At 35.9% G+C, this 144179-nt stretch overlaps 2 protein-coding genes across 4 annotated transcripts; one reads left to right on the forward strand and one right to left on the reverse strand.

The window, feature by feature from the left end:
* The first annotated feature begins 39709 nt into the window (after positions 1-39709).
* LOC140865268 (uncharacterized) lies at positions 39710-43073 on the forward strand. The gene is made up of 4 exons (XM_073269852.1): positions 39710-40030; positions 41427-41903; positions 42455-42601; positions 42687-43073. Exons 1-4 carry the CDS (start codon positions 39926-39928, stop codon positions 42777-42779), a joined length of 822 nt encoding a protein of 273 aa, XP_073125953.1. The 5' UTR covers positions 39710-39925; the 3' UTR covers positions 42780-43073.
* A 9698-nt stretch (positions 43074-52771) lies between these two features.
* LOC140863843 (splicing factor SF3a60 homolog) lies at positions 52772-99961 on the reverse strand. 3 transcript variants are annotated; one of them, XM_073267575.1, is made up of 13 exons: positions 99692-99961; positions 99482-99601; positions 99284-99388; positions 99007-99149; positions 98780-98876; positions 98349-98513; positions 97938-98009; positions 97464-97622; positions 97165-97242; positions 96851-96979; positions 96098-96244; positions 95661-95856; positions 52772-52821 (listed from the first exon to the last, which is right to left on the reverse strand). In XM_073267575.1, exons 1-12 carry the CDS (start codon positions 99863-99865, stop codon positions 95710-95712), a joined length of 1536 nt encoding a protein of 511 aa, XP_073123676.1. In that variant the 5' UTR covers positions 99866-99961; the 3' UTR covers positions 52772-52821; positions 95661-95709. The 3 variants fall into 3 exon arrangements, with proteins under 3 accessions (XP_073123676.1, XP_073123675.1, XP_073123674.1); XM_073267574.1 differs by lacking the exon at positions 52772-52821 and adding an exon at positions 95330-95569; XM_073267573.1 differs by lacking the exon at positions 52772-52821 and having other exon boundaries at positions 95330-95856.
* Between the last annotated feature and the right edge of the window lie 44218 nt (positions 99962-144179).

Raw genomic sequence — 144179 nt, forward strand, 5'->3', positions numbered from 1 at the left:
GATCTACCAGATCGACCAGCGTGGTTTGCAATTTTGCATATTGGAGCATTATGCATAGTTTACTGTGTACCTAAGAGAAGTGATCATGAAAAAAATAATATAATAATGATATTCAAATAATTTAATATAACAGTAGTACTAGGTAATTATGATCATTGTTTTAAATAAACGACTTCGATATTGTCCGCTAAATATCACGTAAGATGCCTCTGAACCTCAAATTTTGTGTCGTGAGTCGTGTGACATGCTTTTATACTAGCGTATTTACAATACCTGTTGTGTGTTACGAAAAAATTGATTTTTAAACAATCTAATAAATTTATGAGGAAAAAATGAATGTTTTTTTAGTTAAAAATATTAATCCTAAAAAGTAGTTAAAATATGATAAATTATATTAGTTATTTTTCACTTTTTCTTTTTTACAAATAATTTGAATTTTCAAAACGAGGATTGTCATGTCAAGAGATCATGCAGTTTCTTTAATGCCTTATTGCTTAATAAATAGGTATAAATAATGATAAAAACTTATTTTTCATTGATAATTTGTAGCTCATCTAATAAATATACATTTATAATAGCGGAAGCATACATGTATGCTTGTATAGTTGTATGTAGTTGTTCAACTAGTTTTTTTCAAAAGAAAAAAAATTGTTCAACCAATTTAGATAGTATTATTACAAGAGCTTTCACCTTAAAAAAAATAAAAAAAAAATAGATAGTATTGTACTCCACCTATATCAAGTCAACAATTGATGACAAATCATAATAATTTTTTTAATAAAATTTAGTAATGGAAACACAATAGGTATGCCCAAATACTAGTAATATTATTCATTCAATTTGTCGGCTTACAATTATTAAGAAATTTGGCATTTGGAAATGGTGGGGAGACTCTGACATATCTTATCTTGGGGCATGGTCCTTCCATAAAAGACGAGATTTATTGCTCACAACAAATGGGAAAGGTGAGATCCCACCAAAACATGTTACTTTTTTATTTTCTTTTTTATGAAGTGGGAGTCTATAAATCTTATCATTTCGTGTATATTAATTAAGTTACTTAACGTTCCGTTCATTAAGTAGCTTGCAAATTATGTTATATAATAAATAATATTGGGTTAACTTAATGTAACAAGTTTTTGAGAAAAGACTATGGCAGACTGGCAGTGGAAATTGAATTTATGAATATTGATCATACACTCACTTCAACTCGATTAATTTGAATATCTCTTGTAGAAAAAAAAATCAATTAATATAAAAAGGATTATGAATAAAATTAATAAAAAAACATGTATTTTTTTTTTTCAAATGCATGTGTGCCATCACATCAATTATATTATTAATATAAAAATATGTATCCATTATTTTTTCTAAAAAAAATATATAATACTCTAAAAATTCCATTGAAGCGCACCTTTCCGAAATAATTTTTTGGGTATTTCATAGCATAAAATTCATGTGCAATCTAAAAAAATAAAATAAAATATATGCATTGAAATTTTCATAAAGGCTGCCATTGGATGAAATAGTTGGCAACGCAAAATAAATTTGCGCAAAACTTGTATGGCATTATTTTACGAATCATAAAAAAAAGACAATATTTTAACTCGATTTAATTTATAAAAATATTATTTTTTCGTCAAAAGTATTATATTTTACATGAGACTTAAGTACTAAAATAAAACAAAAAAATACAGGAATAAAAGGGTAAAATTGAAATTCAGTATATTTTGTGGAGATTTGATTATTTGAATTTTTTAGTTGGGATAGATGATTGTTTGTTACAACTTACCATTGATCTTGAACAGAGATCTCGTTTGAAACTTTTGGGTTTTGGTTTCAGTGATAGCATTTCATATAATTGATTAATTGATTAATTTTTTCGAAGAATCCAACTTTAAGTTCTCCTATTATTTATTCTATTGGTTCTAAATTAATAATAAAAAAAGAAACAATAATTGCATTGTCTTCTCACAGTGGATATATTCTCAACCTCGATTTCAAAATCTTGCAATTTTTACAGCGTTGACTTTGTCGACAATTCAAACTCTTCATTCCCAATTTTACTGCAAACCCCTAATTTCATTATATTACTTGTCATTTTCACATAACTATATATATAGCTCCTATTAATTTGATTTATTCGACTTTAAAACGATTCATTTCCTCAAACTCTCATTTTCCCTTGGAATGAGGGCAAATCATTATCATCAATTGCTAATCCTTAAAACAAGAAAATAGGAATTCCAGCAAATATAACGTTGAGTTCAAAAACTTTCGTAATTTTTTTTTGCAATAGTGAGACTTATTTAATTAAATCTCGAATTCAAAACCTCATCTCATATTTAAAATCTTAATATCCGATAACTATAAATCATCAACAATATTATCTTTTATTTAAATTTCCAGCAAAAGTTGCAAGTTTTCATGCCCCAACTCCCCCATTTAACTAGAAAAATCCCATCATATTTACTTCTTTTTGAAGAATGGACAATGGGTGCACTATGTGACAAATATTGTATCTCTTTCTTTCATTTTCACTATGAATTGATTTACATATCCAGAACCTTCAGGTAGTTGATTTTACAACTTTTCTTCTCTTATTTTTATTAAATTATATTCTATAATGCAAATTAAAACGAAGAATTTAAAATACATATATGGCCGATCAATATAGCATGCATTTTTATACAATAGCATTAAATCAATAGATATAACTATTTACATAAGGTAGATTAATAGTTTAAACTCTCTAAGAAGTTACACATAAATTTTGAAGAAAAAAGAAAATAAGAGAACTTCAGAACTCTATAGACTATAATATGATAAATTACATGGAATGATTGCTCATATGACAATACTATTCACACTAATTAATTAACCTCAATAAAATTGATTTTTTTCTCCTTTATGTTTTTTTTTCTATTCTAGTATTCTATATCATCAAATTTAAGCTTAGATTAATATCTTTCGATTTTTGAACATTTTATTCATTTTTCATTAGCAGTCTTGATGTGACAATATATATGTCAACACAATGTACGTAGAAAAGTAAAAAGAAAAAAGAAAAAAGAAAAGAAGAGCTATAATGGGTCTAAAACTGAACTTAACATAAATAACCAAAATCACAAAAAAGTAAATTAATATACATGATCAAAAATATAATTTCCCCAAAAAAATCAATATTAGATGAAGAAGCCAAAATTGTAACGAAAGTTCTAATATTAATCTACAATGGAGTAAATCCCAGAGAAAAAAAATGTAAATAAAACTCACAACTTTAACTTATGTCGTGTCTTTTCCGTCATGCATATATATGCTCAAACAGATATGTGAAGCTGATTTTTAACGAGTCCTCAACATTTTGTAATATATAATGCATTAATTAAAATAACTCTGTTGTGAAAAAGTAAAAATTTACGGTAAAAAGTAAAAACTCAAAAACTCAAAATTTATCAAATTCTACACTTTATAAAATTTTTCTCTCTTCACAATTGTGTTTTTCTACACAAATGGAGAGACCTATTTATAGATCTCAATTGGAGATTAGTCAAAAATTAATACATCATTAATTACATCATCACACACTAATTTTCAATATTTTACAACTCAATTTTCAACTTTCAACCTTCAACATTCAACAATAAATAATAATATATATTTATATATATTTTCAACACTCCCCCTTGTGATGATGATCATGATAGAATGACTATCTCCATTACGTGTTGTATACTGCCTCGTTAAAAACCTTACTAGGAAAAACCCATTGGGACAAAAATCATAGTAAGGAAAAAAGAGTGCAGCTACGTAAACTCCCCCTGATGTCAACATGAATGATTCTTCACATATTTCGTAGATTGCGCATCCCAATATTATAAATGTGTTTTCTGAATATCGCCATGGGAAGTGCCTTTGTGAAGAGATCAGATGAGTTCTCACTTGATTGAATGTAACAGATATCAATATCTTTATTCTTCTCCAGCTCTTGAGTGTATGCAAAGAATTTAGGAGGAATATGTTTAGTTCTGTCACTTTTGATGTATCCTTCTTTCATTTGGGCAACACATGCGACATTATCTTCATACAGTGTGATTGGATTCTTGTCCACTGATAATCCGCAAGAAGTTTGGATATGCCGAGTCATTGATTTAAGCCAGACACATTCACGGCTTGCTTCATGTAGTGCAATAATCTCGGCATGATTTGATGAAGTTGTAACAAGTGTTTGTTTCTGTGATCGCCAAGAGATTGCAGTGCCTCCACGAGTAAATACATATCCGGTTTGGGAACGTGCCTTATGTGGATCATATAAGTATCCAGCATCAGCATAACCAATTATTCTCTGATTTGTATCTTTTGGATACAAAAGTCCCAAATCCGTCGTTCCTCGTAAATAACGGAATATATGTTTAATTCCGTTCCAGTGCCTCTTCGTTGGACATGAACTGAATCTTGCCAATAAATTTACTGCAAAAGATATGTCTGGTCTAGTGCAATTTGCAAGATACATAAGGGCACCAATGGCACTTAGATATGGTACTTCAGGACCAAGAACAACTTCATCATCTTCACATGGACGAAATGGATCCTTTTCTATATTCAATGATCTGACAACCATTGGAGTACTTAAAGGATTTGATTGATCCATATTGAAACGTTTAAGGACCTTCTCTGTATAATTAGACTGGTGAACAAAAATTCCACATTCTTTTTGTTCAATTTGTAAACCAAGACAATACTTGGTTTTTCCAAGGTCTTTCATTTCAAATTCTTCCTTCAAGTATAACATCACTTCTTGAATTTCTTTATTCGTTCCAATGATGTTTAAATCATCAACATATACAGCAATAATCACGCATCCCGATGTTGTTTTCTTGATGAAAACACAAGGGCATATTGGATCATTTACATATCCCTTTTTCATCAAGTGTTCACTTAGCCGATTATACCACATTCGGCCGGATTGCTTTAATCCATACAATGATCTTTGTAATTTCACAGAATAAAATTCTCTGGGTTTTGAACTTTGTGCTTCAGGCATCTTAAATCCTTCAGGGATTTTCATGTATATATCACTATCAAGTGATCCGTATAAGTAAGCTGTAACAACATCCATAAGACACATTTCCAAATTTTCAGACACTGCCAAACTAATCAAATATCGAAACGTAATTGCATCCATAACAGGAGAATATGTTTCTTCATAATCAATTCCAGGTCTTTGAGAAAAACCTTGTGCAACAAGTCGAGCTTTATATCTCACTATTTCATTTTTCTCATTTCTCTTTCGAATAAAAACCCATTTGTACCCAACAAGTTTAACACCTTTAGGTGTAAGGACTATAGGTCCAAAAACACTACGTTTATTTAGCGAATTTAATTCAACCTGGATGGCATCTTTCCATTTTGACCAATCCTTTCGAGTTTTGCATTCACCAAAAGATTTTGGTTCATTATCTTCATTTACGATGTCACATGCCACATTGTACGAAAATATCTCATCAATATCTTGTACATTCTTTCGGTTCCATATTTTTCCAGTATTAATATAATTGATAGAGATTTCTTGATTCTCGTCAGTTTGTGGTTCTGACAAAATATTTTCATCATCGTGTGTTTCTTCTGGAACACCATTTTCTATTTTCTGATCATCATTTTTCTCTATGTATTTTCTTTTCCGAGGATTTTTATCCTTTGAACCGATTGGCCTTCCACGCTTCAGGCGTTTTATGACATCATGAATGTCTTCATTTTGTTTCTTTGGAATTTCAACTCGAGCAGGGGCATTTACAGCAGGTATATATGATTTTGTTACCCCTTTTGTGTCTGCAAATGCATCTGGCATTTGATTTGCTATTCTTTGCAAATGCATAATTTGCTGTACATCTTTATCACATTGTTTAGTTCTAGGATCCAAATGTAATAATGATGGTACATACCATGTGATTTCTTTTTCGATGTGTTTCTTTTCTCCTCCTAACATTGGGAAGTTATTTTCATCAAAATGACAATCAGCAAATCGTGATGTAAACACATCGCCTGTCTGAGCCTCAAGATATCTAATGATTGATGGACTATCATAGCCGATATAAATACCATTCTTTCTTTGAGGTCCCATTTTTGTTCTTTGAGGTGGTGCAATAGGCACATACACTATACATCCAAAAATTCTCAAATGAGAAATATCTGGTTCTTTGCCAAATACAAGCTGCAATGGGGAGTGTTTATGATATGCACTTGGCCTGATGCGAATCAATGCAGCAGCATGTAAAATTGCATGTCCCCATATAGAAATAGGGAGTTTCGTTCTCATAATCATTGGTCTAGCAATCAACTGCAGACGTTTAATCAATGATTCAGCTAATCCATTTTGTGTATGAACATGAGCTACAGGATGTTCAACAGTAATTCCCATCGACATACAATAGTCGTTAAAAGTCTGGGAAGTAAATTCTCCAGCATTATCAAGTCTTATTTTCTTGATCGTATATTCGGGAAATTGATTCCGCAATTTTATTATTTGAGCCATCAATTTTGCAAATGCCACATTCCGAGTGGATAATAAACATACATGTGACCATCTGCTAGAGGCATCGATCAATACCATAAAGTATCGAAATGGTCCACATGGTGGATGAATTGGCCCACAAATATCACCTTGAATACGTTCAAGAAATATGGGTGATTCCTTTTGGATTTTAGCTGGTGATGGTCTTATAATAAGTTTCCCCAGAGAACATGCTTTACACTGAAACTTATTATTCTGAAAGATCTTCTGGTCTTTCAGTGGATGACCACTTGTATTTTCTATAATCCTTCGCATCATTATTGAACCAGGATGTCCCAATCGATCATGCCAATTTGTTAGTATTGAAGAATTTCCAATAACCATATTTGATTCGATTGGACTTATATGTGTATAATGCAATCCAGTAGGGAGCATTGATAATTTCTCAACTACATATTTCTTTCCTGATTTATATGTAGTAAGACACATATATTTCTCATTTCCTTCGGTTATTGTTTCCGTATCATAACCTTGAGAATATATATCATTAAAACTCAACAAATTTCTTTGTGATCGTGGTGAATATAAAGCACTATTTATCAAAAATTTTGTACCATTAGGTAACAAAAATTGTGCTTTGCCACATCCTTCAATCAAGTCTACAGGACCTGATATTGTATTCACCATTGTTTTTGTTGGTTTTAATTCCAAGAAATATTTTTCATTTCTGAGGATAGTGTGCGTTGTACCACTATCTGGTATGCAAACTTCCAGTGCATTATTTCCATCTTTGATCATAGCATTTTCCATAATGATCTTCAAAAACAATATGCAATAAAATGAATTAAGAAAGATACATGCAAATTATAATATGTTACAATTTAATTTCAGAATAAAACAATACATGCAAAATATAATATGTTTTACAATATAAAAATTACATTGTTACATTCTTTTCCCACCAGTACATTTAATCAATATCTTCGAAATCATTCAAAAAGTAGGCAGCATCTAAATTCATTGAACCACTTGCATGGTCAATGTTTTCAGTAAAATTGGTCTCTTTTTCTTTCCCCTTTATTGAATCTTTATAGAGCTTACACAGATGCTCAGGGGCTCGACAAGTTCTTGACCAATGTCCTGGAGTGCCACATCTATAACAAACACTCTCAGTTCTTTTTGGATGATTTTCATTTTCACCCGTATTATCATGCTGCCTATTTTGTGGGTGGTTCGTGACGTTCCTTTGAGATGAGTTATTGAAATAACTATCTCTTTTATTTTCAAATCCACGGCCTCGACCACGACCGCGATCATTTCTACGCCCACGTCCACGCCCACGTCCTCGTCCACGACCTCGACCAAAATCTTGTCTATATCTTTGATTTTGGTTTTCATTTTTACTTACGACATTTGCTTCAGGAAATGCCGTTGAACCAGTAGGTCTGAACTGATGATTTCTCATGAGCAATTCATTATTCTTTTCCGTCACGAGTAAACATGCGATGAGTTCTGAGTATCTTGAAAATCCACGCACTCTATATTGCTGTTGTAGAGTTATATTTGATGCGTGGAATGTGGAAAATGTCTTTTCAAGCATTTCCATCTCAGTAATATTATGCCCACAAAATTTCAGCTGTGAGACAATTCGATACATCGCAGAATTATAATCACTCACCTTTTTAAAATCTTGGAATCTTAAAGTATTCCATTCATCTCGTGCGGTCGGAAGTATAACTTCCCGTATATGCTCAAAACGTTCTTTTAACCCTTTCCACAAAATCATTGGGTCTTTTTCGGTCAAATATTCACATTTCAACCCCTCATCAAGATGTCTGCGTAAAAATATCATCGCTTTTGCTTTATCTTGTGAGGATGATATGTTATTTTCTTTGATAGTTTCGTTAAGACCCAATGACTCGAGATGCATTTCTACATCGAGGGTCCATGGCATATAATTCTTTCCGGTTATATCAAGTGCAATGAATTCGAGTTTCGCCAAGTTCGACATGGTGGTACTAGAAAATAACAATGCATTTTATTAGTTAATTTCCATAAATATGACAATACAAAATAATGGAAGAACGTAAATTACAAGTGCGTATACAAATAGAGAAAAAATATGTGTTGGAAAATCGCTGGTGAGTAAAAGACTCGTGAGCATGATGATCATAGTCGTTATGAAAAATATCCTTATAAATGTCATCATCTCCATCTTCAAAAAAACCGAGGATAAAATATTTTGAGAGAAAGAATGAATTTGGTGTGATTGAAAATGAGTTTGAGTGAACATATTTATAGGGCAAAAACTAGCCGTTTTGTTACCGTTTGTGACCGTTGGGGGTAAAGAAAAAATTGAGTATGTGTTGAATAAAAATTCGTGATAATCATGTAATGCATATAATGATAATCATAGTTAAATAATTATGTATATCATATCACATTATTATAAGATCGGTGTCGTAGACAGCCTTTTATATAATGTTGTGAAATTATACCAATATAGTTAGTATAAAGTCAGGTATAGTATATCATATCACAATATTATAAGATCGGTGTCGTAGACAACCTTTTATATAATAACATGAGATTATACAAATATGGTTAGTATATAAATACACAATAATATATATCATATCACGTTATTATAAGGTCAGTGTCATAGACAACCTTTTATATAATAACATGAAATTATATATTAATATAGTTAATATATATACATAATAAATATATATCACGTTATTGTTTAAAAACCTTAGAGGCTTTTATACTTGTCGTATCCCTTACCGGGAGTGTGGGATGTCGTCTTAACATCCTCCCAGGATTTATAACAAGTTTTGAAAAAAAACTTATTTTTTTCATAACATGATATTATATATTAATATATACACAATAAAAATATATAAACAGTAAAATAAAAATTCTTACTTGTTGAATATTTTTGACTTCTTCTTGTATTTTGGAGCGTCGGAAAATATAGAGAACCTTCGAGCGATCGTGCTGATAACGTGTTGTGAAAAAGTAAAAATTTACGGTAAAAAGTAAAAACTCAAAAACTCAAAATTTATCAAATTCTACACTTTATAAAATTTTTCTCTCTTCACAATTGTGTTTTTCTACACAAATGGAGAGACCTATTTATAGATCTCAATTGGAGATTAGTCAAAAATTAATACATCATTAATTACATCATCACACACTAATTTTCAATATTTTACAACTCAATTTTCAACTTTCAACCTTCAACATTCAACAATAAATAATAATATATATTTATATATATTTTCAACAAACTCAACTTTGTTAATTTGCATTCATGTTATTTTGTTTTTTTTAAGGAAGACCCAGCTTTCATAAAATTATAAATTTGTAGCCAATCACATCACTGGCAAAGTATCATCGTCTTCATATTCAAATACATTTTTTGTGTTCTTACTAAAAAAACAAAATATTAATAATGTTGTGAAAAAGTAAAAATTTATAGTAAAAAGTAAAAACTCCAAAACTCAAAATATATCAAAAACTATACTTTATAATTCTTCTCTCTAAAATTGTGTGTTTTCTTCACAAATATTGAGGTCTATTTATAGACCATCAATTGAGAAATGTCCAAATAATAAATATGTCATTCATTACATAATCAAAAATTAAAATATCATCACATCATCATCACAATAATTTTCAATCTAATTTTAATATATATTTTACAATACTCCTCCTTGTGATGATGATCGTGATATTACGTGTTTGTATACTGCCTCGTTAAAACCTTACTAGGAAAAACCCAGTGGGATAAAAACCATAGCAAGGAAAAAAGAGTGCAGCCACGTAAATTCCCCCTCATGTTAACATGAGTGATTCTTCACATATTTCGTAGATTGCGCATCCCAATGTTATATATATGCTTTCTGAATATCGTCGTGGGAAGTGCCTTTGTGAAGAGATCTGATGAGTTCTCACTAGATTGAATATAACATATATCAATATCTTTATTCTTCTCAAGTTCTTGAGTGTAGGCAAAGAACTTTGGGGGTATATGTTTGGTTCTGTCACTTTTGATGTATCCTTCTTTCATTTGAGCAATACATGCAGCATTATCTTCATATAGTGTCTCAGGCTTCTTGTCTACTGTCAATCCACACGATATTTGAATATGTTTGGTCATTGACTTTAACCATACACATTCACGACTTGCTTCATATAATGCAATAATCTCGGCGTGATTTGATGAAGTCGTTACAAGTGTTTGTTTCTGTGAACGCCAAGAAATTGCGGTGCCTCCACGAGTAAATACATATCCGGTTTGGGAACGTGCCTTATGTGGATCAGATAAATATCCAGCATCAGCATAACCAATGATACTTTGATTTGTGTCTTTTGAGTAAAAAAATCCCAAATCTGTCGTTTCTCGTAGATAACGGAATATATGTTTAATTCCATTCCAGTGCCTCTTTGCTGGATATGAACTGAATCTTGCCAATAAATTTACAGCAAAAGATATATCAGGTCTAGTGCAATTTGCAAGATACATAAGGGCACCAATGGCACTTAGATATGGTACTTCAGGACCAAGAATAACTTCATCACTTTCACATGGACGAAATGGATCTTTTTCTATGTTTAATGATCTTACAACCATTGGAGTACTTAATGGATTTGATTTATCCATATTAAATCGTTTAAGGATCTTTTCTGTATAATTTTTCTGGTGAACAAAAATTCCACATTCTTTTTGTTCAATTTGCAAACCCAGGCAATACTTGGTTTTTCCAAGATCCTTCATTTCGAATTCTTCCTTCAAGTACATCATAACTTCTTGAATTTCTTTATTCGTTCCAATGATGTTTAAATCATCAACATATACAGCAATAATTACACATCCGGATGTTGTTTTCTTGATGAAAACACAAGGGCATATTGGATCATTTACATATCCCTTTTTCATCAAGTGCTCACTTAGCCGATTATACCACATTCGGCCGGATTGCTTTAACCCATATAATGATCTTTGCAATTTTACAGAATAAAATTCTTTGGGTTTTGAACTTTGTGCTTCAGACATCTTAAATCCTTCAGAGATTTTCATGTATATATCACTATCAAGTGATCCATATAAGTAAGCTGTAACAACATCCATAAGACACCTTTCCAAATTTTCAGACACTGCCAAACTAATCAAATATCGAAACGTAATTGCATCCATAACAGGAGAATACATTTCTTCATAATCAATTCCAGGCCTTTGAGAAAAACCTTGTGCAACAAGTCTAGCTTTATATCTGACTATTTCATTTGTCTCATTTCGCTTTCGAATAAAAACCCATTTGTATCCAACAAGTTTTACACCTTTACGTGTGAGGACTATAGGTTCAAAAACAATACGTTTATTCAGCGAATCCAATTCAACCTGGATGGCATCTTTCCATTTGGTCCAATCATGACGAGTTTTACATTCACCAAAAGATTTTGGTTCATGATCCTCGTTTTTATTTATGATTTCACATGCCACATTATAAAAAAATATTTCATCAATATCTTCTATATCTTTTCGATTCCATATTTTTCTAGTATTAATATAATTGATAGAGATTTCACGATTCTCGTCAGTTTGTGGTTCTGACAGAATATTTTCATCATAAGGTGTTTCTTCTGGAACACCATTTTCTATTTTATGATCATCGTGTTTCTCTATGCCTTTTTTTTCCGATGATTTTTATCCTTGAAACCGACTGGCCTTCCACGCTTCAAGCGTTTTATGACATCATGAGTGTCTTCAATTTGTTTTTTTGGAATTTCAATTCGAGCAGGGGCATTTACAGCGTGTATATATGATTTTGTTACCCCTTTTGTGTCTGCAAATGCATCTGGCATTTGATTTGCAATTCTTTGCATGTGCACAATTTGTTGTACATCTTTCTCACATTGTTTGGTCCTTGGATCCAAATGTAACAATGATGGTACATACCATGTGATTTTTTTTTCGATGTGTTTCTTTTCTCCCCCTAACATTGGGAAGATTTCTTCATTAAAATGACAATCAGCAAAACGTGCTGTAAACACATCGCCTGTCTGAGGCTCAAGATATCGAATGATTGATGGACTATCATAACCGATATAAATACCGATTTTTCTTTGAGGACCCATTTTTGATCGTTGAGGTGGTGCAATAGGCACATACACCATACATCCAAAAATTCTCAGATGAGAAATATTTGGTTCTTTACCAAATGCAAGCTGCAATGGGGAGAATTTATGATATGCACTTGGTCTGATGCGAATTAATGCCGCAACATGTAAAATTGCATGTCCCCATATAGAAATAAGGAGTTTTGTTCTCATAATCATTGGTCTAGCAATCAGTTGTAGACGTTTAATAAATGATTCAGCCAATCCATTTTGTGTATGAACATGAGCAACAGGATATTCAACAGTAATTCCCATTGACATACAATAGTCATTGAAAGTTTGGGAAGTAAATTCTCCAGCATTATCAAGTCTTATTTTCTTGATTGTATAATCGGGAAATTGATTCCGCAATTTTATTATTTGAGCCATTAATCTTGCAAATGCCACATTCCGAGTTGACAATAAGCATACATGTGATCATCTGCTAGAGGCATCGATCAATACCATAAAATATCGAAATGGTCCACATGGTGGATGAATTGGTCCACAAATATCACCCTGAATACGTTCAAGAAATATGGGTGATTTTGTTTGGATTTTAGCTGGCGATGGTCTTATAATAAGTTTTCCAAGAGAACATGCTTTACATTGAAACTTATTATTCTGAAAGATCTTCTGGTCTTTCAATGGATGACCATGTGTATTTTCAATAATTTTTCGCATCATTATTGAACCAGGATGTCCCAATCGATCATGCCAATTGGTTAATATTGAAGAATTATTAACCACCATATTTGATTCGATTGGCCTTATATGTGTATAATGCAATCCAGTAGGGAGCATTGATAATTTTTCAACCACATATTTCTTCCCTGATTTATATGTGGTAAGACACATATATTTCTGATTTCCATCAGTTATCGTCTCAGTATCATATCCATGAGAATATATGTCATTAAAACTCAACAAATTTCTTTTCGATTGTGTTGAATATAAAGCATCATTTATCAGAAATTTTGTACCATTAGGTAACAAAAAATGTGCTTTTCCACAACCTTCAATCAAGTATACAGGACCTGATATGGTATTCACCATTGTTTTTGTTGGTTTTATTTTCAAGAAATATCTTTTATCTCGCAGAATAGTGTGCGTTGTACCACTATCTGGTATGCAAATTTCCATGGTATTATTTTCATGTTTGCTCATAGCATTTTCCATATCAAACTTCACAAAAATGCAATAAAGAAAAATTAAGTACAATGCAAAATATAACATGCTTTATAAGAATGCATGAAAAATATAACATGTTACATTCTAGTCCCACCAATATATTAATCATTGTTCTTAAAATCATTTGAAAAATCGGCAACATTGAAATAAGTTGAACCACTTAAATGGTTACTGTTTTCAACAAAATTGGTCTCTTTTTCTTTTCCCTTTATTGATACTTTAAAGAGCTTACATAAGTGCTCAGGGGTACATGACCAATGTCTTGGAGTGCCACATTTATAACAAGCACTCTCATATCTTTTTGAGTGATTTTATTTTCACTCATATTTTCATGCTGCCTTTTTGGGTGGTACGTGACGTTCTTTTGAGATTAGTTATTGAAGTAACTATCTCGATTATTTTCATATCCACGGCCGTAACCACGACCGCGATCATTTTTACGTCCACGTTCATGACCACATCCATTTCCTCGACCACGACCAAAATCTTATTTATGCCTTTGATTTTGGTTTTCATTTTTCATTAAGACATTTGCTTCAGGAAATGTCGTTGATCCAGTGGGTCGGGATTGATGATTTCTTATTAACAATTCGTTGTTCTTTTCTAGTGATATTGAGCGCAACGAATTCAAGCTTTGTCAAGTTTGACATGGTGGTACTAGAAAAATAACAATGCATTTTATAAGTTAATTTCCATAAATATGACAACACAAAATAATGGAAGAACGTAAATTACAAGTGCGCATACAAATAAAGAAAAAATATGTGTTGGAAAATCGCTGGTGAGTAAAAGACTCGTGAGCATGATGATCATAGTCGTTATGAAAAATATCCTTATAAATGTCATCATCTCCATCTTCGAAAAAACCGAGGATAAAATATTTTGAGAGAAAGAATGAATTTGGTGTGATTGAAAATGAGTTTGAGTGAACATATTTATAGGGCAAAAACTAGCCGTTTTGTTACCGTTTGTGACCGTTGGGGGTAAAGAAAAAATTGAGTATGTGTTGAATAAAAATTCGTGATAATCATGTAATGCATATAATGATAATCATAATTAAATTATTATGTATATCATATCACATTATTATAATGAGGTGTAATAGACTCCTATTATATAATAATATGAGATTATATGAATATGGTTAGTATATATTTAATAAATATATATCATATCACGTTATTATAAGGTCAGTGTCCTAGACAACCTCTTATATAATAACATGAAATTATATATTGATATAGTTAGTATATATACATAATATATATCATATCACGTTATTGTTTAAAAACCTTGAGGTTTTTATACTTGTTGTATCCCTTACCGGGAGTGTGGGATGCCGTCTTAACATCCTCCCAGGATTTATAACAAGTTTAAAAAAAATTATTGTTTTCATAACATGATATTATATATTAAATATATATACATAACAAATAAATAAACAATAAAATAAATATACTTACTTGTTAAATATTTTTAACTTCTTCTTGTATTTTGGAGCTTCGGAAATCTTCGAGTGTTTGTGCTGATAACGTGTTGTGAAAAAGTAAAAATTTATAGTAAAAAGTAAAAACTCCAAAACTCAAAATATATCAAAAACTACACTTTATAATTCTTCTCTCTAAAATTGTGTGTTTTCTTCACAAATATTGAGGTCTATTTATAGACCATCAATTGAGAAATGTCCAAATAATAATTATGTCATTCATTACATAATCAAAAATTAAAATATCATCACATCATCATCACAATAATTTTCAATCTAATTTTAATATATATTTTACAATAAATAATACATATTTGACTCTTCAATCTATTTTTGTTTTGTATTTTTAAAACCCCCTCAAAGTTGACTAAACCCACACTATGCACATACATAAACAAAGGAAAATTCATGGTTGGCAAACTAGCAGTGTAAACGAACAAGCGATTTCGGATCGAATTAAACATAGTTTCAAAACGTTTATAAATATTTTTTTGATTTAGTTCGACTCGTAATGAAGTTCGAGTTAACGTTAGAAGATATTAACGAGCTACTGAACCACTGCTTGAACATTATAATGTTGATAAGCTCGACATTTCCGAAAACCTCGTAAATATTAAATATATAGTTATATTATGTTAATAAAATATTAAAGTTTGTGAACTATATTGAACAAAATAAATTTGACTCGAGTTCGGCTAAAAAAGTTTAAATATTCGAGTTCGAAAACTTAGAGTAATAGAAATCAAATATTTATCAAGTTTTAACTCGAAAAACTAGCGAACTGATTCGAGTGAATTATAGCTCAAGGCAAAAGGCCACCCTAGCTCCCAAATCCAAAGGGCAATGTACGTATTCGGGACCATTGCATCTCTCGCATGCAGGCTCGCATGCAGGAGAGTAAATGAACATCAAATTAACCTACAAGCATATAATATGCGACACACATTCTTTATTGTTACAAATCTAATTACATGTCGACAGAGTACTTTTAATACGTCTTGATTTCGTAATTTCCTAATGTGGGAATTTAAGGTTGTAAAGTCCCAATTACAAAATGCACATCACTTAGACCTCTAAAATCGCTCAAAAAGAAAGCATATACTATCCACCACCTACTTCCATTAATTGACTAGCTCATTCAAAATTCCCACCAGCATATTTTCCCTCAATAAAGGTTTGAAAAACAAATAAAGAAGTTTTTTAAAAAATAATGTATAATTTGAGTTGCACTGATTGATCCACACCGTGCAGAAGGTAGATGAAACGATAAAATTTGAAAATAATTGATTAAAAAAACAAGTTTAAATAGGGTGAGCCATGAGGTGAAACTTAAATTTTAGATACATGACACAATGGGATTGAATATATTGAACTTTTTTTTAGGGTTAAACTTTTTTTTTTCTTTTTTCTTTTTTGGTTGAGCTGAAAAGTCCCAAATTTTGATTCCCACTTAATTAACTTTTTATTGAAAACTATTTGACTTTGAGATCGATTGCTGCATTTGGATCCCTCAAATGGAATCTCTTGATAAGTGGACTTTTACTGTTTACTGTGAAAAATTCATTCTTTTAAAAATATACTAGTAAAAGTCACGTGCGTTGCACGTGGGAACAAATTTTTATTATCGATAAATGTTGTTAAATAAATGAGTTGAGATGAGAAGAGAAGAGATAATCATGCAATTAGTTAATAATCTTCATGATATTTTAGTAAATATCAATGTAATATGAACTTTACAACATTTTTTATAAAATGAGTACGAATAATCTTTGTTTAAATATTTTATATGTTACAAGTCTAATTGAATTTATAGACGTTATTGCAAATAATGGTTATAACAAATACTATAATTTTGTATAAATTAGACATTGATGAAAATATATAATTTGATGTTGTAACGACCCACGTCCTTCCACCGCATCCCTCCCCAGCCTATAACATGGGCTCGGACCGCATGGTTCGACGGGCATCGCACTCATGACCTCCTCACTCCTGGTAGTGGGTTTTATGCCCTCCCCAACACTTGAACCCTGTACCTCCAGGATAAGTACATAGATTATTAAAGTGTTGGTACCAATTGAGCTTTTATGTAGCGACCCACGTCCTTTCACCGCATCCCTCCCCAGCCTATAGCATGGGCTCGAACCGCATGGTTTGACAGGCATCGCACTCATGACCTTCTCACTCCTGGCAGTGGGTTTTATGCTCTCCCCAACACTTGAACCTTGACGTGGGTCGCTACATATGTCATGACATATTTAATAAATAAAATTTAAGAAAAAAATATAATAAATAATACATAGTGTTGAAAAATGATTTTACTACTACTGATTTTGAGAAAATAATAATAATAAAGATAATGCATTATAAACTCTAAATTAAATTACAGCATCTTTTCTTTCTTTACATAACCATTTTTCTTCTTTCACGATTTTTTCGTTTGCCATCCATTATTTATTTTTAAAAAAATTAATTTTCTCATCATATTCGATAATAATTCTTGTGATTTTTTTTACTGCCTCAAAAAAAAAATTCTTGTGATTTTTTCTCTATCAATTATTTTATTTTTATATTTTTATTCTTTGATTTTTTTGTTGGATCATGCTGAAATAATTCTTTGCAAGAGTATAAATAATTTCATTGTCTTCAATCTCCATTCTTGTGTTATTATCTTCTATTACTTGTAAGTCAATATTGTTAATAATCAATGTGTTATTGGACGTTTATTCTATTTTTAATTTCATGCTAAGTTGTTCGAAATCTACTATTGCAATAATTTTTGTTGCTAAATTTTTGCTCGAATTTTGAATGATTTCGATTAAAAATGTTAACATTTTATCTTGTAATTCAACCGTCTTATCCATTTTGAGAATAAATGTATATATTTTTTATTTTGTGTCTCTAAAATTTTGTAGTATATTGAAGTAATGTTGTCCTATAAATAAAGAATATTTTATTAATAATTTGTAACAATATATATGACTGATCGCTTGCTGCTTTATCAAAAGCTATAACTGGCGGTAATAGTGCAACTCAAATCTTTTAAACCGCACAGCAGACAAGTGTCATGGTTTGATTGTTTTACCCAACAAGAACAATTATTGCATTCAACAATCTTCTTTGCACTCATGGTAATCAATGAAAATCGAACTCATGACCTTAGCTTTGATACCAATTGTAGGACCGATCGCTTGTCACTTTACCAAAAGCTTACAGTTTCAATGTTCATCACTTATAGTTATCGCTATTCTATAGCTATATATATTAAAAGTTTAAAATAATACATTATCAATAACTCATGTTAGCCTATAGATATAATATTTAATATAGTTTTATTTTGGCACAATATTGATATTGATTCTTATGCAATTATTAACTCGAGTTTTCATCATTTTATTGATTAATATTGAGCAGTATGACATGTTTGGTACCATGCATTTGCTTTATTTTCTTTCTTATGTATGTATGCTCTGAATCGATATGATTTATTATGTATTTGATAATAAATGAGATATGTTAATCAAATTAAATAAAATATTTATTTTGTAATGTTCTAATTTAATGTGTTAATTACTTGTTTTACAAGTATTGATAATAATAATAATAATAATAATAATAATAATAATAATAATAATAATAATAATAATAATAATAATAATAATAATAATAATAATAATAATAATAATAATAATAATAATAATAATAATGCATTCTATACCTTAATTTAAATTATTAATAAATATTTTTTTACACTATATGTTGAATTTTTATCTCTTTCACGATTTTTTTTTCTATTTATCATGCATTATTTTTTCTCTATGAAAAAAATAATATTCTTATCATCTTTATTAATAGCAATGTATATAGTGGGTCTGACCAAATGCGAAGACCAATCCGGACATGTTTGTGAACACGTTTGAGCGAGTCTAAACTCGTCTCTCCGGGGCAGGTTTAATACAAGGCTAAGTTTAGACCCGGTCCATTATCATCATTTTATTGAAATGTTGTCGTTATTTAAATAAAATATATTTTATAATAATTGGTAATATAATATTTTAATACAAGACTAAGTTTAGACCCGGTCCATTATCAATATTTTTATCATTTATGGTCATCATTATTTTATATCTACATTAACAGTTTAGAATAAGACATTATCAATAACTTATGTAAGTTTATAAATATAGTATTAAATGTAGTTTTGTCTTGTCAAAATGTTGATATTGAAACATATACAATTATTACAGTTTATGTTTTATATTATTTTCTTGATTAATCTTAAGCAATTATGGTTTGTGTTGAATCCGACATTTTGGTGATAACAAACAACAACTCATTGTATAGGAATGTGCTGCCAATCTTTTATATTTCAGGAATCTACTACAACTCCTACCGCAACCGTCTAAACCCTTCACGTTATCTACCGGAAGCTTGTCAACCGCCTTTGTCTCTCGACCGGTTGCAGTGACAAGCCTATCGACTGGTTATTCAAACCAGCAGAGGATAAATCTATCTACCGGTAGAATGCCAACTGCTTATCAAGATATCTCAAGACAAATACTTGTGACAAGACGTTCATTGCAAGATCTTTTATCAAAAGCAGAACCGGCGTATCAGAAGATCTGTTGACTCTTGCATCGAGACAACAGGTTGCACTAAAATGGCAAAAACGCAGAATGGCTACAGATAAAGCATTCGACCGTTTATACCAGTTTTGGACCCTGGAAGTTGTCTGCATTTAAAGAAGTGTACGATCTTCATGCAGAATCATCAATGCATTTATGAAGCATTAAATGTGCATTCAATGCAGCATCAGAACGTTCAAAATAAAGACGTTGATGATTGACCTATATAAAGAGAAGATTGCTCAAGAAGTGAAAAGAGAAGACAAGCAAAAAAATCTCAATCAACTCAATCACTTGAATACTATCAGAAGTCCTCATCTGATATACTGAAGCAATACTTGAGCACACTTACAAGATCATTCACTTGCTGCTCAAATAAACCCTCGCTTACAGTTTACATATCTGATCTTCAAGGATCATCCTAGGGTTTCCAAGCCTCTCGACCGCTCTGCATTTTGAGAAGCTCAACCGGACTGTATTCATTATTGAAGAGACTTGAAGCTACTCTGAAAGCTTCCACCAGTCTGATAAGAACTGAGAATCTTATCTGTGTAAATCTAGGAGTTTCGGATTAGGCATTGGATAAGTCCTAAGTCTGAAGTGGGTGTATTGCAAGACGTTGTAATAACCAAAGTCTTCTAGTGAATTCCTTCCTAAGTGGAAGAAGGGGAGACGTAGAAGGATTAAGCCTTCGTACTTCCATAAATCGTGCCTTAGTCTTTACTGCATATTTATCTTATATATTGCTCATACATCGTGTTATAACTTGCCTTTGCATCACTAAAACCTCTGAACTATTTCCGCACTATTTAAGTTGTTCAAACCGTTTTAGAAGTTGAGAAAACAGATTAAGTGAACTAAACTTCACTTGATCATTTTGAAAAGAAAGTAAATAAGTTTCAGAGTGTATTCACCCCCCTCTACCCTCTGAACCGATCCCAACAAGTGGTATCAGAGCGGGTTCCTTTCTCAACTGCTGATCTAAAGTTTTAAAATCATGACTTCTTTCAACAAAATTCCTATGTTTTCTAAAGAAGATTATGATGACTGGAAAATTCGCATGCAGGCACATGTTGCAGCACAGGACGATGACATGCTATATGTCATAACAGACGGTCCTATCAAAATCATGAAGGTCAACCCAGCTCTAACCGTTGGTGCAGGACAAATGATTGAGAAACCAAGAGCTGAGTGGACTACTGAGGACAAAAAGAAGGCCAATCTTGACAATGTGGCCCGGGACATCCTATACAAAACACTGGACAAGAACATGTTCAGCAAAATCAAGTCATGCTCCACAGCAAAGGAGATTTGGGAGAAGCTCACTCAGCTGTGTGAAGGAAATGACCAGACCAAGGAAAACAAGCTCACCATGGCCATTCAAAAATATGACAATGCCAAAATGAAGCCAGGGGAAACCATGGCTGAATTTGATGAACGGTTCAGTAGTATCATTTGTGATCTTATTGCTTTAGGAAAAACTTATACTAACCGTGAAATTGCTGTGAAGGTTATGAGAGCTTTGCCCAAAGAATGGGAGATCAAGACAGTGGACATGAGGGAGTCAAAAGACTTAAGCAAGGTTGAACTGCATGATCTCTTTGCAGATCTCAAAGCCTACGAGTTCGAGCTCAACATGAGGACAGAAGATGAACCATCTACCTCTCAACCAACCAAGGCCTTAACCTCAACGGTGATGCGTCCACCGGTCGAGGAAGCTCCACAGAGATCAGCTGAGCAAATCAGCAACGAAGCCATGACACTCTTTGTCAAGAAATTTGGTAGATTTATGCGTAAAAACAATTCTAAATTTAAAAATTATCATAAATCGGACCATACAGACGATGGTCCTACTTGTTTTAACTGTGGCAAGCCAGGCCACTTCATTGCAGATTGCACCAAGTCTAAGAGCAATGATCAGAAGCAATTCTTCGAAAGAAGAAGGGGCAAGGAGGACAAGAGGACGTTTAGAAAAGGAAGAGACCAAAGGGTTCTAGTAGCAGACGAAAGCAAAAGCAAGTGGGCTGAGTCTGACTCTGACAACCCCAATACCGGAAGCTCTTCAGATGACAGCGATGATGAAAAGGTGGAATGTCTTATGGCTGACATCGAAGAAGAAGCTGAGGAGGTATTTGACTTTGGTTCACCTGAATTTACTCACAGTGATCTAGTTACTGCTTTACACGAAATGGCTAATGAATACAAAGCATTATCCAAGGAATTCGAGGAGGTAAAGGCAGAAAGAGCTGACCTAAAAGATAAGTCAAGCGAATCAAGCTGCATGCAGCGAAAAGAGCTTGATGGTCTTAAGGTCAAGCTAAGTCTGCTGGCTACTGAGAATGACACGTTGAAAAGAGTGTTCCAAGCAACCTTGACTGAGAACAAAAAACTACTTGAAACAATTAAGGCTTGGAATAAATCTTCTGTAACAATTGACAAGATTCAAGAAATCCAAAGACCGGCACATGACAAAACCGGTCTAGGGTTTGGAACAAATGAACAGTCTATGGAATCTTGTATTCAGTCAAGCCTGGACAAAGGCAATCTTAACAAAATAAGATTTGTCAGGTCCAGCACAATATATGAACATGATGAGTGCAGCTTTGACAAAAATCAGAAAGTATCTAACGAACGAAGCTCTAAGCATAGAGGGCTGGGATATGTGGATCCCCAGATCTCTAATCAAAGAGGAACTTGGATTAAACCAAAACCTAATGAAAGAAGAAAGGGAAACCAATCTAATTTCAAAATGCCATGGAATGAGTCTAACTACTCTAAGAGAAGATGGTCAAAGGAGAAGCCTTACCAGTACTTTAATTGCAGGCCAGTTCAAAAGAGGTACAGGCTAACTGATAAAGATCAAAAAGGCAAGCAGCACACAGCAACCTCACAAGCACACACATTTACTGCTTATCGACCGCACAGATTTCTGGACACACACACGGGCAAACCTGTAAGGGTGTTCCAGGTATGGGTCCCGAAAGGGCTAATCCGACCTGGACCCTACTAGATATGGGTACCAAAAGTTCTTCACTTTCTGCAGGTACTAAAAATCCAAATGGGCGAGAAGACCACTTTTATCAAGGACACTACCTGGTACTTAGATAGTGGTTGCTCACGGCACATGACAGGAAATCCAGAACTTCTAACAGAAGTTGTGCTGTGCAAAGGACCAAAGATCAGCCTTGGAGACAACTCCAAAGGTAAAACCGTGGGTAAGGGTAAGATTATCCATGGTAACATCATTATTAAAGATGTGTTGCTTGTTGACAAACTGTGCTATAATTTGATAAGTGTTAGTCAACTATGTGATAATGATCATTCGGTCGAGTTTCACAAATACACTTGCATCATCAAAAATGACAAAGGTGAGACTCTTATGACCGGTGTAAGAGACCTAAACACCTACAAGGTAAACTGGTCTTGCTCACACATTTCTTCACCTACTTGTCTTACTGCTCATTATGATAAACATTGGTTGTGGCATAAGCGGTTAAATCATCTAAATTTTAAGTCCATCTCTAACTTGAGGAAGCATGATTTGGTTTCTGGTCTGCCTGAAGGAGATTTTATAAAAGACAAAGTTTGTCCTGCTTGTCAACTAGGAAAGCAGGTGAGAGCAACCTTTAAAAATAAAGGGTGTATGTCTTCTTCCAAATGCTTAGATTTACTTCACATGGACCTATTTGGTCCTATACCAGTAAGAAGCATAGGGGGAATGAGATATGCTTTTGTTGTTATAGATGACTTTTCTCGATTTACTTGGGTCATCTTTCTCTCTTCAAAAGATCAAACTGCACCTCACCTGATTAAGCTTTTTAAATGCTTGCAAAATGAACAATCTACTGTGATAGATAGAATCAGGAGTGATAGAGGGACTGAATTTTTAAACACCACTCTTATGACTTATCTAGATGATCAGGGAATCAAGCATGAGTTGTCAGCTGCTAGATCCCCACAGCAAAATGGGGTGGCTGAAAGAAGGAATCGTACTTTAAAAGAAGCAGCCAGAACTATGATTGCTGATTCAAATGTTTCTCAAAGGCTTTGGGCAGAAGCAGTTAACACAGCTTGCTATACTCAAAACAGATCTATGATTAATAAACGATTTAACAAAACTCCATATGAGATCTGGAATGGCACAAAACCTGATATTTCATACTTCAAAATTTTTGGGTGCAAATGCTTTATCCACAACAATGGCAAAAATCATTTGACAGCCTTCGATGCCAAAGCAGACGAAGGAACTTTTATTGGTTACTCAGCCGTTAGCAGAGCTTATCGAGTGTTCAATCAAAGATCACTAACGGTCGAGGAAACCATTCATGTTGTTTTTGATGAATCTACTCTTTGTACAGAACAAACTCAAGGGAGCATAAATGATCTGAGTCATAGACTGGAAAACACAAATCTACAGGAAGAGAGTGACAGTGATCCATATCCTCCAAAGAAGGATGATCCAGTTCCCTCTACCGTGTGTGATCAAACAAGGCCAGAAGAGGATCCACCGGTTGATAACGATCCTCCTGCCAATGATGATCCAGTAAACGAGGACGTTCGTCAACCAATTGATGACAAGCCTTTAGGGATTTATTTTAGGTGGAACAAAGATCATCCACCTGGGTTGGTCATAGGTGACCCTTCTGCTCCTCGAAAAACACGTGGTCAAATGATTAATGAATTCTTGCATGCAGCTTTCATATCTCAGGTAGAGCCCAAGAAGATAGATGAAGCTCTATCAGATGCCAGCTGGATTGAAGCTATGCAAGAAGAGTTGAATCAATTCACCCGCAACAATGTTTGGCATCTAGTTCCTCGACCGGAAAATCAAAATGTGATTGGAACTAGATGGGTGTTTCGTAACAAGCTCGATGAACATGGCACTGTTGTGCGTAACAAAGCTCGGCTTGTTGCACAAGGATTCAGACAAGAAGAAGACATAGACTTTGAGGAATCCTTCGCGCCAGTTGCAAGACTAGAAGCAATCCGCATCTTTCTTGCCTATGCAGCTTTCAAGGACTTTAAAGTTTATCAAATGGATGTCAAGTCTGCATTCCTCAATGGTCTACTTCAAGAAGAGGTGTACGTTGAACAACCACCAGGTTTTGTCAATCCTACTCATCCTCAATATATCTATAAACTTGACAAAGCCCTCTATGGATTAAAACAAGCACCGCGTGCATGGTATGATACATTATTAAAATTTTTACTGGAACATGATTTCCAAATTGGAACGGTCGATAAGACCTTGTTTAAATTTGTAAAAGGTGATCATGTGTTACTAGTACAAATTTATGTTGATGACATTATATTTGGGTCAACTAACCCCAAGTTGTGCTCAAAGTTCTCTAAGATGATGCAGGAGAAATTTGAAATGAGCATGATGGGCGAGCTAAATTTGTTTTTTGGATTGCAAGTGAAGCAACTTGAAACTGGAATATTTATCAATCAATCCAAGTATGCCAAGGAATTGGTAAAGAAGTTTGGAATGGAACAGTGCTCAACTGTATCTACCCCCATGAGTACATCAATCAAGCTTGATAAAGATGAAGGGGGAATCCCGGTCGAGGTAACAATGTATCGAGGCCTTATTGGCTCATTGCTTTATTTGACTGCCAGTCGACCGGATATCATGTATTCAGTTTGTTTATGTGCTAAATTTCAAGCAGCACCTAAGCAATCTCATTTCATTGCCGCCAAACGAATAATTAAATATATTAAAGGAACTACTAATGTGGGTCTTTGGTATCCCAAAGATTCAAATCTTAATCTTATTGGCTATTCAGATGCAGATTATGCAGGTTGTAGAATTGATCGCAAAAGTACAAGTGGCACATGTCGATTCCTTGGAGATAGACTAATTTTGTGGTCAAGTAAGAAGCAGACATCAATTGCTACCTCGACCGCCGAAGCAGAATACCTTGCTGCTGGCAGCTGTTGTGCTCAAATACTCTGGATTCAACAGCAGCTTAATGATTATGGAATCCGGTCGAGTGAAGCTCCAATCTACTGTGACAATACAAGTGTCATAGCCATCACTCACAATCCAGTGATGCACTCTAGGACAAAGAACATTGATGTCAGGCATCACTTTATCCGAGATCATGTCTTAAAGAAGGAAATCAGGCTGGAATACATCTCTACCGATCAGCAAGCAGCAGACATATTCACCAAGCCTTTACCGGACGCTAAGTTTTCATATTTTCGAAATATTCTTGGCTTAGTAGAACTAAGTTAGTATGCATGCTTTTAGGGGAATGATTGCTAGTATGACGTTAATAGCTTAGCTGTTACATTGCCATAAATGTTGGCATATCATCCGCCTTTAGCTAGTCTCTGACAGGCTCCGTACTAGCAGCTTTGTGCTTTGAACCAAATGACATTGATTGAGCGTGGTGATTATACTCTTCAAAATTTTTTGAATTTCAAAAATACTTTTCATGACATCACCATATGGCCCATAGGTTCCTATATATACTTCTTTACACTCGTATATCAACCTTTTACCATTGCTAAAGCTTTCATATTGCATTAAAAGTTCTATCGTATTACTATCAAGCTTTTGCTTACTCTCTGCTCGAGTTCTTATCTACAGCTATCATGTCGATCCAGAAGACTTGCCTTGCAATCAACTTTGATTCCGTTATTGAGGCAAACAATGCAGGAATCACTGAGGTCTTCACCATGCTTGAAGCCTCTGGACTGAAGAAGTTTTTGGGAAGCAGCGCCATCTGCGATCTGCCTGTCTTGAAGGAGTTCTTTGCAACCGCTCAAATCGAGCATGGGACTGTCAAATGCTTGATCCGGACAGAGTCCTACTCCTTCAATCAAAAGTTCTTCGCCAGCACATTTGATCTGCCCTCCAGGGGTTTGAAAAAATGCGCGGATCTTCCCGATGGTAACTGCTCATACTGGTTGAAGGAATTCTCAACCACTGATGCTCCGATCAAACTGCCGGCTCAGAAGACATCTCTTAAAGCTCCATTCAGGCTATTGACCAACATCGTGGCCAAGAATCTTCTTGCCAAGGCTGGATCGTACGACAAGGTGACGATGGAGAAATTCCAATACATGGCTTGTATCGCCTCCAAAATCAATATCAACTGGTCAGACATATTGTTCACTACTTTATGTGAAATGATCAGGGGAAAAGGGCAATCCGAGGGATTTGCTCTGCAAATTTGCCACACCTTGAGCGTCCTTGGAGTAGACTTCTCCAAGACTGAGCCTCTGCATCCCACCAAATGGCTCAACAAGTCTACAATCTTCAAGTTTCTGAACAAGAAAGAGGTTGCGGTCGACACTCTGCCTTCAACCGCAAGTGTTGTTGCTGTCACTCAACCGCTTTCAACAGTCCCGGTAGCGGCCAAACCAGCCCATACCAAGAAATCTGCCAAGAGTCAACTTATCATAGAGTCTGACTCTGAAGAAGAATCACGTGAGAACGTTCCACTGATTCAAGCCTTCAGCAAGTCATCTCCTTCTGTCTCCAAAGCAGCTGTGCCATCCACGCCTGCAGGCGAGAAGAAGAGGCAGCACAAGAAGTTAAAGTCCCTTTCTGGACTTGCTCCTACCGTTCCAACACCAATTCTGCCAACGGTCAAGACTACTACCACTACTGCTACTACTGCTCCACGTCCTACCAAGGGTGTGATAATCAGGGAAGGTGCCTCATCAACTCCAAAGGTCACTCTCGCTGATACCAAGGACAAAGGGAAAGGTGTGATGATCTACTCACCTAAGGCTCAACCAGCAGTTACTGTAGAGCTCAACTTGATCATCTCTCACGTTCTCCGCACTGTCAAGCGTCACCTACAGCGCTTTGACAGATGGCATCATTCCCGTACTCACCTGACGCTTGCTCAAATATTTCCTAAGTGGAAAGCTCTGAACGTTATTGAGCAGAAGATGCTTCTTTTTGCTGACACTGAAGACATCGTGGAGGCTCTGGGAAGAAGACAGCTCATCGACTTGAAGCTTCGAGGAAGCCTGATATCTCTGTTGATTTCTGAGCGTGTCAAGAACTTCAAATCCAAGAGTCCTACCGCCACCGATGACTTTGTGATTTTGACTGGACTACAGAATAGTCTACGTCAAATCACTCAACTACTTCAGTACTTCCAAGCTCTTAACAACGTAAAGACGACAGCTTCAGCAGCTTGTATACAGGCTTATGGACTGGAAGCACAGGTGATGATGAAGACTTTTCTTACCCAAGATCAGGGTGAAGAAGACGTCTCTGCTATTACTCTTTCAGATGGGATTCTGATCGGTCTCATCACTGCTGACCTGTTTCAATCATCCGCTCTAGGATCGATTGGGGCATCTTCATCGGTCGACCCCGCCTCAACCATAGTCCCAGCAGTAATTCAACCGGAAGCAGCTGTGACTGCTCACTCATCTCCAGCGGCGACCGCTCACACCTCTCCCAGTCGTCTACAAGATTTTTTAGAAGTGATTGAACAAGAAATTCCTGTCACCTCTGTGACAGGGGCTCCTTGCAGCAGTGAAGCAGTAGTGCCCCCAACAGAGATACCAAGCACTATTGTATCACTTGCACCTCCAGAACAGCCAGTGACTGATGCTGACCCAGCACTTCAACCGTCTCCATCTACTGAAAATTTTGTGGAAGATCTCCTAATGGATGAACCGAGTGCTGATCCTGCTACTCCACCAACCATCTTGGCTGTAGTCGAGACCCCTACATCTCCAACTGTACCACTATTGGAAGGTCCATCAGCTAGCTCACCAGCCAGATCACCAGCACCACATCATCTTGAGTCTGGCCCGGCTTCACCAAGGAATGACACACAGAGTCAAATGCTTCAAACTGATGACTCATATATTGAAGCCATGGCAGCAGCTCTGGATCACACATTGATAAATAGGCTTCATGAGCTCATGCAAACAGTTCGATCCTTTTCACAAGCCATCACAAACACATCTTCATGGGTTGACAATTCACGCACGACGATGATTCGGCATTTTGAGACCGTGTCTAGAGACCTTGCTCATCTGTCCAAAGAGATCACTACCCATCATCGCACTCAAATCAAAACGCTCTCTACCGTCTCCGAACAAGTTGTCAGATCCGAAAACCGCCTTCATAGGCAGTTGAATGATCGGATGGACACTATGCAAGCTACTTTAATTGCTCAACTAGATGCAAAAATTGATACTATGCAAGCCTGCCTTGGCACTCAACTCACTGAGATCATCCTTCGACTCAACCAAGGTGATGCCAAAAAAGGGGAAGAAGAGCAACGAAGAGCAGCAGAGGCAAGAAGACGTGAAGAAGAATCCAGAAGAAAGGAAGAAGCCGACAGAAGAAGAAGAGAAGGCGATAGGTCAGGAGGAGCCAGTTGGTTCAAAAGATGAACAACTTGTCTCTTCTTTACTTATCGCAGCTGTATCTCATTTTGTTTTTCTTCAGTAGGTGTAATAAGAATGCTTATTGTAATTAATGAAATTCATTCTCTCAATGAAGTTCATTTTAATGCTTTCATATTGTTTTTGGAGCACTTAAGTTTTGTCATCACCAAAAAGGGGGAAATTGTTGAATCCGACATTTTGGTGATAACAAACAACAACTCATTGTATAGGAATGTGCTGCCAATCTTTTGTATTTCAGGAATATACTACAACTCCTACCGCAACCGTCTAAACCCTTCACGTTATCTACCGGAAGCTTGTCAACCGCCTTTGTCTCTCGACCAGTTGCAGTGACAAGCCTATCGAATGTTTATTCAAACCAGCAGAGGATAAATCTATCTACCGGTAGAATGCCAACTGCTTATCAAGATATCTCAAGACAAATACTTGTGACAAGACGTTCATTGCAAGATCTTTTATCAAAAGCAGAACCGGCGTATCAGAAGATCTGTTGACTCTTGCATCGAGACAACAAGTTGCACTAAAATGGCAAAAATGCAGAATGGCTACAGATAAAGCATTCGACCGTTTATATCAGTTTTGGACCCTGGAAGTTGTCTGCATTTAAAGAAGTGTACGATCTTCATGCAGAATCATCAATGCATTTATGAAGCATTAAATGTGCATTCAATGCAGCATCAGAACGTTCAAAATAAAGACGTTGATGATTGACCTATATAAAGAGAAGATTGCTCAAGAAGTGAAAAGAGAAGACAAGCAACACGAAAAATCTCAATCAACTCAATCACTTGAATACTATCAGAAGTCCTCATCTGATATACTGAAGCAATACTTGAGCACACTTACAAGATCATTCACTTGCTGCTCAAATAAACCCTCACCTACAGTTTACATATCTGATCTTCAAGGATCATCATAGGGTTTCCAAGCCTCTCGACCGCTCTGCAGTTTGAGAAGCTCAACCGGACTGTATTCATTATTGAAGAGACTTGAAGCTACTCTGAAAGCTTCCACCAGTCTGATAAGAACTGAGAATCTTATCTGTGTAAATCTAGGAGTTTCGGATTAGGCATTGGATAAGTCCTAAGTCTGAAGTGGGTGTATTGCAAGACGTTGTAATAACCAAAGTCTTCTAGTGAATTCCTTCCTAAGTGGAAGAAGGGGAGACGTAGAAGGATTAAGCCTTCGAACTTCCATAAATCGTGCCTTAGTCTTTACTGCATATTTATCTTATATATTGCTCATACATCGTGTTATAACTTGCCTTTGCATCACTAAAACCTCTGAACTATTTTTGCACTATTTAAGTTGTTCAAACCATTTTAGAAGTTGAGAAAACAGATTAAGTGAACTAAACTTCACTTGATCATTTTGAAAAGAAAGTAAATAAGTTTCAGAGTGTATTCACCTCCCCTCTACCCTCTGAACCGATCCCAACAGTTTGTTTTATATCTTGAATTCGTCTTATTTTCTAACTCATGTATGTATGCTTTCAAACAATATTATTTATTTTGTATTTGTTAATAAGTGAGATAAGTTATTTTGATTAAATATTTATTTTGTAATTTCTTATCTTTAGTGTTGATTATTTATTTTGTGACTATTGATTTATGAAAAACAAATGTAATATAGATAATGCATTATAAACCTTAATTTAAATTATTGCGCAATTATTTTTTCTTTTATATTTTGAATTTTTCTCTCTCAGTTTTTTTTTTCCATTTACCATCCGTTTTTTATTTCTCTTTGAAAAAATCAATTATTAACTCGAGTTCCCATCATTTGGTTGATTAATATTGAGCAAGTATGATATGTTTGATACCATGCATTTGTTTTATTTTATTTTTTTATGTATGTATGCTCTGAATCGATATGATTTATTATGTATTTGCTAATAAGTGAGATATGTTAATCAAATCAAATAAAATATTTATTTTGTAATGTTCTTATTTATGTGTTAATTACTATTTTTATGAGTATTGATTTATGTAATAATAATAATAATAATAATAATAATAATAACAACAACAACAACAACAACAACAACAACAACAACAAAAACAACAATAACATATATAATTCATTCTAAATCTTAATTTAAATTAGGAAAAATTACTTTTTTGGTCCTTTATATTTGTCACTTTACGATTTCAGTCATTTATATTTTTAGATTTTAGTTTAGTCCGCTATCTTTATTTTTGGCAATTTTAGTCCTTTTTCCGACGTGGCGCTGACGTGACACCAATTCAGTGCTGATGTGGAGCTGACATGTACAATGTCACGTAAGCATTTTTTAATAAAAAGAACCGAAATTGCCAAAAATCAAAACATGCAGGATTAAAACTGAAATATGAAAACATAGAGGACCAAAAACACAAAGTGACAAACATATAGGACTAAATTTGTAATTTTCCCTTTAAATTATTAATAAATATTTTTTCTCTACATGTTGAATTTTTATCTATTTCACGATTTTTTTTTCATGTATCAAGCATTATTTTTTCTCTATGAAAAAATCAATATTGTTATCATATTTATTAATAGAAATTTCTATGGTGGGTCTGACCAAACGCGAAGACCCATGCGAACCTGTTTGTGAACACGTTTGAGCGAGTCTAAACGTGTCTCTCTTTCGCAGGTTTAATACAAGGCTAAGTTTAGAACCGGTCCATTATCATCCCTTTATTGAAGTGTTGTCGTTCTTTAAATAAAGTATATTTTATAATAATTGGTAATATATATACTATTTGAAAGAAAAACTATTACATGTTTAGTTATGAAATCAATATAATCTTTAACACTGCAACTAATAAAAAATTTTACAATATTTTCGAACAACGTAACCCCAGAGTTTCAATAATTTTTTCATTTATGGTCATCATTATTTTATATCTACATAAACAGTTTAGAATAAGACATTAATAACTCATGTAAGATTATAAATATAGTATTTAATGTAGTTTTACCTTGTCACAATATTGATATTGAAACATATGCAATCATTACAGCTAGTGTTTTCTATTTTTTTTATTCTTGTGCAATTATGGTATGTTTCTTATCATGAATTTGTCTTATTTTCTAACTCATATATGTATGTTTTCATGCAATATTATTTATTTTGTATTTGTTAATAAGTGGGATAAATTAATTAAATTAAATATTTATTTTGTAATTTCTTATCTTATGTGTTGATTATTTATTTTGTGACTATTGATTTATGGAAAACAAATGTAATATAGATAATGCATTCTAAACATTAATTTAAATTATTGCGCAATTATTTTTTTCTTTTATATTTTGAAATTTTCTCTCATTTACATTTTACTATCGTTATTATTTTATTTTTTCGTTGTACATACATTTTTTATTACTAAAAATTTTTAGTTACAAGAATAACAATAATTTCATCGTTCCCTACTACATTCTGGTATGTATCGTCTTCTATTACTTGTATGTCAATATCGTTAATGATTGATGTAATTGTTGGACATCCTTTTTTCTTTTTAATTTTTTTTTCAAAATCTAATTATCTCCTTTTGTTTATAATGTTTTCGTTGCCGAAATTTTTGATTGAATTTTCAATGTCATTAGTTAAAAACGTTTACATTTCATCTTTTATTTCAACCTTTTTTTCTATTTTGAGAGTAAATGCATATTCTTATTTATTTTGGTGTATTTAATATTCCTTCATTAATTGTAAGACTATCTCATAATTTTTTTAATGGTTTTAGCTTTTATGAGGAGGAAAATGAGTTAACTTTTTTTTAATTTCAACTTTTTTATATATTATATGTGTGTGCTGGCGTATTTTTTATTTATTATTTTAGATTAAATTTGATTCTACTTGAATTGATTTATTTCAACATGAGTGTGTAATTTAATTAACATATGTATATATATATATATATTAATAAATTTAAAAATCTAATATTTTTTATATTTAAATATGAACTCATGATATAATTATTTACAAAAATTAAAATATATAAGATATTTTTAAAAAAATACGTTTATCCAGTCTACAAACAAATAAAAATCAAATATATGATGTTTCAATCTCTTAGTATTTAATTAAGATTGTTTTTGATTTTTTTAAAAAATATTTGTGTAAACATATATTCACTTTATCTACAAAAAAATAGAAAATAAAGTATTTTGGTATTTCAATTTTTTTGGAAACTGAATCCTTATTATCTAATATGTACACAATTTGTCAATTTTGATCTTATCATTTATCTACAAGAAAATATAAAATAAATCCAAATCCTTATCTAATATGCACACACTTTGTCATTTTTAACCTTATCATAATAATCAATTTTACATATAATATAAATATTGATTTACGTTTATGTCCTAACTAAAATGTTGTTTTTACTTTCATAACCTTATATATTTTTATATGGTTTTGCTTATAGTGTAAATAAAAGGACAAAGTTGTTATTTCACAATTGTAAAACTTTGACCTTTTATTCACACTTTTAAATAGGTATAGATTTTTATTTTTATATATATGTTTGAGAGGGGGGGGGGATGTTTCAAATTGGTTGGTTTATACTATTGAGAGATGCTCATTTGATGCATGAAACGAATAAATTAATCTGTCAAATCACATAATTAACTTATTTTATACTCCATATTTTTATTTTTTCTTCGATAAAGCTGCGCCCATGCGGTATGTGATCTATTTGTGGTCCGGTGTTTCAGTGCTACGATATGTAATCACATAGGAAAGTTAAATTTTACTGTGAAGTATTTTGTTTTCTTTTATTTTTGAAGAACCTATTAAATAGTTTACTTACAAGTTACATGAATAGAATCACCAACATTACTTGGAGCATAGTTTCAATTAATAAACGAGTCACACTTAAAAATTATTTTTATTTTATTTGATTGTTCGTAAGTAAATCGTGTATATTTAAATTTTTTAAATTATCTAAAGCTCATGAGCCCCATAGTTTGATGCATCACTTAGGCCATCTCCAACCCATTACGCTATCTTGGTGTAACACTAACTCCAAGATAGTGTACTTCCTACACCAAATACAAAAACCATTTCCAACCCATTCACACTAAACTCTAAACTAAAAAAAATATTCTCGAAATATTCTCTATTATTTTATTTACAAAAACTAATTTATTCCATCAAATATTTTTAATATAATAATTAAATATCACTTTGTATCATTATCTTTGATTTTCAATAAATTTAGTGTTTGTAATCTTATTTTTTTTCCTCAAAATTGTATTTTTATATTCGATGTTAATTAATTAAATTAAAGTTATGTAATTTAGAGAATTAAAATTATTATTAAAAAAAATAATATTAAAAACAATTACACATAACATTCGTAATTATGAAATTAAAATTTTATTATTTTATTCAACTAATAATATAATTCACGTCTTAAATTTACTTATTTATTACCAATTTTTTTATCTAATTTATTTCATAAAATATTTATAAATACAATAATTTATATATATATATTAATTAATATTGTATTATAAAAAGATTAATTAAGTAAGGTGGTTATATATTTAACATTTTATTTAAAAAAATTAATTATGCATTTATTAAAAATATGATAAGATTATTCAATTTTAAATCAAAATATCTTATAATTAATAATTACAACAAATAAATTGTAATGATAAAACATAAAAATAAAAAAAGGTATAAAATAAAAGAAAAACAAATCAAATTATTATTATTTTTTTTAAAAAAAAAAAGAAAAAGAAAAATACCTACGCTATTGCAACAGTGTTGCACCAAATTTGGTGCAACACTGTTGCACTACGCCAACCCAGTGCCAAAAATAGCACTGGGTTGGAGAACAAACCCAACACTATTTTGGCGTAATACGCCAAAATAGTGTTGGGTTGGAGAAGCTCTTAACATATATATAAATATATAACGAACAAAATAGTGTTGGGTTGGAGAAGCTCTTAATATATATATAAATATATAACGAATTCTTATTCAAGTCAAATTCATGCACGGATTTTTTTTCGACCATACTTCGGATGACATTAATAAAATGAAGCTCGAATTTGAATATCTATACGTATATGTATATATGTTTGTGTGTATATATATATATATATATATATATATATATATATATATATATATCAGAATATACAAGTAATTTTTTGTTTCGATTAAATTATTTCACACCGCATTTGTTAGCGGGTTTTTTACTTTTTAGTATGGACGAAAATAAAAGCTTCTGGACATTTGATAACGCCTTTTTTAAATAAAAAAAAAATTAGGTCAATTAAAAGTGTGGATTCCCAAGATGTAATTTGTGCGAAGTCTAATCACGATAATTTCCACTTTAATTAGAAAATAAAAAACTTTAGCACTTAGAATATCTCCGGCATCATACTAAAATAGTGTGCTGCTGGAAATTAGTGTAACAAATTGCTCCAGCAATGAACGGCAAAATGGCGATATTTTGGAGTTGTGAACACAATTGCAAAAAAAAAAATTTTAAAATTTTATTTTATTACCTTTTTTTTTTTATGGATTTTTTGGTTCATTTGTTGTTATTATCATTATTTTCGTTTGTTATAATCTTTATATAATTTACTTTTTAATAACACTAATAATATTTTACATATCAATTTTAAAATAATTCGTGGCATATATGAGAAAAAAAAATTAACGTAAGATAATTAAAATTTTACGACAAAATTACAAAATAAAACGAAATTTAAAATTTAAAATACCGAAAATACTTTAATGCAAATTACATAAAATCACTGAAAATCATAACTAGAATCAAAAGTACATTATTTTATCTAGTAATCCCCAAGACCACTGCCGAAACCTCCAAAATCGCCAAAATATTGTCCAAATATGTCGACGTTATTATTAGATACTGATTGTTGTTCTTCTTCTCTTTTCTGCATAATTTTTTCATGTTCCTTGAGAATAAACTCCCGTCGACGGGGATCAGAGATAGAATCAACATCTATCATTAATATTTTATTTTTTCCACGCCATTGAGACACTTCAACTTTTCTCTTTTGCACATTAATGGTTTTTTTTTTTTTGTGGCTGTATTGGCTAATAAATCTCGTAGTATTTTATTTTCTTCTTGGATTGTACTGACCAATTTAGACATATCCTCACATTTCTTTCTCTTCAGTATGAATTGCACTATAATAGTGTAAAATGTGGCATTATTTTAGTGCCAACTGCTGGAGATGGTCTTAAAGCGGAGTTTAAACCTCAAGTTTTTGGTGAAATACTAATTAATTAATTATAAAAATTTTTATGCTATTAAAAAATCCCTTACATAAGTATAAATTGAATTTTTTTTGTTGTAAAATTTATTTTTTTTCAGATATTTTCTTAATACGTATGAAAACGCATATTTTATCATTACTAACTGATTCCCAAAAAGTATTTATCATATTAAAACATTTATTAAATAATGATAAAATCAGAAATTTTATGATAAAATATGATTTTCCAATAATGTTCTTAATTTGCATGAAAACGCCCATAAACCTAAATATATGAAATCGGGGTAGGGGTATTGCAATAGAACCAAATCCTCCAACTTGGCCCTAGTCGGCCGGAAATAACACGGTGTTAGGGTTAGGGGTTTTCGAGTTCGGATTAGATCAAGTTGCACCTGAAATCTGACATCGAAAAAAATTAATCGGATTCAGGTCAGCCTAGGTTGAATCAAGTTGACATGAAATTTTTTTATTGTTATTTTATATATAGAATTAAGAAATATTGACTATAGTTTTATATAGTGTACATTTGAAACAAATTTATTATATTTTGAGATAATAGATTTTTATAATTTAATATTTATTTTGTAAATTTTTTATTTTTTAACGGTTATTTATTTTTTGTAGGAAGTATGCTTTGAATATTCATTTTGGAGTATTTGATCCGGGTTCGGATTTTTTTAATAGTTTTTTGCGTCAACCTGCAAACTCAAACCCACATGCCTAAACCGATAGTATAAGCTTATATAAATGAGACCAATGAAGAATGAAGTATACTATTTTTGTGCCATGATTTATAAGTTGGTGAATCTAATTAATTTATTCAGATAATCAGTATTATATACTGTTTTGGCCTGGATGATAAATTAATCGTGGATGCATAACTCATATTCTGATATTCAATCTATAAACCAAACATTATATCATTAATAATTACGCAATATAAATTACCTTATATCTATTATATATTTTTTATTACTCGTAGTAACTATATGTTCATATTCTTTGGTTCATCTTACGTACCAATCACTACGAAACAATACCACGAGGTTGATATATTCGTGCCAAAGCACACACATACATATATTTTCGTATAGGTTACTTAGAAAATATCGAGGGCCCAAGTCAACTTAAAATATTAATGTTATAAATTTAGTTCAATCTATTTTAAGGGTATTATCCTAATAGAAGATCTAACAATTCATGATTTAGCATGTCAATCTTACAATATTAGTTATGCATATATATTGAGACGTGAACTCTTAGATGAATTATGTAAGTATTATTCATATGATTGTCCACATACCTCGATATTAATTTCATAATCATGCAATATTTATCACTCAATTATGAACATGTAATATCATCATTTTTTAAATTAATCATACTCTGTCAACCTCAAACAAACTAGAAAAAAAAAGAAAAGAAAATTTTTTGGATATGATTTAATAAAATAAAATATAGTTTTCGTTCTATTCAACAAATAAATATTTACCATCAACATTTTTTTAAATAAAAAAACTTATGATTCAATGTCCCGATTTGCAATTTGTCTTTGTTTACCTTTCCGTGTCTATTTAAACGTCTCTTTCACTTCTACGCATGCAAATGTGCAGTGCAACTACACATTATTGTATAATTATGAGAATTCCTCATTAACAATCCTTATTAAAAACACAAATTATTTGAAATGTCCAAGCTTATATGGCTAATTAATTATAAGGCATACAAAACTAGCTAATTATGAAAGTTAAAAGTTACAAATTTCTTTTTAAAAATACATCCGAGTACCGCGCGCCATTAAATTAATGGAAATTTGATAGTACCATGAGTGCAACACTCTAACTCTAGTAGATTTTATATTCCTAGATAATTATAGAACAGTGAACGCACAATGATCCTCCTCCTGATAGCATGAAAATTTCCTGAACAAATTGATTCACAAAAACTACTTTTGAAGACAAATATTTATAAAATATAACACTATGTATTACTGTGATTATGAGTAATTGTTATGTCTCAACTCACCACTCTACAAACAAGAGAATAAAAGGCCACATTAAATTGAGGAATTCCCAGAACTTGAGTCTTTTTTTTTTGGATATTGACCTTGAGTTATGTCGTCACATTAAGATCATATTTACAAACTATTTGTTTTTATTATATCACTATTATTTTGGTACCATAATATAAATTTGAAGGGGGCAAAAAAAAAGGCTTCATTAGTGACTATGACCGCAACAAAATTCCGATATATAATATCCCTATCAAAATTCATTTTAGACCCCAAAAACACTTTATGTTATGATTTTTTTAAAAAAAACTTTTATTAAAAACTTTCTGTTTTTTTTTAAATCGTTGTCACCACACTATCAAAACTTTAACTTGCATGCTGAACTCAAAATCGAATTATTCAAGGATTACTTGAAAAAATTATTAATCTCTGCATTATCGAATAGGATATTTTTGTTTTTTAAAAACAACCAAAAGCAGTGACACTGTTATTGTTGTTACGAAAACAGTTAATTTTACAAAAATTTGTGTGAGACAATGTCACAGGTCAATTTTATGAGATGAATTTCTTATTTGATAATCCATGGAAAAATATCATTTTCATGCCAAAATTTTAATTATTTTTTATGGTAAATATTCGTGTGAGATTGCCTCACAAGATAACTATTAGATAGATCAAAGTCTCAAGTTGACAACACGAGTAACCAATTGTGACTACGAGTGGTTTTTCGGTATATCGTAACAAAAATATTGACATGAAAAAAATTCATACCGATGTCGATACGGAAATTTTGAAATTTTAGTACGAAAAAATTCCATATTGATACTATATAGATACCGAAAAAAAATCTGTATATCGAAAAAAATTTGGTACGATATGCCAAAAATTCGATATTTTGGTACGGTATACCAACCCTAATTGTGACTTAACCTTTTCCGACTTAAACAAAATAAAAATTACCATAATATTCAATATGGTTAAATTTTATGTTTGATTAGTGATTACTGTAGCCTAGTTAACAAATTTTCAACTCCGTTTTTTGCCTTATTTATTTCACTGTTTAAAATGTATACACCAAAGAATCAACAAAATCAGATTCCTTTTTTCATCTCTCTCGGGCAAACAATTCAATCACAGCTTCTGTTGCTACCTTGTCTTCCCTTTTCCTTCTAGCCCTGTTTCATACCCTATAAATACGCCTTTCCTCCATTAAAGCTTCTCTCTTTCTATCTATATTTCAGTAAATCTTCAAAAGGAGACAGATTTTAAAGAAAAAGGTGAAGTAAATGTATGCAGATACTGAGTTTATGTTCCCTTACTTTCAGAACTTCGCTCAAGAAGTTCAGCAGTTTGATGAGTTTTGCTGCTCACACAAATCCAATGCTTCATTGGTATGTAATCTTCTTGTTTCTTATTTTCTTGGCCTACATTAATCTTCTTTTTTCCAAATTAGAGTGATTTAAGTTTTGAGGGGGGGTTTTCATTTGCGTGACTGAGTAAACTTTTTTTCGGCATTTCTGATTTACATTGGATTTTCTTGAGGTGGGTTCTGTGTCTTTTGGTCAATGTTAATGGAGTTTATAAGATTTTCCAGTTCAAGATCCAATTTTTTTGATGGATTTGGTGTTTTCCTTTACAGGGTTTTTTTTTAAAAAAGTAAAAATTAGAAGGCTTTCTTCCAGAATGTTTTTTTTTTGAATAACGGAATGTTTCTTTTATTAATTTGTGGTCCTGTGAAATTATTGAAGTGAAATCGTCGGCAAATCCCTTTGGATTTCTGGTTCATAAATTTAATTGAGTAATAAGCCCTCTGTTTCACAGCTTGGTGTTTTATTTTAAAAAATAAATATTTATATCTAATGGGATTAAAGGCAGCATAAACGGAAAGTAATTTGAGTTTTTCTTTAGTGATCGGATCTGTTTATGGCAGAGAGGGGGGAAAAAGAAGAAAGAAGATGTGGAAAGAATATCATAATCATTAGTTCCGTGTTATTCACTCACTGCCCCCAATTCTTCTTTCATTCAAAAAAGACAAAATAGGGGATGACTAATCTTTTTATTTTACACAATTCCTTTTTGTTGATTTTGATCTTGTAATGTGTTGTGGATTCACTTTTCATCCCACTCGAGCTTATTAAAGATGGAAAAAGTTGGGAAAAAGGTAGAGATAAGCTAAGCTCAGCTACCCTTTAATGGTCGTTATTCTATCAACTGTTTTCCATTTTCGTGATGGATTTCCAGTCATTGGAGTAGCTTTGTTGTTGACCCCTCACAAAGGGTTATTTTACCCTTGCTTTCTTCTTCTGCTTGCGAGTTGAGATGGGATTTATTCGACCCTCTGCTTGGGGTATTACCCAAACACATGTATTTGCATGTGGACCAATGCGTTGCATCATATGAAAAACAACATGGCCTCCTTCAAGGGTCGGGTCGGGTCGAACTCACTGATTATATCGACCATATAGCTTAGAAACTTGGCTTTTAGAACATTGTAAGAGTTGACAAATGGAAAACCTGGGGAATGACAAATGCTGCATGCTTTTTTGAATATTTTTAGCATAGGTATTGGTTTTAAAAGTTTTTTGTTCTGAAATTGGAGAAGGTGACAATGTCTAGTGACCTATATAAATTTTGTTGATGCTTCTTGGCTATCTCTAAATTCATGTCTAGGTGATGATATATAGTGGACGTTAACTTTTATACTGCTTCTTGCCAGTCGATTTTTGTATCACTAACAATTCATTGTCTCTAAATTTAACATAAGGCATAACAAGTAGTCTCATGCAGACTTCCACTATATCCGATTACATCCTGGGAGGAGAAGGTGATCTTTTCAAGGCTCCTGAACCAGTGATCGAAGAACCAATCATGGGAATCGATCCAATGACAGCTGCCATTTCAATGTTTTCTTGTGGTGAGAACATCATATCCCCACAACCATTGACTGCGTCGGATATCGAATCATCCATCAAGAGTGGTCAGCTCCTCAGTGATGTTTTTTATGAATGCAAGAAGGATCTATTAGCCAAAGAAGGGAATGAAACACCTCTATCTGATGTCTTAAGTGTCGAAATTCCTACTGTGAAGACAGATGGAATCTCCAATTTCGATGGCTCGTTCCAGAAGAGTGTTAGTTCTAGCTGTCTGAGTTCAATGGAGTATGTACATGAGGCTTCATTGAGGCCAAATTTTCTCGATCTTCCTGTTATGGACTTTGGAGCTGTTTATGGGATGCGAAGAGCGTACAGTGATGGAGACATAAAGGTTCAAAATCACTTACTTTCTTGTTTATCCTCTTTACAAGCAAGCTACTAATGCACAGCAACGATTCCATTCTTCTTTCGCTGCATGATAAGATTGATTTGTGTCCAAATAGAATATTTTCTAACCATATGAAAGGATAAACAGCCCAAGAAATGTGGCTCCATGTTCGGTCAAAATATAAGCTGGAAACTCTGTAATATCTTGTCTCATTTCAGATTATGGAAGAAGTCTAAATGGCCTTATACCATTATGCATCAATTTTGTTAGCAACTTGAGTTCTTTTTTTAAACAAAACGACTGGAGATGTGAAATAGTATACAGTGGTACCCATTCTGTGGGTTGACCAAGTCCCAGAAGTGGTCGTTGTAAAGTCAATCAAATCTCACAGATGCACAAAAATGATAGTATTTATCCCCTAATTGTTCTCATGATTCAAGTCCATATGCATGCAACGGTTCTATGACAAAGTCTGCGAACTAAGAAAGGTTTAGATGTTTGTGTCCTCTTCAACAGGATGGGGCACGGTTCATTGATTTGAGTTTTTATGACAGACTCTTGGCAACGGTAACATAAACCTCATACAATCCCCGTTGGGGATGCCAACTATTATGAGTAGTTACACTTCCGAAGAACGCAAGGAGAAACTTTCCAGGTACCGGAGCAAGAAGTCCAAGCGAAACTTTGGCAGGAAAATCAAGGTCGGTTCAAAACAAGCAGCTTACCCTCTAAATGGGCTTTCGAAAACTGCACTCTTACAATACTTATCGTATGTTTTTGTTTCAGTATGCTTGCAGGAAGGCGTTGGCCGACAGTCAGCCAAGAATTCGTGGAAGATTTGCTAAGACCGAAGAAATAGAAACTCCCAAGAATCTGTGACAACGAGCAAGAACGAGCATAAAGGTGTGGAAGATTTTAGACGTAGTGAAGGGGGGAAAGAAGCAAGCAACCCAAGTGGTAAATTTAGGCCTGTGGAATGATAAATTGAAGCTTACTTAGGTAGGATGTACTTAATAAACTGGATGCATAAACCTATTACTTGGTAGACTAGTTTGTTTGTTTGTTACTTGAATAATGAATAATGTAGATCAAATTCTGTATTAGATTTGTATATATATAATATTTGTTCGATAATAAAGTAAATTAAATCTGTGTAAATTCATGAATGTTATGTTTATCCAATCCCTGTAGAGGAAACCAACGTTATTGGAGTAGCCAAAATCTTGTATTTTATATGGTGAGAAACAAGACATAATTTCAAATATTTTTTTTCTATAATTTCATGGAGCCTAAGGTAGCGTTTGTACGATCGTTGATCTGGACATTTTTAAATCTAATTACAAACTTTTTTGGAAATCTATTTTCTCAATATTTCAACCATATAACTACCTCAAACGTCTATTCAACATTTTTAAATCTAATTTTCTCAATCATTTATTATTTTAACATTTTTCATTGAATAATTATACAACACTAGTTTTTATTATTATTATTATTATTATTATTATTTTATCAATTATATCTTTAGGGAAAAAAAAACACTACAAAATTGTCGTCACTGTCAAATCAAAAGAAGCTGAAAAATTCAAGTCCAACACAATTCTACCCATGACTCAGAAGGTCCTACTGACTTTGCATCATTATAAGATATCATTACAAATAGGTTATATGGAATTTGTAAGGATCCGATTTTAATATGTTAATTAAGTTGTGTGTTAAAAAATGTATTTATAAATATCGGGTTATAGACGATTTAAAATGCATATTTTATTTATCGAGCACACATGAGTTAAAATAACTCGAACTGGGTCAAGTTTTAATCCCGAATGAATAAAATAAGACACACATTAAACTAATACATATCTATTAAATTTCTCAACACTTTAAATGCCCGTATCTCCTTCGTTTTTGGCTGGATTTCAAAAGTAAATATAGTTCCGGAATCCTCGCGACGAGAGCTTTCTTTTGATACCAATATTGTACGGTTTTCTCGCGTCGCTCGAAGCTTGAATTCCGACAGCCGCCGCCGTTCGCCGCCTGCTTCACCGTCGTTCGCCGCTTGCTGCAGGAGGAAGGTTAATCAGGCTAGTTGGAGCTTTATTTCTTAGCTTTGAGGTATATTTCGAATTTAGGGTTTTGAATTTTGGGTATTTCGATTTAATTGGCATCCGATAATTGATATTTGATTTATTATTGGTTGTAGGTACTATATCGTAGTCGATTGAAGGTATTGGCTATTTTTCAAAAATTATTGGGGATTAATTTTGAATTTCCAGATTTTTTTTAATATTGGAAATTTTCGAATTTTAGTGTTGATTATTCATTAATAGTGTTTAGATTCTCTAGAAAATATAAATGCGAATTTTCAAAATTTTTAGGAATTTTTGGAAAAATTCAGATTGTTCTAATTTCGGTATTTCGACGTTTAAGAGTCGTATATTCGATATTTGGACATTGATAGAATGCTTTGAATGAAATATGACATTTTTGAAATGTTAGTTTGATTTTTAGATTTAGTTTCAATAATTTTCAGATTTGTACTAGGGATTAGGAATTAATATGAACAAATGGTTTTTCACAGGATTGAAGTATTCGAATATTACTTGAGATATTTCTGTGGTAATTAAGTGTTGGTTGAGGTACATATGAGCTGTTTATATTACGACGCCTATAATGACATGTAATGATATTAAGTATTTTGTAATGAGTGATAACGTGTTTTATGTGCTTACGTGTATTATGTGATTGCATTCACTCATTTACAATTTTTCATAGCACGTTGAGCCTTGACTCCTTTGATTGCTATTGATATTGATCTCTTGAGATGTATTGAGTCATCATGGAGCGAGTGACATTGTTTTAGTGCACTCCTGAGATAGCATGAGGCACGGACAGGTAGCTCCTGTCGCCCTCCGATGCTACGTACGACACTCCTGATGACAACATGAGGCTGGACGGGTCGCTCCTGTCACCCTCCGATGCTACGTGTATGGATTAGCAGTGATGATTCGAGGTCTGCTGCGTTCTTGGCACGGGTGGCCACTGAGTTTATTGTGATACGATTAATTGGACTCCTTTTGGTATCCCTTATTTTATTGATACCTGTCACGCATTACATTGCATTTCATTGCATTGTATTTGATTTTATTCATGTCAGTTATATTTATCGTAATTTTTATAGTTCTTCGTACTGGGGTCCGACCCCTGTTTTTTTTATGTTGTGGTTGTTTGTGATTCCATAGCAGGTTATCCAGGGGGATTTGACGCATCTGGTGGAGCGTCATCTAGTGGCATCCAGTGAGTCGAGCGTGGAGTCGAGTTCCCAGATATATGTATATAGTAGTTTAGCGAGTGTTATAGTTGCCGGGGTGATGCCCTGTGTATTTGTATCGATAGTTTTGGACTTTGTTTTGAATTGTTATTTGTGTGATCCAGCCTTGCCGACTCTGCATGTGTTTAGTCCTGGCCAGTGCGGCTATAGGTTTTTAAATTGAAGTTGTGACTCTATTTTCGAGTATATATTGCTGGTTGTGTTGTACAGATTTTTGGGATGCCCTATTTACGAATAGGTCATGCCGAAATTTTTGTAGGCCCAAACGCAAATTTTTAACTCGTTTTCGCTGTTTACATTAATTAAGCCTGGTTGTTTGCTCATTAAATATAAATCAGGAAACGGGCCCTTTCATTTGGTATCAGAGCATAAACTGGGATATGCTCGAATTAGAGTCTAGGACACTCGAGTTTAGACACTAACAAAATGGTTGCGTATGTGTGTGACTACTTGTTCTTACGTGACTTACTTGTTGTGTTTATTTTTGAACGTATCTGTTAGAACCAGCAGTTCTTGGCTTTAGAATTAGTTTATGAATTTTTATTAGAACTCTGAGTTTCTATCATAGTTTTCTGTTCGTTACGTTATTTCTGCCTGTATTTAAATCCTTGTGTCTTGTAGAATGGCACCAGGAGGAAGAGGTAGAAAAGGGAAGGAAGTTGTAGAAGAGGTTGCAGCGGAAAATGTTAGAAATCTTGATGATATTGTCAGGGGAAGACGTGGTCGACCATCTGTTCATCGTCCGAAAGATGTGGACTTAGAGGTGGAACAACAACCAAGGGTAAATCCTAACAAAGTAAAAGCGATGCAGGCTGAGGCTGATCCAGTAGCCCAATTGATTGAGAAAATGGGAGGAATACGATTAATAATTTCTCAATTTCAGGAGTTGCGTCCGCAAAAGTTCTTTGGAAATGAAGGAAGTGAGAAAGCTGCTAGTTGGTTGAAAAGTCTCAACAATATGTTTAATGGACTAGAATATCCTGATGACATTCGACTGAAGTTAGTTCCTTTTCAACTTAAAGACCGAGCGCAACTTTGGTGGGAAACGACAGCAGAAACACTTTCTGATTCTGGTAAAAAGATCACATGAGAAGTATTTTGTAAGTAGTTTGCACAAGAATATGAACCACCATCTTATTATTCTGCTAAAGAAGATGAATTTAATCTGTTGGTGCAAGGAAATAAATCTGTTGCTGAATATGCTTCTCAGTTTTCTGCTCTTTTGCCTTATGTCCCACATGTTGCAAAGAATGATCGGTCAAAGCTTTCACATTTTCTGAAGGGGCTTACACGAACGATCCACACGTTGGTAACTACTGGAACTCCATCAACTTATATGAAAGCAGTAGAAAAGGCAAAGAAAATTGAAGCAAGTCTACTCAGGGAAGAACCACAATCAATCCCAGCATCTGTTCCTCAAGGAGCTGGAAGCAGTTCACAGACACCAATGGGTTTACCTTCATATCAGCCTATTCAATCTTCTCAGCAAGCGAAAAGGCCTTGGTTTAAAGCTAGGGGAAAGCCATTTAAAAGAAGCCACAGTCTAGTTCCTCTAGTTCCAGTGGTAGTCGTGGTGGAAGTTCAGTTGGATCGTCTGGTAGAGTGTACTGTGACAGATGTGGTGGTAATAATTTGAGTGCACATTGTACAGGATTTCCAGGAACTTGTTATACTTGTGGGCAGGCTGGACATTCGTCTCGAGTATGTCCAAATGCTGGAAGACAGCAATTTCAGCCACAACAGTTTGGACAGTTTCCTGGAAGACCATCATTCAGGCCATCTGCTCCTGTACCACAGTTTGCTCCTACACAGCCTTATGTTCCGGTACAGTCCACTCAGCAGCCTAGGTATCCATCTCAGAGTCAGCAGCGTTTTCCAGGTCCACAGCAGGCTCAAGTGCATGCTATGACTCAGGATTAGGCACAAGATGCACCTGGGGGAGTTATTGCAAGTATTTGTTATATTTTTGAGTATACTGCACGTATATTGATAGACACAGGAGCATCTCATTCATTTTTATCTGTTACATTTGCTGATGAGCATGAGATTGCTTTTACTCCGTTCTTGGATACTGTGTCTGTTGCTACTCCTGCTGGTGTTTTCTTGATATCTAATGAGATAGTTTTGAATTGTGTGATTAGATTTGAGGATAAGATCATGACAACCAATCTAATAAAACTAGCTATGTCTGATTTTGATTGTATCTTGGGTATGGATACACTGATGAATTATAGAGCTACGGTTGATTGTTTTCATGGAATTGTGAGATTTAGACCGCATTATGGCAATAAGTGGAATTTTTATGGTAATGATTCACAATCTCGCATTCCATTAGTATCGGCAATGGAAATGTTTAGATTATTGTCGATAGGAAATGAAGGATTTATGATCTATGCTCTTGATGCGACGAAGGAAGAGAAATTGAAAGTTTCAGATATTCCTGTCGTCAAGGATTTTCCTGATGTATTTTCTGATGAGATTCCTGGTTTTCCACCTCAGAGGGAAATAGATCTTAGCATTGAGTTGATGCCAGGGACAAATCCGATTTTTCGAGCTCCATATCGATTAGCTCCAGCAGAATTGAAAGAACTCAAGACGCAATTGCAAGATTTGCTGGAACAATGTTATATTAGACCAAGTGTATCGCCTTGGGGTGCTCCAGTCTTGTTTGTGAAAAAGAAAGACGGAACGATGAGAATGTGCATCGATTATCGGCAATTGAATCAGGCTACTGTGAAGAATAAGCATCCTTTGCCACGAATTGATGACTTGTTTGACCAGTTGCAGGGTACGTCTGTGTATTCTAAAATTGATCTTCGTTCCGGATATCATCAACTTCGAGTTCGAGAGGAAAATGTTTCCAAGACAGCATTTCGAACGCGTTACGGACATTATGAATTCTTAGTTGTGCCTTTCGGGTTGACTAATGCTCCGGCGGTTTTTATGGATTTGATGAATCGTGTGTTTCGGGAGTTTATAAATCAATTTGTTATCGTTTTCATTGATGACATTTTGATTTATTCTAAGTTCAAGAAGGAGCATAAAGAACATTTGACATTAGTACTTCAGAAACTCAGAACATCACAATTATATGCTAAGTTTTCGAAGTGTGAATTTTGGTTGGACAGAGTATTATTTCTAAGACATGTGATATCAGCACAAGGGGTATCTGTCGATCCTAGTAAAATTGAAGTTGTTCTTAATTGGTCTAGTCCAACCAATGTCTCTGAGATTCGTAGCTTTTTGGGTTTGGCTGGTTATTACAGGTGTTTCATCAAGGGATTTTCTGAAATAGCTAGGCCTATGACTATATTGACGCAAAAAGATCGACGTTTTGTGTGGGCTGCGGAATGTGAAGCTAGTTTTCATTCTTTGAAAGAAAAATTGACTACGGCTCCAGTACTAGCATTACCTTCATGCTCAGGTGGATTTGTTGTTTGTACAGATGCTTCTTTGAATGGACTGGGTTGTGTTTTGATGCAAAATGGACGCGTGATTGCGTATGCATCTCGTCAATTGAAAGCACATGAGACTCATTATCCAGTTCATGATTTAGAATTGGCTGCCATTGTGCATGCATTGAAAATATAGCGTCATTATCTGTACGGTGAACAGTTTGTGATTTATTCCGATCATAAGAGTCTGAAATATTTATTCACATAGTCTGATTTGAATATAAGACAACGTCGATGGTTGGAACTGCTTAAGGATTTTGACTGTGATATTCAATACCAGCCAGGAAACGTGAATCAAGTTGCAGATGCTTTGAGCAGAAAAGTTCATACTAAGATGTTGGCATCTTTAACTATTTCTAAAGTTCATGAGCATTTGAGAACTTCAGGATGGACTTATCGAGCTAAAGGTAATTATTTCATAGTTTCATCTATACAAGTTGAACCACGAATAATTTCAAAAATCAAAGCAGCACAAAAGACTGATCCATACATTCATCATTTGAAAGAATTAGCTCCAGCTGGTCAGTCAGGGAAATTTCTTGTTGCTTCAGATAGATGTTTGCGTTATAATGGTAGACTTGTGGTTCCGAATTTGATAGATTTGAAAGAAGATATACTACGAGAAGCTCATTTTAGTCGACATAGTGTACATCCTGGAATTAGAAAGATGTAGCATATCTTGAAAGCCCATTACTGGTGGGAAGGTATGAATAATGATATTTCCGACTTTGTGGCTAAGTGTTTGACGTGTCAACAAGTTAAGGCTGAAAGAATGAGACCAGGTGGCATGTTACTTAGTCTTGAAGTACCACAATGGAATTGGGAACACATTACTATGGATTTCGTGACACACCTACCTCGATCTAATCGTGGTTGTGATGCCATTTGGGTTATTGTGGATAGATTGTCTAAATCTGCCCATTTTATTCCATATGATCGTACTTGGACATATACGAAAATGGAAAAAATGTACATTGATCAGATAGTGCGATTGCATGGTGTGCCAGTTACTATAGTATCAGACCGTGATCCCAGATTTACTTCTAAGTTTTGGTCTAATTTGCAATCAGCTTTGGGTTCTAAATTGGCCATGAGTACTGCCTATCATCCACAGACATATGGTCAATCTGAAAGGACTATTCAGACGCTCGAAGATTTATTACGAGTTGTTGTGATGGATTTTAGTGGTGGTTGGCAAGAATCTTTAGCTTTGGTGGAATTCTCTTACAATAACAGTTACCAAGTATCTATTGGGATGGCACCATTTGAAGCCTTGTATGGCAGAAAATGTAGATCTCCGATATGTTGGGAAGAAGTAGGAGAACGACAGTTGTCAGGACCATAGTTTATTCAAGAGATGAAAGAAAAAGTTGAATTGATCAGGAAAAGAATGAAAGCAGCCCAGGATCGCCAAGCCAGCTATGCTAATAACAGACGTAGACCTTTAGAATTTCAGGTTGGCGATTTTGTTTTCTTGAAGGTATCACCATTTCGTGGTACTATGAGATTTGGGCGTAAAGGGAAATTAGCTCCTTGTTATATCAGTCCGTACGAGATTGTCGAGAAGATTGGTATTTTGGCGTATCGTTTGAACTTACCGCAGAGTTTGTCTGCGATACATAATGTATTTCACGTATCTATGCTGCGGAAGTATGAACCAGATCCTTCTCATATCTTGAGGGCTGATGATGTGGAGTTGGATAGTTCCCTTAGTTATGTTGAGTATCCAGTACAGATTCTTGATCGTAAAGAAAAGCAACTTAGAACCAAGACATTTCCTTTGGTTATGGTGGAATGGAGTAGACATGGGAGAGAAGAAGTTACGTGGGAATTGGAGTCTAGAATGCGTAAAGAATGGCCTCATTTGTTTGATAATGTAATGAATTATGCCATGTACTCTGATTTTCCTATGTACTATCAGTGGTAGATGTTTGGCCACTATGTATATAAGTTTGATGTGTGTTAATTTCGAGGACGAAATATTCTTTTTAGAGGGGGAGAAATGTAAGGACCCGATTTTAATATGTTAATTAAGTTATGTGTTAAAAATATGTATTTATAAATATCGGGTTATAGACGATATTAAAATGCATATTTTATTTATCGAGCACACATGAGTTAAAATAACTCGAACTGGGTCAAGTTTTAACCCCGAATGAATAAAATAAGACACACATTAAACTAATACATATCTATTAAACTAAATATGGATATACATATATACGACTCTCTCTCCTCCTCTTTTCCACCGGCATCTGCGTCTTCTTCTTTCTTTTCTTTTCAAAAAATTTCTCAACACTTTAAATGCCCGTATCTCCTTCATTTTTGGCTGGATTTCAAAAGTAAATATAGTTCCGGAATCCTCGCGACGAGAGCTTTCTTTTGATACCAATATTGTACGGTTTTCTCGCGTCACTCGAAGCTTGAATTCCGACAGCCGCCGCCGTTCGCCGCCTGCTGCAGGAGGAAGGTTAATCAGGCTAGTTGGAGCTTTATTTCTTAGCTTTGAGGTATATTTCGAATTTAGGGTTTCGAATTTTGGGTATTTTGATTCAATTGACATCCGATAATTGATATTTGATTTATTATTGGTTGTAGGTACTATATCGTAGTCGATTGAAGGTATTGGCTATTTTTCAGAAATTATTGGGGATTAATTTCGAATTTCCAGATTTTTTTAATATTGGGAATTTTCGAATTTTAGTGTTGATTATTCATTAATAGAGTGTTTAGATGCTCTAGAAAATATAAATGCGAATTTTCAAAATTTTTAGGAATTTTCGAAAAAATTCAGATTGTTCTAATTTCGGTATTTCGATGTTTAAGAGTCGTATATTCGATATTTGGACATTGATAGAATGCTTTGAATGAAATATGACATTTTGGAAATGTTAGTTTGATTTTTAGATTTAGTTTCAATAATTTTCAGATTTGTACTAGGGATTAGGAATTAATATGAATAAATGGTTTTTCACAGGATTGGAGTATTCGAATATTACTTGAGATATTTCTGTGGTAATTAAGTGTTGGTTGAGGTACATATGAGCTGTTTATATTACGACGCCTATAATGACATGTAATGATATTAAGTATTTTGTAATGAGTGATAACGTGTTTTATGTGCTTACGTGGATTATGTGATTGCATTCACTCATTTACAATTTTTCATAGCACGTTGAGCCTTGACTCCTTTGATTGCTATTGATATTGATATCTTGAGATGTATTGAGTCATCATGAAGCGAGTGACATTGTTTTAGTGCACTCCTGAGATAGCATGAGGCACGGACAGGTAGCTCCTGTCGCCCTTCGATGCTACGTACGACACTCCTGATGACAGCATGAGGCTGGACGGGTCGCTCCTGTCACCCTCCGATGCTACGTGTATGGATTAGCAGTGATGATTCGAGGTCTGCTGCATTCCTGGCACGGGTGGCCACTGAGTTTATTTTGATACGATTAATTGGACTCCTTTTGGTATCCCTTATTTCATTGATACCTGTCACGCATTACATTGCATTTCATTGCATTGTATTTGATTTTATTCATGTCAGTTATATTTGTCGTAATTTTTATAGTTCTTCGTACTGGGGTCCGACCCCTGTTTTCTTTTTATGTTGTGGTTGTTTGTGATTCCATAGCAGGTTATCCAGGGGGATTTGACGCATCTGGTGGAGCGTCATCTAGTGGCATCCAGTGAGTCGAGCGTGGAGTCGAGTTCCCAGATATATGTATATAGTAGTTTAGCGAGTGTTATAGTTGCCGGGGTGATGCCCTGTGTATCTGTATCGATAGTTTTGGACTTTGTTTTGAATTGTTATTTGTGTGATCGAGCCTTGCCGGCTCTGCATGTGTTTAGTCCTGGCCAGTGCGGCTATAGGTTTGTAAATTGGAGTTGTGACTCTATTTTCGAGTATATATTGCTGGTTGTGTTGTACAGGTTTTTGGGATGCCCAATTTACGAATAGGTTATGCCGAAATTTTTGTAGGCCCAAACGCAAATTTTTAACTCGTTTTTGCTGTTTACATTAATTAAGCCTGGTTGTTTGCTCATTAAATATAAATCAGGACACGGGCCCTTTCAGAATTTCTTGGAGAAGAGACTCCCACTGCTTCTGAAAACTTTAACATTTATCCTGTGTTCATAACAGAGGGTAGATCGACTCAATAAGTAAATTCAGCTTTACCAAAGAGCAAGCATGGATGATTCTATCCTATAACTGACATACCGTGAAATCCAAGAAAAATAGGCAGTAGCTCCATCAGACTATCTCCCTTCTTAATTCTTATAGCAAACCCTGACGTTGTAGATCGGCATATGTCTCTTGTTATAAATGTTATCCACCTTGTCTTCATATATATTCTTCTTCGATCTCAAGGCGCCATTTATTTACACCTTGCTTTTCTTGGATTATTTTCCAAAGTTGTTTCGCTTCCTATGTGCATGAATCAATATTGTTACCCATGTGTACCAGAAAGTATTATACAAATATTTTTGACAGAGTTATCAATCATAAGATATGTTTTTCTCGACAGAATAAGATTGCCTAGTCATCAGATTACAAGGATCATTGTTCCTGAGAATAAGGATAGCATTCGATGGTTGCAACATGCATCAATAGTACGGATAGGTATGCTAGAACAGTACCTCTTGAAAATAATATTTTATTTTTTTAAAATTTTCTCAATTTAAAAAGATTTTTATTTAATATTTTTTGTCTTTCTTAGACATGAAGCAATTTTATATAAGTTATTTATTTCCTTGAATAACTAGATTTGAGATATGATTAAGTTTATCATATTATTTATTATATTATCTCTAATGATTTAATTTCTTTAATATGTAGATTTTGCTTGATCAATAAGGAATAAGATCTAGAATCCTATGTCTACAAGGTAATATCAACATGGAAGGATTATAGTCTATATATTGGAGGCACGACCGGGAAAAAGAAGAGAGACGATCAATCTAGATTCACTTGATATACACTGAGAGAGAATTATTGAAGAAGGTTGGTCGTGTAACCTTCAAGACTTGAAGAACTTGTGAAGATCAAAGATTAAACATTGAAGGATTCTAGTCGAATTTCGGCCTCAAGGATTCATCTCCGTGTTTTGTTTATTTATTCTATTTCATATAGAATTCTAGGAGATACTTTTTCTATGGTTTATTTTCTCATGTGTTGGAGAAAATTGATTTTACAATAATCACTAGTTTTAGGGTTTGTAAAACTCTTTAAATATTTTCTAGTGAAGTTTTGCCCTGAGGCACTGTAAGAGTATTTTATACTCTTGCTTATTTATTCTGAGTCTATTTATTTGGTTGCTTGATTATTTTATTCATGTTTTAATTATTCCGCTGCAAATTACTCAAGATGTTATTGTAGGTGTTGTCAACACCTTGTGACAACACCTCAAACTGTTTATGTGCAACCATTATTTCCTTACAAGTGGCATCAGAGTCATCCTCTTGATACACTAAGAATTGATCTTGAGTTTTTTTATTTTATTACAGGAAATAAGATGCACTCATCGTCTGTTGCGAACTCATTTCTAAAACCTCCAATCCTAGATGGCACGAATTACGCACTATGGAAGAATAGGATGCGATATACTATTAAAGATATGGATGTTCGTGCTTGGCAAAGTATTCTGACTGGTTGAACTCATCCAACGACACAAGATGAAGATTTAGACTATATCATCAAGAAAGAAGAAACTTGGACTGCTGAGGAAGCACAAAGCTCAAGTTACAATGCTAAAGCAGTCAATGCAATCTTTGCAACTGTAGATATGAGGACGTATGAGATCATATATGACTGCACTATTGCTAAGGATGCATGAGATGCTCTTCAAGAACATTGTGAAGGAACCGATAACGTGATAAGAACAAGATTGAGATTGTTTTATGCAAAATTTGAGAATATCAGGATGTATGAGAATGAGACTATTGCTGATTATGACAAGAGACTTAGGGAGATAGCTACAGATGTACATGCTCTTGGAGGACCGATTGCTAGTGAAGCTATGGTGAATAAGGTTCTTCGATCCTTGCCTAAAAGATTCAATGGGAAAATTTGGGTGCTTGAAAAAATAAAAGATACTTCAAAAATGAAGTTGACTGAACTAGTTAGCATTCTTCAAGTTTTCGAGATGAACAATACAGAACAGGAGAAGGCTAAAGAAAAATCTATAGCTCTTCAAGCTTCAAAGCCTTCATATGAAGAGTATGTTCAATTTCATCAAGAAGTTCACCAGTTTGATCTAGAGGATGATTTGATATCTCTCATGACAAAAAAATTCAATTATTATTTGAAGAAGATGAAAGAGTCTAGAAAGACGGATAAAAAACTCAAGGCTCCAATGTTTTCTAACAAGCCTTTGAGAATCACTTGACCAGATCAGTCACCAAAGAAGCTTGCTGATACTCCTAAGCCTTGGATGATGTTGGAAGGGAAGAAGAAGTCAGTCCCAAAGAAGCTAGACATGGTACAATGTCATGCGTGCCAAGGCTTTGGGAACTATGCAAATAATTGTGCCAACACGCTTAGGAAATGGATGAACACGTCTTTAAGTGATGAAGATTCTGAAGAAGAAGAACTGGAATATGAAGAGTCATACTGCCTTATCTTCCCTACTGGAGAGCAAGAAAAAATTTCAAGTCAATCCTTTAGGTGTTGCCATACCTGGCCGCAACATCTCCCAAATATCAGTCTGTTTGAATTTCTCCATCACTGATAATATGTGTGATAATGATACATGTAAAGAGACAATGTCTATGGAAGAAGCTCGGATGATGTTTGAAGAATTACATAGTGATTGGATTGAAAGGAATAAGATGCATACCATTCTTTCAAAAGAAAATTTTGATCTAAAGGTTGATGTGTCAAAGCTAGAAGTCATGCTGAGTAAGAAAGACATGGAGTTAAGTCGGATGAAGGAAGAACTCGGAAAGGCAAGAGCAACATTGGCTAAGTTTAATTCAAGCACTTCCAAGCTTGATTCTCTACTTATGATGGGAAGAGATGGTACAACTGGTTTAGGTTTTAAAAATAGCATTTTTGAGGTTGGTGAAAGCTCGAAAGGTTCTGTGTTTGTCAAGGAAAGTAGAATTTCTAAAAACTCAAGAAAAAATGCCTCACCAATTGTCCCTCCAAAACCGAAGTCACAACCTGTTGCTCCTTCAATATCTAGAAGAAAACTTAAGTACATTTGTCACTACTATCATAGACCTGGTCATATCAAACCGTATTGTTTTAAGCTGCAGGAAGACTACAAGTATAGATCTGCACAGAAGGTTTTGCCTAAGGTGTGACCAACACTTCCCCACAACACCTCCAGAGACAGATCCTATGTAAGAAAGGTTTGGGTACCAAAAACTGATATTAAATGTCATATGATTTATACTGCTTTGAGGAATAATGTTTCAGGTGCTTGGTACTTTTATAGTGGTAGGTCACGTCATATGACAGGTTCCAAGAATTTCCTCACTGATTATGTTGAACAAAAAAGTGGAAAATTAACCTATGGAAGAGGATCAAAGGGAAACATTGTTGTAAAGGGAACTCTAAATGTTGCGGGTTGCCTAAGCTTAGAAATGTGCTTCATGTTGAAGGACTAACCTCAAATCTAATAAGCATAAGTCAACTTTGTGATGACGATTTACATGTGCAATTTGATAAGAAATTGTGCAAAGTTTTTGATAAATCAAATTTGTGTGTCATGACAGGTACAAGGTCATCGGATAACTGTTATCAACTCGGAGAAGAGATGACTTGTATGCACACAAAAGTGAATGAGTTAGATCTATGACATCAAAAATTGGGACATGCAAATTTCAAGATACTAAAGAACTTGAGTAAGTTAGATGCTGTAAGAGGTATGCCTAACTTAAAAAATGGTGTTCCATTTGTTTGTGAAGCTTGTCAAAAAGGGAAGCAGACTAGGGTGTCACATGAGGTGTTGCCAACATCTATGACAACACGCAACCTTGAACTGATTCATATGGACTTGATGGGTTCAATGAATGTTGAAAGCTTTGGTGATAAGAAATATTCTTTTGTTTGTGTAGATGATTTTTCGAGATATACTTGGGTGAATTTTTTAAGAGAAAAATCAGACACACTTGATGTATTCAAAAAACTGATCACTAAGATTTCGAACCTATACAATCTGAAGGTAATCAAAATTCGGTCTGACCATGGTAAGGAGTTCGAAAACTCTTTTTTTGCTAATTTGTGTGATAAGAAAGACATCTCTCATGAATTTTCTGCTCCTAAAACTCCACAACAAAATGGAATTGCTTAAAGGAAAAATAGGACTTTGCAAGAAATGGCAAGAGTGATGTTAAGTTCTAAAAATATTTCAAAAAGTTTTTGGGCAGAAGCTTTGAATACTGCATGTCATATTTCAAATAGAGTTTTTTTGAGAAATGGTACTACTATGACATCCTATGAAATTCTCATGGGAAGAGGCCTAACCTCAAATACTTTCATGTTTTTGGATGTGTATGTCATGTTTTGAATGATAAGGATCATCTTGATAAATTTGATGCCAAAAGTGATAAGTGTATGTTCTTGGGATATTCATTAAATAGCCGAGCCTATAGGATGTATAACTTGAGAACAAGAACTATTTTTGAGTCAATTAATGTTGTTTTTGATGACTTTGCAGATCTAAAGAAAAAAACAGTTGAGGATGAAGTTGATGATCTGCTGGATAATTCTGGAAATTCAGATGTTGAAGGAGTGTTGCCAACACCTCCGACAACACCTCCTACAGAAAATCCAGAATCAAAAGATGAAAATCTTACTGATGAAAATACTAATGAGAACACTGAGGTGAATGAAATTGGAAAGATGTTCCAAGTAGAATTCAGAAGAATCACCCAACCTCACAGATCATTGGAGATGTGCATGGAAACTTGCAAACTCGAAGGAAAGAGAAATTGGATTATCGGAAAATGGCAGGTTTGTTGTGCATGAGTTCGACGTATTCTTAGGTTAGATTATCTTGTTTCGTGTCAAACATTGAACCCAAAAAGGTTGAAGAGACCTTAAAAAATGAATTTTGGGTCAATGCTATGCATGATGAGTTATAACAATTTGTTAGGAATGATGTTTGGTACTTAGTACCATGTCCTGCTCATGAAAATGTCATAGGAACTAAATGGATTTTTAAGAATAAAACTTATAAGTCGGGAAACATCATTAGAAATAAAGCTAGGTTGGTAGCTCAAGGGTATACACATGTTAAGGGGGGTGGATTTTGATGAAACCTTTGCTCCTGTAGCCCGCATTGAGTCATTTCGACTTTTGCTTGCTATTTCATGTAATATGGGAATGAAACTTTTTCAAATGGATGTAAAAAGTGCCTTTTTGAATGAGATCCTAAATGAATAATTTTATGTAAAACAACCTAAAGGTTTTGAGGATCCAAATCATCTTGATCATGTGTATAAGTTGAAAAAGAAATTGTATGGATTGAAGCAAGCACCACGTGCATGGTATGGAAAACTAACCGAGTACTTTCTTAATATTGGCTTCAAAAGAGGTGAAGTAGATAAGAATTTATTTGTGCAAAAATCTCAAGGTAATATCTTAATTTGCCAAATTTATGTGGATGATATAATATTTTGTGCTTCAAATGACAAACTTGTTGATAATTTTGTAAAGTACATGTCTTCTACATTTGAGATGAGCATGGTTGGTGAGTTAAATTATTTTTTGGGATTTCAAGTGAAACAAATGCATGATGGTATATTTTTGAGTCAAAGCAAGTATGCTAAAAATCTTGTGAAGAAGTTTCTGAATGACAACACTAAACACATGCGCACACCTATGGGGTCTAATGAAAAACTATCTAGAGAGGATGTTGCCGAAGGTGTTGACAACACTTTCTAGAGAAGTATGATTGGTAATCTTTTGTATTTAAGTGCTACTAGACCAGATATCATGTATAGTTTTTGTTTATATGCTAGATACCAGTCTAACCCAAAAATTACTCACCTAAAAGCCGTGAAACGTATACTAAAATATGTGGCAGGAACTTTAAATTTGGGGTTGTGGTACACTAAAGAAACCAATTCAAATTTGGTAGGGTTTAGTGATGCTGATTGGGCTGGGGATTTAGATGAGAGAAAGAGCACTTCAGGAGGATGTTTCTACTTAGGGAATAACTTAGTGTCTTGGTATAGTAAGAAACAAAACCGTGTTTCACTGTCTACTGTCGAGTCTGAGTATGTTGCTGTTGGTAGCTGTTGTTCACAACTCCTATGAATGAATCAAATGCTAAATGATTATGATGTTAAGAGTGATACTCCTATTGTGTACTGCAATAATTCAAGTGCCATTGATATATCCAAACATCCAGTACAACACTCTCAAACCAAACACATTGACATTAGACATCACTTCATTCGAGATTTGGTCGAGAAAAACATGATCTTAATTGAGTTTGTTGGAAAAAATAACCAATTAGCTGATATATTCACAAAAGCTTTGGATTTTGAGAGATTCTCCAATCTAAGGAAGTCTCTCAGTATGTGTGCATTATAAACAGAATCGAGATGTTGTCAGGAGTGTTGCCAACACCCTGTGACAACACCTTTACATGCATGTGCATTTTTAAGATCTTAGGCATATTGCATTCATGCATTCATTCTGTTTTGTGATGTGTTGAATACTTTGTAACCATCTACTGATTTTCACTCAGGATTTTGTGCAAATTGTTTTTACAGTTTAATTTGGATTAATTGAAGAAGTGTTCTGACTAAGTCACGAAGTAGTGGAGGGACATTCGTGTTTTTCATGATCTTGTCCCAAATGAAAAGTGACTTTACAAAATCTGAAAGAACAAGAATGAGTAAGCTTGAATTGGGTCAATCATCAAATTTATTTGATTATCAGAAACAAATGGAAAAAGCTACCTAAAGGGGTACATTTGAAGATCGTTTCTTTAGTGTGCAGGCTACCACTTCTGTAAAAATAATAAAGTGGATATCAAAATTTTTAGAATCCTAAAGTTTTGTTGGGAGATGTTTCCAACAACGTGGACAACACCTCATTTTGTCAACATATACTTGGGCATATAATTGCATTTTATTTTTATGTCACACTCTATTTTTAGGCATAATTAGGTCATGCATTTTTTATTTTGTGAATATCAGAGGCCGAAAGGTTATGAATTCTGATAAGACAATAATTTTGAATTTTGCCCTATCCTCTGAATTTTTGAATTTGAATGTGATTGGATTTTGTTTCAGTGGTGTTATAATCTGATGAGGAGTTAAATTTGGAAATTTTTGGTGAAATTTTTGGGCCTAGATTATCGGTGGAAATAAAAGAGATTTATTGTCTAATTAAATCAAGATTTGTTACCGTTTTACGAATTGTTACCGTTTGGGCCTACCAAGAATCATAATTAGAATAGGAAAAGGTTTGAGTTGTTATATATCTGAGCTCCTATCTTTTTACGGAAATATTTTATTTCCTTGTTTTCATTCCTCATCCTCTTATTCTTATTGCTCTCTGATTACTTTTGCCCTATTTCTCGTTCTTTCACTATCTCATATTACAATGGCAGGAAAGAATTTTGATTCACACGACATTCGCTCTGAGATGGGATATACAGAAGATGCTGCGGAAGGTGTTACAACACCTTCATCACCACACCCCGTGGTTGAGCAAGCCTTAGTTCCCGTAGCTGAAGAACCAGTGTCTTTGGACTCCATCGCTCTAGGAGAGCCAAGAAATGAGATCGACGTGGAAAATCTACCTGATATGGCTGTATTGAACAAGGTGTTTCCTTCGAAACCCTTGACTCACCGATCAAAATGCCAAGCTGGTTATAATCCGGATTACACAACCTCGAAAAGATTTCGTGGGAAGGGTCAACCTTCAAGACCTTCTATGTTGGATACAGAGTAATCTTCGGGTGATGCCAGTGATGATGAAGATTTCAAGTTGATTCACAGAAAAAGGGGAAAAGCAAGTGCTATGGAACCCTCTGTTCCAACCATCCCCGTTCCATTTGAATCTGAGAAATCAAAGGGGAGTTCATCATCTGAGTTTGAATCCACAGAGTTAGAAAATCAATCTTTTGCTGCTGCCAAGAAAGATGCATCTGCATCAATTCCTACTGTTGAGGAACCATCATCTGCTGCTTCTCTTGTTTTGTCTGATGATGAGGAGATTTCAATAGCCCAGTTCATGACTAAAATGAAGAAGTCAAAAGGCAAGAAGCCTGTTGAGCTACCCCTTGTTCAAGAATCCGAGGAAGAACTGGATGAAGAGATGCTTCAAGAATACGCTGATAACCGCCCACAACCCTCTGATAGTTCCAGCTCTGATTCGAGTGAAGATTCAGATGCTGAGAAAGAGTTGGAAGAAGAGTCAGATTCTGATGACTCTAAGGATGAAGAAGAGGATGTTGAGGAAGGTGTTGCCGACACCCTGGACAACACCTTGGGAGAAGACTATCGGGTAAACAAGTCTTATTCCTCAATTTTTTATTCTAAGGAAATTACAGATTGTTGGGAGACATATTCTGATAGTGAGTTCCTGGAGGAACGAAATATTGATATGGAGAGTTATGGAGCTCAAAATTTGGTCAATTTTTTCGAGGTAAGAAATATCCTAGCTACTGTCTCCACTGCTGGTCCGTATTGCCGACAACTTGTTCGTGAGTTATACTGCAACTTGACTGAAGCTGTGAAGGTTCCACGGTATATCAAGTATGGAAAATTTTATGTGCGTGGATAGATTTTCTTATTCAGCCCTACTGTCATTAATTGTTTCTTGAGCACTCTAACTGTTGATGATGGTGCTCTACCTTCTATGGATGAGATGACATCTGTCATCACAAGAGGACAAGTCACAGTCTTTCCTGCACATCCTAAGAAATTGCAGGCTGCAAAGCTCACTTCTCTATACTCTGTTTTACACAAGACCGATTTCAAAACATGGACTTCATCTGGGAATTCCACTGTCGTGACAAAGCATCAGGCTCCAGTATTATATGCTATTGGAACAGGAGCAAATTTCAACTATGGTCGACTCGTGTTTTACATAATAATGACCTTTGCAGATTGTGCTCAACCAACCCTGAAGTTTCCTTATCCATCTCTAATATATTCTATGCTGCTGTCTCAAGAGATTGAGAAAGATGATGATGAGCTACTTACTGAGCCTGGGGAGTTGCTAAAGATCGCACCTGCTCTACTCAAAGGAAACATGAAGATTGACCTTCCTTGGTCTGAGTTAGATGTCGCCGCAGGTGTTGTGGCAGGTGTTGCCAACACCCCCTCTACCACTGCTGTTTTTGTACCCCCTTCTTCTGCTCAAGAAATGGATCCTACATTTGTTCAAGCTCAATTGCTGCATGCTGAACAGAAGGTTGCCCAAGCTAAGGTTGATATAGCCTATTACGAAAGGATGAAGGCTCACTACGAGTCCCTATTAAGTGGAGCTGGCCCTTCTAAACAAAAAAGGGGAGAAAGAAGTGAAGCCGAAAAAGAAGCTGATGAAGCTTATGGCTCATTTGAGAGAAGTCAATTTTAGTTTATTTTGTTTTACTAAGTTTTTTTTGTGGTTTTGTGTTTTATGTTTTTGCTCTCATCCTAATCAAAACTATTTTTTTTGTGATGTCCGCTCTGATATGAATTCTTGTTTCTAGTTCTCCTTGATCTTATATATTTTTTATTTTAAGTGTCGTACCTAGATGTTGCCAACATCTCGTGACAGCACTTCTGCTTATATTTAGGGGAAGAATCTATTCAGGGGGAGTTTTGATTAAGGGGGAGTTTAGTTGCTCTAGTTTTGATTTAAATGTGTTTTGTCCAGAAAGTCAAAAAGAGGGAGATTGAAAGAAATATTTTATTCTTTAAAATCTTCCAATTTAAAAAGATTTTTATTTAATATCTTTTGTCTTTCTTGGACATGAAGTAATTTTATATAAGTTATTTATTTTCTTGAATAACTTGATTTGATATATGCTTAAGTTTATCATATTATTTATTATATTATCTCTAATGATTTAATTTCTTTAATATGTAGATTTGGCTTGATCAATAAGGAATAAGATCTAGAATCCTATGTCTACAAGGTAATATCAACATGGAGGATTCTAGTCTATATATTGGAGACACGACCAGGAAAAATAAGAGAGACGATGTAGTGACCCTTACCCGGATCACCTACTAAACAAAACTTAGGCATGCAATTAACTTAATTAAATAGATATCAGAATTAAACTGCGGAAACCATAATCCAATTAATACAATCCCAAGAAAAGGAATCTGTAAACGAATTATTATATAACCATATCGAAATAGTGTATAAATCCTCAACAACAAAAATAAATTCTAAACGATGCTCCAACTGGCCAACCACTGCCTAGCCCCTCTTCGATCCACCCGCATCATCCAAACGCAAATCTGCCCCATGGAATAGGGTGTCTAGATACAAAGAGTACGAGACGTGAGCATAAAATGCTCAGTATGAGAGTATGAGTATACATGCATGCAAAGTGAACTCCCTAAAACTCGAGGTCAAAGATCAGATAACAGAAACAGACCAGGACCTAGTATGTAGCATGCTGTGCCGTCGCTTCAATAGGTGGCTCCCATACCGAGTACGCATGGATATGCCGGATCCAAATCTATGGAAGTCCATCCACTGACAAGATAGGGTAAAACCCTACTAACAGATATCTCGAAGGAGATAACAGCAAGATGCAAATGTATGCAGCATAATATCAATGGCATATAAAACATGCAGTCACATAATACATATATACTCAGTCAGGATATCTCGAACAGTACTTTTGTACCTTAAATCAGTGCAAGCTCTACCAACTCTAGGTCCATGCCTATAGTCTGCTCTACACTTCCAAATGATACTACTATCATTATAGTGCTCTAAAAGCCTTAACTAAGCTAAAGCATACTCCTAAATATTTTAGGAAGCAAAAGCTATACCTTCGTCCGTCGTTAGCCCTTTGCTGTCGATAGCCTCAAAACTAAGCCAAAGCTCCGCTACGATGCCTGGATTGCTATGCCACTTCCGGATTCCCAAAGGGACGCCTAGAATTCCCTAAATCTGAGTTGGAAGGCTAAGGAATCGAGATAGAAAAGATGAAAGGTGTGCTCTGAAGTGAGCCTCGGCACCCCTATTTATAGACCACGAACGGAACGTCCGTTCCTCATCATTGCGTCCGTTCCTGCGACAAACGTTGCGTCCGTTCATGAAAGTTGCTTCCGTTTGTACCATTTTCCCATCAACTACGTAAGCAGTGACGTTTTTCCGATGGCACAAACGTTGCTTCCATTCCCACGAACGTTGCATCCATTCTGCCTGACTCTTCGGACCATTTTTGATCATTCTGGGCCTAAATCCAGATCCCGCTAATCCATTAGAAGTTCCCTTAATCATGTTTATCGAATAAATCAACAGTTAATCACTAAAACTGGATACGGGCTACTACATTCTCCCCCACTTAAGATATTTCGTCTCGAAAACAGATCTTAAGTACCGAATGCAATAATAAAAATACAGAAACATTTTTTTATTCGATAACAGAGTTTACAGAGTTCAAGTGAATACAACTCAAATCAGAAATCAAAATAACTCAGGATGGTCTTCCCGCATCTTGCTCTCAAGCTCCCAAGTAGCTTCTTCAGTGCCTCGACGCTGCCACTGAACTAAAACCAAAGGAATGACTTTGTTTCGCAAAACCTTATCCTTATAATCCAGGATACGAGTAGGTTTCTCAACATAAGTCAAATCCTTATCCACCTGAACATCAGACCGCTGCAGAACGTGAGACTCATCAGCCACATATCGTCGCAACAGAGATACGTGGAACACGTCGTGAATACTTGACAAATACGGCGGAAATGCTAGCCGATAAGCCAAATCGCCAATACTTTCCAAGATGGACCGATAAATCTGGGAGACAACTTGCCCTTAAGGCCAAATCTGAGAACCTTGCGGAAAGGTGACACTCTCAGAAATACTCTCTCCCCAACATCGAACTGCAAAGGTCTACGCTTAGTGTTAGCATAGCTGGCCTGACGGTTCTGTGCAGTCTTAATCCGTTTCTTGATCTGATCGACAATGTCGGTTGTCTGCTGGATTAACTCTGGTCCCACTGCCTGTATCTTCCCCACTTCTTCCCAGAAAAGTGGAGTACGACAACGTCGTCCATACAACGCCTCAAAAGGTGCCATCTCAATGCTAGTATGATAGGTGTTGTTGTACGCGAACTCAATCAGTGGCAAATGATCATGCCAGGCTGAACCAAAATCCATCACGCAAGCACGAAGCATATCCTCCAAAGTACGGATAGTGCGCTCTGATTGACCATCGGTCTCCGGATGATAGGCAGTACTCAAATTGAGAGTAGTACCCATCGCACGCTGAACACTCTCCCAGAATCTAGAAGTAAACCTGGGGTCTCGATCACTGACAATGCTCACAGGAACTCCATGGAGTCGAAAGATCTCCTGAATGTACAACCGAGCCATACAATCTACATTGTACTCTCGGCTATAGGAAATGAAATGCGCTGACTTGGTGAGTCGCTACACCACAACCCAGATAGCATCACAATTCCTAGAGGTCGCCGGCAAATGGGTCACAAAGTCCATCGTGATAAACTCCCATTTCCACTCAGGAATAGACAGACTGTGAAGCAAACCTCCAGGTTGTCGGTGCTCTTCCTTGACCTGCTGACACACCAAACATCTCGAAACAAACTGATAAACACTGCATTTCATCCCTTTCCACCAAAACCGAGTACTTAAATCCTTGTACATTTTGTTGCTCCCCGGATGAATACTCAACTTGGTACGATGTGCCTGAGACAAGATCTCCTCTCGCAACTCTGCATCCTACCAAACAAACACAGAAAGCCATCTGACTGATAGTGAAATCCCGAAGTTCTACCCTCGTTGGCTAGACGAGCCAAACGTTGGGTCCTCGTATAAGACATCTGAGCTTCACGAATACGCGAATACAAAGCTGGCTCAGAAAGTATCGCAAAAATCTTAATAGACTGCATACCTTTCTTGTGCTTGAAGGTAAACCCTGAAGAACAACAATCTTCAATCACACTTAACATAGAACAAGTTTGAAGTGCGGATAGTCTCACCTTGCGACTCAAAGCATCAGCAGTGAGATTAGCAGCTCCCGGATGGTACTTAATCTCACAATCATAATCCTTAAGCAAATCCATCCAACGTCTCTGTCTCATGTTCAACTCCGCCTAAGTGAACAAATATTTGAGACTCTTGTGGTCGGTGAAGATCTCAAATTTCTCGTCATATAGATAATGACGCCAGATCTTCAAAGCGAACACAATGGCTGCCAACTCCAAATCATGGACTGGATAATTGTCCTCGTGCAACTTTAACTGTCTAGAAGCGTATGTTATCACATGGCCATTCTGAGTCAGGACACAACCTAACCCCTGAAGTGAAGCATCCGTGTACACCACATACCCTCCAGATCCTGAAGGCAAAGCCAACACCGGTGCAGAAGTCAACCGTCATCAAAGTTCACAGAAGTTCTCCTCACACTCGGAGGACCACTCGAAGTTCACACCCTTATGAGTAAGATGCATCAAAGGTCGAGCTAACTGCGAGAAGTTCAAAATGAAACGACGATAGTAACCTGCTAGACCCAGAAAACTACGGATCTCAGCGACCATCATTGGGCGTGACCAATTAAGTACAACCTCAATCTTGCTCGGATCAACAGAAATTCCCTCTCTGGATATGATATGGCCAAGAAAGACCACTCTATCCATCCAAAATTCACACTTTCTCAACTTAGCATACAACTGCTCATCCCGAAGAGTCTGCAGTACCACTCTCAAGTAAGAAACATGTTCATCCGCATTACGCAAATAAACCAGAATGTCGTCAATGAAGACTACGACAAACTTATCCAAAAACTCCCTGAAGACATGGTTCATCAGATCCATGAAGATTGCCGGTGCATTTGTCAATCCAAATGGCATCACTAAAAACTCGTAATGCCCATAGCGTGTACGAAATGCAGTCTTGGCTACGTCCTGATCTTGGATTCTCATATGATGATACTCAGATCTCAAATCAATCTTTGAGTAAACTGAAGTACCCTGCAGCTGATCAAACAAGTCATCTATGCGAGGCAAAGGATACTTGTTCTTTACTGTAACTCGGTTCAGCTGTCGGTAGTCAATGCACAGCTGCATCGACCCATCTTCCTTCTTCACGAAGAGAACAGGAGCTCCCCAAGGAGATACACTAGGACGAATGTATCCCTTGTCTAAGAGATCCTGTATTTGATTCTTCAACTCCCGCATCTCTGACGGAGCCAGACGATACGGTGCTCGAGAGATAGGAAAAGTTCCTGGCATCAAATCTATGCCAAACTCAACTTTCCTAACATGAGGAAAATCGGGAATCTTATCTGGAAAAACATCTGAGAATTCATCAACCACGGGGATATTCTCTATCCCAACGCTCTCAGCGGACAAGTTAACTGCGTAGATGAGGTAACCTTCCCCGCCAGACTCTAGAGCTTGACAGGCTCTCAAAGCTGATACCAAAGGCATCGGGGGTCGCGCTCCCTCGCCATAGAAAAACCAACTATCACTCCCTTCCGGATGAAAGCGTACTAATCTCTGGTAGCAGTCCACTGAAGCTCGATAGGCAGTAAGCATGTCTATTCGCAGAATACAATCAAAGTCGTCCATCGCAAGGACCATGAGATTTGCTATCAAAATGTTCCCTTTTAACTCTAAAGGGCAACCCATCACTAGACGTTTAGCTAAAGCAGACTAACCCGTCGGGGTAGAAACAGACACCACTACGTCTAGTAAAATGCATGGTATGTAGTGACCCGCAATTAATCAAGGTAATTAAGGAAATTAATTACAAAAATATTCCTAAATTGTCCAAAGGAGATCGGAAGGCCCGAAGAGGAGTTCGGAGGGTCCGAAGTGGATCGGAAGCTCCGAAGTCTGGATCGGAGGCTCCAATCGAGATTGGACGTTCCGTTGGTAGATCGGAAGCTCCGTTCTGGCTAGGGCTCGCATCATCACCGACGTCAGCAAGATGACGTCACTGCTTATGCACATGAGGTGACATCGGACGTTCCGATGTCACGATCAGACGTTCTGTTCGCGATCGGACGTTCCGATGAGGGATCGGACGTTCCGATCGCCATCTATAAATAAGGGGTCCGATTCCTCATTTTAGTGCACCAATTTCTCTCTTTTCCTCTGGTTTTCGAACCTTCTTACTTAGATCTACGGAGTTCTAGGCATCGTATTGGAAATCCGAAAGTTGCCTAGCGATCTCGGCGTCGTAGCGGAGGTGTGCCTAGGTTTTGAAACGATTCTACACCAGCGGCTGACGATGGACGAAGGTATAATTTGGCTTCCTAAAAATATTTAGGAGTATATAATAGCTTAATTAAGGCTTTTAGAGCGTTTATAGTGATGCATGAACTTTTGCCTATGTAGACGCAGTAGAGAAGACTTGTAGGCTTTGGACCTAGTCGGGTGTGCTAGGAGTTGACCTGCAGTGTTAGAGATACGTAAGTACTGACCGAGATAACCGACATGATATTTATACCTATATGTGTGATGCATGATGTGTGTGCTGTATTGACTATGTTTTACTGTTTTAGCATATGCATATATTTTACGGAGACTGCATCGGGTATGATGTGAGTCGAGACAGTTTCCATCAGTTGAGGCGGTTCTTCCTGAGGATTCATGTATTAGGAATATACGAGTACCATGCGGAGTCGCTCTCTTAGCACGGTACTGTGTATTCCAGGCGCCCTGAGAAAGTGATTTAACCCTGATTTTAAGCCATGTGCATGATCATATTTGTATTTATATCATTGCTTCCGTATTGAGCATAGTCGCTCACGCCCTTTATGTTTTGTGCTTTGGGATATCTTGTGGCGGGTCAGGTCTGAGGCTGGACGGTCTGGGTGGTTCCCAGCAGGGTTGAGGTTGCTATCATGCAGAGGTAGTTTGCTAGGGATTTTGATACCCTAATTTCGATTTGGTTGTATAAGTTTTATACATTGTTTTTATCGTCGGTTGTATTCTGCCGATTGAATTTGTTGTAATTTAGAATTATCCGCTATTATTAACGCTTTAATTATGTTGCTTGCGCTAATCACTCTGATTAGGTAGTGGATCCGGGTTGGGTCGCTACATTTATTGGTATCAGAGCGCATTGCAACTGGGAATTAGAAAAGCGAATTTTAAATAATTGTCTGTGTTATTGATAGATGGCAGATGATGATTACGAGAGTCAGGCTAGCGATGGTCGTTGGGGCGATCCACCGAGGAGACATCATTGTAGACATAACCATCATGAGGATCATAGGCGTTTCAGTATGCACCGTTTTCTTCAGATGGCTCCTAAGCCATTGATGGGTGGCGAGGCTCCTACGGTTGCTGAGGACTGGTTGGAGCGTATGGAGAGTTGTTTTCGGGAGTATCAGTGTACTGAAGCCCAAAAGATGGAGACATTACTTTTGTTCTAGAGGGTAATGCGAAGAGGTGGTGGAGAGCTACTTCTACTCCGTTTGTTTTAGCCAGGGGTACCGCTACTTGGGCCGAGTTTAAGACTTCTTTTGAGAAGCACTATTTCCCTCCAGTTTTGCGTCAGACGAAGGCGAGCGAGTTGCTGAGTTTGCGACAGGGTGCTATGTCGATTGATGAGTACCAGCAGAAATTCTTTGAGCTTCTTTCTTTCAGTCCCCATATTGCGAGTAGCTCAGAGACGATGCACGATCTATTTTTTCAGGGTCTTAATCCTGATATTCATCAGCTGGTGGCCGTGGGCAAGGAGAGGAACTTCGAGATTTTGGTGAACAATTGTCATCAGGCAGAGGACAGTCTGCAGAGGAACATGGCTTTTGGATCTTCTGCATCTAGACCATCTAGCTCTTTGGGTCCGAAGGCCCAGTCTTTCAAGAGGCAGGGTGGTACTTCTTATTCTTCTTCCGGATCAGGCGGTGTTCATCGCTTTGGTAATGATCGACGTTGTCGTCAGTGCAAACGGAAGCATCACCCAGGAATGTGTCCTCATCTCACTAGTGTTTGTTTTCAATGTGGTCAGGAAGGCCACATGAAGAGAGACTGTCCCACTTTGGCCGGTACAGTGAGTGGTTCGGGAAGTGTTGGTGGTTCTCAGACCACTATTTATCAGCTACCGCAGTATCAGCAGCAGCCTTCGCAACAGTAGCAGAAGCATTCGCAGCCGTCACAGCGACATCATTCGCAGTCTTCTTCGAGAAGATAGTCATATTCGCGCCCGCGTACTCAGGGGCAGGTGTTTGCGTTGAACCAGGAGTAGGCTCAGGCAGACAGTGAGAACATGATTGCAGGTACCTTTAGTTTTTGCGTTTTTCCGTCTTATCTTTTGATCGATACTGGTGCTTCTCATTCATTCATATCAGCTCGATTTGTTAAGAGGCATAGGTTACCTTTCGTTTCCTTAGACGTCTTGTTAGCGGTTTCGACTCCGATGGGTCAGGAAGTCTTAGCTAAGCGTCTTGTTTTGGATTGCATTTTGGGATTCGAGGGACATCTGTTGAGCGCTAACGTGATGGTTTTAGCGATGGATGACTTTGATGGTATCATTGGGATTGATCTTTTGACTTCGTATTGAGCGATAATGGATTGCTACCAGAGATTTGTCCAGTTTCGCCCCGAGGCTGAGGATGCTTGGTATTTCTATGGTGAGGGAGCACGACCCCCGATGCCAGTGGTTTCTGCTCTGAAAGCCCGACGTGCTTTAGAGTCTGGCGGGGAAGGCTACTTGTGGAGACCTTGGGTGCAAATATAAAAGATTAATCAATATGACATTTGGAGACGCATGCCTTGCATTCTGCTCTGACATTTTTTTTTATTTAGGGAGGCACGGGCGCGCCGTCGCTGCGCTGCGGCGGCGCGTCCGCACCCTCAGGCGTGCGGGCGCGCCTCCGATGCGCAAAAATGCGCACCAAACGCGCGCCCGCGCCCCCGGGCTACGTGGGCGCGCTGTAGCTTCTAAATTCTCTATATTTTTCTTCTTTTCTTGCTCCAAAAAATCAAAATGGTGATCTCTCAAAGTCTAGATCACAACATACAATAAAAAGATGTTTGAAAATCATTCAAACGTGCATAACATGCAACGAGGTTGAAAGCTCAAATATTCAACATGTTTTCAATATTTATTTAAAATTTATTTGTATGCTAGACCCGAGCTCCACTTCTACTCTCATTTCTTAATCCTCAAGGTCCTCTAAAGCTTGACCCCGAACCACCTGTTGCAATGCACACACACAAGACAAAGCAACAATCGGAAAACCGGTGAGTATAAAAATCCAGTATGAATGACAGAAACAAATTAGCATTTAAACATTTCAATGATATCAATATAAATCCATAAGTGATCTCAAATGGATAATGCATGGAGGAAATGCATGCTCAAGAATCTGGGGTTATCAATTCTCTGATTCAGTCTGAATCTTGATCTTAGGGATCCCAAGGGAAAAGAAAACACAACGTCACCACCTACTCTTCCAATCGGGGTGGGCGTTGAGCTTCTCAACCCCGGACTTTGGCACTCCTATATAGAGTATTCTGGTCATGGAAGTTGCTCTACATTCCATGCCACTCAAATATAGACCCAAACGTCCGCTGCAATCTAGGCAAGTCTGCCATCAAATCTGAACAAAGTCTGGCTCAATATGAATGATATGATGCAATTCAATATATCAAAATCTCTGCTCAATCTGAGCATCTCATCCCATATATCAAATCATTAGCATGAATCATATATCGATAATCATCGAATAAAATCATATTCATAATTGCATGTTATTCAATCAATTCATATAATTCAAGTAATATAGCAAATAAGTGTGTGATTTATTGGGCTCGAGATTCTCAATTCTTCTCGAGGATTCAATCCCAAGCTCTTCATTGTCTATCCATACCTCAATTCCAAGTCCGGAAATGCTCAAGTCTTGAAAGCTACATTCATATGAAATTCATATCAATTTCTTGTTCGATCCAAAAATCGCATTTCAAATAATAATCAATTTCAATCTTGACCGAACTCTAAATAACTCGATTTCTTTCGATTCCAATTCAACAAATTCCAATTCAAAATTTGAAATGGAAAATATTATTTCTCAATATCATTCCTTGCTATTCTTGTTAAATAATCATTTAACAATTTCTTCAAAATTCAACTCGACGGCATAACGTCTAAAATCGAGTATTTCCAAAATTCTCAACATCATTATTACCACAATTCCATCACAATATCATCATCAAAATCATCCTTAAATTTTGAAATCCATCAACCAAAAATTCCAGAAATTCTAAAAATTCTTCAAAAATCAAAAACACGATCAAACGATGGTATTTTCTCAAACCGTCTTAGATATACCATCTCTATTATCTCAAGAACATATTTATCCAACAAAAATTCAAATCAAACAACATCTCAAAATTAGAACTTGGTAGAATTTAATCATACTTATGTAGAAACGTAGCTCTCGTTGCGAGGATCGCAAAACCGTGCTCGAATTAAAATCCTACCTGTTGGATTTTTTTGGATCGGAGCTTGAAGATTAACAATGGAGGTGGGAGTCTCCCTTCTCTCCTCTCGGATGAGTGATGAAGAAGAATAAAAAATGGGAGAATGATTAGGGAGACAACTCTCCCTTAATCATTTATTCCATGGGGTCCCATACCATCTTTTGCATAATACTCCCTGAACTTCTCCAAATCTTGCAATTCAGCCCTTGTTCATTATAAACTTCAATTTCAGTCCTTTAATTTATGAAACATAGAATTAAATTCCAATTCTTCATAAATTATTTAATTGGGTATTTTTCGGGGCATTACAATTCTTCCCCTCTAATATAAGATTTCGTCCTCGAAATCTCAAGTACCTCCCAATAAATTAAATTGGACTGAAATTACAATGCAGTAAATCTCATACAAAAAGTTCAAGGTACTTCTGTCTCATATCATGATCTAATTCTCAAGTTGCTTTTTCAACGTCGTGTCTGCTCCACTGTACTTTAACTAAAGGAATCGACTGATTTCTGAACTTCTTATCTTTTCTGTTCATAGTATTTATCAGTCGTTCAAATAGCTCAAAGTCTCATTCCGTTCTGTCTCATCTGGTTGAAGTACGTGGGAGGGATCTGGTTGATACTTCTTCAACATATACACATGGAATACGTCAAGAATATCTGATAGAGCTGGAGGAAGAGTTAATCTTTATGCTAGGTCATCAGTTCTGTCTAGAATCTCATATGGCTCAATATCTCTTGGTGATAACTTACTTCTCTTTCCAAAGAGCACTGTACTTTGGAAAGGAGATATCTTCAAGAATACACGTCACCTTGTTCAAAACTCAAGGGTCTGCGTCTGACATTAGCATACTTGGCTTGTATGCCCTGTGCTGCTCTCATTCTTGACTGAATCAACTTTATCTTATCTGAAATATCCTTGATCATATCTAGACGAGTCACTGGTACTTCTGAAAAATCATCCCAAAACAACGGATATCTACATTTCTTACCATCTCAATTCTCGCTTGATAGTTATTATTATAGGAAAATTCAAAAAGTGGCAACGAATCTTGCCAGCTGGTACCAAAATCTAGTACCTCAGATCTCAGCATATCCTCCAAAGTCTGGATAGTCTGTTCTGACTGTCCGTCTGTCTGAGGGTGATAAGTTGTACTCAAGTGCAAACGAGTATCAAGAGCTTCTTGTAAACTGTTTCAAAAGTGCAAAGTAAATCAAGGGTCTCGATTTGAAACGATAAATTTCGACACACTGTATAATCTCGCCATGCCTTGGACATAAATGCTGGCCATATGCTCATGTCGGTATATCATCTCATAAGGAATAAAGCATGCAGACTTAGTCAGTCTGTCAACAACTACCCAGATTGCATCGCATCCCCTCGAGAATTTCGGTAGTTTAGTGATGAAATCCATATTGATGTGATCCCATTCCCACTATGGAATTGCTAAACTGTGCAATAGACCATCTGGTCGCTTTATTTATGCTTTCACTTTCTGAAAGTTTAGGCATTGGGATACAACTTCTGTCTCATCTAATTTCATATTTTTCCACCAATATTGACTTTTAAAGTCGTTATACATTTTTCTGCCACCTGGGTGTACACTAAATTTACTGCAATGTGCCTCTCGTAGAATCTTCTGTCTCAATTCTGAAACAGCTGGAAAAACAATACAGTTATTCACAAACAAGATTCCATCATCACTGACCTGGTATTCTGAATGATGTTCAGATCTAACTTTCTAATTGAACTCTGGATGTTCTGATCAGAATTCTGTGTCTTTTCAATTCTCATCAATAATTCTAGTTCTGTTTTGATTGCAAAAATTCTGATTGACTGCATATCTGCCTCAAAATCCAAGCCAGAAGCACAAAATTTTCAATCAATCTAGGCACACTAATCGTAGATAGAGACAAATTGCATACCTTTATATTCAGGGCATCAGCAGTTGCGTTAGACTTTCCTGGATAATCTTAATCTCACAGTCAAAATCTTTCAACAAGTCTAATCAACGCCTCTGTCTCATGTTCAGTTCAGCCTGAGAAAATATATATTTCAAACTCTTATGATCAGAAAATATTTCAAAGGTCTCACCGTACAATTAATGGCGCCAAATTCTCAAGGCAAACAATGGCTGCCAGTTCAAGATCATGTAAGGGATATCGGGTCTCGTATGACTTCAATTGTCTTGATGCATAGTCTATCACATGGCCTCTTTGTGTAAGCACACAACCCAACCTTCTGTGAGATGCATCACAATAAAAGACAAAACCACTTGTACCTGATGGAATAGTCAATACATGAGCACTGGTCAGTCTCTTCTTCAACTCAACAAAGCTTTTCTCACAAGCATCTGTCCAAACATACGGAGCATTATTCTGGGTTAATTGGGTTATCGGCTTCGCAATGCTGGAAAATCCCTCAATAAATCTGCGATAATACCCTGCTAAACCCATAAAACTGCGTATTTCAGGAACAGAAGTAGGTCTAGGCCAGTTAATCACTGCCTTAACTTTATTGTGATCAAATGAAATCCCTTCTTCTGAAACCACATGACCAAGAAATACAACTCGGTCCAACCAAAACTCGCACTTGGACAGCTTAGCATATAACTGTTCTTGTCTCAAAATCTGCAAGATAATTTTCAAGTGCTCTGTATGTTCAATCTCATTCTTAGAATAGATCGGAATATCATCAATAAATATCACAACTAACTCGTCAACGTACTTCTGAAAAATTTTGTTCATTAAGTTCATGAACACATCAGGAGCATTCATCACTCCAAAATGCATAACCAGGAATTCAAAATTCCCATACCTGGTTCTAAATGCGGTCTTGGGCACATCTGCCTCTCTGACCCTCAATTGATGATATCTAGATCGTAAGCCAATATTCGAATATATGGAAGAACTCTGTAATTGATCAAATAAATCATCTATTCTGAGCAAAAGGTACTTATTCTTTACCATGGCTTTTTTCAATTGTCGATAGTCGATACATAATCTCATCGACCCATCTTTCTTTCTTACAAATAGCACTGGAGCACCCCAAGGTGACACACTTGGTCTAATTTAGCCCTTGGCCAATAGATATTCGAGTTGCTCTTTGAGTTCTTTAAGTTCAAGTGGTGCCATTCTGTAGGGAGCCTTCGAAATAGGTAAAGTACCAGACATCAATTCAATACTGAATTCAATCTCACGGGTTGGAGGAAAACTCGGAATTTCATCTGGAAACACATCTGCAAATTCCTTCACAACTGGAATGTTTGTTAATTCTGGGCTAGATTTCAGTGCATTTACTGCATAGACCAAGAATCCTTCGGCGCCTCTCTGCAGTAAATGTGTCATAGCTAATATTAAAATCAAAGGATCTTAACTCTAGAACTCTTACAATAGGATTCCCAGTCGTTTGCCATTCTTGGTCTAAATCTGACAAATTTGTGGAAACAATTCATTGTAGCCCTGTACTTGGTCAGTACATCAATTTCAAAATACAATCCAAATAAGGAACCAGTACCATGAAAAACTCAATCACATTTTCCAAAACATCAATTTCATCCTCTTGTTCTAGAGGAATCGAGGTTCTCCTCGAACATTTCTCAAATCGTATCATCTAAACGATTTAGTTCATAATATCTCATCCAATCATTTTAATAATAAAACCCAAAAGGGAAAATAAGCTCAATCATCTTACTGGGTACATTCGGATCTCAAATCATTTTTGCTCGATCCCTTAGTATCAACATATCAATCTTAGCGTCACTGTTAAGTCGATTCATCTTCCAGGATGGGTATCTGTAATTCTAGCTTTGGTCTCAAAGTGTTTTTTACACTATCACAAAGCCTACAACCCGTCCTTGAAATTAACGAGTTGGAAACAATAGAATTCTAATCTCAAGAATTCTTACCGTAATAATTCTGTATTATTCCAAAATTCTCAGGCTCAAGGGTTTATCTTTGTTCTGTTCGAGGTTATCTGACACACTTAGTTCAAATGCATCAAAACATTAGATCTTACCTCATTCAGTCCCGGCCTATCAGGTCTTAGGGGATTATAATTTATCATATTCGAGAATAGATTTCATAGTTGTCATTTCAGTCTCATGACATCAATAGCCAAGATCATTAACTCTTGATATGGCTTTCCTGTATTTATCTCATACTGAACCCTGCATTAAAATCTCATGCAGACATTAAAACCATCATGATTATTCAATAAGTAATCAAAATATATTCATCTTATAATCATGATTCAAGTCGTATCATTTTCAATAATCTTCTGCCCTCCTAAGCATGAGGTATTTCTACTGCTTGAGGCACTTCCTCAGTCTGAGGTGCTTCCTCTTTTCTAGGATTGTTTCTTGTCCTACGAGGAGCCATTTTCTGATAATAGAATACCAATGCATAAACAGTTAATATATCAAAAATATCATTTCAATATTTCTCATTTTCTTCTCTTTCAATTCAATCATGCTCAATTTCATATCTAGAATCATTCTGATTCGTTCTTGAAATTCTCAAAGGGAATCGTTCTAATTCTTTGTTCAATCTTGACATGCTCAACAATAAATTTTTTAAAAATCAAGTAATCACAAAATCTTAAAACAGTTAAGCATGCTTGCATGGAGTTCATATAATCACGCAATTAAATCAATCTCATGCGAAAATTAAATCAAGAGGACTAGATCTACCCCGTTCTCAATCTTTTAATCTCAACTCAAGACATCTTTAGCTCTGATACCACCTAATGTGGAGACCTCGGGTGCAAATATAAAAGAATAATCAATATGACATTTGGCGACGCATGTCTTGCATTCGGCGACGCAAAAACGCGTCGCGGAAATTTTTTTTTTTCCCACCGGCGCGTCCGCTCCCTCAGGCGCGCGGGCGTGCCTCCGCTGCGCAAAAATGCGCACCGGACGCGCGGCCGCACCCCCGGGCTACGCGGGCGCGCTGCAGCTTCTAAATTCTCTATATTTTTCTTCTTTTCTTGCTCCAAAAACTCAAATTGGTGATCTCTCAAAGTCTAGATCACAACATACAATAAAAAGATGTCTGAAAATCATTCAAACGCGCATAACATGCAACGAGGTTGAAAGCTCAAATATTCAACATGTTTTCAACATTTATTTAAAATTTATTTGTCTGCTAGACCCGAGCTCCACTTCTAATCTCATTTCTTAATCCTCAAGGTCCTCTAAAACTTGACCCCAAACAACCTGTTGCAATGCACACACACAAGACAAAGCAACAACCGGAAAACCGGTGAGTATAAAAACCCAGTATGAATGACATAAACAAATGAGCATTTAAACATTTCAATGATATCAATATAAATCCATAAGTGATCTCAAATGGATAATGCATGGAGGAAATGCATGCTCAAGAATCTGGGGTTATCAATTCTCTGATTCAGTCTGAATCTTGATCTTAGGGATCCTAAGGGAAAAGAAAACACAACGTCACCACCTACTCTCCCAATCGGGGTGGGCGTTGAGCTTCTCAGCCCCGGACTTTGGCACTCCTATATAGAGTATTCTGGTCATGGAAGTTGCTCTACATTCCATGCCACTCAAATATAGACCCAAACGTCCGCTGCAATCTAGGCAAGTCTGCCATCAAATCTGAACAAAGTCTGGCTCAATATGAATGAGATGATGCAATTCAATATATCAAAATCTCTACTCAATTTGAGCATCTCATCTCATATATCAAATCATTAGCATGAATCATATATCTATAATCATCGAATAAAATCATATTCATAATTGCATGTTATTCAATCAATTCATATAATTCAAGTAATATAGCAAATAAGTGTGTGATTTATTGGGCTCAAAATTCTCAATTCTTCTCGAGGATTCAATCTCAAGCTCTTCATTGTCTATCCATACCTCAATTCCAAGTCCGAAAATTCTCAAGTCTTGAAAGCTACATTCATATGAAATTCATATCAATTTCTTGTTCGATCCAAAAATCGCATTTCAAATAATTATCAATTTCAATCTTGACCGAACTCTAAATAACTAGATTTCTTTCGATTCCAATTCAACAAATTCCAATTCAAAATTTGAATGGACAATATTATTTCTCAATATCATTCCTTGCTATTCTTGTTAAATAATCATTTAACAATTTCTTCAAAATTCAACTCGACGTCATAACGTCTAAAATCGAGTATTTTCAAAATTCTCAACATCATTATTACCACAATTCCATCACAATATCATCATCAAAATCATCCTTAAATTTCGAAATCCATCAACCAAAAATTCCAAAAATTCTGAAAATTCTTCAAAAATAAAAAACACGATCAAACGATGGTATTTTCTCAAACCGTATTAGATATACCATCTCTATTATCTCAAGAACATATTTATCCAACAAAAATTCAAATCCAACAACATCTCAAAATTAGAACTTGGTAGAATTTAATCATACTTACGTAGAAACGTAGCTCTCGTTGCGAGGAACGCAAAACCGTGCTCGAATTAAAATCCTACCGGTTGGATTTTCTCGGATCGGAGCTTGAAGATTAACAATGGAGGTGGGAGTCTCCCTTCTCTCCTCTCGGATGAGTGATGAAGAAGAATCAAAAATGGGAGAATGATTAGGGAGACAACTCTCCCTTAATCACTTATTCCATGGGGTCCCATACCATCTTTTGCATAATAGTCCCTGAACTTCTCCAAATCTTGAAATTCAGCCCTTGTTCATTATAAACTTCAATTTCAGTCCTTTAATTTATGAAACATAGAATTGAATTCCAATTCTTCATAAATTATTTAATTGGGTATTTTTCGGGGCATTACACTACCTGATCTATGCGATTGATGCATCCTTAGAGGGTCCGGACATGGAGGAGATCCCAGTAGTCAGTGAGTTTCCGGATGTGTTTCCCGATGAGATTCCAGGGTTACCACCTGTGCGAGAGATCGAGTTTGGCATTGACTTGTTGCCAGGGACAGCGCCGATTTCCCGAGCACCATACCGATTAGCTCCATCCGAGATGAGAGAGTTGCAGCAGCAGTTGTAGGATCTTCTTGATAAGTGGTACATTCGACCCAGTGTTTCACCTTGGGGAGCCCCAGTTCTATTCGTCAAGAAGAAGGATGGTTCGATGCGTCTGTGCATTGACTATCGTCAGTTGACCAAAGTGGCAGTGAAGAACAAGTATCCTCTTCCGCGGATTGACGATCTGTTTGATCAGTTGTAGGGTACTTCTGTCTATTCCAAGATCGACTTGCGTTTTGGGTATCATCAGTTTCGAGTTAGAGATGAGGATGTTTCGAAGACAGCATTTTGTACGAGGTATGGGCACTATGAGTTCCTAGTGATGCCGTTTGGTCTGACGAATGCTCCAGCTGTTTTCATGGATTTGATGAATAGGGTTTTCCGCGAATTCTTGGATAAGTTCGTGGTAGTGTTCATCGATGACATCCTTGTGTATTCTCGTAGCATGGATGAGCATGCCTTTCATCTCCGTACTATTTTACAGACCTTGCGAGAGCGTCAGTTGTATGCTAAGCTCAGCAAGTGTGACTTCTGATTGATCGAGTTGTGTTCCTTGGTCATGTCATTTCTAGAGATGGAGTATCAGTGGATCCTAGCAAGACATAGGCTATTATTAATTGGTCGCGCCCGACGACAGCATCTGAGATTCGTAGTTTCTTGGGTTTGGCCTGATACTACCGTCGATTCGTGGAGAATTTTTCTCAGATAGCCAGGCCTTTGACACAATTGACGCAAAAGGATGTTTCTTTCGAGTGGTCTTTCGAGTGCGAAGATAGTTTTCGTGAGTTGAGACGTCGATTGACGACAGCTCCAGTGCTTTCCTTGCCTAATGGATCTGGTGGTTTCGTAGTCCACACCGATGCTTCTCTCCAGGGTTTGGGGTGTGTGTTGAATCAGAATGGGCATGTGATTGCTTATGCCTCCAGACAGCTGAAGACTCACGAGGGGAATTATCCCGTACATGATCTAGATCTTGCAGCCATTGTCTTTGCTCTGAAGAGATGGCGTCATTATTTGTACGGTGAGCGATTCCAGATTTTTACTGATCATAAGAGTTTGAAGTATATGTTCACTCAGGCAGAGTTGAACATGCGACAACGCCGTTGTATGGACTTGCTGAAGGACTACGATTGCGAAATCAATTATCCAGGATCTTCTAATCCGGTTGCTGATGCACTTAGTCGCAATATTATTTGAGTTCCCTTCGTACCAGTGCAATGTCACGAATGGTCGAAGAGTGTTGTTCTTTGGGTTTCACTTTCCGTCATAAGAAGGAACAACAGGGAGTTTGTGTTGCGTCTGTGCTTGCCGAGCCAACCTTGTATAGACGTATTCATGAGGCATAAGGTATTGATCCGAAGATTCAGACGTTAGCCCGATTGGCTAAGGGTGAGGATTCTTCCGGTTTCCATTTTCAGGCGGATGGTTTGTTGTGTCTTTCTGGCCGTGTGGTTGTGCCTGATGACTCCACACTTAGAGACGAGATCTTATCGCAAGCTCATCACAGTAGGTTCTCAGTGCATCTTGGCAGCATGAAGATGTACAAGGACTTACGTACTCGATTTTGGTGGAAAGGGATGAAGCGCAGTGTTTATCAGTTTGTGTCTCGATGCCTTGTGTGTTAGCAGGTCAAGGCAGAGTATCGTCGACCCGAAGGTCTACTTCACAGTCTTGACATTCCTGAGTGGAAGTGGGAGCATGTGACGATGGACTTTGTCACCCACTTGCCTATGTCTTTCAGGAACTGTGATGTGATCTGGGTTATTGTTGAACGATTGTCGAAATCCGCGCATTTCTTACCATATAATCGGGATTTCACTTTCGACAGGATGACACGACTGTATGTGCAAGAGATTGTCCGTTTGCATGGTATTCCACTAAGTATTGTGAGCGATAGAGATCCTCGTTTCACCTCTAGATTTTGGGGGAGTTTTCAGCGTGCTCTTGGTACTACTTTGAGTTTGAGCACAGCGTATCACCCGGAGACCGACGGGCAGAGTGAGAGGACTATCCGTACCCTCGAGGATATGCTTCGAGCGACGGTGATGGACTTTGGTCCAGCGTGGCATGATCATTTACCATTGGTGGAGTTCGCTTATAACAATAGTTACCACAGCAGCATTGATATGGCACCATTTGAGGCTCTTTATGGACGTCGTTGTCGTACACCTTTGTTTTGGGACGAGGTTGGCGAGCGTCAGGTTGAGGGTCCTCAGATGATTCAACAGATGACCGATGCAATGGAATTGATACGACGTAGGATTAAGGCAGCCCAGGATCGACAGGCTAGCTATGCGAACACTCACCGCATGCCACTTCATTTTGAAGTGGGAGAGTATGTATTTTTGCGTGTGTCACCTTTCCGGAAGGTGATGAGGTTTGGCCGCAAGGGTAAGTTGTCACCGAGATTTATTGGTCCTTTCGAAATTCTCGAGAAGGTTGGGGACGTGGCTTATCGTCTAGCTTTGCCACCGAATCTTTCGAATATTAATGATGTGTTTCACGTGTCTTTGTTGAGACAGTACGTGGCGGATCAGTCTCACATCTTGCATCCGACTGAGGTGCAGCTGGACAAGGATTTGTCATATATGGAGAAACCTCTCAGGATTCTTGACAGGAAGGACAATGTGCTTCGTAACAAGCGCATACCGTTGGTGATGGTGCAGTGGCAACACAGAGGTGCAGAGGAAGCTACTTGGAAATTGGAGAGCCGGATGTTAGCCGAGCATCCCGAGTTGTTCTGAGATTTTATATTCCTTTGTATCAAATGTATATTGTTCAGTTGTAATAAGAACATTGGTTTTGTATACTATCTTTTCCTTAAGGTGTAATTTCGAGGACGAAATTTCTTAAGTGGGGGAAATGTAGTGACCCGCAATTAATCAAGGTAATTAAGGAAATTAATTACAAAAATATGCCTAAATTGTCCAAAGGAGATTGGAAGGCCCAAAGAGGAGTTCGGAGGGTCCGAAGTGGATCGGAAGCTCCGAAGTCCGGATCGGAGGCTCCAATCGAGATCGGACGTTCCGTTGGTAGATCAGAAGTTCCGTTCTGGCTAGGGCTGGCATCATCACCGACTTCAGCAAGATGACGTCATTGCTTACGCACGTGAGGTGACATCAGACGTTCCTATGTCACGATCGGATGTTTCGTTCGCGATCGGACGTTCCGATGAGGGATCGGACGTTCCGATCGCCGTCTATAAATAAGGGGTCCGATTCCTCATTTTTGTGCACCGATTTCTCTCTTTTCCTCTGGTTTTCGAACCTTCTTACTTAGATCTATGGAGTTCTAGGCATCCTATTGGAAATCCGGAAGTTGCCTAGCAATCTCGGCGTCATAGCGGAGGTGTGCCTAGGTTTTGAAGCGATTCTACACCAGCGGGCTGACGACGGACGAAGGTATAATTTGGCTTCCTAAAAATATTTAGGAGTATGTAATAGCTTAGTTAAGGCTTTTAGAGCGTTTATAGTGATGCATGAACTTTTGCCTGTGTAGACGCATTAGAGCAGACTTGTAGGCTTTGGACCTAGCCACGTGTGCTAGGAGTTTACCTACAGTGTTAGAGGTACGTAAGTACTGACCGAGATAACCGGCATGATATTTATACCTATATGTGTGATGCATGATGTGTGTGCTGTATTGACTATTTTTACTGTTTTAGCACATGCATATATTTTACGGAGACTGCATCGGGTATGATGTGAGTCGAGACATTTTCAATCAGTTGAGGCGGTTCTTCCTGAGGATTCATGTCTTAGGAATATACGAGTACCACGCAGATTCGCTCTCTTAGCACGGTACTGTGTATTCCAAGCGCCCTGAGAAAGTGATTTAACCCTGATTTTAAGCCATGTGCATGCTCATATTTGTATTTATATCATTGCTTCCGTATTGAGCGTAGTCTCTCACGCCCTTTATGTTTCGTGCTTTGGGACATCTTGTGGCGGGTCAGGTCTGAGGCTGGACGATTCGGGTGGTTCCCAGCAGGGTTGAGGTTGCTACCGTGCAGAGGTAGTTTGCTAGGGATTTTGATACCCTAATTTCGATTTGGTTGTATAAGTTTTATACACTGTTTTTATCGTCGGTTGTATTCTGCCGATTGGATTTGTTGTAATTTAGAATTATCCGCTATTATTAAAGCTTTAATTATGTTGCTTGCGCTAATCACTCTGATTAGGTAGTGGATTCGGGTTGGGTCGCTACATTTTAACTTATGCCTATTAAGAAAACGCGCAGATATGAAGGAATGAGATGCACCAGTGTCAATAAGTACAATAGCAGATATGTTATACAAAAGAAAAGTACCTGCAATGACTTTCTCATTCTCCTCCACCGTCTGATCATGTCTCAGCACAAACACCTGACCAAAAGCTCGTGGCTTCAAATGAGAACTCCTAGCAGGCTGTCCCTGCGTCCTCTACTGAACGGTAGCCTGAGAACCTGATCCAGAACCAGAACCGCCTCCCCCAGACAGTGGACAATCCCTCCGCATATGACCAGTCTCACCACAACGGAAACAAGCTCCAGAAGCTCTACAGCACTTGTCTGTCGGGTGGTTCTTCCCACAGTGGTCGCACTTGTCCTTCTTTCCAAAATGGAAAACACCACCAAAACCAGAAGAAGAAGTAGAGCCGGACTTCTTGAATGACTGGGCACGAGGACCCAAAGAACTAGTAGGCCTAGACAAAGGATAATACCTGTTCTGCCAAATGCTGTCCTCCGCCTGATGACAATGGCTCACCAAACTCTCGTAGGACATGTCATCACCGACCGACACACGGTCATGGATCTTCGGGTTCAGACACTGAAGAAATATGTTATACTTCATCGCAGGACTGTCTGCAATCTCGGGACAATAGGCTAACAGCTCGAAGAATTTCTGATGGTACTCCTTGATATTCATATTTCCCTGGCGTAGACTCAAAAGCTCCCCTGCTTTCGCCTGACGAAGTGCTGGAGGAAAGTGCAGCTTATGCAAAGCTGTATGGAATTCGGCCCAGGTGGACACTCCTCGCACCGCAATAAAATGTGCAGAAGTAAACCTCCACCACTTGCGAGCTTATCCATCCAGAAGATAGCAAAGAGTCTCCATCTTCTGCTCCTCTGTACAATTAAAGGTTCAAAAAGTAGTCTCCATCCGATCCAGCCAGTTCTCCGCCTCTTCCGGAGGTTCTCCTCCTACTAGGGCTTAGGCCCCGTAGATAAGAACCGGCGTATAGTAAAACATTGATCATCATGATGGTGATGATGGCGTTCTCGACGATGATGTCTGTCCTCGTCGCCCCAACGACCGCCTCCACTTCCGTGGCTACTCTCATCATCATAGTTTGCCATCTGCAAAATACTTCACGGTTAACTCATGAAGTGACCAAATCCCAAGAATAATTTTGCATGCTTTGATACCATAAATGTAGTGACCCTTACCCGGATCATCTATTAAATAGAACTTAGGCATGCAATTAACTTAATTAAACAGATATCAGAATTAAACTGCGAAAACCATAATCCAATTAATACAATCCCAAGAAAAGAAATCTGTAAACCAATTATTATACAACCATATCGAAATAGTGTATAAATCCTCAACAACAGAAATAAATTCTAAATGATGATCCAGCTGGCCAACCACTGCCTATCCCCTCTTCGATCCACCCGCATCATCCAAACGCAAACCTGTCCCATGGAATAGAGTGTCCAGATACAAAAAGTACGAGACGTGAGCATAAAAAAACGCTCAGTACGAGAGTATGAGTATACATGCATGCAAAGTGAACTCCCTAAAACTCGAGGTCAAAGATCAGATAACAGAAACAGATCGGGCCCTGGTATGTAGCACGATGTGCCATCGCTTCAGGAGGTGTCTCCCATACCGAGTACGCGTGGATATGCCGGACCCAAATCGATGGAAGTCCATCCACTGACAGGATAGGGTAAAACCTTACTAACAGACATCTCAAAGGAGATAACAACAAGATGCAAATGTATGCAGCATAATATCAATGGCATATAAAACATGCAGTCACATAATACATGCATACTCAGTCAGGATATCTCGAACAGTACTTTCGTACCTCAAATCAGTGCAAGCTCTACCAACTCTAGGTTCACGCCTATAGTCTGCTCTACACTGCCAAATGATACTACTATCATTATAGTGCTGTAAAAGTCTTAACTAAGCTAAAGCATACTCCTAAATATTTTAGGAAGCAAAAGCTATACCTTCGTTCGTCGTTAGCGCTTTGTTGTCGATAGCCTCAAAACTAGGCCAAAGCTCCGCTACAATGCCTGGATTTCTATGCCACTTACGGATTCCCAAAGGGACGCCTATAATTCCCTAGATCTGAGTTGGAAGGCTAAGGAATCGAGAGAGAAAAGATGAAAGGTGTGCTCTGAAGTGAGCCTCGGCACCCCTATTTATAGACCACGAACGGAACGTCCGTTCCTCATCGTTGCGTCCGTTCCTGTGATGAACGTTGCGTCCGTTCATGAACGTTGCTTCCATTTGTACCATTGTCCCATCAAGTACGTAAGCAGTGACGTTTTTCCGATGGCACGAACGTTGCTTCTGTTCCCACGAACGTTGCATCCGTTCTGCCTAACTCTCCGGACCATTTCTGATCATTCTGGGCCTTACTACGGATCCCTCTAATCCATTAGAAGTTCCCTTAATCATGTTTATCAGATAAATAAACAGTTAATCACTAAAACTGGATACGGGCTACTACAGACGATCAATCTAGATTCACTTGATATACGCTGAGAGAGAATTATTGAAGAAGGTTGGTCGTGTAACCTTGAAACCTTGAAGAACTTGTGAAGATCAAAGATCAAACATTGAAGGGTTCTAGTCGAGTCTCAGCCTCAATGATTCATCTCCGTGTTTTGTTTATTTATTCTATTTTCATATAGAATTCTAGGAGATAATTTTCTATGGTTTATTTTCTCATGTGTTGGAGAAAATTGATTTTACAATAATCACAAGTTTTAGGGTTTGTAAAACTCTTTAAATATTTTCTAGTGAAGTTTGCCCTGAGGCGCTGCAAGAGTATTTTATACTCTTGCTTATTTATTCTGAGTCTATTTATTGGTTGCTTGATTATTTTATTCACGTTTTAATTATTCCGCTGCAAATTACACAAGGTGTTATTGTAGGTGTTGTCAACACCTTGTGACAACAACCTCAAACTGTTTATGTGCAACCATTATTTCCTAACACCTCTGTTTTTCACACTTTGGTACATGTGTTTGTGACCGTTTTTCATATGTTTTTCCCTGCCCTCTTTTTCCATCTCCTAACTGCACTGAGCAGGATAGGTATGCTAGAATAGTTTGATCCCAGTACCATTGCTCAAATATTCTAAAGTAGCTAAATTTTCTAAGCATTCTTTTATTATACTGACATGTTTTAACAGTTGAGTAATATAGAGGAGTTTCACTAGCAAGAGGAAAATAACACTCATCAAATTCCAACACAAGTAGAAGATTATTTACCATGAAGCATATATAACGAGTATGGTATAGGCTTTCCATCCCAACCCATGGGCAATTTTAGATCAGCTGATCCTCGTCGTCTCTTTTAGATTCAATAAAAATAGCCGCACTTTATATTCTTGGGTGAGCTGATCCATCTTTTTATTTACACTTAGCCCATCTATCTCTTTAAAATCTTATTCCAGTAGCATCTCTTCACGTTCTCGTACTCGATGTTTTCTTTTGTTGGCAAATTGGTCTCCAAAATCAAATAGTACCAAAAAATAAAATTAAGTCACCATCTCAGAAACATTTCATTTCAAGAGTCTCCAAGTCCTACAATTAACGAAGAAGGCGGAGAACCGGGTAAAATGACCTTAACCATGAGGAGGGGTAGGTAGAGAACCAATACTAAAAAAGGAAATCAGAAATCAAATGGACAAGGGTGTGAGGAGACTTTGTAAGCTTACCTCATGTGTTGAAATATGCTTCTGTCAGAGTGAATGGAAATAGAGAAGAGATCAGATCAAATAGTACAGATCAGATGATCTCGGAGTTCAGATGAGTTCATGGTCCAGATCGAGTACTGGGATCAGATCGATGTGATGGTCAGAGAAGTCTTCGGATGAGTTCATGCAGTAGATTGCTCGAGTACTGTGACTTGGTTGGAAGTCAGATGAAGTGTCCTAGAAGCTGGAAGCTTGCAGGCAGATCGATGCAGATCGAAGTACAAGAGCATATCAACTGATGAATGAAGGCTTATCGGGCTGGACCATGTTGACTTTTTCTAATTGGGCCGTAAGTTACTGTTGACTTAAAAGCCCAAGATGAAAGTCGGTGTAATTCTCTATATAAGCAGATGAAAGCTGGCCGCAACGAACATAACAGAAAATCAAATTCTTCATAATATATTGGGAGAAGAAAAGAGAGATTTCGGAGGAGAGAAACAAGGAAGATTGTGACGGGAAGAATTCAAGGCTGTAATGCTTGAATTGAGTCTGTATCTTGCTTGAGAGTTTTTTTCGTTGTTCATATCTGTAATAAGCTCTGTTCTTGAGCTTGAGTTTGTTTTGTTGGTGATTAATAAAGTGTTGTGTTGCTCTCTCATGGACGTAGGCATATTCTTTGTCGAACCACGTAAATACTTGAGTTGTTTATTGCTTTAGCGTGAGTATTTGAGTTTGATCTGTGTGCGTTGGTTTTATATGTTTGGGATTATTGTTCTTATCTGTGTGTTCGTCTGCGTGGTGAATTATCGATTATCAAATTTCGGGTTGATTCTTAATAAGTGGCGCCGTCTGTGGGAAACCAAGCAAAGATGGTGGGATCAATGAAGTTTGATATTGAGAAGTTTACGGGCAAGAACGATTTCTCGCTCTGGAAAATTAAGATGCGTGCAATCCTGATACAACAAGGATTGGTGGAGGCTCTTAAGAAGAAGAAGGAGATGTCCGATTAGATAAAGAACAAGGATGAATTGCTCGAGAAAGCACACATTGCAATTATTCTCTGTCTGGGAGATAGACCTTTTTGGGAGGTGGCTAGAGAAGAATCTGCAGCGGCTGTGTGGCTTAAACTTGAGAATCTATACATGACGAAATCTCTGGCTAACCGTCTGTACATGAAACAGAGGTTGTATTCCTTTGTGATTAAGGATGAGAAGAACCTGGAAGACCAGATCGAAGAATTCACCAAAATATTAGATGACTTGGAGAATATTGAAGTAAAGCTTGAGAATGAAGATCGGGCTTTGATACTTCTGAATGCTCTTCCAAAAGCATATAAAAATTTCAGAGATTCTTTGATCTATGGAAGAGAACAAACTATAACATTGGAAGAAGTTATGTATGTTATTCAATCCAAGGAACTTCAGAGAAAATCGAACACAAACACTGAATCACATGGAGAAGGTATTACGGCGAGGGGCAGAAGTGATAGAAGGACATTCAGTGGAAAATACAGGCCAAAGTCCAGATCGAAGAGTCAAGGAAGATATCAGAATAGAAACTTGGGTAATATGAAGTGTTATGCTTGTCAGAAGGTTGGACATCGCGAAGAGATTGTCCTGAAAGGAAAGGGAAGCAACATGAAAAACCCAAGGAAGATGGTACTCTGGCCATAGCTTCAGATGGATACGACTCTGCAGAAGTATTGGTGGTTTCCAAAGGTGATCAAAACCACGAATGGATACTGGATTCAGGATGCTCCTTTCACATGTGTCCTATAAGATCTTGGTTTGAAAAATTGGAGGAATCAGATCAGACATGGTACTGTTGGGGAATAATCAATCATGCATAATAAAGAGCTCTGGAAATATCAGAATAAGGATGCTTGATGGGATCAACAGAGTACTCACCAAGGTGAGATATGTGCCTGAGTTTAAGAAAAACTTGATATAATTGGGAACACTTGATGCTCAAGGATATTCATTCAAATCAGGAGCAGGTAGTATCTCAGTGACAAAATGATCTCTGGTTGTTATGAAGGCAGTCAAGAGGAACCTCCTATATGTACTACAAGGTGAAACGATTATTAGAAGTACAGCAAGTATTCTGGAACATCAGGACAGAACCAAGCTATGGCATCTGAGACTTGGACATGTAAGTGAGAAGGGATTACATGAGCTGTCCAAACAGGGTATGTTAGTTGAAGATAAGATCGAATCACTGGAGTTGTGTGATAGTTGTGCTCTTGGGAAATCAAAAAGAGTATCGTTTGGTCAAGAAAGTCACACAACTGAGCAACCATTGGCCTACATTCATTCAGATCTATGGGGTCCTTCTTGGACAGAAACTCATGGAGGAGACAGATACTTCATGTCTTTGATAGATGATTACTCAAGGAGAGTATGGATATTCATCTTAAAGATTAAGGATGAAGCATATGACAAGTTTAAAGAATGACTGCTAGCAATTGAGAACAAGAGTATTCAGAGAGTTAAACACCTGAGAACAGATAATGGGCTGGAATACTTATCAGATAAGTTTGTGAAGTTATGTAAGGAAAAAGGCATTACCAGACACAGAACAGTGGCAGGAACGCCACAGCAAAATGGCCTGGCAGAGAGAATGAACAGAACTCTTCTGAAAAGGGTCGGATGTATGTTGATCAATGCTTCTCTACCTAAGTCCTTCAGGGGAGAAGCATTATCTACTGCTTGCTATTTGGTCAATAGGTGTCCATCCAGCGCGATTGGTTTCAAGACACCAATGGAAAAGTGGAGTGGAACACCTGCAGACTACTCAAACTTGAGGGTATTCGGATGTCTTGTATATGCTCATATGAAATAGGACAAGTTGGAAGCAAGGGCAGTCAGATGTATATTCATTGGGTATCCAGATGGTGTGAAGGGTTATAAAGTTTGGAATCTGGAGTCAAGAGGTCCAAAGTGCTTCAACACCAGGGATGTGAAGTTTGATGGATCCAAACTTGGATATAAAATGAATGCAGATAGAAAGGACAGTCAGATCAGTGTGAGTGATAAACTACCAATTGAGGTGGAGTCTTCTGTGCCAGATGAAGTGACGAAAGAGATGCAAGATGAGAATATGACAACTAAAAATCAAACAGAGGATTTGAGTACTTACAATATTGCAAGAGACAGAACCAGAAGGGAGATTAGAGCTCCGAAGAGGTTTGGTGAAGCTGATCTGGCTTTGTATGTACTTACAGTAGCTGAGGAGGTGGAGTATTCATAGCCGAATACATATGATGAAGCTATGGCAAGTAAACATAAAAACAAGTGGATTGAAGCTATGAATGAAGAGATGAACTTACTTGAGAAGAATAAAACCGAGAAGCTAGTAGATAGACCGAAGCATCAGAAGACATTGGGATGCAAGTGGATCTATAAACAGAAGAAAGGAAATCCTGGTGCAGATCAGATCAAGTATAAAGCAAGATTGGTTGCGAAGGGTTTTAGTCAAGTATAAGGGATAGATTTTAACGAAGTCTATTCTCCAGTGGTCAAACATTGTTCCATCCGGATTATGTTAGCACTGGTGAACCAGCTCGACTTAGAGCTTGAGCAGATGGATGTGAAAATTGCGTTTCTACACGGTGACCTGGAAGAAACCATTTATATTGAACAACCAAAGGAATTCATACATCAGAAAACCCAGAACAAGGTCTGCTTACTGAGAAAGTCATTGTATGGGCTGAAGCAGAGTCCGAGGCAGTGGAACAAGAGGTTTGATGAGTTCATAATTGATATTGGTTTTGTGAGAAGCCAATATTACAGATGTGTCTATCTGAAGAAGGATGATGGGCAGGTTATCTTATATCTACTGGTTTACGTTGATGATATATTGATCGCAAGTAAAAGTAGGATAGGGACAGGAGATTCATCTGAGTCAGAAGAACTATCATCCTTGAAACAAAAGCTCAACACAGAAATTTTTGGGCATGGACATAGTGAGAAACAGGAAGAGACAGGAGATTCATCTGAGTCAGAAGAACTATTTGAAGATGGTTGTTCTGCGGTATAACATGAATCAAGCAAAATCTGTCTTGACCCCTCTGGGACAACATTTGAAACTATCTGCGAGTCAGTCACCTGAAAGTGAGGAAGACAAGATGAAGATGGCTGGTATTCCATATGCTAGTGGAGTGGGGAGTCTCATATATGGAATGGTGTGTAGTAGGCCTGATCTGGCATACGCAATCAGCGTAGTGTCGAGATTTATGGCTAATCCGGGAACATATCATTGGGAAGCTCTGAAGTGGATTCTCCGATATCTCATAAACACAAATGGACTGGGATTAAAGTTTGAGAAACAGCAAGATGGGATTGATCCGGTTGTTGGATACGTGGATTCAGATTTTGTTGGAAACTTAGACATGAGAAAGTCATTGACTGGTTATGTGTTCACCTTTTATGGCACAGCGATCACCTGGAAGTCAAATCTACAGTCAATGGTTGCCCTTTCTACCACTGAGGCAGAATTCATAGCTGTTACCGAGGCCATAAAAGAAGGATTATGGTTAAAAGGGATGATAGCGGAGTTAGGTGTAAAACAAGATCAAGTTATGGTCCATTGTGACAATCAAAGTGCAATACACTTGACGAAACACCAAGTCTATCATGAACGATTGAAACACATAGATGTGAAGATTCATTTCATCAAAGATGTGATTGAGAAAGGAGACGTGATCCTTGTGAAGATAGCATCAGAAGAAAATCCTGCAGATGCTATGACGAAGTCACTGTCGTATGCTAAGTTCAAGAAATGTTTGGACTTAGTTAATGCAGTGATTGGAAATTAGCCAAGGAGGCTAGGATGGAGAGTAGCATTCCTTCTGAAAGAATCAAGGTGGAGTTTGTTGAAATATGCTTCTATCAGAGTGAATGGAAATAGAGAAGATATCAGATCAAATAGTACAGATCATATGAGCTCGGAGTTCAGATGAGTTCATGGTCCAGATCGAGTACTGGGATCAGATCGATGTGATGGTCAGAGAAGTCTTCGGATGAGTTCATGCAGATAGATTGCTCGAGTACTGTGACTTGGTTGAAAGTCAGATTAAGTATCCTAGAAGCTGAAAGCTTGCAGGAAGATCGATGCAGATCGAAGTACAAGAGCAGATCAACTGATGAATGAAGGCTTATCGGGCTGGACCATGTTGACTTTTCTAATTGGGTCGTAAGTTACTGTTGACCTAAAAGCTCAAGATGAAAGTCGGTGTAATTCTCTAAATAAGCAGATGAAAGCTGGCCGCAACGAACATAACAGAAAATCAAATTCTTCAGAATATATTGAGAGAAGAAAAGAGAGATTTCGGAGGAGAGAAACAAGGAAGATTGTGACGGGAAGAATTCAAGGCTGTAATGCTTGAATTGAGTCTGTATCTTGCTTGAGAGTTTTTTTCGTTGTCCATCTCTGTAATAAGCTCTGTTCTTGAGCTTGAGTTTGTTTTGTTGGTGATTAATAAAGTGTTGTGTTGCTCTCTCATGGACGTAGGCATATTCTTTGCCGAACCACGTAAATACTTGAGTTGTTTATTGCTTTAGCGTGAGTATTTGAGTTTGATCTGTGTGCGTTGGTTTTATCTGTTCGTTGGGATTATTGTTCTTATCTGTGTGTTCATCTGCGTGGTGGATTATCGATTATCAAATTTCGAATTGATTCCTAACATCATGCAACAACAGGTCACATAAATTTTTCAATTTGGCTTCCATCAAGGAAATCTCTTTAGCATCTTCATTTGGCTGTAATTTCCAAGAAAGCCCTTAGCAAAATGTTTTCTATCCAACTTCTCAAGGGATGTATGCTGCAGCAGAACAAAATCAACAAGACAGAAAAATTTCAGCAGGATATGCCAAAGTTTATAGGTAAACCGTAAATGCTACTGCATGAGGTAATTGAAGTACAACACAGATTGTTTAATCATTGATGTGTCTAAGATGAGACTATTGGATCAAGTTAAGCTGCACAGACTCACTGCAAAATAATGCACGCAAAAACTTGGATGGTAAAACTCTGGGAAACCATAGAAATAAGACAACCACCAATCTAGAAATTCCTCTTCCATTGTTATTATCTGGTTGGTATCATAATTAAGCCTTCAAACCCCATCTTTATTCTAACTCCTTCCACTTTCTGCTTGTGCACTTTAAGTTCCATTAAGATAACAAAAATTGGGCTTAAACTTGGATACAAGATGATGATAATGGTATCTATCGATTACCAAGTTGACATAAAATAATCGATGGATAAATTACAATTAATTAATTTGATTAATTTATAATATATATAATAATTCTTGGAACTATTGTTGTATTATATCCCGACATTTTTTTTTTCATCTCCAACACGATTCCGCAATTTTAAGATCAAGAGAAGCCTCTTTTCCCGGTTTATTGCTTCTAAAATATGTGTATGATCGATCATGTTTCCATTTTATCTTGGCTATTGATTCTTGAATATAATAAAGTGTTGGATCGAATGTTGGCATTTGTGTTGCTTGGAAGTTTGAGCTTAATTGTTTGCCGAATAATGCTAGATGTACACCTTCGTTTACACTTTGAATTTAAATTAGGAAAATTTCTTTTATGTAATTAGATATTTTCTTTTTCTTTATATTTTCTATTCCCACTATCTAATATTTTTATATTTACATTGATTATTTGCACAAGCAAAATTCTTATTTCTCGGATAATTGATTTTCTTATTTCAATTGTTTGATTGTTGAGTTTTTAAATTGTTGAAAAGACTATATTATGAAATAAGTGTTTTTAATTTACATTGATTATTTGCACAAGCAAAATTCTTATTTCTCGGATAATTGATTTTCTTATTTCAATTGTTTGATTGTTGAGTTTTTAAATTGTTGAAAAGACTATATTATGAAATAAGTGTTTTTACTGAGTGAACATAGAAACTGAAAATATCTAATTACATAAAAGAAATTTTCCTAATTTAAATTCAAGATGTAAACGAGTACACCTAACATTATTCTAATATTTACCCTCTTTGTGTCGAGGGAGTGGATTTTGTCAAAAGGCATTGTGTTGTGACAATACTTATCCTAATAAATCTTCTTGAAATTTACTTGAAAGTCATTTGCTTTCTAACGTCTCTCTTTATTTAAATGTAGAACAAGATTTCGTGAAAACATTTATAACAGGCATGTTACTGTTTTTGTGTACGTGTTACCACTTACCACCAGATTGAGAAAAGAGGGATTGTTTCACGAGGTTGTGCCGGTATTTGTGGGTCCACAGATTGACATGCCTAAAATTCAGAAGGAAATGGCTGAAATATTAGGTTTGAGATTGAGAGAGGAATCTTTGGTGGGTATGAGCACACAAAATACGCACCAGGCTGCTGGATGAAAGGAGAAAGCTCGTCATATTCGACAATGTTTGGGAAAGCTTCGAGCTTAAGGATATAGGAGTTCCTTTTGGAGGATGCAAGATTATTTTGACATCTCGGTCTAGAGATGTATGCGCATAAAGTTGTTCAAATAGAAGCCTTAGATGAAGAAGAAGCCTGGAGACTTCAGTGCAAAATCTGGTGTCGAATGTGCGGATAATTCAGAGTTGCGCCCCATAGCAGAAGCCATCGCAGCAGAATGCAGAGGTTTGCCGCGTGCACTTGTGACTACTGGCAAAGCTCTGAAAACAGAAGCATACACGCCTGGGAAGATTCGCTTTTACAGCGGAGAAGAGCCAATGCACTTGGCGAGCCATGCATTGGACATGGAGTGTGCAAGCCAATGAACGTTCCAAATAAAATTTCCTCTGAATCATAGCAACCAATCCCTGTTGGAGGAAACCAACCTTTTTGGAGTAGCCAAAATCTTGTACTTTACATGGTGAGAAATCCGACATAATTTCAAATATATATTTTCTATAATTTCATCGAAATGTAAGAAAAGCCTAAGGTAATATTTGTACGATCGTTCATCTGGACTAGACTGATCTACAATTACAAACTTTCTTGGAAATCTATTTTCTTAATATTTCAACCATATAATTACCTCAAACGTCAATTCAACAATTTTAAATCTAATTTTCTCAGTCGGTTATTATTTAAACATTTTTCATTGTATAATTATACAACAATAGTTTTTTTATCAATTATATCTTTAGGGGAAAAAAACACTACAAAATTGTCTTCACTGTCAAATCAAAAGAAGCTGAAAAATTTAAGTCCAACACAATTCTACCCATGAATCAGAAGGTCCCACTGACTTTGCATCATTATATGATATCATTACAAATAGGTTTATTTGGAATTTCCTGGAGAAGAGACTACCACTGTTTCTTAAAACTTTAACATTTATCCTGTGTCCATAACAGAGGGAAGATCAACTCAATAAGTAAATTCAGCTTTACCAAAGAGCAAGCATGGACGATACTTGTCTAACCGACGTACCGTGAAATCCAAGAAAAATAGGCAGTAGCTCCATCAGATTATCTCCCTCTTATAGCAAACCCTGACGTTGTAGATCGGTATATGTCTTCTTGTTATAAATGTTACCCTCCTTGTCTTCATATTCTTCTTCGAGCTCAGGGCGCCACTTATTTACACCTTGCTTTTCTTGGATTCTTTCCCAAAGTTGTTTTGCTTCCTACGTGCATGAGTCAATATTGTTACCCACGTGTATCAGAAAGTATTATACAACATTATTTTTGACATAGTGATCAATCATAAGATACGTTTTTTCTCGACAGAATAAGATGGTCTAGTCATCAGATTACAAGGATCATTGTTCCTGAGAATGAGGATAGCATTCGATGGTTGCAACATCCATCGAAAATAGTCAACCAAAAAAAGAGGCAGATATAAATCCAAAATTGCATGAAGTGTACCTCAATGGATGTTATTTCGTTAAAATTCTTTGTATTTGGAATACCAAGACATCGCATCCCATGTTGGTGTCTCCATTCCTTAAAATGGCGCTCATAAGCCCTACGGCCCCAATAACTTTGGTTCCCACATATTTCACATTTGAACTCCTGTTAACGCGCAATAATATGTTCAGAAAGCCAAACACAGTACGAAACTGCTCCGAATCTAACACGAAGAGCACTAAGACCATCCAACAGTAGAAAAATAACAATGCCAAAGTTTGACTGTTCAGCCCAAGTAAAACCAATTTATCATCCAACAACCAATATCCCTCAATAAGGAAACAAGATAACAAAGGAAATTTAGATAGAGGTTGGCATTAAATTAAAACAATGGTTCATCGTCCATTATTCTCTTTTGGCTTTTGCTTTCTTGGTTCCACGATGACATTATTTTATAGCATCACCCCTTTCCCAAATTTTCTTCTGTTACTCTAGACCTCTGTTTGTGACCGTTTTTCATATGTTTTTCCCTGCCCTCTTTTTACATCTCCTAACTGCACTGAGCGGGATAGGTCTGCTAGAATAGTTTGATCCCAGTCCCATTGCTCAAATATTCTAAACTAGCTAAATTTTCTGGGCATTCTTTTAGTATACTGACATCTTTTAACAGTTGAATAATAGAGGGGCTTGAAAACCGACCATCGGAAAACCATAGCAAGAGGAAAATACCACAGATTCGTCAAATTTCAACACAAGTAGAAGATTATTTACCTGACCAAGCCCATGAAGCTTATATAACCAGTATGGTATAGGCTTTCCATCCCAACCCATGGGCAATTTTAGGGGATTGTAGATCTGCTGATCCTCGTCGTCACTTTCAGATTCAGGTTGCACCTCATCCTGAGGGTATACCCCAATAAAAAAATCACATTCACAAATAAACACAAAATAGCCGCACTTATAGTCTGGGGTGAGTTGTTTCGTTTTTTTACACGTGGCCCATCTTTTTATTTACACTTAGCCCATCTCATTAAAATCATCTTATTCCAGTAGTATCCGGGTTAGCAGAGCTTGAATAGCAGTACCTCTTCACGTTCTTGTACAATTTCATCATACGTCAAGGCATGTTTCTTCTCAATGTTTTCTTTTGTTCGCAAAATGGTCTGCACAATCAAATACCAGAAATAAAATTAAGTCACCATCTCACAAACATTTCATTTCAGCAGTCTCCAAGTCATAGAAACGTTATAGCAGAAGAAGTTGGAGAACTGGGTAAAATGACCACAACCATGAGGAGGGGTAGAGAACCAACATTAAAAAACGAAATCAGAAATCAAATGGAGAAGGGTGAGAGGATTAAAGAAGTGAGACGTTGTAAGCTTACCTCATGCAACAGGTCACATAACTTTTTCAATTTGGCTTCCATCAAGGAAATCTCTTTAGTATCTTCATTTGGCCGCAGGGCAACAGCTCCACCATTTCTATCTGGTCCAAGAATGCCCTTAGCAAAATGTTTTCTATCCAACTTCTCAAGGGGTGTATGCTGCAGCAGAACAAAATCAACAAGATCAAAGACAAATTTCAGCACGATGTGCCAAAGTTATAGGTAAACTGCAAATGTACTGCATGAGGTAATTGAAGTACAACACAGTTTGTTTAATCATGACGTGTCTAAGATGAGACTATTGGATCAAGTTAAGTACAGACTCACTGCAAATAATGCATGCAAAAACTTGGATGTGAAGGAAAAAGATCCATAGCCATCTAACCTTAGTTCCCTCACATGTACATGTCCAATGGTAAACATGCACAAGTCATGAAGTCCATTTACATTATGCATCAGAAAGTGTATTCTCACCTTCGTAAGAAAAATCCTCTCTGCACGCTGTCGCACAGTGCCTCCTGTTTTCAATCCAAGGGCAACCAATGCCTACAAAGTAGGGTATCAGTTTATAATACAACCACAAAAGGATTTCATAAAATGCCCTTTCACAAGCTCTAGAAACTAGAAAGCGTAAGATGAAAACTGGAATTAAATCACATTGGATCAGATATGCAGCATCACTATCAGTTAGACGAGCTTATTTACTTTTTACTCATTGTTGAAAGCATTCAAACGAACTACTTATGAAAAGATTCATCATGCTAATAACAAGCAAACGGTTAAATCACTTTTCCGAGAAATTAGCTTTTTCGTGTGAAAATAATGTTTCACTTCCAAATCCAATACATAAAAATTGAATAAATTCTTCCAAAAATTCATTAGTACCTCCTTCAACTTCTCTGGTCCTACTATCATTAGCTCCCCGACACTGCCATAATAATCAAGATCAATAATTTGATTCTGTTCTGGGATGGCAACATTTTCCTGGCCCTCATTCTCCCATCCTTCAACCTGGCCATTACTCCATTGCTCTTCAAAATCAGAAACTACCTGCCAGATATAGAGACTAATAAGAACTCAAGCTGAACTCAGCCAGTAGGTATACTACTTGGAGGATTTTTTATTCCCTTCAGTTCTAACATAAAAGTCAATAAAATAATATTTAACAAGCCGTCAAAATAGAATAGTGTAACAACTAATTTGGTTGTGCTCAGCAGATAAATTTGAACCGGAAAACAGGGGAACAAAAGACAGTTGAACATGACAATAGAAAGGACTAAAACGGAAGGTGGATCATAGTAGATGTAACAGCAAACCTTGGAAAATATCCTTTCAAGATCTTGTAACGGTTCTGTACGCTCGAAAAAGTATACAAGATATTCCAGGAGTTTTTGCATGTACTCTTCATACTGCCTGTTAAAGCAAACAAAATAACCCAACATATTCATAAATACATGGAAAATTCTTTGAGAACCAAATGGCCCGAATAATCTATTCAGAAATAAAAGTGTAATATACGGCAGAGTAGTAAATGGTATAGTACCTGGTTAGCTTCAACTTGCGGGGTATTTTATCTGGTTGCGAAAATAAGTCAAGGTAAATAGAATACTCGATTTGTTTCCCAAACTTGGTGTTGATATAATCATTGTATAATTCATGCAAATCTAGATATCTTCCAAAGGCTTCCTAAAAAAATCCAGAATTAACCTCCTAGATAAATAAAGACAGAAATACAAGAAAATTGAACTATATCAGAAGAATCTCGCTATTATCGTGTGCTAGTGCATTTCGTGCGAATGCACCAAAGAGAGAGAAATAACCTCTCCCGTAAACTCAATGACCGGCTCCTCTTTGAGAAGCTGTTCAAATTCATCGGTGGTGTCAACATATCGAGCAGCGGGATGCCTTCGGTGGTACTCACGAATCTACATTCCAACAGTACACAACATCAATATCAACTGACAGAAAAGAGTAAAAACCCAAAAAAAATGTCAATGAGAAAGCACAGAATTTCGCACTTCTTTCAGTCTATCATAAAATGCACTGAAAACACTGATATTGGCTCCCGCGGAACTCTGTCCACCGAGCGCCGCTATCTCATCCTTCCTAGCATTGTCATAATCCTCGTAAATTTCGATCTACAAATCCAAGATTAAACATTTAACATCAAAATAAATACCCGAAGCAAAAAAAAAAAATTTAAAAAAGCTTTGCAAAAATAATATTACGAGCTTGTGAGTGGTTGAAGTAATTTGCTCAATCATGTTGCGAACGCGGTGGCTCTGGTAGAGACGGTCCTTGTTCGTCGGCGGCTCCGACTGGAGGTCCTTCACAACGATCCGCACGAGCCGCTCGACTTCTTCGTGCGACGCGCGCGTCACTTCCAACAGCGTCGAAGACATCCTTCGAATTCAGATACTCGGGAACTAGGGTTTGTGATTTTGTGGAGGTTCAGAGTGATTTTCTGAGCTTTAATTTTGAGTAACAAAATAAGTTATAATGATAAAAGGCGAAGAAAATGGAAAATATTAAATTAAAAAGAAGAAATGTTCAATTAATGTCAACGAGAATTTTTTGCAAAGCTTGTTAAAACCCGATTAGAACTTATAATTGTTTTGATAAATTTATTTTAAACAACTTAAAAATGTCAATGTGTTTGATATTATAAGATCTTGTTATTGTGAAAATTACCAAAAGAGTATAATATTATTAGACATTGTTTGATTTGGTATATTATTAATCTATGTATAACTTATCGTATTTAATCTCGTGTTATTTTCGTCATATTATTTATCCATCAATTAATTATTAATTTTAAATTAATTAAATCAAATAAATTATAATTTATCCATCAAATCAAATAATGTATTAACTATTATTTCTTATTTATTTTTAATTAACATTATATTACTTATCTATGTATTATTTATCATATCACTCAAACCAAATAATGTAATATGAATATTTATATATATATATATATATATATAGAAATGATACCCTGCACCCTAGGTGTGCAGGGTAACATGGGTACCGCCTACGTGGAAGTCCATGATTGGTCAGCCAGTTTTTGTAAAAAACAATTGTGTGGTTGTGGGCGCGCCACGTAGGCAGGTGCCCACTGCACACCTAGGGTGCAGGGTATCATTTCTATATATATATATTTATATATATATATAACGAAGTAGTTTTACACTTTTATAAATACAATTTAAACTTTTATATATATATATATATATATATATATATATATATATATATATATATATATATAATGTGTTTTATATTTAATTTTAGAGAACTGAAAAAATAAATTAAAAATGTAATGTATCATTAATATTTCATATAAAAATTGTAGTTTTTTTTTTATAATTGTAGTTAAATACTAATCAATAACACTTTGAAATTTTTTTTACAAAAATCCTAAGAAAAAAAGATAGAAAAAATTTTGAACAAAAACTTGATTTCAATAATAAGCAAAGTGATAAACCAATCAATATATATTTTGAAAACAACCAAGTGACAATATCAAGCACAAGATCAACTATTTAAATTAAAAACAAAAAAAAATCCCGATCATTAAAATTATCGCCCAATTCTTGAAATTTTCATAGCAATTGAATCACGCAATGTCATCCAATATGTATTGCCAAGAATATCTTCATTCTCCAGCGTAGGGTTTGCAGTATAAATATTACGTTCAGTAGATGGTTGATAATTTTCATGCTCTCGGAATGCCTCATCCGAAATATTTTTATTTCTTATATAATTGTGAATGATCATGGTTGCCAACACAATTTTTATTTGGATATCAATATGATAATAAGGCATATCGGCCAAAATATTCCGTCTTGCACTTGCATGCGTTAACATTGTTCTTTAATTCACATATATCTTGTCTGCAAGAAATTGATTGTTAGTAGAGTAACACTCCTGTGCAACGGTCTCATTCGTGAGACGGGTCAACCCTATCCATATTTATAATAATAAGTAATACTTTTGACATAAAATGTAATACTTTTTAATGGATAACCCATATAAGAGACCCGTCACACGAATATGACCCGTGCAACGGTTGCATACAAGTGTTTGCCTTGTTAGTAAAGGAGGTGCATATTGTTTGGTACATGTAATAAATATTTTATTTTGACTAGTGTTGTATTTTTATTACGTCAGATAGGGTCAAACAACTAATGTAAACCACTTGGATGAATCCATCATTAAAATATTGCAAAATGCAGGTTAAAAAGAGAAACTCTCAGTAGATAGTCCTCAACTTCTCCATTACGGGTGTTTGAAGTTAGATATAATTAATCTACCTATAAATTATTTTATCTAATTTACATTTTTTTGTCATATTATTTATTCATCTTTTAATTATTTATCTTACATCAATCAAATCATAAATTATTTATCTTACATCAATCAAATCATTGAATTTAAATTATTATATTATCCTTTATAAATAATATTATTAATATTTTTATTAATTATTAAAATGATAAAATAATAATTTACTATTTTTATATAATATATAATCAAACAAATCAAACAAACTATAATCTATCAATCAAATCAAATCTTATATTAAATATCATTTCTTATTTCTTATTTATTACAATATATTGCTTATCTTTATATTATCTATCTTATCTTCAACTTCAAACGGACCCTACAAATATTATGAATCTCACATCTTCGCGTATAATTGCATCACCACATGCAAATTAAAGAAGACTCAAACTGTTCCAATTTAATATAAATATTAAGCTTCTAAAATAGTCACAAGCAAAGTTGAAAAAGATTTCATTATTTAATATTCTAAGCATTGATTTATGCTTTTAGTTGGAACCCACTAAACTACCAACTCTTACCAATCTAAGAAATAAAAAGGTCACACATTTGACAAAGATCAGACTATCAGACAACAAAAATTGATTAAACACAAGAAGAAAACGAACAAAACCAAGTTCTAAATGAGAGAGAATTGCACATGAAGCGCTGCCAGCACAGATGAAGTTGTATGAGTAATAAAATCGGTGGTTTGATATCCAATCTCTACCAAGAATCTTATTAATGTGACTTGTTTTAGTGTAAAATAACCTACATCTAAGATAAAAAAAAATTTAATCTTGTATTTGCAACAATATGAAATTCTCATCAACTTAAAAATAAAAGTGGTAGATACAACAAATTGAGCTCTGATTATATCAGAAGCAGTAATTTGATGGAGTTCTATTCTCAATTAGGGGTGTAATCAAGTCGAGTTGAGCCGAGTAGCACACTACTCGAGCTCGAGCTCGAGCTCGACTCATTTTAACTACTCGAGCTCGAGCTCGATCGAGTAGTAAATTTCATGCTCGAGCTCGAGCTCGTATATAATTCGAGTACTCGAGCTCGAGTTCGAAAATTATATATATATGAATAAAAGATATATTAATAAATAAATATTATATTATATTTATATATTATATTCATATATATGTATATTATTTTATATATATTTATGTGTTATCGAATAGCTCGCGAGCTACTCGAACACGGATATTTAAAGCTCGATCTCGAGCTACTCGAGCTCGAGCTCGGTCAAATCGAGCTCGAGTCGAGCTTTGACCGAGCTACTCACGAGTTACTCGCGAGTAGCTCGGCTCATTTGCACCCCTAGTCTTTAATACACATCACCGATAAGAATATAAACAATTTACTTATTCTGTTGTGAAAATTACTCGCAAGCGTACGAGTGTCAAATTTTAGTAAAAGAGAGAGTGTCGATCCCACGAAGAGTAATTTGAAAATATATAATACTTGTATTTAAAATAGTCTTAATTTTATCTAGAAAATCAAACTTTGGAACTTTGCTGGAAACTTAAATAAGCAATGAGGAATTATCAAGCTCACGCACACACAAATTTTGAGGAATTATCAATCAGAGAAAAATAGTCCAGAGGTTTTGATTTCACTTGGTCTCGACAATATTCAATCCTAATTAATTTATTTTATGAATTTCCTTCGATTAATAACCAAGAACACTTAGATTATTCTATTTCCCTCTTCCGAGCAACGAATAGAGTGTATCAACTTCAGTTTGATTTCAATATTCCTATTAAAAATCTAGATGTAGTGATATGTTTAAAATGATGTTCCTTAAAGGTTCTATTAAAGCTATATACTCTCCCGAGCTATATAAACAATTAATAGTGTAGTTCCTATGGATCCACTCAAAATCCCCTCTCCCGAGCACCGATTCTAAGTAAATATAACAACTCAATTTATGGCTAGTAAATTAAGAAGACATTCAAATCTAGAAACACAATTAATCTATAGAAATTCAATTCATTAAAATTAAATATTCAGGAATATGTCTCAACCAAGCTACGCCAACCTCTAGACTAAAAAAGTTTAGTTCATACTCAAATTCAATAAAAACCAAATCATGTTTAATATCTCAAACATAATTCAATAATCAAAATAAAACAAATAAGAAGAGATAACGAAGCCCGCAGTCTTTCTTCCGTGTACGGTCGAAAAGTCTTCGTCTTCGTTCCAAGCAATCTTCAATTCTTGATATCCAAAAACTCACAAAAGTGCTCTCAAGAATATTGTATGTATTGGCGGCTGAAAGATAACTTAATAACTCAGAAAAATCTCTTAAATATGACCTAACAATCGTCCAAAATAATCCCAAAGATATCCCCAAAGTTTACATAAACAGTCGGACTCTTTATTTTCTCACAGACGACGGCGCGGGCGCCCCATGATCAGCGCGGGCGCGCTAAGGGTTGGATCGGGCATGCCTAAGCCTCGAATTTACACTTCTTTTTATGTCCAGGGATAGAGCGGGCGCGCCTAAAAGCGGTGCGGGTGCGCCTTCCTCTCGCACATGGAATTCTGCAACACGCGATAATTTTCAAAAAATCATACTTCCAAACTAACCGTAGGATTGAGCTGAAATTTTGACAAAAACTTCAAAACATCCTAAACTTTATTATGAACGGTGGAGATCGAATTTGGATGCCTCAATAAGATCCAGTAATTTTCTGAATTGCTGCTCCATAATTCATCCTTCCGTTTATTCTTGCTACTTTTCTCCCAATCATTGCAACTCACAAAAACAACAAAAAATAGATATAATATCCACTCAATACATCACCAAAGCCAAGTCAAATCATATATAAATTAAGTGCATAAATTGCACTTATCAAATTCCTCCAAACTTAAACTTTTGTTAGTTCCGAGCAAAACGATAATGAGTAATATAATCGGCCTATGAATTTTTACATTCAACGATTAAATACACTTGTAGGCTAATTTTTTCAAAAGTTCTCGTGTGTGTGTGATTTCGCCAATCTCATATACCCACCAAATTTTTGATAAAATCATGCAATATGTAAGCTTCATAAATTCATTAACTCAACCCTCAAGTTTCAAAATACTATCAACCAAGTTCAACTTTTATTTACACAGATCAAAAGGACTTTTTCGGTTAACTTTTAGGTTCAAGTATAATCAAGAGGAGATCTGTTTCCAGATATGTATCAATGGTAATCAATGACTCGGGATTCAAGCAAAAGGAATGTATATTTTTCAATTTGAGCAGTATTGAGTAGCTAAAAATATTACTTGCATTGCATTGCTAGATAATTTCATCTAGGCTTCCTTCTACTCCATACATTCTACAACTTTAGCCTTGCTTTTGGACTAGAATTTCAATCCATTTTTTTTCAAGGTCTCCTGTCACCTTATTTTCTCCGCCGTTACTTTTCTTTGAACTTTTGAGCTACTCAATTTGTTTTGGATTTTTCATGATTTATATGACTAACAAATTAATAATGGCTAAAAAGGCTCAACGAATTCAAAAATGCCTAAATCACTTCCATGCTCTTAAAAATCTTCCTCAGTTTCAAGTAAAAATCACAAGAGTTAAGAATCAAATCCTCTAATCCACATCACAAATCCACATAATTTCTCTAATTGCTAGGAGTATCGAAAATCATGGCATTCGTGCATGTAAGTGAGAACTCAAGATTAAATATCGCTAACATGAACTTTTCATCACAAAAAAATTATTTTCATCATAGGCCAACATAATTACAACATCATGCATTTATCTCAACCTAACTCAGCAAAAATTTTCAATTTTTAACACATCCCCCCAAACTTAAATTGTGCATTGTCCTCAATGTACAGTAGTAAAGCAAAACAAGGACACATACCTAGGGTACCGAGCGTCAGTACTCGGCACCATCTTAATCACTTCAAAGCTCTTCATGCAGGGGTAGCTCCTAAACTTTCACCGCTTCAAAATTTTCACCTACACATTCAAAATCATTATTGATGTCTAGCTTCCTCATGATAAAAATAAAAACAAAAACAACTAAAAGAAAATTAAAAAAAACGCATAAAAACTAGCTTGGGTTACCTCCCAAGAAGCGCTTAGTTTATAGTCCATAGCCCGTCTATACTCTGGTTCTAGCCCGGTTCAGTCTTGTTGGAGGATTTTTCCTTTTCCTTCACCCTCCAAACATACTCAACAATCTTTTTAAACTTCGATTTCTTTTTCTTCTTTGTCACCTTTGGATCACTATTCTTTGAATCTACCTCATGAACAAGTTTGAGATGGTCATCCAGCTTCACAACTCGCTCAATCATGCATAATTCCTCGATGGGTGGATTACTTGATTTCTTGAATATGTTAAAATTAACTATTTTGCCATCTACACCCATCGACAACTCACCATTCTTCACATCAATCTTGGCATCAGAAGTGGCCAAGAAAGGTCTCCCCAATATCAGTGGCATATTTGCATCCTCCTCCATATCCAGCACAACAAAATCCGCCGGAAAAATAAATTTATCTATTTTTACCAAAACATCTTCAATGATTCCAAACGGATATGTGATAGATCTATCAGCTATCTGCAATGCGATAATTTTGGGCTTTACCTCGCCAAGTCCTAAGCTCCTGAAAACAAACAAAGGCATTAGATTAATGCTAGCTCCTAGATCGCAAAGTGCATTATTAAAATAAGAAGAACCAATAGTGCAAGGAATAGTAAAACTCACTGGATCCTTCAGCTTTTGTGGCATCTTCTTTTGGAGCACAACACTACATTCTTCAGTTAAGTTCACCACCTCATTCTCTTGCAGCCTCCTTTTCTTGGACATCACCTCTTTAATAAATTTCGCATAATTGGGCATTTGTGCCAAAGCATCAGCAAAAGGGATGTTGATATGAATTTTCTTAAAAATCTCCAAGAATTTGGAGAACTGTTCATCCAATGCTTTCTTCTTGAACCTTTAGGGATATGGAAGTGGAGGCTTGTACATCGGTTTCTCTTCAGGTTCAATCTCCTTCTCCACGACTTTTTCCTCAAATTTCTTCTTTTCAACAGCAGGTTCTTGGACTCCAACTTCTTTTCCACTCTTCAAATCTATGGACTTACATTGTTCTATGGGATTCACCTCAGTATTGCTTGGAAATTGACCACAATTATTATCTTTCAATGCGTTTGCCAACTGCCCAATGCTATTCTCCATAGACTTCATCATGACACCCATATTTACCACATGTGTCTCCAAGCTGTCATGGCGAGACTCAGTTCTTGCCATCCTCTTACCTGATTCATGCACAAAGGTACTAACCACATCCTCCAAAGACAACTGACCGTCACCCTTATTAGTATTGTTAGCATAAGAAAAATTTTCATGATTACGCATGCTAGGATGGTAAGTATTAGGAACCGAATTACCTCTGTAAGCTCAATAACCTCGGTATCCATTAGGGTTGATATAATTAACTTGCTCTGGTGTATGTGATCCTTCAACTCCAGTTGAATCTGCAACATTAATCTTATTCAAAGAAGCTACCTGTGTAGTTATTGCAGATAATTGAGCAGTGATGGATGTGAGAGGATCCACTGCATACACTCCAGCTGGATTCTTGACTCCCGTACGCTCAGATGGCCATTGAAAACTATTGACCGTCATCTGTTCCAGCATCTCGTAGGCCTCTACATGGTCCTTGGCAAATATAGTGCCTCCAGTCGCAAAATCCACGTTCATTCTCGTAGGCCCATTCAGTCCATTGTAAAACCACTCGATCTGTTCCCAATCTGCAAAATTGTGGTTAGGACAACGTCTAAGTAATTCTTTGTACCTTTTTCATGCCTCGTATAGATGTTCAGTGTCCATCTGCCGGAACGTGCTGATCTCTATCTTCAACTGGGTGGACTTGGTAGGTGGATAATATTTATCAAGAAATTTTTCTGCCATCCCCTCCCAAGTAGTGATGCTTCCAAGCGGCAGTGATTGCAACCAACTTCTGGCTTGATCCCTGAGAGAAAATGGAAACAAGCGTAAACAAATAATATCCTCAGATACACCATTAATTTTTACCGTATTGGTTATCTCCAAGAAAGTGCGTAGGTGTAGGTGAGGATCAGCAGTGGCGCTCCCAATAAATTGATTCTGTTGAACCATGTTGATCAACGATGGCTTCAGTTAAAAATTGTTGGCATTAATGGTTCCTCGAGCGATTCCAAATAGTGAGTCTGGATCGTCGGTCTGAAATAATCTCTAATTGTCACCAAGGGAGCTTGATTCATATTCTCTTCAGCCATGTTATTAATTTCTTCTCTTCTCGCTCTTCTCAAAGCATGTGCAGTGCGCTCGATCTCCAAATCAAACAGTAAAGAATTTGCACTTTGAGATCGTCGCATAAACTGCAATTAAAAATAAGAAGAAATCAATTAGTAACTTAAAAATAAAATAAAAACTCTAAATTAAAACTTTGAATAATTGGTAACAAGACTAAACAAAATAAAAAATTACTCCCCGGACGGCGCCAAAAACTTGTTGTGAAAATTACTCGCAAGCGTAAGAGTGTCAAGTTTTAGTATAGTGAAAGAGAGAGTGTCGATCCCACGAAGAGTAATTTGAAAATATTCAATAATTGTAATTAAAATAATCTTAATTTTATCTAGAAAATCAAACTTTGGAAATTTGCTTAAAACTTAAATAAGCAATGAGGAATTATCAAGCTCACGCACACACAAATTTTGAGGAATTATCAATTAGAGAAAAATAGTTCAGAGGTTTTGATTTCACTTGGTCTCGAAAATATTCAATCTTAATTAATATATTTTATGAATTTCCTTCGATTAATAACCAAGAACACTTAGATTATTATATTCCCCTCTCCCGAGAAACGAATAGAGTGTATCAACTACAGTTTGATTTCAATATCCCTATTAAAAATCTAGATGTAGTGATATGTTTAAAATGATGTTCCTTAAAGGTTTTATTAAATCTATATGCTCTCCCAAGCTATATAAACAATTAATAGTGTAGTTCCTATGGATCCTACTCAAAATCCCCTCTCCTGAGCACCGATTCTAAGTAAATATAACAACTCAATTTATGGCCAATAAAGAAGAAATTCAAATCTAGAAACACAATTAATCTATAGAAATTAAATTCATTAAAATCAAAGATTCATGAATATGTCTCAACCAAGCTACATCAACCTCTAGACTAAAAAAGTTTAGTTCATGCTCAAATTCAATAAAAGTATCTCAAACATAATTCAATAATCAAAATAAAACAAATAAGAAGAGATAACGAAGCCCGTAGTCTTTCTTCCGTGTCCGATCGAAAAGTTTTCGTCTTCGTTCCAAGCAATCTTCAATTCTTGATATCCAAAAACTCACAAAAGTGCTCTCAAGAATATTTGTGTATTGGCGACTGAAAGATAACTTAATAACTCAGAAAAATCTCTTAAATATGACCTAAAAATCGTCCAAAATAATCCCAAAGATATCCCCCAAAGTTTCCATAAACAATCGGACTCTTTATTTCCTCACAAACAACGGAGCGGGTGCCCCATGATCAGCGCAGGCGCGCCTCCACTTCGCAAAACACTCCTTATTTTTCTCAACAGCGCGGGCGCGCTTAGGGTCGGAGTGGGCTCGCCTAAGCCTCAAATTTACACTTCTCTTTATGTCCAGGGATAGAGCAGGCGTGCCTAAAAGCGGCCCGGGCGCGCCTTCCTCTCGCACATGTAATTCTACAACGCGCGACTTTTTTCAAAAAATTATTACTTCTAAACTAACCGTTGGATTGAGCTAAAATTTTGACAGCAATTTCAAAACATCTTAAACTTTATTATGAACGGTAGAGATCGAATTTGTATGCCTCAATAAGATCCAATAATTTTCTAAAGTTGTTGTTCCATAATTCATCCTTCCGTTTATTCTTGCTACTTTTCTCCCAATCCTTGCAACTCAAAAAAACAAGGGATAATTATTGACTATGCCCCTAAAGTTTCCTAACTTTTTCAAAAATATACTAACACATTTTTCGAGGCCAATTACGTCCCTATTTTTATAAAAAAGTTCCCTGAAATGTCCTCCAAACTAAAAAATTTCCTATACTACCCTTATATTATTATTTTGTATAAAAATTTCCCTTTGGCTCTCAAAATGGTATCAAAGCCTAGGTAATTTTATTCAGACCTTATATTATTCATTAAATCATATTTTTTTGTTGAGGAAGATATTTTCAATAAACCATGGTTTCAAACAAAGGTTTGAACTAGGTGGATTTCATTTATATGAAATCCTATGAACAAGTGAATCTATTTAAAATAGATTCTTTACAAAACTTAAGGAGACTTAAGTCTTTTATGCTCTCTAAAGAAATTAAGAATTATGATTTCTAATTCTCAATTTCTAGAGATCACACCTGATTCCTCTAAACTCTTCGGAGATCTTAGAGAAATTCAAAATACGGTACAATATTACAGCAATCAGATGTATGAGATACCTAGGAAAATAGATGAAATCCTTAAGAAACAAGAAGAAATTCTTGGTACTCTAAAGGATCTTCAATCTAAGGTTATAAATCTAGAACATACCTCTGGTTTTAGAAAAGGAAATACAGGAGGAAGGTTACCACTCTCATTTGGTACCGAACCTCTGTTACATCAGAAAGGTAAAACCAAAATGGTTCAAAAACCTTTAACTGATCATGATGAAAGAATGATTAATCTTATAAAAGCAGTATCAGAGAAAAACACCATCTGATGACTACTTTAGAAAGATTAAATCTCGAGGATCTACAAGATCTTGCGGATTCTTTTGCGAATTTCAAAGTAGTAAATCTAAAAATGAATTCCCCTGAAGGTGAACAACCTATAGGAAATCTTCCAAGATATGTGGTTAAAATAAAAGAACCACATAGTGAGTTCCAGGTTGAAAAAAATTCACATCCAGCAGGAACCAGATCAATAAGGAGTAAAATCCCACTCCATCAAACTCCTTACGGGAAAACTGTTTTAGACCCAATACATCCTTACTGGGTTATGTTAACCTTGATGTTTTGGACTTCAAAAACAGAGAAGATCTTATAGATGATTGGACGTCAGCTATGAGAATTGCAGCAGGGACATTAGATCTCAATAAAGAAGGATTCATTAAACTTCTAGAAATGAGTTTAATGGGATCTGTCAAGATTGCTTGGGAGATGACTATGCCAGACACAAAGGAATCAATCTTAGCAGGAGAATCCCTCAGCGAAATTTGAGAAAGAATGGCCACCCTATTCAAAGCATAATTCATAGGGGTAGACTATTTCAATAATCAAGATACAGAGAAAAAGAGAAGATATACTCAAGCTCTGTACAGCCTCGAATTACATGACATCTGTTTAGTTGATGAATACATTATGTTATTCACTAAATACAGATGAAATTCAGGAGTTGAAGAAAATGTAGCTATTTAGCCATTTTTCGCAAAAATGCCAAGTCCCTGGAGAGAGATCCTGATTAAAGAATACGTTACAGGTCATCTTGATACATTGGAAAGAAGTGCGTCCTTTTTGAAAGGAAAATTGGCAGAATGGTGCCATATGGCAGTATTACAAAAGAATTACAAGAAAATAAGGGGTATAAATAAACGTACACCTTTATGTTGTAGAGAAAATGATCTTCCAACGATCATTGGAAACAGATCACATGGATTTAAAAGGAAGAAATTCAGAAATAATCCCTATAATAAAAGAATGAGAAGTTCTTGGAAACCAAGAACATTTTGGTCCAAACAAAAGGCCAGATCTTATAGATCAGGAAGAAGAAGTGGACCTACAAGAACAACCCCAGTAACAAGTTCATCACAAAGCGGGGTAAGAACACCATCAAGAAGAACTTTCAGAAGAACTCATACAAGAGCAAGTGAAAGTTTCAAAGATTGCAACAGCTGGACATGTGGAGCAAGAGGACATATATCTACAAATTGTCCAAAAAATGAGAAAAAATGAGTTAAACTCTTTGAAGCAACACCAGATATGGATGATGCAGTCTTCTTTCAAGATCTAGTCCAAGTACATCAATTTGAGGATATCCCTTCAGATGAAAGCATATACGAAGAAGAGATATTGTTCAGTCAAGAAGATTTTGAGGATGAATCAGAATCAGAATCAGAATAGAAAGGAAGTGTTTCGGCATAAAACACATGAAAGTTTGGCTGGATTCTTTAGCCAAACCACGATATCTCATAATATGGTCCAAAGGGTTATGAGAGAAAATCCAACTTTACAAAAGTACCAAGGATTTTTGGCAGGACAAGTAGAAAGAGTCTTAGGCAACCTAGGGCTTAGACAAAAAAGACATCATTTGATTTACAAAGTATTCAGAAGGGAAATGGCAATCCCTATGGAGTTAACAAGTAATCAAATAGAGATGCAGTTAATTCCTTTTGAAGAAGTAAGAGAGGAGTTGCAGAAGCTAAAAAGTGAGGTAGCAAGAACAATGTCCTGGATTCATATTAGATCAATCCAAATAATGATCAAGGCAACTTTTAAAGAAGGAATAGATTCACCCATAGATATCGTAGTATGTGATAAAAGAATGGGGAATATTCAAGATGCCGTTCTGGGAACAATCTCAGGAAATTTGTGTGCAGAAAAAATTGTGGGAGTTATTTATCCAAGAATAGCCTACAATTTAGCTGATAAAGATTTTAGTCAAGCCTTGACGTTGCATCAAAATTTCAAGGAAAAAAGACTAATGAAGGAAAGTAATAGACTATACTCTATTACATATCAAATTTCATACGCTCTTTCTAATACTCACCATTCTGAATTATTTATTAGAAATGAGTTCATTGAAATTCCAGAGATCTTTGGAAAAGTTGCTCAAGCAATATACCCGAAAAGAATTGAGTTTTCTTTAATTCAGGAAACAGACATTCAAATTCAAGACAAACCGATTCTATATAGAGACCTAAAAATAGAACCCTGAAGGTTATCTTTCCAAGGAGACCGAATGACAAGCAGAAGATGGGACAAATCTCCTATTCAAGAAATTTCACCAGAGGAAAAGGAGTTTTCTATAATAGGAAAACTTAGATCTCCAGAAGGATGGAAAGAAGTAAAAATAGTATTCGAAATTACAAGTCATCGGAACCAGTTCCCTTGTAACTCGATTTACTATTTGGAACAACATGAAAAAGGAACTTACCAAGGAGTGATAAATGTGGGAGAATTGGAAGTTCAAATCAGTGGAATTCCAAGAAAAGAAGTGGATCAGCTCATTCTTGGCCTAGAATTTCTAGAGGACCATAAACCATGGAAACGCCTTGAAAAAGGAATAGAGTTCATGGCAAAAGAAAAGACTTGGAGGATTCAATAAGAATTCTACAAAATGGAAAAACAAGAGAAGTGGATAAGGGGCAATCCCTTAATCAGATTTGAAAACTCTGTCTACAAACAGAGGAAGAAGCAACTGTTGAGATTAGTAAGTCATGAACATGATTTACTAGAACGAATTGAAGATGTAGAAAGATGCAATCATATTATTCTACCTTCTGAAGCCTTAGAAAGACTAAAGGCGAATAGTCTTAATCGGATTACTAAATTACAACAGAATCTGTTAAAAATGACAGGGCCATTTAGTAATCCCTTTAAAAAATGACAAGAAGTCCATTCTCCATATATATTTCGATAGGGATGTTGTATGAACAATATAAGGCTGAATACTTTGCAGCTTATATTGATTCGGGGGCAGAAATTTGTACAGCAAAAAGAGGAGTCTTCCCTGAAGAATGTGAAGAAGAATTACCAAATATTGCTGGACGAGATTTCTCTCGAAGAATTTTAATTCTTTGCAAAGGAATAAAACAAGCAGAGATCCTTATGGGAGGAGCAGGTCAGACACATTGGTACAAGGTAAAGACACCACCAATCTATTTTCATGATACAGGAGCTGATATCCTGTTAGGAAATAACTTCTTACAAATGTTTAAGAAGTACATACAAGACAATGAATCAAGAAGACTTATGTTCACTACAATTTGTGATCATAAAATCATCGTTCAAAGACTCAAGGTGGCTTTTTATCGACAATTGCCGATAATATTTCGCAGCCAACGTGGTGATAAAGGACAACTTTTTCACCCAAAAATGAAAGATCCAAGAAGGTTTGGAGAAACCATGTTGAAGATAACAACAGAACAAGAACTCCAAACAGAAGATATGGAGATTCTCAAGGTAACTCTAAATCACAGAGATATAGAGTTAGAAAATAAAGTATCCCTTGAAGATGTCAAGAAGAGGCTCAAAGAAAGTACAACGAGCATCCTTTGGCATGGTGGGATAGAAATCAACTCAAAGTCAGCCTTACTTTAAAGGAAGGCAAAGAGTATGAATTTGTCAGATATAAGCCAATCCCGATGAACATAACAGATCAAAGGGATATGAGAATGATTATCAAGGAACATTTGGATCTTGGTCTAATCAAATAAGGAGTTTCACCATATAGCAGCCCAGGTTTTCTGGTCAGAAATCATGGTGAAATAAAAAGAGGAAAACCCAGGTTGTTTATTAACTACCAAGGTAATAATAAAATCCTGGAGTTTGATGGGTACTTCATACCCAGTAGAAAACATCTAATTAGTTGTGTACGAAATGCTAGAGTGTTCTCAAAATTTGATTGTAAGTCTGGGTTTTACCAGATTCGGATGGAAGAAGGCAGTAAGAAATTCACAGTCTTCTCTACGCTACAAGGACACTATATTTGGGAAGTTATGCCTATGGGATTGGCAAATGCACCCCAAATATTTCAAAGAAAGATGGATAATCTTTTTAAAGATTATTTCAACTTCATGTTTGTTTATATTGATGATATTCTTATAGCATCAAAAAATATAGATGAACATGTTAAACATTTAGAGATTTTCTCTAAAATTTGTAAACAAGAAGGACTGGTTTTATCTGAGAAGAAAGCCGTCATAGCAACAAGGAAAATTGAATCCCTTGGAATTGAGATTGATGAAACTGGAATAATTCTACAACCCCCATATTGTGGAAAAGGCAAAGAATTTTGTAAAAAAACTCCAAAGTTTTCTAGGAGTAGTTAATTTTGCAGGAATGTTCATAAACAATCTGGCAATGTACCGAAAGGTGTTCAATCCTTTGTTAAAAAAGGATGCAAGGTTTATATGGACCGATGACCACACTAAAAGGGTGAACCAATTAAAGGAGATATGTAAGAATCTCCCAAAAATGGCTATACCCGTTGATGAAGATGATCTGGTGTTATTCACAGATGCTAGCGACGAATGGTGGGCAGCAGTGCTTACTAAAATAACTCCAGATGGAGAAATACCATGCAGATATTGTAGCGGTCTTTTTTCAGAATCTGAGGCAGTCAGATGGCATATCAACGAGAAGGAATTTTATGCATTAAAAAGGGCTTTCGAAAAATGACCATTATTTTTACTTGCTAAAAAATTCACTTTGAAAGTTGATAACACTCAGGTAAAAGCTTTCTTAAGAAACAAGATTGAATCTAAACCTGAGAAAGCTAGGTTATTAAGATGACAAGCTTTATGTCAAAATTATATTTTTGATATTGTTATTATTAAATCTCATGAAAATATTCTTGCAGATTTCTTAACAAGAGATGGAAGGCAATGACGTAGATTCCATCATTAAAATGCAGAGGCATCTCAGGGAACACCTTGGATTGCTTCAAACCGAGTTCAACCAACTTGTCATAAGTGCTGATATGGCGGGAAGGTTACAACAAGCTGATCGGATCAAAGTATCCAATCGAATCATAGGATGTATGCAAGCTCAAACTCAACTATGGGCTGCTATTTAAGGGCCAATTATGTGTGCCATAGAGAAACCATTGGTTTCTCAGAAACAAGAAATGTTAAAACCATTGGTTTTACAAGAACAAGAAATACAGCCGCAAGTTGTAAATCAAGAAACAAGCGCTAATCTATCATCAGCTTTTGATGATCTAGACAAATCAACAATTGATAAGGATAACTCATCAAGTCAACCCTCCTCCTCTAGGGTAAAAGAGGAAGAGATCAATCTTAGGCCCAACACTGACAAGGGCAAATCTAAGATTGATACTAATCCAGCTGTCATTTCTCTATTTCAGGTTTATCAAAAAAGATGGGAGAAATTAAGTACAAGAAGTGAAATCAACCCGATCACTTGCAGGGTTGATGTTGCAGGAATATATCCAAGGGTTTGGCTTAAAAACAATGTCAATCCTAAGGATGTAAAGCTATGATATGAATTTGGGACTTTAGCCTCAGTTTATACAACATCACCAGGCTTCCAGGAAATATCTCAGCTACCAAAATGGATTCAGGAAGCAGTCCAAGAAACATGGGCAAATAATGACCATTTGTCCAGATGATATGTGCTCGAGTTATACTTCTTTAGTGCAGCTCCAAAACCTACTGGGAAAGGATCACACGAGCCTTTTCATTTCATCAAGCTAAGGAGACCTGACATAAATAATCAAAGATTTATCAAGGATCCCACATCTGAAGAAATACCATTGGTGTCCACTTTTGGAGAAAATGAAATCTCAACCAGAAGGGCATGGGGTATTTGGGTTTGTCTCACCGAGATGGACAAGGTTAAGTTTTCGTTCAAATTTTATCAGAATTATGTGAACGGATCATTCCTGTTAAACACAATGACAGGAAAAACTATGGCTTTTGTGGAAGAACTCTTTGAAAAGAAGAGGAACTTTTTGTGGAACAACAAGCTGCCGGGGAGTAAAGAAACTCGTCGAAAATTTTGTAACATGGCTCATATCGGAAGATGGTCGGAGAATATCTGCCCAGAATGTCCAAACCAGAAGGAGACAGAATTCGGAAAAACCTTCAAACCCCAAACGGATCGAAAAGATTTTTTCTAGACAAGCAAAGGTGGACAGGGACCACCAAAGCCGCGTTTTCCCAGGGGCCCACTGCAAAAGCAAAAGATGCCCCGACAACAAAAAAGGAGGCATGTGAGGAGAATAAATCCAAAAGAAAAAGTCAAGCATGTGACTCCTCCACTGGTAAAAAATGCCATCGGGCATGTGACTCGCCCACTAGCAAAAGATGCCATCAATAATGACATAATTAATTCAAGACAGCTGTAAGATTCCCTGAAGTTTCTCGGTGAAACGCGTGGAGCTTCAGCTATAAATACAGGCATTTGAGAAAGTTGAAGACATCGATCATTCCCTTCAGTTTTCTTACAAATAAAACATTGTAATATTTCTCTTTCTAATTTTGTATTCAGTTTTACTTTTATGTATTTCAAGAATCAGGCTACCATGAGTAGCTAAACTAGTTATCTCATCCTCTTCAAAGGAGGTTGATTTATGTAATAATATGTTGTCTAAAAAAATTTCCTTAGTCTCTTGTTCATCCATGCTCATATTTTATAATTAATATTATATACCGTACGCCTTAAGGTAGAAAACGAATTAAGGCTGTGCTGGGTGTTGTTGAAGGAGCTTGTGCAGAAACCATCTGTTGCGACTGTGTGGTTGAGGTGTGAGAAGAAAACTTGGCAGATATGACCCGACGACACTTTGGTCAAAGAGGTATTTAATTTTAATTAATATTACGGAAGCGTGATGGGCATATGCATAATGTTATAAAATTGGGAAATAAAGGGAAGAATAGGTATTATTTAGTTTCAAGGACATGTTCGAGACACTTTTTAATTATTAAGGGATATTTTCAGGGCAAGAAAAACAAAAGGGATATAATTGGCTCGTTAGAGAAACTAGAGGGATATATTTAGGAATTATCCCCAAAAACAACAACAAATACACATAATATCCACTCGATACATCGCAAAAGCCAAGTCAAATCATATATAAATTAAGTGCATAAATTGCACTTATCATATTCTCACGACGATTTGGCGCCAGTGTCAATTCATCAATCTATTACAAGCAAAAATACATATCCTACACATTATCACTCAAAAAGATCCTATCTTTGCAAATCACGTCTTTAAATATTGTGGCCAAAAAATCAAAAACCATAAATTTGAGACAAAAAACCAGATTCAAAAACATATACCAGTACCAAACAACAAAAATAACACTGAAACTCGACAATAATTTGATTCAGTCGCTGGAAAATAAGGAAATACAGAGAAATCAGAGGAAAACAATGAGAATCTAATCGGTCGAAGAATTTGTGCGCCGAGAGAGAGAGCGCCGAGAAGAGAAGATTGAAGGCGTGGGCTGGGAAATTAAGCAGCGTAGGCGTAGAGAGGAGCTAGGTTGCAAAAATATGCCAAGGATAACAGGGGAATTAATAAAAATAACGAGGGATATTTTGGTCAAAAAAATTTAAAATAAGGTCTTTTTGAAAAAAATACCCTCTCAGGTACTTTTTTAAAAACAGCTTATTTTGACAGCTTATAAGCTGTTTCTTAAAAAATTTATCAAACAGATTCGGGGAACTTTTAAGCTCTAAAATAGCTTAAAAGTTATTTTTAAGAGCTTAAAAGCTCTCCCAAACACCCTCTAAATAGACACATTGAAAGAATATACATATATATGTTTTTATCTATCATTAATATTCCAAGAATAAATATAGAACTTTTTATTAAATAAAAAAAATTATTGAGAAATTCATTTATAATAACGAAAAAAAACAAGAAAATATTAATAAAAAAATTAAAATCCAATTGCGTTTCTGTCAACTATAAAAAAAGCCATTTGATAGTATTAGTAAAAAATATTTTGCTTTTCTAGTTTGGCTTTTGATACCAAACGAGAGTTTATTTCAACCTACCTTTATAGGCACTGGCCCCATGATGGATCTAAGGGATCTCATTTATCAATACACGTGGGGTCTACTAAAAAATAATGGACCCCACATTTATTGATAAATGAAGACCGTTATATTTATGTCAAGACAATATCTATATAGGTAGGATCTAACTTACCACAAACGGGGCTTTAGGCTTAGTTTGAAAGTTGAAATTGAAAGGGAAAAGAAAATAAAACAAAATAAAAGAAGTTGAGGGAATGTTATTTGAGAATTGAAGAAAGAAAAGAAAGTAAATGAGTTAAATTTATTTAAAATTCATTTTATTTTTTATGACGTGGGAACCCGCATCTACTACCTTTAGGTGCGCATTGGATAAACCCTCGAATTAACGCAATAGTCTTCAAACTACATTTTCAAGATAAACCACACTAGGCAAGTCTTGTGTTACAAGCTAGTTCAAGAAGGTGTTGGTAGGGGGCCAAAAATTTTGTTTGTGTTTCATCATATTTTCGTCCACTTTTGGAAGGAATTGTAGAGCAATGATGAATAAGTATGAGCACCACCCGGGAATTAAAGGGCAATGATGAAGAAGTATGGGCACCTCTCGAGAATTGCAGTAGAGCAATGATGAATAAGCATGGCAACCACACGAGAATTGCAGAGCAATGATGAACAAGCGTGGCTACCATCATGGAATTCTCGAAAATATTTTTCCATTCCAATGTCTTATAAATACCACACAAAGGTATAACAGATAGGGACACAAAATATTTCCGGATTACACATACTCTTTACATTTTCTCTGATTTTCCAGCCTATATATTTGTCCTTTGCTAATTTGAGCATCTTAGTGACTACACCGAAATTTTTTTTGATGTCCTACTAACGAGATTTCATTTGAGTGTGTGCAAATTTAAATATGCAAAATAATCATCCAATAATCACTCGGTGATCATTTATCCAAATTTGACTATTATATACCTGAGTAATCACCCACTTCGACTACCCGATTTTTCCCGGGCCTCATCACATATCAACCAATTTTATCATAATAATCATAGCCTGCTATAAATTTAGTGGAGAAAAGGAATGAAGAGAATCAAAGACTAGATAAATACAATAGAGAAAAGATGAGTGAAATTAATTAGTTCTCATTTCAACTATACATATCTATTTATAGAGTAGAGAGAATATTACACAAAAGAAATATTACAATTAAGTCAATCACCTAAATATCATCTATATATAATACTCCCCCTTATATGATTATTTTCGTCTGTCAAGATGGTTGCTTGGGAACTTCATGGAAACTCAAGTGTTGTCTCGTTAAAACCTTGTCAGTAAAACCCAGTGGGATAAAAACCCGAGCGAAGGAAAAATAGTACAACAATTGATATTTCTTCTTGGATGTTTCTTGAAGACTGATGTGCCTCGTTAAAACTTTACTAGAGAAAATCTAATGGGTTAAAAATCTAGTGAAGGAAAAATTGTAGGAAATCTTTTGCTTCTTGCTTACTGTCTCATAAAAAACCTTGTTATGAAAGACCATTTGGAAAAATAATAAACAAGTCATAAGAATTAATCTTCATGTTGCAAACATCAATTGAAATCTTTAAGTCTTTGCCCAATATTGCATGTTTTTTTTTCAAAGTTTTATATCGGCAATGTCCATATGAAAAGATTCGTCACATTATCTTCGATTGATGCTTATAGAAAGTGCTTCAGGTCTAAAGATCTTTTGATCATTTAAATGACCAAACATTCATTAATGGCTATAATATATCCATATAAATATATTTTAGTATTTTGTTGTGTATTATGATTAATTAACATATATTCCTTTTGTGAAATATATAATCTATGGCTCAAAAGAAAACTTTATATATTGAAAGTTTTCATCACATGTTTATATTTCAAATATTTGTAGCTTAGTAAACTCTTCTGAAGTACTAAGCCGATTGTATCACATGTGTCTGGATTATTATTATTTTTTTAATCCATTTATTGACTTATGTAGCTTTATCGAAAATATAGTCATGGATGTTGAATCTAATTTGATTTGACACTTAAATTTTTCACAGATTTTTTGAATCATATAAATACTTAGTCAACACACCCATGACAATATAACTGACTTCTCATAGTCAACTTCAAGTTTTTATGAAAAACTTCATGCTACAAGAGAGACTTACATTTTATGATATTCACATCCCTTTATCATACGAAAACTCATTGTTATCATACTGAGATTTTATAATTATTCTTCAAGAATAATGTTATATTTATTTTATTTAATCGATCATTTTTCAAATCACTTCTTATTGATTTTTTTTTTGATCTTTTTGTTTCATATATCTTTTTGTCTCAAGATACAATATATTTGAACTAATTGGTCGACCATGCTTCTGGCATATTTCAGAATTACTTGTAAGTGAGATGGTTCTACATGGACATTGATATCATAATTTTCAAATACCTAAACCTCTTCTAGGGTTTTACTATTATTTATGTCATGATCTCTTCAAGACAATCAACCTCCTTAATTTTGACATTTTAGTCATTTTTCATTCTTTTGAGTAGGGGTTATTGGTTTAGATTTAAAACCAATTAGAAAACGAGAAAACAAAAATTGTTCAACTAGAACAATTACAATAGCTAATATATCTCATCTATAAACACATTACATCAAAAAATGCATTTAAAAATTAACTTTGAACAATAGATTCATTTTATAATTTAAAAACAATACATTCTCATTGATATATATTTAGCTTCTACGTTCCTCCACCTCAATGTTGGAAAACATTGTTTGACTTAAATAACAATTGAGAAATCGCGTCATAAAAATCTCATTGTTATTGATTCAAAATACTAAATTATAAGAATAAAAGTATTTCCAACATGTCTTCAGTCTCTTCGGGAGATTTTTTGTATGCATTTAACGCACAATCAATAACTTAGTTGGCATAATTTTTACAGTAATTGCTGGAGGCAACATATCACATCCCAAAATATAACGCATTATTTTCAAAAACTATGGTCTATTAGTTTATTGGAGACATCTGATAATTAATCAACTAAACCACTTTTACTGATTGTATATTCTGGAAATTATTGTCAGTAAATATCTTTGCAAACATCAGGTAGTGTAATGCCCCGAAAAATACCCAATTAAATAATTTATGAAGAATTGGAATTTAATTCTATGTTTTATAAATTAAAGAACTGAAATTGAAGTTTACAATGAACAAGGGATGAATTGCAAGATTTGGAGAAATTCAGAGACTAACATGTAAAAAGTTGTATGGGACCCCATGAAATAATTGATTAAGGGAGAGTTGTATCCCTAATCATTATTCCATCATCTTCTTCCTCTTTCATCCGAGAGGAGATAAGGGAGACTTTCACCTCCATTTTTGTTCTTCAAGCCCCGATTCGAGAAAATCCAACCGGTAGAATTTCAATTCGAGCACGGTTTTGCGATCCTCGCAACAAGAGCTACGTTTCTACGTAAGTATGATTAAATTCTACCAAGTTCTAATTTTGAGATGTTGGATTCAAATTTTAGTTGGATAAACATGATCTTGAGACAATAGAGATGATATATCTAAAAAGGTTCAAGAAAATATCATCGTTTGGACATGTTTTTTATTTTTGAAGAATTTTTAGAATTTCTGGAATTTTTAGTTGATGATTTTCGAAAATTAGAGATGATTTTGATGATGATATTGTGATGGAATTGTGGTAATACTGGTGTTGAGAATTTAGGAAATACTCGATTTTTAGAAGTTATGCCGCCGGGTTGAATTTTAAAGAAATTGTTAAATGATTATTTAACAAGAATGACAAGGAATGATATTGACAAATAATGTTGTCCATTTCAGAATTTGAATTGGAAATTATTGAAATGAAATCACAAGAAATCGAGTTGTTAGAGTTAGATCAAGATTGTGATTGATTATTGTTTGAAATGCGATTTTTGGATCGAACAAGAAATTGATATGAACTTCATATGAATGTAGCTTTCAAGACTTGAGCATTTCCGGACTTGGAATTGAGGTATAGATAGACAATGAAGAGCTTGAGATTGAATCCTCGAGAAGATTGAAATTCTCGAGCCCAATAAATCACACACTTATTTGCCATATTATTTGAATTATATGAATTGATTGAATAGCATGAAATTATGAATTTGATTTTATTCGATGATTATCGATATATAATTCATGCTAATGATTTGATATATGAGATGAGATGCTCAGATTGAGCAGAGATTTTGATATATTGAATTGCATCATCTCATTCATATTGAGCCAGACTTTGTTCAGATTTGATGGCAGACTTGCCTAAATTGCAGCGGATGTTTGGTTCTATATTTGAGTGGCATGGAATGTAGAGCAACGTTTGCCTAGATTAACTTCCATTACCAAAATACTCTATATAGGAGTGCTGAAGTCCGGGGTTGAGAAGCTCAACGCCCACCCCGATTGGGAGAGTAGGTGGTGACGTTGTGTTTTCTTTTCCCTAGGGATCCCTAAGATCAAGATTCAGATTGAATAAGAGAATTGATAACCTCAGATTCTTGAGCATGCATTTCTTCCATGCATTATCCATTTGAGATTACTTATGGATTTATATTGATATCATTGAAATGTTTAAATGCTCATTTGTTTCTGTCATTCATACTGGGTTTTTATACTCACCGGTTTTCTGACTGTTGCCTTGTCTTGTGTGTGTGCATTGCAACAAGTGGTTCTGGGTCAAGCTTTAGAGGACCTTGAGGATTAAGAATTGGGAGTAGAAGTGGAGCTCGGGTCTATCAGACGAATAATTTTTAAATAAATGTTGAAAACATGTTGAATATTTGAGCTTTCAACCTCGTTGCACGTTATGCGTGTTTGAATGATTTTCAGACATCTTTTATTGTATGTTGTGATCTAGACTTTGAGAGGTCACCATTTTGGATTTTTGGAGCAAGAAAAGAAGAGAAAATAGAATATTACGAAGCCCCAGCGCGCCCGCTCCACCCAAGGGCGCGGCCGCGGATTCGATGCGCATTTTTGTGCTACGGAGGCGCGCCCGCATGCTTGAGGGCACGGCCGGGCCATAGGAAAGGGTGCCCGCGCCTCTAAAAGAAAAATCTTTCCCCGATGCGTTTTCGCGTTGCCGAATGTAAGACATGCGTTGCCAAATGTCATATTTATTATTTTAAATATTTTCACCCGAGGTCTCCACACTAGGTGGTATCAGAGCGAGGTTGGTATACCTTGAGTACATTGAAGATTGAAAATGGGATAGATCGAGTCCTCTTTATTTAATTTTTGCATGAGATTGATTTCATTGCATTACTACATGAATTCCATGCGAGTATGCTTTACTGCTTTAAGATTATGTGACTACTTGATTCTTTGAATAAATTATAAAGCATGTCATAATTGAACAATGAATTAGAAAGATTCCCTTTTTTGAGAATTTCGAGAATGAATCAGAATGATTCTAGATAAGAAATTGAGCATGATTGAATTGAAAGTGAAGAAAATGAGAGATATTTAAATGATATTTTGATATCTCAACTGTTTATACATTGATATTATATTATCAGAGAATGACTCCTAGTAGGACAAGAAACAATCCTAGTACAGATGAAGCACCTCAGATTGAAGAAGTCCCACGAACACTAGGAGTACCTCAAACTGAACAGGGCACTGTTGTAGCCGACCCTATGGATACTACTCCAACGCCGATGAAGGTGTTATTGAAAAGGTTCCAATCCTTTAAGCCACCAACTCTGAAAGGAACAGAAAACCCCATAGAATGTGAAAGTTGGCTTGAAGACATCGAGCAACTGTTTGAGTCGTTGGACTATTCACAAAATACTCTTTCAAATCATGATCTCATACCAATTTTGGAATTTCTAAACTATCATTCAACTCATCTGGTCAACGATTTTCAACTTCATCATAAATTCTCTGTACGTTTAACTTCGAAAACGTACTAATTCAGCTACTTCTATTTGCTTTATCTTCTGATAAAACAAGTATTGGATGAATATTAAATTCATTGTCGTGCATTTTCTTCACATTCTATTACTTCTTTTCAGAAATATCAATCACAATCTGATAATCAATCATAATAGAATTCATTCTTTCTGATCTGAGGCTTCAATTCATATCTCTATATGGCATTCTGTACTGAATTCTCATCGCTTCAGTTTATTTTCTGTGTTTCTTTCATCTTCTAAACAGTTCTGGATTGCTTTAAATCAAAAATCATTCTGATTGGTCATATATTCATCTGAATATTCAAACCAGAATACACAAAATCTGAAATCAATTGATCGAATGCCTGTTTTGTTCTTTATTTCTATTTCTCAATTAAATTCTAATAAATTGATCTCATCTCAATGTGCTTTAATCCTTCAAAATCAATTCTCACTTAATTTGGATTACAACAATTATGACTGTTTTAGTATCTATCTCGATACTTCAAGCACATAAATTCAAAAGATCAATCAATCATGCATTCATCTATTCTCTTCGTTCTATTTCCCAAATCTCAATTGGAAATTATATCAGTTATGAGTCCGAAAATATTATAATATACTGAATGTATACATCAATCAATCAGTAACTCTTGAAATTTATAATCAGGAAAACTCACTTAAGTCAAGGTCATCCACAGAACAATAATATGAATGACAATATGCTAAGTAAAAACAACTCACTAGCATCTCAACTTAAGACAAGTAAATCAAATCAGACTCTGTAAAAAAATAAGAGTCAATCAAAATTGAGTGAGGTCGGTACCAAAACCTCAAAATCAATATCAAGAATTTCAAAAATATCATGATTTTTTGATGTAATAACTTCAGTACAATCAAATAAAAACTCATCTGTAACTGATTTTCATATCATCATCTACTCGATAAACCTCAAAAGTAGTAGTCAATTAACTAACTCATCAATTCTCTGATAAATTACAGTTCACAACTTAAACTAAAGTCAAAACTCTTACTGAAATATATCTGTCATCTCTACTCATCGGCATATCTTTCAATTTTGGTTTAGATCATGAACATATCTAGTGCATTGAATATACGTATTTTGGAATATTTCTGTAATCAAACATCATATAATAAACCGAAATCACAGAATCTTAATTCGAGATTCTATATCATCATATTCAATTGCACATTATGTTCTTATTGATCTAATTTTATCGCTTCTTATCATCAATTCTTCTACTCATCTGTATTCGAGTATTGCATCATCATCTATCATGCAACATAAACAGATATTTCAATACGAACAAAATCATCTTCAATTTCAGTTCATCAAAGCAATAGTTCCATTCTTCAGTTCAATTCACACAGTCTCTTTGATGATGCAGAGGTGATCATATAATAAGCTTTCAGCTATCATGAATCTATTGCACCAATAATAGACAGGTCAAAACAAAATAAATCTGTTACCTGAAATTTCATTCTCAGGTGCAATTTAATTCTGATTCTCTGTATACTTTTGGAATAGAAATTGTAGCTAAATATTTTTTTCTCTCACACACCGTAGCATCTTTACAATTTCAGTCCTTTTGCTTCATCATTCAGGTTCAGTGCTATTAAACAAGACTATGTATTTCATAACATATTTCAGTCGTCAGCATTTATTCAGACATATTCTTCGAGTTCAAGCCATAACTAAACAAACAACTCAGTCTTGAGATTTTTCATCATCTCCAATTCAAAGAATTATCATAGGCTTAAAAATCTAATAAAACATTCTTCAATATTCAAATTACTCCGCTTCTAATTGATATATTATCCTTTTTCTCATCATTTCTATCTGTTGTGGCAAAGAAACATTAATAAAACTCTGTTTTGAGCACTTACCAACAAATAAATATACCTCGATTTTGTCAGAATTTCTTCATCAAAATCTATCAGCTGATTTCTAGGTCTTGAAGTTGGTAGACAGTCAATCTGATACGTCATTCATCTGTATCTTTCGGGTATCTGAACGACTGATCAATTCGTCAGAACAACTTCTACCTGCAATACAACTATTCATTCGCTGATATTCTGTTCTGTTTCATCAGAGATACTTCATTCAGCTGAGCAATAATAAAGTTATGTTCAATCTGACCATACCATTTTGTTCAGTCTGGTCATACAACTCTGTCAGTCTAGGGTGCTTACGTCGCCCAAAGAACAATGTTTTCTTGGATTCTGGGTGCTTACATCACCCGGGGAAATTCTTATAATAACATCAATAAGAATTCGAAAATTTACAAATCAGTAAATTTATCAATTCAACTACAAAGGTAGATCAAGAGTACATGCAATTTATTAAATCTTCAAAGCAAATACGGCATAATCATGCAATACTATAAATGCATGTGACTCACTCTACCCCGCTCAGCTTCTATCTCAGTCCAGAACCTACGCTCTGATACCACCTGTTGTGAGGACCTCGGGTTGCTAATCTTGTTTTAGGGCAACTAATGATTAATTAAACAATTAATCAAACAATTAAAGAATAATAAATCAAGAGCAGAATTTTTTTTTAAAATAGTGCCTCGCTCGATAGGTGAAAACCACCCGATCGAGCGAGCAAAATTGCTTTGCTCTCGGTCTGGAATTATAATGGCCTCGCTCGATCCGGAAAAGTTGGCCGATCGAGCGAGCCATGAATCAAAACTCTCGGGTTTGCACATCACTTGCCGCACACGATCGGCAGCAATCACCCGATCGAGCGGGTACTATGCAGCAGAAGATTTCAGCTTTCCATTTTTGCTGTCAACTCTTCTAGAATCAAACACAAGATTTCATAACCAACTCAAAACATGGTTTAAATCTTCTACAACATGCATATATACATATAACAAGTTTCAGGCATTATAACATAAGCTTATTACATCAAATAAATAGCATACAGATATGAAACAAAAAGCTACACAACATCTTCAAAGGTGAGCTTCTAAGCACAAGTTCATATCAAATTCTATGTTATCTAAGTATCATTCTTTCAACTAAAAACCCGAGTCCTCACATGCTAAGTCTCGCTCCAGAGCTGCCAATGTCATCTTTGACCAGCTCCTGCCCCACCTGTTGTGATGCACACATACAAAACAAAACAACAGCCGGATAAACTCCGGTGAAAAATCATTCTCAGTATAATCGACGTATAAATGCGTTAAATAAATTCTTATCTACTCTCAACATATCAACTCAAGAATAGAGTAAAAATAACGCATATATCGACTCAAACTTCAAATCAAGACTTCAATTTATATAGCGCGCTTATCTCAATAATTGATTATTATCACTTCATTGCCATCAAGATTCGTAAATGATCTTGACATGGATATCCATCTATCGTCGTCTCATCAGACTCAAAAATAAGGTCCATCTGACCTTGGCATTAGAATCAATTTAATATCAAATCATATCATATCATAAGCAATAAAAATCCACTACCTGTGATGGATCGACAAGAGCCATGACAAGTTCACAATCAAAATAAAACATAACTAGTATGTGATTTGGCGGACTACTCAATATTCATCAATCCTGAGTATCATAGTCCTGAATATCGATGTCGTTTTATACCTTTCATTTCATTGAGTCGTAGTTGCTTCAAATCTGTACAATCTTCATCAAAGAATAGAAATCAAACTTGCTCAAGTTCATCATCCAATATTCAAGGTAGCATAACTTCAACCTTGAGATATTCGATTTCGTTTCTCAAATACTAAAATATCGAGTCCAAATCTCTTATTTACAATCTGAAACATATCATATCAAGCTATTTATATCAGTTACAACTCACATAAAAATCAACTCAATCACAACTCAAATTTCAAGGCAAAACGAGTTACAAACTTTGCTCAATTCTTGACCGATTCGAATTGTAGCTTCTCGAACTCGAAACATTCAAGTATAATCTAATATGAAGTGTAAAAATGTTTCATATATCAGCAACCAGCTCATATCTAACTCAGCTCAAGCATTATAAACTCAAACATGATCAAAGTCTTGAACCGACGGCATAACGGTATAAAATCGGTAACCGAAATGATATCGAATTCAACTAGCATCATATTAATCATATATCAGAAATATATCATCCTAAACCAACATCTCAGCACCTATAAATCTCGAATTATATGCTGGAAATAGTTTCAAGTTCATTCAATAATCAATATTCAAGTCGGTTTCGATATCGAATTGTACAAACGTTGAAAAACATGATCATAGCATCCAAAATCTGATCTCTGCCATAAACTGATTTCGAAACCTATGAGAAACATCAAAATACTTACATGAAATTGAAGCCCTCATCGTAAGGATTCCAGAACATCTTTCGGAATCGAAAACGGACAAACGGATCAAAAGTTACGGGGTTTCTAAACAAATCGAAATCAAAAGAAATGAGAAGTGTCGACTTGCTCTGTTCTCCATCACTTTCTTTCTTTTCTCCTTGCATGTAAGTGTGCTGAGTAATCCATTTCAATTTAGATAATTTCAAAAAATATTGCAATATAGTCCCCAAAACTTCAAAAATTGCAATTTAGTCCTCGACCTTCTTTTTAATTCAATTTCAATCCTAAATAATTTAAGAATATTAGAATTTAAATCAAAACTCCAAATATTCCCAAATTAAATATACTCGAATTAAATAAATTAAATTTGGATTATTTAATCCCGGCCTTTTGAACTTTAGCCTTTGCAACTTCGATATTTGCAAACCAGTCCCTGATCGGGTTGTATTTTCAAAATTCATCTTCTTTAATTCCCGAAACATGGAATTTAATCTTAAATCCCATAAATATTCAAATCGAATATTTATTTTTTTAATTTAAGAATTCTCGGAATTTAATTCTCAAAATTCATAAATTCTCAAATTAAATATTTTCGGCTCGGAAATTAAATCTATCATTTTCATAACTTCTCAAATCAATATTAGCCCATAATATGGAATTTAATTCTCAAACTTCATAATTTATAATTTAATATTTTCGAGTCTTACAATATATGTCATCAGGTGGGACACTTTGCTAAGGTGTGCCCTAAACGTCGTTCTGAGATATCACAAAGTATGGGTCCTTCAAGACCTGCCTCAAACTTCCAACCTCAGATTCTAACCTCAGAACAAGCTAGATCAGAACAATCAAGGAGGAATCCAGAATTTGAATCTGCTTCCTAGACAACAAGCGAGGGTTTATGAACTCACTGAGGATCAAACTCAGGCTGCACCAGATGATGTGATAGCAGGTAAATGCTTTATTTTTGGTTATCCTAATTATGTATTGATAGATACATGTGCATCTCATACATTCATAGCCGAGAGATTTATTGAACTACATTATTTACCCTCTGAGCCTTTACCTTACGAAGTTGTTATTTCTTCACCGCTGGGTAGAAGGAATTTATCTGTGAAATTTACTAGAGGTTGTGAACTGCAATTTGAAGGGAACATGATATAATTCAATGGTATAGTGCTTGATCTATCTGATTTTGACTGTATTATTGGCATTGATGTACTGACCAAGTACAGGGCTACCGTGGATTGTTTCCACAAAGTTGTCAGATTTAGACCAGAGATGGAAGACGACTGAAAATTCTATGGTAAGGGTTATAGAGCTAAGATCCCTCTGATTTCAGTGTTAACTATGACACATTTACTGTAGAGAGGTGCCGAAGGATTCTTGGTCTATGCAGTAAATGTACTGAAATCTAGCCCAAAATTAGCAGACATTCCAGTTGTAAAAGAATTTGCAGATGTATTTCCAGATGAAATTCCGGGTTTTTCTCCCACACGTGAAATTGAATTTGGTATTGAATTGGTGTCTGGTACTTTACCTATTTTGAAGGCTCCTTACAGAATGGCACCACTTGAACTTAAAGAACTCAAAGAGCAACTTGAAGATCTATTAGCCAAGGGATACATTAGACCGAGTGTGTCACCTTGGGGGTGCTCCAGTGCTATTTGTAAGAAAGAAAGATGGGTCAATGAGATTATGTATCGACTATCGACAATTGAATAAAGCCACGATAAAGAATAAGTACCCTTTGCCCCGAATAGATGATTTATTTGATCAATTACAGGGTTCTTCCATCTATTCAAAGATTTACTTACGATTTGGATATCATCAAGTGAGGGTCAGAGAGGCAAATGTGCCCAAGACCTCATTTAGAACTAGGTATGGGCATTTTTAATTCCTGGTTATGCCTTTTGGAGTGACAAATGCTCCTGCTATATTCATGGATTTAATGAACATAATTTTTCAGAAGTATGTTGACGAGTTCGATGTGATATTTATTGATGATATTCTGATCTATTCTAAGAATGAGATTGAACATACAGAGCACTTGAGAATTATCTTGCATATTTTGAGACAAGAACAGTTATATGCCAAACTGTCCAAGTGTGAATTTTGGTTGGACCGAGTTGTATTTCTTGGTAATGTGGTTTTGGGAGAATGGATTGCATTCGATCCCAGTAAAGTCGAGGCAGTGATTAACTGGCCTAGACCTGCTTCTGTTCCTGAAATACGCAGTTTTATGGCTTTAGCATGGTATTATCGCAGATTTATTGAAGGATTTTCCAGCATTGCAAAGCCGATTACCCAATTAACCCAGAATAATGCTCCGTATGTTTGGACAGATGCCAGTGAGGAAAGCTTTGTTGAGTTGAAGAGGAGACTGACCAGTGCTTCTGTATTGACTATTCCATCAGATACAAGTGGTTTTGTTGTTTATTGTGATGCGTCTCACAGAGGTTTGGGCTGTGTGCTCTATGCATCAAGACAATTGAAGCCACACTAGACCCGATATCCCGTACATGATCTTGAACTGGCAGCCATTGTTTTTGCCTTGAAGATTTGGATCCATTATTTGAACGGTGAGACCTTTGAAATATTTTTTGATCATAAGAGTTTGAAATATCTATTTTCTCAGGCAGAACTGAACATGAGACAGAGGCGTTGTGTGGGGCCTCGGGTTGCTAATCTCAAATCTTAAGGGCATTTAATGAATAAGCATCATTAAACTAATAAGGAAAGAAAAGATCTAAAAAAAAAAATTTTTTTTTTTTTTTTCAAAAAGGGGTGCTCCCCCGCCGCCAAAAACTACCGCGGGGGCGCCCCTGTTTTTTTCCAAAACAGTAGGCTAGTCTCCAGGCTGCGCGCGAGCCGTCAAAAACTACCGCGGGGGCGCCTCCTGGAGCAGAAACTTGCCTTGTTATTTGTCCGCAAATTTGATCCCTTCAACTCCTTCCAATTCATCAAACTCAAGTCCAAAACATGATATAAAAGATCCAAATCATGCATATTAATATAAACAAGGTCTCAAGCATCTATACATGTATTTATTACATCGCACAAGTCGCTAAAGAAATGATAAACGACATAATCTATCTCAAGTTTCATACATGTATTCCAAAACCCACAAGTTCTAAGGTTCCATGCTTCTAACATTCAAAACATCATCTACAACCCGAGCCCTCACGTGCTAGACTCTCTCCCAGCTGTCAATGACGTCGATGATCAGCTTCTGCCCTCTCTGTTGTCATGCACACATACAAAACAAGACAACAGCCAGATAAACTCCGGTGAGATATAATTCTCAGTATAACCAACATATCGAAAGCGTTAAATAAATCATAACGACTCTATTTAAAACTCAACTCAACAAATAGAGTACTCAACGCTTTAAAGACGAATTGATTCACATAACTTCGAAGCCATCAAGATTCATAACTGATCTTGACATGGATATCCATCTAACGAATTCGTAAACGACTCGCAAATAAGGTTAACCGCAACCTTGGCTTAGATTCAATTCGATATAACATCATATCAACTCAAATTTAAAGATCCACTACCTGAGATGGATCGAAAACATCACAATCAAATCAAAACATAAACAAGTATGTGATTTTTGCGGGCCAACTCAAAGATAATCATTCTTGAGTTTCAAAGTCCCTACTTCGCGATGTCGTCATTATACCTTCGTTTATCTTGGTTATGAACTCTTCAAATCTGCGAGATATAATCAAAATACATATATCAAACTTCACACCAATCTATCATTTCAGAAACGAGTCAAAACCATCAAGAATTCATCAATCAATCGCATTTCAAACCTCAACTCTTTCTTCGTTCGTTCAAAGTCGGCGTCTCATGTTGTTGGCCTTCCAAACTTGACTGAAACTGAACAAGACACATTCTTTAACATTGATAGCATCTCAATAACAACATCAACTCAGAATTTGGCTATCAAAATAGTTCCAAAACTCGATTAAACAACGTAGCGATTTCAATTCGGTAACCGACGTAATCCCGACTTCGAAATCATTTCTCTTTTCAATATCATTCAAACTTATAGATATATTTCACAAACCAGCTGATATAACTCATTCAAATCTTCTTTGAAATAGCTATAATCTACAATCATAAGCTGAAGATCATATTTGGACACAATAACATAAGCTCATCAATTCCGGTGTTGCATATTCAAACGATAGAACACCAAGCACAATTCCAAAATTTCAGAATCTGATCTTTGCCACATATCAATTTCGAAATCCATAAAACATAACATAAAACTTACACGAGATCGAAGCCCTCGTCGTAAGGATTCCAGAACACTTTTCGGAATCGAAATCGGACAACCGTAGCGAAAGATATAGCAAATCGAAAATCACAATTTCAAAGAAATTTGAAGAAGTCGGGCACTCTGTATTCTAATTCTGATTTCTGAATGAAGTACACGTATCCATGCTTCTAAAAATAGCAAAAATCAGATAGCTATAGATAAATTGCAATTTAGTCCCTGACAACTTCGTAAATTGCAATTCAGTCCTCGATTCTCTTTTTAATTCAATTTAAATCATAAATAATTTAAGAATATTAGAATTTAATCAAAACTCTAAATATTCCCAAATTAAATATACACGGATTAAAATCAAATTAAATTTTGGATTAATCTCTAATTAATCCCGGGCCTTACATTTCTCCCCCACTAAGACATGAGTTCGTCCTCGAATTCATAAACAGTATAGATATGCAGTCCGCATGCTCATAAGAATAAAGAATAACTGAAAACTGAATAAGAACTCACATCAATGAAATAAGTAAGGAAATCGTTGCTTCATATCTTCTTCGACTTCCCAAGTTGCCTCTTCAACTCCATGTCTACTCCATTGAATCTTCACCAATGGAATGGTTTTCATTCGGAGTTGCTTCGTCTTTCTATCAAGAACTTGAATAGGTTGCTCGAAATAGCTAAGAGTATCATCCAACTCAGCTTCATCGGAGTGAATCACATGAGATGCATCAGATATGTACTTTCTCAACATCGATACATGAAAGACATCATGTATTCCAGATAAAGACATAGGAAGAGAGAGTCGATAAGCTAGATTGCCTATCTTCTCGAGAATCTCATACGGCCCAATATACCTCGGAGATAATTTTCCTCGTTTACCAAAACGAACGGTGCCTCTAAACGGTGAAATCTTCAGAAACACTCTATCTCCCTGATCAAAAGATAACGGCCGTCGTCGTACATTCGCATATCTGGTCTGTCTGTGTTGTGCTGTTATCATTCTCTGCTGTATCAGTTTCACCTTTTCAGTCATCTGTCTGATCATATCTGGCCCTAACTCAGGTACCTCAGAAACATCATCCCAATACAAAGGTGATCGACACTTCTTTCCATATAACGCTTCGAATGGTGTCATCTCTATACTCGTCTGATAACTGTTGTTATAAGAAAATTCCACGAGTGGTATAGAATTTTGCCATGCAACACCAAAATCAAGTACTACAGCTCTAAGCATATGCTCAAGCGTCTGAATAGTTAGTTCAGATTGACCGTCGGTTTGAGGATGGTAAGCAGTACTCAAATGTAAACGCGTACCTAGAGCTTCCTGTAGGCTATGCCAAAAGTACGAAGTAAACCTCGGATCTCGGTCAGATACAATCGACTTTGGCACACCATGAAGTCTTACCACTTCTCGAATATAAAGATCCGCCATTTGATCATGACGATAAGTCATTCGATAAGGAATAAAGCACGCAATTTTCGTCAATCTGTCAATGATCACCCAAACAGCATCGCATCCTCGAGATGATCATGGCAACTTCGTTACAAAGTCCATGGAAATGTGATCCCATTTCCATTCAGGAATTGATAAACTCTGTAATAAGCCACCCGGTTTCTTTCTTTCAGCCTTCACCTGTTGGCAATTCAAACATTTGGATACAAATTTATTCACATCAGACTTCATTTTTTTCCACCAGTACTGACTCTTCAAGTTGTTGTACATCTTTCTGCCTCCAGGGTGAACACTAAAGCGACTACAATGGGCTTCTTTCAGAATATTCTGTCTCAAATCTGTAATATTAGGAACAACTATTCGGTTATTCACATACAAGATATCGTCATCACTAAGCTTGTACTCAGACTGATGTCCTGATCTGATAATTTCAATCGATTTTTGTACATTCTGATCAGCTTTCTGTGCTTCTTTGATATGAATCAACAACTCTGGCTCAGCACTGATTGCATAAACTCTCATAGGCCTTCTATCTGTCTCAAATACATATCCAGAAACACAACAATTCTCAATCAAATTAGATACACCTATAGTAGATAAAGATAGAGCACATACTTTTCTACTCAGGGCATCTGCTGCTGCGTTAGATTTTCCCGGATAATATTTGATTTCACAATCAAAATCCTTCAATAAATCAAGCCATCGTCGTTGTCTCATGTTCAATTCAGATTGTGAGAATAGATACTTCAGACTTTTATGATCAGAAAAGATTTCAAACTTCTCGCCGTATAAATAATGTCTCCAGATCTTCAATGCAAAAACGATAGCAGCCAATTCAAGATCATGAATCGGATACCTAACCTCATGTGGTTTCAGTTGTCGAGAAGAATAAGCAACAACATGTCCTTTCTGCATTAAAATACATCCCAAACCCTGGTGAGAAGCATCACAATAAACAACAAAATCCCCAGTACCTTTAGGGATTGTCAACACTGGCGCAGTAGTCAATCTCTTTTTCAGTTCAACAAAACTCCTTTCACATGCCTCAGACCAAACAAATGGTGCATTCTTATGTGTAAGCTTTGTAATAGGCTTCGCTATAGATGAAAAATCTCGAATGAATCGACGATAATAACCAGCTAAGCCCATAAAACTTTGAATTTCTGGCACAGACGTCGGTCTTTGCCAACTGATCACAGCTTCTACTTTGCTTGGATCCACTGATATACCATCTCCTGAAATTATATGGCCAAGAAACACGACTCGCTGCAACCAAAACTCACATTTGGATAACTTGGCATATAATTTTTCTTCCCGTAACGTTCTCAATACAATTCGGAGATGATCAGCATGTTCACACATATTCTTAGAATAAATCAAGATATCATCGATAAATATGATCACGAAATCATCTAGATATCTCTGAAATACCCTATTCATCAATCCCATAAAAATTGCTGGTGCATTCGTTAGACCAAAAGGCATGACTATGAATTCATAATGGCCTTACCTGGTTCTAAATGCAGTCTTAGGAATATCTTCGTCTCTAACCCTCAGTTGATGATATCCGGATCGCAAATCAATCTTCGAATATACTGACGATCCCTGCAATTGATCAAATAAATCATCGATACGAGGTAAAGGATAGCGATTCTTTACCGTTGCTTTGTTCAATTGCCGGTAGTCAATACATAGTCTCATCGATCCGTCCTTCTTTCTAGCAAACAATACTGGAGCACCCCAAGGAGAGACGCTCGGTCTGATATAACCCTTGGCCAACAAATCTTTGAGTTGGTCTTTCAGTTCTTTCAATTCAATCGGTGCCATACGGTAAGGTGCTTTTGATATCGGTTGTGTACCTGGCATCAATTCAATACTGAAATCTACCTCTCTGTATGGTGGCAATCCTGGAATCTCATCAAGGAATAAATCTGCAAACTCGCTCACCACCGGTATATCAGTCAATTTCGGACTAGTCTTCAGTATATCGACTGCATAAATAAGGAATCCTTCTGCCCCTTTTTGTAACAAGTCCGTCATAGAAAGAACAGATATCAAAGGAATTTTAGATCTTGATCCCTTACCATAAAATTTATCAGTCATATCAGGTCTGAACTTCACAATCTTTTGAAAACAGTCTACTGTAGCTTTGTACTTGGTTAGCATATCAATACCGATTATGCAATCAAAATCAGACAAACCGAGTACAATACAATCAAGCTCAATCTCATGCCCCTCACACTTTAATATACAATTTCGTACAGACTTCACTGATACAATACCTCGACCCAGAAGTGATGAAATAGATACAACAGTAGCTAAGGGCTTAACAGGTAATGAATGCAATGCAACAAACTGCTCAGATATAAAAGTATGCGACGCACCAGTATCAAATAAGACATAAGCAGGATAACCATAAAGAGAACAGTTACCTGCAATCACATCATCTGGTGCCGCTTGTGCTTGCTCCTTAGTCAATGCAAACACCCTTGCTTGTTGCCTTGGAGGTTGATTCACCGTCTGGCCTCCTCCTCTACTCGGTGCTGCAGGCTGTGGTTGAAAAGAGTGAACTGAAGATGTAGATTGACCCACCGGTCTCGATGCTCCTGCACCCTGTGCACCTTCAGATCCTCGTTGTGGACACACTCTCGCAAAGTGTCCCATCTTGTTGCAAATGTGGTAGCTTCCAAATACCCCTCGACATTGTTCATCGGTATGGCGACCTCCACATTTGGTGCAATATACATCAGACTTCTGTCCAGCTCTAGACTGTCGGGATCCACTAGAACTAGAAGAGCTACCACCACCTGATCTCTTGAACTGTTTGCTCTTACCCTTGAAGAAATTTTTCTTTCCACTGCTGCTACCTCCAGCTTCAAATCGAGGTGGCTGTGGAATCTGTGGCTGTTCTTGTGGTTGTCTCACTGGCTGTGGCACTAACTGTGCTCCTCGTTGTTTCAGTATTCCTGCTTCTGCACCCTTTGCTCAATTCAGAGCATCAGCAAAGGTATTCGGTCTTCCCGAATTCACGAGTGTAAACACATCAGGATTCAAGCCATTGATAAATTGATCGGCTTGAGCTTCGTCACTAACAGCGATATGTGGTGCAAACTTCAACAAGCTAGTGAATTTGGCAACATATTCTTCAATATTCAACTGTCCCTGTTGCAAACTTGCAAACTCTGCTCCTTTGTCCTTGCGATAAGACACAGGAAAGAAATGCTGATAGAAAGCAGTTCGAAATACAGACCAGGTAATAACAGTACCTTGGTTTTCCAGTGCTCTCTTCGTCGCTATCCACCAACTCTTGGCAAGGCCATGCAATTGATGAATTATCAGTCTCACACGACGATCATCTGTATAATCAATGGACTCAAATAACTGCTCAATATCTTCTAGCGAGTTCTCACACTCTATAGCATTCTCTGTTCCTTGCAACTTCGGTGGTTTGAATGACTGGAATCGTTTCAAAAGTTTCTCCATCGGATTTGCATCACTAAACTCATCAGTAGACGTACTACCCTGTCCATGTTCAGATACTGTCACTGGGACCTGTGCAGCATTTGTCTGTTCAGGCTGATTCACAACCAATGGTTGTCTAACTCTCGGTGCTGGTCGGGGAGGCATATCTGATAATCAAACAGATTAGTGTACAGTTCATCATATCATAACACATTTCTGTTTCAGTTCCTCAATGCCTTCTCAAAAGATCGAATCTGATTCAGTCGTATTATTACATGCTTCCAATAATATCAGATAACGGATAGCATGCAATTCTTAAAGCTGTAAATCAAGTCAGATAATAAACATGCTTCAAGAATACTTAAATCAGAGTAAAAGACTCGATCTACCCCGCTCATCTATTCTTAGTTCGAGAAACTTAACGCTCTGATACCACCTGTTGTGGGGCCTCGGGTTGCTAATCTCAAATCTTAAGGGCATTTAATGAATAAGCATCATTAAACTAATAAGGAAAGAAAGGATCTAAAAAAAAAATATTTTTTTTTCCTGTTGTGGGGCCTCGGGTTGCTAATCTCAAATCTTAAGGGCATTTAATGAATAAGCATCATTAAACTAGTAAGGAAAGAAAGGATCTAAAAAAATTTTTTTTTTTTTTTTTCCAAAAAGGGGTGCGCCCCCGCCGCCAAAAACTACCTCGGGGGCGCCCCTGTTTTTTTCCAAAACAGTAGGCTAGTCTCCAGGCTGCGCGCGAGCCGTCAAAAACTACCGCGGGGGCGCCTCCTGGAGCAGAAACTTGCCTTGTTCTTTGTCCGCAAATTTGATCCCTTCAACTCCTTCCAATTCATCAAACTCAAGTCCAAAACATGATATAAAAGATCCAAATCATGCATATTAATATAAACAAGGTCTCAAGCATCTATACATGTATTTATTACATCGCACAAGTCGCTAAAGAAATGATAAACGACATAATCTATCTCAAGTTTCATACATGTATTCCAAAACCCACAAGTTCTAAGGTTCCATGCTTCTAACATTCAAAACATCATCTACAACCCGAGCTCTCACGTGCTAGACTCTCTCCCAGCTGTCAATGACGTCGATGATCAGCTCCTGCCCTCTCTGTTGTCATGCACACATACAAAACAAGACAACAGCCGGATAAACTCCGGTGAGATATAATTCTCAGTATAACCAACATATCGAAAGCGTTAAATAAATCATAACGACTCTATTTAAAACTCAACTCAACAAATAGAGTACTCAACGCTTTAAAGACGAATTGATTCACATAACTTCGAAGCCATCAAGATTAATAACTGATCTTGACATGGATATCCATCTAACGAATTCGTAAACGACTCGCAAATAAGGTTAACCGCAACCTTGGCTTAGATTCAATTCGATATAACATCATATCAACTCAAATTTAAAGATCCACTACCTGAGATGGATCGAAAACATCACAATCAAATCAAAACATAAACAAGTATGTGATTTTTGCGGGCCAACTCAAAGATAATCATTCTTGAGTTTCAAAGTCCCTACTTTGCGATGTCGTCATTATACCTTCGTTTATCTTGGTTCTGAACTCTTCAAATCTGCGAGATATAATCAAAATACATATATCAAACTTCACACCAATCTATCATTTCAGAAACGAGTCAAAACCATCAAGAATTCATCAATCAATCGCATTTCAAACCTCAACTCTTTCTTCGTTCGTTCAAAGTCGGCGTCTCGTGTTGTTGGCCTTCCAAAATTGACTGAAACTGAACAAGACACATTCTTTAACATTGATAACATCTCAATAACAACATCAACTCAGAATTTGGCTATCAAATCAGTTCCAAAACTCGATTAAACAACGTAGCGATTTCAATTCGGTAACCGACGTAATCCCGACTTCGAAATCATTTCTCTTTTCAATATCATTCAAACTTATAGATATATTTCACAAACCAGCTGATATAACTCATTCAAATCTTCTTTGAAATAGCTATAATCTACAATCATAAGCTGGAGATCATATTTGGACACAATAACATAAGCTCATCAATTCCGGTGTTGCATATTCAAACGATAGAACACCAAGCACAATTCCAAAATTTCAGAATCTGATCTTTGCCACATATCAATTTCGAAATCCATAAAACATAACATAAAACTTACACGAGATCGAAGCCCTCGTCGTAAGGATTCCATAACACTTTTCGGAATCGAAATCGGACAACAGTAGCGAAAGATATAGCAAATCGAAAATCACAATTTCAAAGAAATTTGAAGAGTCGGGCACTCTGTATTCTAATTCTGATTTTTGAATGAAGTACACGTATCCATGCTTCTAAAAATAGAAAAAATCAGATAGCTATAGATAAATTGCAATTTAGTCCCTTACAACTTCGTAAATTGCAATTCAGTCCTCGATTCTCTTTTTAATTCAATTTCAATCATAAATAATTTAAGAATATTAGAATTTAATCAAAACTCTAAATATTCCCAAATTAAATATACATGAATTAAAATCAAATTAAATTTTGGATTAATCTCTAATTAATCCCGGGCCTTACACGTTGGTTAGACTTGCTGAAAGCTTTTGACTGTGATATTAAGTATTACACAGGGAAGTCTAACGCAGTTGCCAATGCCTTGAGTAGAAAGGTATGTAATTTGTCTCTGTTTACGATGGGTGTGTTTAGATTGATTGAGAATTGTTGTACTTCTGGTTTGGACTTTGAGATAGATATGCAACCGATCAGAACTTTTTCAATCCAAGCACAACCAGAACTAATTATGAGAGTTAAAGAAGCACAAAAATCCAATCAGAACATCCAGAGTTCAATTGAGAAAGTCAAATCTAGACATCAGTCAGAATACCAGGTCAGTGATGATGGAAATTTGTTCGTGAATAACCGTATTGTTGTGCCAGAAATTTCAGACTTGAGACAGCATATTCTGCAAGAGGCTCATTGTAGTAAATTCAGTGAACACCCAGGTGGTAGAAAAATGTATAATGACTTGAAAAGTCAATTCTGGTGGAAAAATATGGAAGCAGGCGTGACAGAATTTGTATCCCGATGCTTAAACTGTCAGCAAGTGAAAGCAGAAAGAAAGCAATTAGGTGGTCTATTGCACAGTTTAGCGATTCCAGAATTGAAATGGGATCACATCACTATGGATTTTGTCACTAGACTACCAAAATCCTCGAGAGGATGTGATGCAATCTGGGTATTCGTTGACAGACTGACTAAGTCTGCATGCTTTATTCCTTATCAGATGACATACCGACATGATCAAATGACCAGCATTTACGTCAGAGACGTAGTGAGATTACACGGTGTGCCAAAATCTATCGTTTCAGATCAAAACCCTAGATTCACTTCACATTTTTGGCACAGTTTACAAGAAGCTCTTGGTACTCGTTTGCACTTGAGTACAACTTATCATCCTCAGACAGATGGACAGTCAGAGCAGACTATCCAGACTTTAGAAGATATGCTGAGAGCTGTGGTACTAGATTTTGGTACTAGCTGGCAAGATTCGTTGCCACTTGTTGAATTTTCCTATAACAACAGCTATCAAGCAAGTATTGAGATGGCTCCTTTTGAGGCGCTATATGGTAAGAAATGTAGATCTCCGTTGTTTTGGGATGATCTTTCAGAAGTACCAGTGACTGGGCCGGATATGATCAGGGATATGTCAGATAAGATAAAACTGATTCGGTCAAGAATGAGAGCAGCACAAGACAAACAAGACAAGTATGCTAATGTCAGACGCAAGCCCTTGAGTTTTGAACCAGGTGACCGTGTATTCTTGAAGATATCTCCTTTCCGAGGTACAATTCGTTTTGGAAATAAAGGTAAGTTATCACCAAGATATATTGGTCCATATGAGATTTTAGACAGAATTGGTGACCTAGCATACATATTAGCTCTCCCTCCAGTTCTGTCGGGTATTCATGATGTATTACACTGTCTATGTTAAAGAAGTATCAACCAGATCCTTCCCACGTACTTCAACAGATGAGGCAGAATTGGATGAAAATTTGAGCTACTTTGAACGACCGATAAAGATTATGGGCAGAAAAGATAAGCAGCTCAGAAATAAGTTTATTTATTTGGTTAAAGTACAGTGGAGCAGACACGGCATGGAAGAAGCAACTTGGGAATTAGAGCAAGACACGAGACAAAAATATCCTAAGCTTTTTATTTGAATATGTTGCATTGTTATTTCAGTTCAATGTAATTTATTGGGATATACTTGAGATTTCGAGGACAAAATATTTTATTAGAGGGGAGGAATTGTAATGCCTCGAAAAATACCCAATTAAATAATTTATGAAGAATTGGAATTTAATTCTATGTTTCATAAATTAAAGAACTGAAATTGAAGTTTACAATGAACAAGGGCTGAATTGCAAGATTTGGAGATGTTCAGGGACTAACATGTAAAAAGTTGTATGAGACCCCATGAAATAATTGATTAAGGGAGAGTTGTCTCCCTAATCATTATTCCATCATCTCCTTCCTCTTTCATCCGAGAGGAGATAAGGGAGACTTTCACCTCCATTTTTGATCTTCAAGCCCCGATCCGAGAAAATCCAACCGGTAGAATTTTAATTCGAGCACGGTTTTGCGATCCTCGCAACAAGATCTACGTTTCTACGTAAGTATGATTAAATTCTACCAAGTTATAATTTTGAGATGTTGTTGGATTCAAATTTTAGTTGGATAAATATGTTCTTGAGACAATAGAGATGATATATCTAAAAAGGTTCGAGAAAATGTCATCGTTTGGACATGTTTTTTTATTTTTGAAGAATTTTCAAAATTTCTAGAATTTTTAGTTGATGATTTTCGAAAATTAGAGATGATTTTGATGATGATATTGTGATGGAATTGTGGTAATATTGATGTTGAGAATTTAGGAAACTCAATTTTTAGAAGTTATGCCACCGGGTTGAATTTTAAAGAAATTGTTAAATGATTATTTAACAAGAATGACAAGGAATGATATTGAGAAATAATGTTGTCCATTTCAGAATTTGAATTGGAAATTATAGAATTGGAATCGCAAGAAATCGAGTTGTTAGAGTTAGATCAAGATTGAGATTGATTATTGTTTGAAATGCGATTTTTGGATCGAACAAGAAATCAATATGAACTTCATATGAATGTAGCTTTCAAGACTTGAGCATTTCCGGACTTGAAATTGAGGTATGGATAGACAATGAAGAGCTTGGGATTGAATCCTCGAGAAGATTGAAATTCTCGAGCCCAATAAATCACACATTTATTTGCCATATTATTTGAATTATATGAATTGATTGAATAACATGAAATTATGAATTTGATTTTATTCGATGATTATCGATATATAATTCATGCTAATGATTTGATATATGAGATGAGATGCTCAGATTGAGTAGAGATTTTGATATATTGAATTGCATCATCTCATTCATATTGAGCCAGACTTTGTTCAAATTTGATGACAGACTTGCCTAGATTGCAGCGGACGTTTGGGTCTATATTTGAGTGGCATGGAATGTAGAGCAACTTCCATTACCAGAATACTATATATAGGGGTGCCAAAGTCCGGGGTTAAGAAGCGCAACGCCTACCCCGATTGGGAGAGTAGGTGGTGACGTTGTGTTTTCTTTTTCCTTGGGATCCCTAAGATCAAGATTCAGACTGAGTCAGAGAATTGATAACCCCAGATTCTTGAGCATGTATTTTTTCCATGCATTATCCATTTGAGATTACTTATGGATTTATATTGATATCATTGAAATGTTTAAATTCTCATTTGTTTATGTCATTCATACTGGGTTTGTATACTCACCGGTTTCCCGGTTGTTGCCTTGTTTTGTGTGTGTGCATTGCAACAGGTTGTTCGGGGTCAAGCTTTAGAGGACCTTGAGGATTAAGAATTGAGATAACAAGTGGAGCTTGGTTCTAGCAGACGAATAATTTTTAAATAAATGTTGAAAACATGTTGAATATTTGAGCTTTCAACCTCGTTGCACGTTATGCGTGTTTTAATGATTTTCAGACATCTTTTATTGTATGTTGTGATCTCGACTTTGAGAGGTCACCATTTTG

This window comes from Henckelia pumila, chromosome 4 (assembly GCF_033568475.1).
Source record: "Henckelia pumila isolate YLH828 chromosome 4, ASM3356847v2, whole genome shotgun sequence".
NCBI lineage: Eukaryota > Viridiplantae > Streptophyta > Magnoliopsida > Lamiales > Gesneriaceae > Henckelia > Henckelia pumila.

Bases quoted from the DNA above. Each gene is read 5' to 3' on its own strand.
- LOC140865268 (XM_073269852.1), top strand. From the start codon at position 39,926: ATGTATGCAGATACTGAGTTTATGTTCCCTTACTTTCAGAACTTCGCT. The intron at 40,031-41,426 runs GTATGTAATCTT...AGTCTCATGCAG, and splicing joins ACAAATCCAATGCTTCATTG to ACTTCCACTATATCCGATTA. The intron at 41,904-42,454 runs GTTCAAAATCAC...TTTTTATGACAG, and splicing joins ACAGTGATGGAGACATAAAG to ACTCTTGGCAACGGTAACAT.
- LOC140863843 (XM_073267575.1), bottom strand. From the start codon at position 99,865: ATGTCTTCGACGCTGTTGGAAGTGACGCGCGCGTCGCACGAAGAAGTC. The intron at 98,514-98,779 runs GTTTGCTGTTAC...TATATCTGGCAG, and splicing joins TTGAAAGGATATTTTCCAAG to GTAGTTTCTGATTTTGAAGA. The intron at 96,245-96,850 runs GTAAATAATCTT...GCGCGTTAACAG, and splicing joins AGCTTCATGGGCTTGGTCAG to GAGTTCAAATGTGAAATATG.